The sequence below is a fragment of the Lutra lutra genome, chromosome 9, assembly GCF_902655055.1.
Source record: "Lutra lutra chromosome 9, mLutLut1.2, whole genome shotgun sequence".
NCBI lineage: Eukaryota > Metazoa > Chordata > Mammalia > Carnivora > Mustelidae > Lutra > Lutra lutra.
The window spans coordinates 3,852,910-3,997,088 of record NC_062286.1 but is presented as its reverse complement, the minus strand read 5'-3'; positions in this window follow the sequence as shown (position 1 = coordinate 3,997,088).

Below are 144,179 nucleotides of genomic sequence, written 5' to 3'. Positions count from 1 at the left end.
TTGTCGTTCTCTGATTGACTTATTTCGCTCAGCATAATACCCTCTAGTTCCATCCACGTCGTTGCAAAAGGCAAGATTTCATTTTTTTTTTTTTTTTGGATGGCTGCATAGTATCCCATTGTGTATATACACCACATCTTCTTTATCCATTCATCTGCTGATGGACATCAAGGTTCTTTCCATAGTTTGGCTATTGTGGACATTGTTGCTATAAACATTCAGGTGCACGTGCCCCTTCAGATCACTACATTTGTATCTTTAGGGCAAATACCCAGTAGTGCAATTGCTGGGTTGTAGGGTAGCACTATTTTTTTTTTTTTTTTTTAAGTAGACCCCACATCCAACCTGGGGCTTGAACTCAGAACCCTGAGATCAAGAGTCTCATGCTTTACCAGCTGAGCCAGCCAGGCATCCCAGGACTGGGGCTACTATAACCAAACGCCACAGATTTTGGACTCAAGCAACAGATATTTATTTCTCACAGTTCTAGAGGCTGGAAGTCCAAGATCAAGATCTTGTGGATTTTATTTCTGGTGAGGACTCTTTTCCTGGTTTGCAGATGGCGGTCTTCTGGCTGTGTCCTCATGTGGTGTAGGGAGATAGAGAACTCCAATCTCTTCCTCTTCCTCCTAGGACACTGACCCCATTACAAGGGCTCCACCTTCATCACCTCATCTAAATTTAATCACCACGAAGGTCTTTTTCAGATACCATCATATGGGCATTCGGGCTTCAGCATACTACTTTAGAGGAGATACAGACATTTGGACCATGACACCCTAGTTTCAATATGTTTTAATATGTTTACTATTTTCTGTTTTTCCCTACTCATCATTACTTTTCTTTATTACTCAATCTATCTCTTACATTTATTATTTTATGAGAGGATATGAGCGTTATCCTTCCTCTTGAACTGAAAATGTAATCAATTTTTATTTCCTATAATTTTTATAAATGTTTGCCCTGAGACTACATATTTTCTACTGGACATTGCTTTATCTGTAGCTCAGAGATATTAAAATACATGGTGTTTAATATTGTTATACTCCAGATATTGTACAAACTCAAACTGGATTTTCTTTCTGACATAGGATTATTTCCCTACACCAGGAGTTAAGCACATGGTTGGCTCTGTATTCAATGACTGGTTTTATTGCGTTGTGTTCAGAGTAGCAGAGACTGAAATATATTTCTACTCCTTTGAACGTATGAGTGAGTGAGTGTGTGTATGTGTCTATGTGTGTGTGTGTGGCTATATTTGAGTTAATTTTTGTGAATGGTCTATGTTACTTGAAATAAACATTTTCTCTTTTTACACAAAGGTTTTGATATATCTGTTAGATTTACCTTTTATTTAGATCTTTCATATTTATTTATTTATTATTTGACAAAAAATATAAATAGAAGTCCCAGTCTTGCAGTGCCCTGCCTTTCACTTTTTAATCACCTATATTTTCACAGAATGAATATTAATGGTAATTTTTTGATGTGCAAATACCCATAGTGCTATAACTTTATGTTGAACTGTAACCTTCACTTAATTAGTGAATTACATTAGAAAATATGTATTCTTCAAGTAGGATTTATATATGACTTTGCTCTGTATTCAGCTGTCTAATATTAACACGACAATCTGTTTATTTTTGCTGGAGAATGAGAGAGAGAGAGAGAAAGAGAAAACTAGTACTACTGGAGGGGGGCAGAGAGAATAACAGACTTCTCACTGAGAAGGGACCCCGATGTGGGATTTGATCCCAGGACCCAGGGATCATGAACTGAGCCAAAGTCAGACACTCAACTGACTGAACCACCCAACTGCCCCATGAAAATCTATTTTTATTTGAATTTTTCCTTATATACTTACCTTATTTTTTATCTTTAAATATTCATAATTACTTGCTTTAGTAGTATTTAGTAGAGACTAAAGCTGAGTTTTACTTATGATCCAATTTGAAGTTGGATTTTCTGTTTGTTATTAAAATGTGAGCTTAGCTTGTTAGTACTTATTACACTTACTGCCACAGCTGACATGAATGGTTTTAATTCTGACATAACGTTTTGTTTTCTGTCTTTAAATATTTGATTAATATCTTCTCATTTTTAACATTGTTGAGGAACGTAAAAATGTTCTGTTATGAAGCCATAATTTCTACAACTTGTTTTATCCTTACTCCCCCAGTTACATGTTCAATATTCAGAGCTAGTTTTTTTTTTTCTAATTAACTTATTATTAATAGAGTTTGTTTTCTATTATTGGGAACAATATCTCTGAGCTCTTACATGGTTAGATAGTTGCCTTTTAATTGAATCAGATTATAACGAGTAAAATCGCTTGGACCACACATTATTTTTTTGTGTGTAATATTTTTCTGCTCCTACACTGTCTTCCAAAACTGAAGGTCGCAGCAGAGAGGACTGTCTGGTGTCAGTTTTCCTTTGTAAGTGATTTGTTATTTTTCCAGAATGCTTAAAGCCTTCTTGATTTTGGTTTCCAGCAATTTTATTAGCTTACACCTTGGTGTAGGCGGTTTTGTTGTTGTTCTTCCCCACCCGCAGTGTTCATGAAGATACAGTGTGTCTTTGCAATACACAGCACTGACTGTTACTTTTTCTTTTTCTTTTTTTTTTTTAATTTCAAAGAAGTTACTTCACTAGCTCTTCTCTGCTTCAGAGATTTCAAATGTGAGTATCTTGTCTCTAAAACTTCCATTTTCTCTCAGATCCTGTAGTGCTCAACATAGTAGCAACTAGCCATGTATAAATTCCCAAACTAAATCTCAAGCTAACTGAAATTAAGAATTTAGTTCTACTGAATGATACTCTTGTTGACAGGATGCTCTGGTGGGCAGTGGAAATGTAGAACATCCTCATCATCCCAGCAATTTCTCTTGCATAACAATGATAACCCTTAAGAGTTTTGCTTCTCGAGCGCCTGGGTGGCTCAGTGGTTTAAGCCGCTGCCTTCGGCTCAGGTCATGATCTCAGGGTCCTGGGATCGAGTCCCGCATTGGGCTCTCTGCTCAGCAGGGAGCCTGCTTCCCTCTCTCTCTCTCTCTCTCTGCCTGCCTCTCCATCTACTTGTGATCTCTCTCTGTCAAATAAATAAATAAAAAATCTTTAAAAAAAAAAAAAGTTTTGCTTCTCACTTCTGCTTCTCCTTTATGATGTTTCCACAGAGTGAATTGGATCCTTGAAAATTTGAAATTAAAAACAAAGTACTGTGTTTTTCTTGTTGTTTTTGTTGTTGTTTGTTTTATTTTGTTGTTTTGAGAATAACAATGCAAAGGTCAAAGTGTTTGCAGAGAAAATACCTTCCTTAAAGGATGTGTTGGAAGAAAAAGGGTATCAGCTGTGATGCCTTGATTTTGCCATTAAGATTCGTGTCTTCTCTGGATTGCTGTGCCCAAGGTTGTCTCAGAGGAAACTGTGAAGTGATGTCTGTTTGTGTCTGCCATTCTGAGCTCCTTTCTGCCTATTTTTCTTCACATTATGCGTGGTCTTGTGCTTCTCTGGACCTTTTGCCCCTCTCTTATTTCCTCTTAATATCAGGTTAGGGTCTTCCCTCAGTCATCTATGTCTTAGTGTGAATGAGCCTGGAGCTTTTTAATACTAAATCTCTTCCATGTCCTCTATGATGGTTAATTTTATGTATCAGCCGAGCTGGATCATGAGGATGCCCAGAAAACTGATTAAGCACCATTTTTTTCATGTGTCCATGAAGGTGATTCCAGAAAAGATTAGCATTTGAATTGGCAGAATGAATAAAGCTGATGCCCTCCCCAGTGTGTGTGTGGAGGGGGGCGGGGGGCTCAACCCATCCCTTGAGAGTCTGAACAGAGCAGAAAAGCTGAGAAAGCTGAATCCTTTCTCATCCTGACTGCTTGATCTGAGACCTATTCTCCTGCCCTTGGTGTTTCTGCTTCTAAGGCCTGTGGACAGGGATTGAAATCTGTACCATCGGCCTCCTGCCCTTAGGCTGTCCAACTCTATCACTGCCTCCCCTGGGTCTCCAGCTTGCAGATGGCTGGTCCTAGGCCTTCTCAGTCTTCATAATTGTGTGTGAGCCAATCCCCCCCATTACACACACACACACACACACACACACACACACACACACACACACAATATATCTATCTCCACCTAACGGTTCTGTTTCTCTGGAGATCCCTGGCTCATACACATGGGAAATGAAATTACTTCAATCGCTGAGTGAATGAGGAAGTGGGGAATAGGATAAATATTATTCATAAAGGCCAATATACTGGTTCACTATTTATGTAACCTAAACATGTTAAAACCTCAGTAATAAAACAGAACATTTAGAGGAAGAATTATAGTAATAACATATAATCTGAGTTTTTACTCAACAGTTGCAAAAAATGAAAAGAGAATTCACCAAAGTAAGCTTTATTCCACATATATTTATTAGGTATACATGTGGGTCAAGTTCTGGGTAGAGGTAAAAAGGATGAATGAGGTCTTCTCTGTGCTTGCGGAATTCATGGTCTTTTATAGGAAAATAACAAAGACCCCAGCAATTGATTGTTTAAGGTTCTTTTTACATTTTTGATCAGGCTGCAGAAAAAGAGAGCTCACCAGTCATCTGTGACCACAAAGTTTGATCTTTGAAGTTTAGAAAGTATGCAGACTTCTTTTTATTTTCCTTTTCTTTTGGTGAGGATGTTCTGTAAACCTTTCCTACTTTCTTATAACCTATCTCTAATATTTAAAAAGAAAAAAAAGTGTAGCATCTTTTCTCTTTTATGTGGTATAGTTTATGTATCAAACAAGTTATTCATATGAACCTCTTGTTTCCTTAAAAATTTGGGGCTTAATTTCAAGGAGTTACCAAGATTTCCTGCAGTGAGCATGCTGCCTCATGTTTCTAGGAAATAATCAGAGTATTTGAACCACCCTTGAGGGGAAATAATAATGTCAGTGCAGGTGTTTATAACCCACATTATTCTCCAGCAGAGCAGAGAGACAGATAATGTTCAGAATATGGAGCTGAAGTATGTGTTTCTCCTTGAGTGGCGAACTGTCGTGCACATTGTAGTGATGACGGCCGCCATTTGTAAAGAACCCGCTGTAGATGGTTGGAGCTCATTCTTCGTATATTTCCAACTCTCTTGTGACATAGTGTAATATAGAGATTCCGAACTGTATTTAGTACATGAAGAAGCTAAAGCTGAGGGAGTTAAGGGACTCATCCAAGGTCACACAGTGAGTACCTATACCACCCCTCTCTGATCCAACCCACGCCCTTGTACTCCTACTATGGACCCCTCTGAGTTGCAGTGAATGCTTTCAGGCCACCAGCTTTTCCTTTCCATATTGTCTCTTCAAAAGAGGCAGACTTTGGGAGAGCAAAAATGTCTCCCCTTTCCCTTTCAGGCACCTTCTCCATGATCCAAATAAGTGTTTGTGGCTACACCAGGGCTTGGCTATACCAACATGAACAAAGTCCCACACCAGTAGAGTAATCAGACACATTTAAGGACATTTGCATATGTACCCAGTGCTTTCTCAGACTTCCTCTTTCCTAAAAAAAAAAAAAAAAAAAAATAGAGGTGCATTTACATGTTCTCTTGCCTCTTGGATAGAAAATTTAAAAATTTTATTTTTAAAGGATAAAAGACAAAAATTAAACTTTAACTGATAAAAATAATTTAAAAATTAAAAAATGAAACAAAATGTAAAAATGATAAAAGCAAGGGTTTGAGGTTTTTGTTCTACGATGCCAATAATAATATCAATACAGCAGACCATATTCTGACACCATTGCTTGTTGCAAAATGTGGTCTAGGGGAGGGAGACTAGGACAGATACTGAAACTGCGTTTTCTTTTTTTCTTTTTCTAAGATTTTATTTATTTGACTGAGAGAGATCACAAGTAGGCAGAGAGGCAGGCAGAGAGAGGGGGAAGCAGGCTCTCCTCTGAGCAGAGAGCCCGATGTGGGGCTCAATCCCAGGACCCTGAGATGAAAACCTGAGCCAAAGGCAGAGGGTTAACCCGCTGAGCCACCCAAGCACCCTGAAACTGCATTTTCAGGCCCAACTTCCCACTAGTCTGTGTGACCTTGGTTAATGGACGTTTGCCAAGCAATTATATGCAGCACTGGAACCTCCTCCTCACGTCTGGGGGATTCCCTCTGGTATGGGTCTCAACAAGAGGGCTGACCACCCCCTTCCCACTATGAAAGGGTTCGCAGAGTCTGCCCTGTCCAGCCAGCCCTGAGAACTCTGTGCTGTGTCCCCGGGGTTCCCTGGTTCCAAGCAAGCACTGGCGGTAACTGCGGGAGGATTTCTCAGAGCAGACGTGTGGGGTTTGTGCAGGTAGCCAGGGCATGAAGGTCACTCGAGGTCACCGTCCTGACAGATGCACCGGGCACGTGAACTTCAGGTGGGCACTGTGCACCCCTCCCTCTACCTATCTGCTCTGGGGCTGCTTTGGGGCGCGGCTCTTACTCCCGTCGCTTTCCGTCTGCTGCTTCAGGTCACCCGAAGCGATCCCACCACCTACTGACATCCTTTGAATAAACATGTTTTCTGCTCCGACCATTCACAGTCAGCTTCTCTTCCGGAAAAACTAAAAACGAAATAGCAGCGGCAAACCCTTGACCAATTCCCTTGTAGAAATCCTCCTCTTCTCTGAGCCACATCTTGGGCGACTAGCATCTTCGTTGTAGGGATCAAAACAATCCTTCCGCGGAAGGAGCTGTGCTACAGTGTTAATGGAATGAGGGTCTTTGGTTTCATTTCATTTAGCTTTTTTGTCTTTTGGAATTTTGTGGGTATCTGATTTTGGAGAATTCTTGTTTTTCCTTCCTCCGGTCGCCACTTCTGGTCAGGCTCGGGATCGTGGCCGTGGTAGCACATTTGACTGAAACGGGTCCTCATGAAAGAGGACTGCTTCAGCAGCTGCTCCAAGTCACTGGAGTTTCCCGAGAGAAAATTCTCTGTTTGGCTGTTTTTCCAAATCTCATCTCAATGCTCTAAGCTGGGAAAGAAATTATGAACCATTGCTGTGAGATTCCCACAGAGGTCGCATGGAGGACAGAGGCCCTGGCAGGAGAGAAGGACAGCGGGGGTCAGTGACATTCCCTGAGCTCTCCCTGTATTCCAGGCACCGTCATGGATGCCTCATACACACATTTTTATTTAATGGGCCGTTGAACTCTAAAGTCCACATGAGAAGGGCCTTGGCTACTCTGCCCACTTGTCTAAATCCCAGCAACCATCCAGATGCTTATCAGAGAATTGACACTCACATATTTGCATGAATAAATGATTGAATAAGTAAGCAGCATTTCATGGGCGGGATTCCAATCCCCAAGCTTCAGAGACTTGAAAGACAAAGCAATTCTTCCAAGACCACAAGGCTAGAAAGTGCAAAGCAGGCTTGGAGGCAAGGCTTCCTTAACAAGAAAATGCAGAAATCCCACAAAATCAATCCAAAGACTTGGAAATGGAAGAGCTTGGTGTGAAAGACAAGGAGGTAATGAAGAAATGTCAACTTCTTTATACTCAAAATAAATGCACAGATTGAAGGGCGCGCTTGCAGACACAGCTCTCCCGCAGGCCTGATGTGTTAAGTCGGAGGCTGGACATCCGACCTGCTCTCTCCCTGACACACTTCCCTCCCATCAGGGCTCAGCGCCAGCTCATTTGACTTTTATATCTCTCCCATGCCTTGTTGGGAGGTCATTTCATGCATTCATGCTTCTCTGCCTGAAAAATTTCTCCTAGGGTTTGGGTGTGAACACATTTTTCTCTCTTCTCAATGATTCCTGCATTATTCTTTTATCTCATCTGGATAGAGACGAGATGATTAAGTAGATATTCACAGCACTTAAAAGTTTATGCAGCTAAATAAGATCCCCCACTTGAACTGCTTTAATTGTGTTTAACTTTATTGTAACTTAGTGTACTTATTCTACAAGAGTTTACTTTTAGCCTTTGTCTCAGATGGAGTCTCATGGCTACCATCATCCAGGCCCCCAAAAAACCTCTGGAATTGGGGTTTCCCAGATCTAGAGACTGTGAGAACGACTTCACAGACATTTCAGTGGTGGAAACAGAATTTGCAAAGGCAAACCACTGTGAAAATTCACTGCTGTTCAGAAAAGATGAGGAGCTTATGAATACTATGAATACAAAGGAAGAGAAGACGCAGACTATTGGTTGATGAGATCAAGAACCAAGAAAACCCACGATTCTAGAGAGGTAGCTTGAGGTCGCCTCATGATGTATCTTAAACACAACATCAAATATATTTTTAGGCAAAATAATTTTTTGCTAGAAGTGGAAGGAATGATGGAGAAAATGAAAACACTAAACAGAATGTTGTAGAAGTCTCTCTTAGCCAGTCAGATGTTAGGAAACAAATCATGGCCTCACTAGAAATGAGCACACAGCTTTGTTACCATTGTTACTATTATTGTTATTGTTATTAATTGCTACTACACCTTCCTTCTGTCCACAGCCCATTGACTAGTTGCAGACAGGTGCACAAGCCACCTTCATGGGTGTGAGCATGCAGGCGGCACACGGCTGCATGGGGAACAGGGAAGAACCCGGCAACAGGAGTTGTGCTTGCCTTCTAACAGATCTAAAAACTGAAATTCACATAGGCCAATGATGCATTTTTTCAAGAAAGACATTTAAATAATTCTCAAAGATGTAAATTGCATTATGATTATATATAAGATTGTTTCATAGGACGGTTTTATTTTTAAAATTTGTGCCAATTCCAAGATACTGTGCAGTATCCAAAGAGCATTAAGCTAGTACGCAGTCTCCTGCTGGACAGGGGAATTGGTCCAAATCAGCTCGCATATTTTATCCAGCCATTAATGTCTAATATTTTATGAGTCTAAGAAAAACCCTGTGAACATCAGGCTTATCTCTCTCATTTATAGAGACATCTTTAGCCATAATAATTCTAGGCTAATATTTCACTTGAAAAATTAAAGAAATCATATACTATATTTATACATTTGTGACGCTGTCAAAAATAAATACAGGTTTAAAATATGTGGTGTTAAGTATGGAATTTTCAACACTCGAAAAGTGAATTCACATAGGAATAGCCATGCCGATAACTTGGCCTCCTTGTTTTCATAGGTGTTGTGGGATTAGCATGGGATCTGGAGTTCCAGAATACCGGGTTTGGGTATTGGGGCATTTCATTGATCTCTTTGAAATTCAGTTTATTCACTATGCATTGAAGTAATGTCTACTTTAACCTGTAGAATGGGGATCAAATATTAGGACCTCATAAAAAGCTGATCCGGACAATAACTGACCCTTCCCGGTCCCCCGTTAGGGGCATTTGTCATGATAGGGACTTCTCACACGCTCCCTTGGACTACGCTCACAGCATCCCTGTGTGTGTCACCTGCTGTTGCAGGAGCGTGAAGGTCACATTGTTTCCAGCTGCTCCGTGTCAGTCCTCATATAAGCCCACGGCACGGGGCTTTGTCTCTCCCACCATAATGCAGGGTCCATTTTTGGGGAAGCCAACCAGCCTAGTATTACTTAAGTGTTTCATTTTTAAGTTGATAACATTCTGGAATAATGGAAAGTCTCACCGCTTCTCCTTTTTGAAATTCTATTCAAATCTCGACACAAATATTAGTTGTCTGGAGTGAATCCAAAAGCCTTACGATCATCATTTTTTCCTTCTCTCTCTTTATGAAGCTTTTACTTCTTCCCCATAATTAACTCACCGTGAGAGCTGATCCACTTTCCTACCCGAGTTCCAGAATGAAAGCCCCGCGAGGCGGGTGGGACAATTTAAGCAGGAGCAGTCACGGCTGCCGGCCTCACTCCACTCTCCCCAGCCCTTTGGGGAAATGTTATCGGTCAGCTGAAGGAAAGCAATGCCCCTTCGCTGAGAATCCCCCCCCCAGACATATGGCACGCCGTGGAGACAGGGACAGGCAGAGCAGTTAGCAGTTGCTGCCGTGGCTCTGGCTGGTCTCCACTGCACGGCTGCATGCGAGGGCCCAGGCCCACGCTGGGGGCATATGCTTGCCGACTCTGCCCTTCGCTGCCTGCTGCTCGGGGCTCCCGTATTCTAATGGTAATTCCGCAATCTGTTCCTTGACAGCTCGGGGCCAGATGATGTGCCTGCCGCTGACAGGGACGTCCTTTCATGAAACATTGATTTCTGGGCACCTGAACATTGGGAAGTCAGCGATCCCCCACGCTCCATGATGCAGCCTCGGACTGAGACCTCGGAGGACACCGCAGATCGCCCGTCAGCACCCAGTCCACCGTGCCCCCAGCAGCGTGGTGCTAACGGCGTTTTCCTGCAGGGGTGAAGCTTTCTGAATTCTACACCAAGAGCCTTGGGGAATGGTTTTCCTCTTCCTTGTTGGTTGTCCTGGAGGAAATCGCTCTGGGAAGGCTCTGTCTGTGGGAGAAAGCCACGTTGTCCTTGCCCTGCCTTTTCAGATTGGCTCTACGTCCAGTACTGGGTATGAACCTGAAAGTGGACGGGGACAGGAGGGGGTGGAAACACTGGTTTCCAGGCCTGCCCTGACACACTTTCAATGCCCTGTACTCTGTGGCTGTGCCCTTTCTTTCTTGTTCCTGAATTCTCTGTTCTGTTACTAGCTCTTCAATTGTACAACTGAAGAATGACTTCCCTACAGATGTGGGTGTGTGTGTATAAAATGGGTATTAGAAGTAAATATGTATTTAGTTATACGCATATACGCACGTAATTTTTTCTCCAATAATGCTTATCCTCAGTGTGCAAGTACACAGTTTGATTCTCATTTGTAAAATTTGCAAAGTCGGAATCATCATCACCATTTTGCAAAGGAGGAAATGGAGACTCAGAGAAGACAAGATGGTCAGTAAGTCCCGTCAGTAGAAAGTGAACAGCCCCTGCTATCAATTCCTTGAAATCCCAGAGAGAAGAACATTCTTTAAAATACATCGTTAGATTATAGGAAAGACACATCCCCGTGTGTCAGAAATGAGCGAAGCCCAGAACGCAGAGGTCGGAGAACACAGAAGGCGGGCGGGGGGCGGGGAGACGCTGCAGAGTGCAAACCTGCGGTGTGGGCTGGGGGCCTGCCGGACAACACCTCCATCCCTGGGACGTTTCGATGTGGAAATGAGAGCCGGGAAAAAGCCAGAACTTCTGAAGGACTTTATTCAACAGGAAAGGATGGCCTAGAAAAAAATCCACTCATAAGCCCAGTGGGATCACAAGAATGTTAACCTGTTGCTTTCTGGGTACTGGGGGGAAAAAAAGGAAAAAAAAAGAAAAAAAAGAAAAAAAATGTATATATATAATCCCTGAGAAATCAAAACTCCCACTTTCATTACCCTGAGCGCTGGGTTAGATTCATAACGTCCACAGAGTCCTGAATCCTGAAGCTGATCCATTCACGTCAAAGGTTCTCAAGCTCCTCCCTGCGGCTACCGGCAGAAGCACGTGTCAAACGGCGCCAAAGGGGTGCGGGAGGCTCAGTCCGTGAAACATCTGCCTTCAGCTCAGGTCATGATCCTAAGGTCTCGACATTGCCTCCCTGCTCAGCGGGGAACCTGCTTCTCCCTCTGCCTCCGCTGCTCCCCTGCTCATGCTCTTTCTCTCTCTCTCTGACAAATACATAAATAAGATCTTACAAAGGAAGGAAGGAAGGAAGGAAGGAAGGAAGGAAGGAAGGAAGGAAGCTGCCCCGAAGAGACGCTCCCACCTGCTCCTCAGGGTGTGGAAGCTTCTAGAGGAAGAAACACATGCCTGCATGTGCACCCACAGGTGGGACCAGCCAGACACACGTGTACCCAGTGCCCTTCAAACAGGACCACAGTCTGTTCTCTCCATCCTGTGCTACCCCTGTAAGGATTTCCCGCCAGCCTGGCCGGCACCGCTCACAGATCCTGCACCAGTGGCCGTCTCTGGCCTCAGGCCGGTCAGGTTGCTCTGCTTCATCGTGGACCACACAGAGCTCTGGATAAGGAACTGGCAGAGCCACCTGGCCTGGATCCCGACTGTCCTCGGTGTCACCTTGGTGTCTGTGGCACGAACTCTGATTCTCCCCCTTATCTTGGGTCTTCTCGACGTGCTCTGAGGCTCCGGAAATGCAGGATCTCACCATCTGGACTGAGCACACCACTTTGGAGGACCTGACATCAGGGCCTCACTCCTTATGATCAGTTCCTCTTGCAGAAGCCGCGAGAGCCTTGGACTGTGCCATCGTGAGCCCTCACACTAGCGGCGGTTCCCTTCTCAGAAGTGAGGTGCACCACTTGGTGCTTCTCTTTCCTTGTCTGGCCTTGATGCAGGAAGGAGTTGTCCAGGCAGACCACGAGGGCCCTCTGCATTGGCCAGGGAGCCCTGGACATGTCAGCTTTGCAGCCCAGGCTTTACGTGTCTGCAGTGGGAAAGCCAGGTGTCCACACAAGTGTGCACTGTCCAGGGAAGTGGCTCGGAAGGACCAGAATGCTACTGTGAATTTCCTTCTATTTGCAGAGATGAGCAGAATATTGTCATACAGGTGACTTTGTGTTCCCCATTGTCTCCAGTGACCATCATCAGTGTGGGAAAGAGAGCCTGGAAGGGTGGGTTTGGGGATCCTGCGTCATCGGGCACTGGTGAGTTCGGACACAGACAGGTAGAAGTGGCTAGAGTCGGGGAGACGGGAAGCCTCCCTGTTTCTGGGAAAGCTGTGGCAGCTGAGGATCTCTGCCAGGACAGGGACCTGCTTTTCTCCGGGGCATCCCAAGTGCCTAGAGCAGTTGCTTATGTAAGACTGTTTATCGTGTTATGAATACATGTATTTTTACCTACTAGTCAATGTATGTTCTTGCCTGAAAATACCCACTTTAAAAAAAAAAAAAAGGAACATTCTTCCATTGTAGAGCTGCTCATACTATTTTCCATATTTATAAGTCTTTAGTCTGTGTAGCCTGGAACTCTCCGAATTAGGTTCTAATTGAATGATCACAAAAGGTCCTTTTAGGATCTAGTTCTTGTCTATGTGTTTGGCCTGACTTTATTCCTCTCTACATAATGTCCTATGTTTTACCATGAAGAACCGCTTAATAATGACATTATCCTTGGGGGAGGGGGAGGCCTCTGTGGTCCGGGAATGTGCTTAGGGCCTTGTAGGCTTCAGCAGAGAGCACACCTAACAATTCCAGAACGTTCCTCCGCCTTCCCCATCTCCACGTGCTTCCTGCGCCGCTCCTCCTGCCAGGGCAGCTCAGTTATTTCCTCCCATATACGTGTCTCCTGCTGTTCCGTTAAAACTTGTGGAGGGCAGAGACTCTATTTCTGTTTCCTCACGGAGTAAAGCAACACTTGCCATGTGGTATGTATCTAACAAATATCCATCGAGTGAACAGAGAGAGGAGGTCATGTTACATGGACGTGTGGCCCCCATGGGGACTAGAACCCTGAACGTTTGAGAAGCAGCTCCAACCCCAACCAGGTTGTGGGGGGTCACAGAGCCCTGATCTCTGAGGCCTGGGAGGGATCGCTTGTTTTTCCTGATGCCCAGACAGTGGACAACCTGCTTAGCTTCACGGAGCACAAGCTTCTTCCGCCACAAAGTAGGTACAATACATGAGTTCTGACTTTGTGCCAAATCTGTTGTGAGAGCTCAAGATGCCGAGCCGTGAACAAAGCACAAATAAACACAAATGGTGCCCGTCCTAATGGACCTTGTCTTCACGTTGGGAGGGGAGGTAAGGGAGATTAGACAGACGCACATACATGAAGATGCTAGACCGTGATGAAGGCCATGAAGGAGATCGCGCAGAGCAAGAGGACGAGCCATAGCCCGGAGCAGTGAGGTGGGGGGGATGTTTGCCGCACCGGCTAGTGAGGACAGGCTCCAGGTGTGGACACCAGGGTGGCATTGAATCAGAGACCAGAGGAGCACGGATGCACAAGTCTGAGGGAGTCACCGGGGAAGAGTGTTTCGGTGGACCCAGAGCAGGTACAATGATGAGAGAATCACGTCAACTCCTAGAAGCCTGGAAAAGAAGCCAATGTAAGCTTGCCTGGAGGACGCTTCCTTCCTTCCTTCCTTCCTTCCTTTGCATGAAAAAGTTGTTTTCTGAGAATCCTCTGAATCAAATGTACAAAGTGCCCAGGATATAATTAGGCAGTCAAACCTTGCTGCTTCCCCTTCATTTATAACAGATGCTCAAAGAATAAGTGTGTCGGACCTTCCACCACAAAGCTATGTCCTGTCTTGCGTGTTCTGCTCACAGGGAGTGGGTGTAGGTGTGCGGGACTGTCTGGGATGCCGCAGTTCAGATTCCAGGTGCCTCACTTGGTTCGTAGCTCTCTAACTGCACATCCATAATATATGTCCACGGACTATCCTCAAAACAGCCCACATGGCATTTTAAAGAATTTGAGCAGTTCACTTCCATCACCACTGGAAACAAAGACACTTTCAATGTGCAGATAATTTGTATGGCTGAAGCCCATTGCTTAAGTATGTGAGTGTGTCCAGGAGATATAAATACCGCCAGGAAGCACTCACTGTGTGCTGGGAAATAAGAGCCTGATATATGGGGCAGCTGCTGCTAATAGGCCACCTCCCCGCCTCCCCTTCTGTCCGCGGCCTCAGGAGAAAGGAGAGATGAGGCTGTGGCCTTCCTTCCCTCGGGAGAGGGCCCCTCAGCTGTCGGCTTGCAGAACAACAGCAGAGGGAGGGTTGACCAGCTGGCTGGGGACAGACCATCCCCACCCTCCGTTACTGTGCCCTCACTCCTGGGAGGGGGGCTCAAATAGGAGTATAGAGGAGAAAGTCCAGTCTCGATGGATGTGGTGAAGAGTGCACAGAGCTGGGAAAGGACGGCATCGTGCCCCAGCAGGACAGCCTTGGGCCAGTGGAGAGGCATGATTTCTGGTATCGGTTACGGGACCCAAGCAAGTCACGTTCTCTCTCCTTCCGCTTTTCCTACCAAGAAACTAAAAATCACCGGCCAATCTCTTTTTAATCCCCTCCAGCTTTGCAAAATTTGTCTCCCTGCCTTTTTTTTAAGTTATTTTATTAATATTATTATTATTTTTGTAAAGTGAGGTATCTGTGGCCCCTGCTGTGAGCAAGAGGCTCACTGAGTCACCGTCCTTCGCCGAGAGAACATTTAAGATCTGAACGACCACCGTACTATGATAGAAATAACAACAATACAGAAAAAGAACACAAAGGGATTTTCTAAAAAGGAAATTACCAGCCACATGCATTCCACATAATGTTGGAATCTGTTCAAAAGGGACAGAGCTCTGAGTGGACCCAGGTGAACGCGGATCTGACATTCACCTCCACTCAACACTGAATGATGGGACCTCTGCTAGTTTCTTAGGCTGTTTGATATTTTTCCTTATCTACAAAACTATAATGCATTGTATCGATGGAGGGCAGATTGTCCGTAGCAAGGGGCATGCGTGTGTTTCTCACTGATGGGAGTCCCTTTTCTTACTGTAATTGGGGTGCGTCCGACTTGGAATGACTGCTTTTCTGCTCTCCAGAACGTTACCGGATAATGGATATTCAGTTGCCCTTGTGTGTCTGAATCTGAGTCATTTCCAGTGGGACGTGTTAGGAGGACGCCTCCCGGGGCGTCTTCCTGTGAGTGGGTGTCTGGTTTTGTTACCGTGCTGGCAAATGCCAAGGCCACCCCAGGGGGCAGGTGTGACAGTCCCAGCATAACTTCTCAGCCCTAGACTCATCTGTTCTAAAATGATCCAACACCCCAACAGGCATAAGATACAACATGACATTCTTTTTGCTTTTAATTTCTATTTTACTTCATCACTATTTAGGCTAAACCAGTTCTGGAAATGAGCTTGTTTCTTATTTCTATGAAAGCAGGATCGGAGAAATCTGTGTGGCACGGGCGGGCAGAAAAGGGAAGGGTGTGCGGAGTGTCTTCTGTTTTCTCGGCCAACAAATTAATCCCCGGAAAAGGGACAAGCTCAGTCTCTCCTCTGTTTGAAGGGAACCCACTCAGATGGCGTCTTTCCACGGTACTGTGGGAGCGGCAGAGATGGGCCTCTTGATGGCAGCAGCGGTAGGAAGGGATTTCCAAGGATTGAAAATCAAATTCATGCTTCCTGGGGATTAATGACAGAGATAAGGTGTTTCAGTGGCTTTTTAGAAAGCTCCTTTTGTATTGAGTTCTTTTTTTTTTTTTTTTTTTTTTAAGGAAAATAGTGCTGCACTATTTTAAATAATCAATAGTTCTTTTGACAAAATAATAATCATATGTAGAGAGATTCGGGATGAAAGGATCTCACAGTAAACATGACAACTCGGAGTGCCGGGATACCCATTAACATCCCCATTTAATTCTAAGGTAGCAAAGTGTCGGTTAAAAGCCATATTTTTTTGCCCTGAATCCATTCAACACTTGGAAGGATATCATATCTTCTCCCACAAATCTCAAAAAATACCCTGCTATTTTGCTTCAAAGAACCTGACATGAACTTAGGCATCTAATTGTAGGTGTGCTGGGCTACGTTGTGTCTGTGCTGGGGAGGACCCCGATACCCTCTTCTGACTCCTGGAATTTGTATTTATTAGTCATTGCTGTTCTCTTTTTTTTTTTTTTTTAATTATTAGTAGTAGTAGTGGCCAGCCTCCAGCCCTTCCCAAGGAACTGGGATGGCCAAGGGATCCCAGACCCCAGCCCGCCCCTCAGAGAAGGAACCAGAAGTTGAGGTGCACTGGGCAGGGCAGGAACAGGGTGCAGACCAGCCCTCAGACTGGGGAGAAACACACACTTAGAGCAGAATGGCTCGGACGGCTCTGTGCGGGGGGGCCTGCCATGTGCGTTCTCTCTAAAACAGCACAGGTATCTTCCCTGCACCGTCTAGGTGTTGCAGGCACCTGCTAACCCCCTAACTTGGAAGAACCCCATCTTCTTCTCTGGGCACAGACGCACTCACTGTTCCATGGCTGACGTAACCCTCCTACCATCATCACTAAAATACCATTGTCGTGGAGGTCAGAACATTTTCATCAGTCCATCTGCTCTGGACGGGTTCACCTACCGGCAAAGCCAGATTATAATTAGGAGCACAGGGAATCTGTGGAATGGCCTAAACGTTTTGTAGCTCAGTAGGTCTCTCTCCAAGGTAGAGTCACTCTTGTCTCAGCAGCCAGAGCTCCGTGGGCTGTGGACCAAGTGAATGAGGCTCAGCCATCATCTCACCCTATTTTCCAGGCTTCCCATTAACCCCGACCCTGTCCAGCGAAGCATTATTTCTTTAGATATGCAAATACTTCCGTCTGGTTACACCAAGTTTTGACCTCTGTCTCTGGGTGACTCTGTGTGGCCCCGCTTGGCCCATTGTATGTTGATTTACAGTTGCCCTCCCAAGGGAGAAAGAGAAAGCTTCACAGTGCCGGCCAATATGTCATTATCTGAAAAGGGGAGCGTGCTTTCTGTCATCACACCAGCCTCTGGGGAGGTGGGCACCCAGACCTGTCCCCCACTCTGTCTCCCAGCTGCACCATCAGGCAATGCTTGGTTCAGGCTGGCAGATCTTCTGGGAAGTTCTGTCCCGTGAACCTTCTGTGACCGACTTTCTGTCACTGGGTGTGCTCTGGGGGTCTCACCCCTGACCAGAATTTATGCTTCAAGTCCATCCCGCAGCCTCATGCTGTCTTGGGAGCAGGAAAAGAGGTGGAGAAGGTGGGTAAAAGGTGGCAAGTCCTGCCCACAATCCAGGCGCGCCGCACGCACACAGCGGAGACAGGTGTGGCCAGAGGGCTGGGGTCTCTCCCGAGGTCACGGAGGTGTGCAGGAAAATGACAGACGTCACAGTTGGTAACTCTGTGATGTGAGTCTCTGTGAGTCATGTTTCCTTGGAGACTGGGCAACTCAGCTAGCTGATGGGTAAAAATACCTCCGGCCAGGAGGCACCTCTCTGTGAAGGGACTTCGCTCCTCAAAAAATGCTGGGAGACTGACAGGCCTCTTACCGCCACACTTGATCAGCACAAGACCGTGATGGAACGAGGGACTTTCTGGTGAACGCTTTTGTGCCCAGAATTATGTGGAACAGTTTATAAAATTCTTTAATTTTATCTTTTCAGTGTCCGCGGTCAAGAGTTACTCTGCAGTATTTTACACAGATGTTGAAAAGCAGATTAGGGGTTTGAACTGGTGCTGGTTTTCAAACCATCCTGTTCTGTCCTCAGCTGGCTTCTTGGAGAACCTTCACCCCCTGGAGGATGGGGACGCAGGAAGGAGGGAGGGAGGGAAGGAGAGATATAAAGGGAAGGCGGGGGGAGGGAGGGAGGGAGGGAGGGAAAGACAACATCAGGACCTGGAGGTAGATCGGCGATGGACCTCTGGTCCCCAGATCTCTCACTGTCCATCTTGCAGGCACCCTCAGGTGTGCTATTCTCCAGGAGCCCCGAGCTCTGCTCCTTACACCCACTGTGACAGGTGACCTTAATTTCAGCTGACAGGCGCTGTATGACCTGCCCCAAGGACACCCTCCCAGGCAGACTGTGCAGTCCGATCCCTCCCAAGTGAGAAGAACTCCTCCTTCCTCTCCTTCATCGTGACTTATTGAACTAGGGGTACCGAAAACACCCACTTCATCATGTCCTCATCCGCGGTGGTCCTAGGCTGAGCCTTGCATCTCACCGTGGAGATGACGGGGACACATTCCAGACGCCTGACTTCGGCTGTAACACAGGGCGTCTCCCTCAGGGACTGAGGTCTTATTACTTGCTGCACTGTTTTTTTTTTTTTTTTTTTTTTTTTTTTTTATTTAAGATTTTATTCATTTATAAATAAAGGGACACAGAGTGAAAGAGGGAAAGTGAGAGCAGGAAGACAAGCAGGGACAGAGAGAAGGGAGAAGCAGACTTGCCACTGAAGAGGGAGCCCAACCCGGGGCTCGATCCCAGGACCCTGAGATCATGACCTGAGCCAAAGGCAGAAGCTTAACAACTGAGCCACCCAGGCGCCCCTAGTTGCTGGACTTTGAAAAAATCACCTCATGTCTCTGAGCTTTATGTGTAAAAATGTTAACAGTGATTCCTGTCTGGCAGTTCTGCTGTGAAGAAAAGATGATGCACGAGATGTGTCTGATATTGTACATAGTGAAGCTCAGTACATGGTAGCCGCTCTTATTTTTTATTAATATCAATTCTTTATCTTGGCAAAAAGGCCTACCTACATGAAAGCGTGGTAGACAACACTGCTCAGTGTTTAAGCTGAAATTTGACCAGGATGCTCACACCAGAAACCACCGTCTCTCCTGTTTCCTCTCTGCTGGTGAGCCTTGCCTGGCCCTGGCATTGCATCGTCCCCCACTCTCCTCCTCCTACCCCTGAGGAGTCACGGTCCCTTCACCAGCCCAGGCTCCAGGCTCCCTTATGCCTTGATTTCCCCCACTGCCCCCCCAGCACCAGGATTCTGCACCCCGTGGCCAACACTTTCCCCTCCACACTCCTCCCTCTCAGGACAGAGAATCTCAGGAGGTTGTGCTGAAACTTTGCAGGTTCATGATGGATTCTTTGAGGAGCCATGAGCCCTGGGATCAGAAGTTCACCGACATTCTCTCATTCCCAGGAGTTACCAGACAACATCATGAGTCCTTCCAGACTGGGCTGGGCTTGTCCTCCCTCATCTCTGGTCTGTAACTTTGGGGGAGAGATTCCATGTTTTTCTGGAACTTACTTAGTGCATTTCCTCTGTAGCTCTTAGTGTGGTGTCCAGTTATGAGGTGAGTTTTGCCCCCTTGAGCTTGAAGAGAATAAAGCACAAGAATCCCTATCTGGGAGTTGGCAGAACCTTCTCCAGCCGGGAATTCATGACCCATAAAACCGCCCTGGTCAGGGAACGTGGGGCCTCAGAGGGCACTCCTAACTACCAGAGCTCGGGGTCCAGATGAAGAGGCTGAACTATGTACGATGTTGAACCTGGAGGCAAAACGCCAGGTCTACATGCTCCAGTCCTGGATGCCCATAGAAGCCAGACAGAGCCATTCACACCAGAGCCGGCAGAGACAGCCCAGCCGCCGGGCCACCTGCGGCACACACCGGTGGAGAATCACACGGAGTGCACGCACTTTTGCCTGATGTCCTCCCATCAAGGCTGTAAGAAAGAGCAAGAGTTGGGGCGAGGCACTGAGATAATAATGGCAATAATTACTACCGATATTATTAAATAGAGAATAAAGCACATATGAATTATATATCTTCTTTATGTTGAGACAACTTCAGGGCTTCTTCAACGTGGAGCTTACAAAAGCCGTTGCAGACGGGATGCCCAAGCAGGGTCTCCCGGCTCACAGCGGAGCAGACTAGGAGTTCCACAGAGGAGCTTCGCGCTGTGATGTCCAGGAGGGAGAGAGTGGCATCCAGGAGGACCCAAAGCTTTCCCGGCTTACACAGCTGAGCCATCCAAGGAAGGACCAGTAGAACAGAACAGAGCCCACACGGGAAGACCGAGTGGTCACTTCTTGAGCTGCTCTGGAAACACGCAAGAGTAGATGTGAGGGAGCTCAGTGGAGAGCTGTGTCCTCAGACTCCTGGCTCAGGCAGAGAGGAGGACGCCCCGAGTGCGGGATGGGAACAGAAGAGTCAGCCCTACCTGTGTGGAACACCCATGTTGGAGATGAGACTCCCCGGGGCCAGAGGAGGAAGCGAGGGGTCCCAGAGGCTGAGGGCAGGCTTCAGAGCCTCTGGATTCCAGTGGGTGGCCTCCAGCAACTGATTACCCGTGTTGAATCTCACTTTCCTGAAGAACACAACAGACATTCGAATAATCTCAATCGACCCTACAAGGTTCTGGTCAAACCAATGAGATTGCGTCGACTGAAATGCTTTGGGGTCTGCATGCGTGTGTGCCCATACGTATCTGCCACCAGCCCTGGATTCCTCAGTCTCAGGGGCATTCTCTCACAGACGTGGTACTTCATAAAATTTGCCTACTTGGTGAATGAATGAATGAATGAAGTGTGCTCATGTAGTCTTCTTTCAAACTGTATTATCCACGGACAGAAAGCACGTGAATTCTTTGCAGATATGCCAACACATTGCAAGGGAAGAAATAGCTTTGTTAACCAACGGCGTGTCTACAAACTCATCTTCCAATAGTTTAGCTGTTTTCCATTGTAATTCCAATGATCCTGTGTTTCAGTAGAAAAGGAAATCCTCCAGTATTGCTTTGTAACTGAAGTAAGTGAACAATTCGCAAGTACATTTCTACTTAGTTAAGAAGTTAATTTCTCAGGGCGCCTGGGTGGCTCAGTGGGTTGAGCCTCTACCTTCAGCTCAGGTCGTGATCTCAGGGTCCTGGGATCGAGCCCCGCATCGGGCTCTCTGCTCACTGGGGAGCCTGGTTTCCCCTCACTCACTGCCTGCCTCTCTGCCTACTTGTAATGTCTCTCTCTCTGTCAAATAAATAAACAAAATCTTAAAAAAAAAAGTTAATTTCTCTGAAGGGAAATTGCACGTTTTGAAAGACGAATTCCAATCAGCCAAATTTTCAAGCTCTCTGCTTCCCTTTTTGTTCAGAATTTTTTCCTGATTTATTTTACATTCTGCTTGTAATTCAGCGACTTTCATCTTCATCGATTTTCCTATTTGTCTAGTTTTTAAACTTTTGATCCATCTTGTTTATCTAATTGGATGATAAGGCCTGAAAGAGAGACAGCATAAAAGTCTTCTGCATAATCTCCCCCAGTTCTCAAGCTTCCCAACATGCTTCTTAAAGAGATGTTTGTTCGTTGAATGATTGAGTAGATAAATGTCAAAGTAAGACAGAACTTGTGTTAATTTATACTCTTCTTATTTTTCAGAGTCACTGTAGGCAATAAAACTGATATGATTTTTGGTAGTGTTTATATATCAACAGTGGTTTTTTATTGTTATTTCAGATAGAATGAAGATCTGTTGAAAGAAATTATCCATGAAAGTGAATAACTATTTCTTTTTGCTTCTTCATTTTTTCAGGAATGAAACACAGAACACGCAAGGATTTATGTTCATATATTGCCCCCGGGCTGTGTCTGAAGTATGTTTTTCTCTAAAATAGTTCCACCTCTTTCTGACAGGTGAGGATAAAGATTTATGGCCTTTTAAATTTCTAAGACTTAGGGCCGCATCTAGTAAATGTAACGCCCTCTGATGACACAGATTCTTTCAAAGGCCCCGTTTCCACCGGGGAGAGGAGCATGCCGCAGTTGAGCCGTCAGCCTGAGCGAGTCTCTAGGTCTGCTCTCTGCTGGTTTGAACTACCTTTGAGGAGCTCAGGAAAGACATTATATGCCTTTTCCCTTCTCTCTAATTTGTAAAACACGAACTCTGGAAAGTCATTAATTTTCAAAAGAATGTGTTATTTCATATACTTTACTTTTTTGGATTTTTTTTTCCAGATTCACTTATTTATTTAGATAGCGTGTGAGGGGGCAGGGGAAAGGAAAGAGGGAGCGAATCACAAGCAGACTCCCGGCTGAGTGTGGCGGCCCCAGGTGGGGCTCCATCTCATGACTCTGAGATCATAAGCTGGCCAAAATCGAGAGTCAGATCTTCAAGCGAGTCAGGCCCCCAGGCACCCACCCCCTTTATTTGTAAGTCGTATCGCCTTACATAAGTTTTTGTCTCACTCTGGATCACCCTCATGAAGTTTGCAAAAATCCAGCTACATTTGTTAGGTTGATGGCAATTATTTTCCATGTGACGTGCCTTTTCCAGCCTAAAAAGAGGGTGAGCCTTGACTGTAATAAACTAATCTTGTATTGTATCTATTTTAACCTTTTTAAAAATATTTAGTAAAACTTGCTTATTTGATGAGGCAGGAAGAGCAGATATCAGTTGTCCCACATGATAAACAGGGCAATAATGGTCAGAGAGGTTAGGTGACTTTTCTGAGGTCACACAGCTCTCCGCGAAACGGTGACTGAAACATGGCTCTTCGCTACACCATTCTCACAGCTGCTGCCCTGGCCGGTGTGAACAGCCTCCCACAGCCGGGGCCAGAGAGAGAGAGAACAAAGCCCCTTCTGTCCCAGCGCTAAGCCACGTGAGGCTGGGCCACGTGGAACGTCTTTAAAGTTCAGTCACTGTTTACCCCCCGTAATATGTTTTCTGCAATTAAGGTTAATTCTAGAGGGTTTCTGCCTTGCGCCAGGTTATGATTTTTATCATAAAGATGATGCGGAAAGGGGATACAATGAAGGGCATCCTGATTTTCCCGTTGGTAGTACCCACTCTCACGAAGCTGCCGCAGGGCTGTGGGGCAGGGATGGCTATTCCTCCAGTAAGAGCAAACACATGGGAAGGAACGCTACGTGCTGGCCCCAGTTCTAGGAGCTGGGACCTAAGGGCAAGTAACCCAGACGGGCTTCCTGCCAACGTGTTTGGGTGTAAAGAAGTGAAACGCAGAGCACAGCCTGGGTATTATTTGTTCCTACTTTGTCTCCTGTAAGGGAGTCCCTACTCACGACTGGCTCCTTGCAGGGTCCACTGACCACTAGAGCATGAATGCCCTCCAATAGCTTGGTTTCAACTTCTCTCTTCAATTAAGTCTCTGCTGGATATTCAGCAAGATAGTTCGCCCCCCTGGATCCCGATCTCCATGAGTCTAAAGTGGGTGGTGTGAGGTCACTCCATCGTCCCTTCTGTACAAACACACCCTGGTGTTCTGGGGGTACAGGGGGGCTCTGAGAGCTGCATGTCTCTGGTGTGCCGAGGGGCTAGAGACAGAGTTCTCCACCAGGAAATGGCCCCACGACCATCCTTTACTCTGTGCTCACGCCTTCCTCTGCCTTTCAGCACAGGGCCAGAGGTGAGATTTTCCCCCAGAAGCTCGTTCTCGTTTCTCTTTCACAGAACTCAAACAGGAGTCACAAAAATGATAAAGGGAAGGGGAAATAGGACCCCAGGGGGACTTCTGGGAAATGGATTATTTAGCCTGGAGAGAGAGAAATGCTGAGGGGTGTCTTCGTGGAAGTCCTTGAGTTACAGCAGGTTAAAGGGAAAGTTCTTGAACTAGAAGAGCTGAGCTACGGGCCGGAGGCAGGTCTGCGGGCTCTCTGCAGGGCGGGCGGGCAGCGGGCTCTCGGGTGTGGGCTGGGAGCTTCCTGAGAGTCAGGGTGCGGCTGGCAAGAGCTGGGCACCCTGTGTTTGGACTGGAGCACGAAGTCTGCCATGGAAAACTCAACCTGGGGACCTGCAGGCCGGCCGGGGCTCCTGCTCTGCGCCCTGCGGGGAAGGCTCAGCCCCGCCGCGAGAAGAGCCAGCTGCTCTCTGCGGAAGCTCAGCAGCGTCAGACCCCCGACAGTCGACCCGCTGCTTGTCCTCCATCCCCACCACCAGGAACTCAAATCACCAAACATTCATTGAGTCCTTTTCTATGTTTCCTATCAACCTTTATTTTCTTTGATCTTCTTTGGATTTTCCAGGCTTTTTTCTCCTCATCTGTAAAAGGAAGATGAAACTCTCCTATCTCACCGTCTTGTAGAATGATTATGTGAAAGGAAAAGGTAATCCCCCTAATTTCAGAGCGTATCACACAGGGTTGTTATCAGACAGGTAGAGGGAGGGATGAGGTGTGCTAGAGCTGGTGCACAGCGGCTCCTGAAACCTGACGTCAAATCTTTAGGAAATTTGCGAGCCAGGTACTGAAGCATTGGTAGCTTGAAACTGGCCACCGCAGGAGTATTTACAATGTAGAAATCAGCAAATGCTACTAATCGGGATTTCCTCTGCACCCCTGGAGAGCCGGTTTACTGAACTTCCCTGGACAGAAGGACATTAAATGAGATTTATATTCATTTACATGTGTTTGGGAAAAGGGGGGAAAAATTCAATGACAATATATCAGCATATCTTGGAATTTAGAATATTTTGTTACATATATTACATGAATGTCTATGACGTCTGTATTGTAAAATTAAAATAAAATGTGCAGTGTTTTTAAACAATGCATGAAATGTGGTAAAAATGCTTCCACCAGGTCAAAGCTAGTGTGCGTGTGTGCCTGCAGCACAGACGTGGTGGTGTTTGGTGGTATGAAGAGGGTCACCAGCTCATACTCCTCACCCGTGTCCAGAATACCATGCTGGCAGGACTCCCCAGCTCCAGTCCCCGACCCTGGGCCTCCCGTGCAGATGGGACGTTCCGTCACCACACAGCCATGTGGTTGTTTGCTGAGATGAGATCCCCCTCCCTGATTCTTTCTAGTGACAAATGAGGTCTTGGAGAAGCTGTGGCCCCCAGCCTGAGGGCCACATCCCATTTGCTGCCTGCTTTACCTAAAATCAGGAGCCGGAGCCACTGGCACCCACGACAAGTGTGCCCACTGGAGTTTATGTGTCCCTTTGTATCACTGTGGATTCGTTTTGACTCCCTGCCTGGGTCTTGTTGTTACTGCTTTTAGAGAGCTGCGGGGGTGGTTGTCACCACTATGAAAGTGAAGTTTGGGCTTTAGGAATCCTTTTTATCGAAAAAATAGAAGTGGTTCTTACGGTATCTCTTCGTATATGGTGATGGTATATGCAGAGACTTACTTCATGGTTGCTGATAAAGAAACTTTCCCATAATCATGGGACGCCTGCGTGGCTCAGTTGGTTAACCGTCTGCCTCTTGATTTCTGCTCAGGCCATGATCTCAGAGGCATGGGATGGAGCCCTGAGTCAAGTTCCATGCTTAGTGGGGAGTCTGCTTCAGGTTCTCTCTCTCCCTCTGCCCCTCCCTCACTCGTATGCGCTCTCTCTCTCTTTCTCTCTCTCTCAAATAAATACTTTTTTTTTTAATTCTAGTAATCATTATTGGACATTTCTGTCTGTGAAAAGAACATAATCTATAAACCACTCCAGAATTGGCCAATGTGATGTATTTGCAGGGGGCAAGGTTGAGTTTTTTTTTTTTTTTAAAGATTTTATTTATTTATTTGACAGAGAGAAATTACAAGTAAGCAGAGAGGCAGGCAGAGAGAGAGGAGGAAGCAGGCTCCCTGCTGAGCAGAAAGCCCGATGTGGGGCTCGAACCCAGGACCTGGGATCATGACCTGAGCCGAAGGCAGCGGCTTAACCCACTGAGCCACCCAGGCGCCCCAGGTTGAGTTTTTTTGATTGAATTTTCTCAAAGCCTCTAGAGATGGATGTCACAATGCATATACCACATGTAATTATCATGTGCACCACATGTGAGAGAAGACAATTAATCCCACCATTCCAGTGTTTGCTGTCTGAATGCAGAAACTCTGTGTCTTTGTATCACAGGGCTCTCGGCACCTACAGTCATGTCTGGCGTGTGGTAGGTGTCTGGCCATACTCATTTGGTGGTAAAAAAATATAGCATTGAACAAGCAAGCACTTCCCTTTTGGAACACAACCCTCCTGGTTATATGATTTAGAAGGCAGTCACTGTGATGGGAAAAACATGGATTTTGAAGTCACTCAGGCTTTTGCTCAAGTCCTGCCAACATAGTAGCATGAATAAGTTGCTTATTGTTTTTGATAGTTTCATGTAAAATGGAGATCTTAACTATATGTAAAACTCTACAGCTAGATCAGAAACTTTATTTAAAGTATATACATGGAAATTAATTTAAATATAAGCTATATTTAAAGTATTAGCCCATTACCTATCCATCACGTGGGATGCTCAAGTAACTTTGGATCTTCCACCCCTCACCTGGGAATCTAGGTCCCTATTCCAGGGAGGACTGTGAGTTTCCTCAGGAGAAGGGCGTCACTGGATTCAGGACCTGTGGGGGAGGCGTGGGTGTCATTTCATTACAAATATCTGGGAGGAGGCTGACACGAGAAGCCTGCTCATGACACCGACGGGTATGTTTTATTTTAATGATTCATTTGCCTTAGGAGGAATGGATGTGCCAAAGGAGGTTCTGTTTGTCAGGCTCATGGGTTCAATGTCTGTGGATTCATGATAGTTGATTGAGCGTATGGGATAGAAAGCAAATACGCAGGACTCAGGAATGTGAATCTTTGTGTGCACGTGGAAGCAATGACCCTACTAAGCCTACTAAGCCCTGCTCTGTCTTGATAACCTTGGCTAAACCACTCAGCATAATTAGCTGATTAGATCATCCATAGAGGCACTGTAGGAGAATCTTACCAGTAGCTGTTTCTGTGTCTAGTGTGATGGTTGGTGGATCTGGCTGTATTTCTGTGGTTACCTACTACCCTTGCTCTTGATTTATTTCTCAATGGGGGATGATGACTTTTTTGATGGTCCTTCACTAATTTTACACCTTGTGCCAGGCACTGTGCTAAGCTCCAAGAGCACCAATGCAAATATGCCACAGCCCTGCCTTTCTGTCTGGTGTGGGCCAGGAGACACACAATCACAGAAATGGGCTGAGGGGCCCAGTGACAATGTGTGCAGGGAACTCTAGAACTGGCGAGAGGCAGGACAGCTGAGACTCGGAGTCCCTCAGTGGAACCAGGCCCCTTGAGGTCTGATGCTGCAACTGCCATGGGAGTTTGCAGACTCACCGTCCCCTTGGTCAACCCTCAAACCTTCGGTGTCCTCCCAGGAGGACAGGGATAATTGAGAAAGTCCATCAGAAGTCACGCCTTTCACACTGGACGCATCTCAGGAGGTCGGCATGCGCCCATCTGACTTCTGATGCTGATAAAATCACGGGTTTATTGGTGGTGACAGCAGCACTGACTGTCACCCAGCTGATGGCACAGGAGCGCAGTCCATCTCTGGAGGAGGGCTTTCCTGACGTACGTCGCGAAAGATGTAAGAAATGCTTCAGGAGCGGGTTAAACCAATTAAGGAGGAAATGTCAGAGAAGAGAGAGCCTTTAAGACAAAGATACAGATTAAGAAGACTTCTTCTGTTGTTTTGTTCTTTTCTTTTCACTTGTAGACTGTTCCAAAACCATCCAAAACTCAAGTTAATGCTTCTGAACTCTTAGGGAATCAAATTACTTGCCATTTTCATTAAACAGTTAAAATGACCACTGTCGGTTATTTTCTGGGTTAGCCTACAGAAGACACCTTTAAATTATTAAAGTTATGTCACTCATCCTAAGAATGCTAATGAGCAGATAGTATATTCGGAACATGAACTTGCAAGAAAGGCAGATCTTACTTTAGATTTTGACTCTGATACTGTGTAACTCCAAAATATATTATTTACCTTCTCTGACCTTTGGTTTTCTCTTAATAAGCCGGGGTGGCAGCCTCAATGGCACCAAGTGTTAACAAGTTTAAGTGAGATGAAGTCATGTGAAGGGGTAGCATAGGGCATGCATGCAATGAAGAGTCAATGATGGGCAGCTTTGATCTTACTGTATCGCATAAAAATAATATTTTCCAATAGAAACTGGGACAGTGTATGTAGACACTTCGTTCAAGGTCTTCAGGTATCTGTTGTGATCAGTTGATTCTCTCCATTTATTAAAAAAGTCCAGCAAACACCATGACCCACAACCAGGTGGTTATGGGTTACCTTCCATGTAAAAACAAACAAACACACAAAAACACGCAGTAAGAATTGATGACATCTAAGAACTGGGGGGTTATTTCATCTTCAGAAAAGATTATCAGTGAAAATGTGGAGTTTTTTTGAACTGGGGAAGGGCTTGAGGGCAAGAGGTCCTGTGGCTTCTTAGTTCTGTGACTTTGGGCAAGTCATCTGCTGCCTGACCGCCCCAAACCTTGTTTTCTGTAGCTGTAAAATAAGAATGGCAGCATTTCCTTCTTTGCAGTATTTTAGTGATTCATTATGGTACCATTAACATTTCTGATGAGCAAAGTTATGAAATGAATAGTTTTCGTGCTTGAGGTACATGAGATTAGGGGTCATGGAGAGAAGGCCATAAAACAGACCAGGAAAAGCAGCATAGTTCTGGTGAAGGGCACCCCAGTAAAAAAGAAAGAATAAAAGACAGAGACCAAAAAGAGATCCACGTCCCAGAAAGAGAAGGAACTTGATGACTCTCAGAGAATTGCCAGAAGATGTCAGAGGGCAGAGCTTCTGGAGAGACAGGTCAGAGCATAAGCAGGTGATCACAACCTGAGAACTGGCCAGACTTGGGGGCTGAAGACCATGCTGTGGGACAGGTTCCAGGCTGCCTTCTGCAAAGATGGTCCAGGGCTGGCTGCACTCTCTGCCTCACTCCATCAGCTCTTATGGAATCCCATTCTGCAGATCGGATGCTCAAAGGACTACAAGTGTCATTAGAACCCCAGTCGCACTCGACACAGCACATATCCTATTTGGCCTGTTGATCCCAAAGAGACTGATTTCACCTGTAAAGAGACAATGCGAGGCACTGTTGGAAAGCTGGCTTCCACATTTGAAGAAAATCGGGGTTGGGACTTCTCCTTGATTGGGTGGCCAGACAAGAACTGAGCTCATGCACCCAAAGTGCTTATTGAGTGAACAATCCCCCAGCATCGTGGGGAGTCTGAGGGTGGCGACAACAGAGTGCTCTGTCTTTTTTCCCATGCTAGTCTCTCCACATGAGGGGCTAGGGTTACCCAACTGCACTCCAGCTGCAGACTGACGTTCCTCTTTCTACCCACTGTCCCGTAATATTGTGAAAGGGATCACTTCTACTCAACACTTGAAGCCGGAGTTCCCCGTCACATCTGATGATAGGATTTCCCTCAGCTGTATTAGGTTTACATTATTCAGATACTGCATAAAAGAGCCATTGTTTTTACAGAATCAGAAAAATAAATTAAGTCTTTGAGCGGGGGATGACTTCGATAAGCAACTCTATTTCTGGACACGTAGGGCATTGGTATTCTCCATGTCTCTCTCACTGAACCTATCTGTCCCAGGACTGTTTCAGCTTGCCGGGAATTCAGACGGGCTGTGCCAGCAGCCGCTGGCCCTGTAGCACAGAGCAGCTTTTCTGCTCTGTTTATTAAATGGGGTGTTGGTTTGCAGTGCACCAATTTAAAGCATGAGCTCTCCATAGGCAATATCCCTCATGTGTGCAGTGAGGATTTCAGCTTGGATTCCTGTGACAGTTGAAAATCAAACCTTCCTTTTGTGGGAAATAGATTGCTAGTACTTAGGGAGGATTCTAATGAAAGAACCCAATCTAAGATTACTCAAGAGTAAGATGTCACTGCAGACTGAAATTTGTCGGTTGAGCTGTTTGTCGTGACAATGAGTTGACCTCAATTAAGGAACTAGAGACAACAAAGTAAGAATTAAAAACAGAGGGGGAAAAAAACCCTGAAATTAGCATTTATCGGGAGTCTACTTCAAATCAGTTTCCATGCTAAGGATCACAGATGGCTATTTATGTAATCCTCTCAGTAAGCCACCTTTTATACATGAGGAAATTGAGCTCCGATAGATCAGGTTACACACCCAGTGTCATATTCCCAGAAAATAATAGAGCTGACTCCGAAGTCAGGCTCCCCTATCATTTTATACAATAGCACACAATAATATTTAACCCTGTGTGATGGTGTTTCTTCACTATGTAGGCTAGTGAGTGACTCAGTCCCACAAGCTAAGGGTTCCTTTAAAAAATCAATCTGTACATTAAAAAAAAACAGGACAAAGAAATTACATATGTTCACATTTGGTACTTAAATAAATAAAATATTTTATGGCATTTTTTAAAGGTTTTATGTATTTATTTGAGAGAGAGAGAGAACACACATGTGTGGGTGAGAGGGGCAGAGGGAGAGGGAGAAACAGGTTCCCTGCTGAGCAGAGAGCCTGACTCGGGACCCTATCCAGGACCCTGTGATCGTGACCAGAGCCAAAGGCAGAGGCTGAACCCACTGAGCCACCCAGACACACTGATATTATTATTCTTTTAAAAAATTAATAAACACAAGTTTAGAAATGAATGGAATCTATTAGATTAAGGCAAAAGAAATAAAATAAAATAAGTACTCTGTTTGATAAAGTTGTTCCTCATGAGGGTAGTAACAACTCTGTTACCACCATGTACATTCCTTGAGGTTGAACAATTAAGTAAATGGATGGCAGTCAGTGAATTACCAGGGTCCAGATAAGTAAGGAGAGAGGGCTGGAATCATTCAAGTGGTAATGGGTTAGAGGTAAAGACAGCAAATTCTCCACTAGTTTCAAACAGACATGCAAGGTTACACACGGAAATATTCGTGCATGTGCATATGCACACAGGTTAGCCTGCACACATAACAAACGCACGTTCTCCCTTGTGGTTAGTTGAAAGGGCCCAGGAGCAATGACACCCCAGCAGCACTTAATGCCCACAACTGGATTCTAACATCATTCTCCAATAAGAGGAACCAAGGTTCCTTGGAGAGAGAGATTGTTTTGAGACTAGGGCAGAAACTTCAGAAGATGATGCTGGAGTACCTTGCAGTGACCACCTCCCCCACCTAAATAAATAAATAAATAAATAAATAAATAAATAAATAAAATAGTGTTAAACAAAAACAAAAACAAAAACCCACCACAATGATGGGACACAGGAGTCCACTAAGAGCGTCTGAAGGTTAAAACTAAAAAAAAAAACTAAATAGCAAAATAAAGTAGGGTGGGATTACAACTTAAGTTAGGAAATAGATATACACTAGTCTAAACTGGTACAGTGGTCTCCCTTTATTTGCCCAGGATCCACTCCAAGACCCTTAGCAGATGCCCAAAACCATCAAGAGTGTCAAACCCTATATACACTGGATGTTTTCCTGTACCTGCATACTTATGACAAAGTTTAATTTATAAAGTAGGCACAGTAGTAGATGAAGAACAATGATAATAATGCTAGGCTCTTATAAAAGTTATGCAAACATAGTCTCGTTCTCTCTCAGAATTTCTCACGGCCCTGCACTCACTCTACTTGTGACAACGTGAGATGACAAAATGCTCACGTGCTGAAATGAAGTGAGGTCAATGATGTGTGCAGGTGATAGAGTGTAGCTGCTGCTGACCTTGAGGCATGTGTCAGAAGGAAGACCATCTGCTTCCAGACTGAGGTTGATGGTGGGTAACTGAGACCATGGAAAGCAAAACTGTTGGGGGTGGGGGTTGTGACAGTGTAAATAAATGCTTAAATAAATAAGTAGGTTGAGGAGAATAGACAATACCTCATGCAGAAAAATTCCAAATAACATATGTAGATACTGTTCTGTCAGGAAGATGGAGTAGAATTCAAATACCACCTCCTGTGGGGAGCACACTTGCTCCCAAGGAGTCAAGTATGGGAAAGAAGAAAAAGAATCACTTCACTCAAGAGAAACCCGACAGCCCCAGCCTCAGCCAGGTGATGAGGGTCGACATGGACACTGCTAAGTCATGTTCACAGTAGGCGTCCCTCATCCTTCATACTGAAGTCTTCCACGCAGTAACACATTGATACAGGTCCAATGTACCATACTAATGAATGCTGTTATAATATGGAAACTCCATGTCAGGGATATGAGAACTCTGTACTATCTCATATTTTTTTTCAAAAACCTAAAACTGTTCTAAAGTAAAAACTATTTTAAAAATCAGTCAGTAAAACAGTGTGGAGGGGCACCTGGGTGGCTCAGTGGGTTAAAGCCTCTGCCTTCGGCTCAGGTCATGGTCTCAGGGTCCTGGGATCGAGCCCCGCATCCGGCTCTCTGCTCAGCAGGGAGCCTGCTTCCTCCCTCTCTCTCTCTGCCTGCCTCTCTGCTTACTTGTGATCTCTCTGTCTGTCAAATAAATAAATAAAATCTTAAAAACAAAAAACAATTAAAAAAAAAAAAACAGTGTGGAGATTCCTCAAAAAATCAAACATAAAGCTACCCTATAACCCAACAATTGCACCACTGGGTATTTACCCCAAAGATACAGATGTAGCGAAAAGAAGAGCCATATGAAACCCAAAGTTCATAGCAGCAATGTCCACAATAGCCAAACTGTGAAGAAAGCTGAGATGCCCTTCAACAGACAAATGAGTAAAGAAGATGTGGTCCATACACGCAATGGAATATTACTCAGCCATCAGAAAGGATGAATGCTCAACTTTTGCAACAACTTGGATGGAACTGAGGATATTATGCTGAGTGAAATAAGCCAAACAGAAAGTCAACTATCATATGGTTTTACCTTTGTAGAACATATGGAATAGCATGGAGGACATTAGAAGGGAGAAATGAAGGGGGAGAAACCAGAGTGGGAGACCAACTATGAGAGACTGAGGACTCTGGGAAACAAACGGAGAGTTTTAGAAGGGAGGGGGATGGGGAGATGGGTGAGCCTAGTGACAGCACAGATTACATGGAGCACTGGGCATTATATGCAGACAATGAATCATGGAACACCACGTCAAAAACTAATGATGTACAGTCTGGTGACTGACAGAACAGAATGAAAAAAGAAAACAAAACAAAACAAAAAACCAGTCAACAAAACAAAGGAACAACCCATGGAATGGGAGAAGTTATTTGCAAATGACATTATAAAGGGCTGATATCCAATATCTATAAAGAACTTCTCCAACTCAATACCCAAAATCCAAATAGTCAAGTTAAAAAATGGGCAGAAGACAGAGCAGACACTTCTCCAAAGAAGACACACAAATGGCTAACAGACACATGAAATAATGTTCATCATCATTAGCCATCGGGGAAATTCAAATCAAAACCACATTGAGATACCACCTTACACCAGTTAGAATGGCAAAAATTGACAAAGAGAGGTTGAGGAGAGGTTGTGGAGAAAGGGGAACCCTCTTACACTGTTGGTGGGAATGTAAGTTGGTGCAGCCTCTTTGGAAAACAGTGTGGAGATTCCTCAAAAAATTAAAAATAGAGCTACTCTGTGACCCAACAATTGCACCACTGGGTATTTACTGCAAAAATACAGATGCAGTGAAAAGAAGGGCCATATGCACCCCAATGTTCAAAGCAGCAATGCCCAGAATAGCCAAACTGTGGAAAGAGCTGAGATGCCCTTCAACAGACGAATGGATAAAGATGTGGCCCATATATACAATGGAATATTACTCAGCCATCAGAAAAAATAACTTTGCATCAACGTGGATGGCACTGGAGGAGATTATGCTAAGTGAAATAAATCAAGTAGAGAAAGACAGTTATCATATAGTTTCACTTACTTGTGGAACATAAGGGATAGCATAGAGGACATTAGAAGGAAGGGAAAAATGAAGGCGGGGAATTGGAGGGGGAGATGCACTATGGACATATGGACTTGGAAAAACAAACGGAGGGTTTTAGAGGGGATGGGGGAGGGGGAATGGGTGAGCCCAGTGGTGGGTATTAAGGAGGGTACAGATTCCATGGAGCGCTGAGTGTTATGGGCAAACAACGAATCATGGAACACTACATCAAAAACTAATGATGCATTGTATGGTGGTTAACATAACATAATAAAAAAAAATTAAAAAATTAAAAAATAAATAAAAACCAACAAACACTTTGAAACTCCCAATTGATTGCATGATTGAATACAGTTTTATCTAAGTATCATTGCACTTTTTTTTTAAAGATTTTATTTATTTATTTGACAGAGAGAGATCACAAGTAGGCAGAGAGGCAGGCAGAGAGAGAGGAAGGGAAGCAAAGCAGGCTCCCTGCTGAGCAGAGAGCCCGATGCGGGACTCGATCCCAGGACCCCGAGATCATGACCTGAGCCGAAGGCAGCGGCTTAACCCACTGAGCCACCCAGGCACCCCTCATTGCACTTTTTTAATGGTACAATCTGACTTACACAGATGACCAGAGAGAGGCCACACTGAAGGGGTACTTTTGAGTGCCTGCAGGGGCCTCACATCCTGGTTATGCTCCTAGTCCATAACCAGTGTCCTGTCTGGACTCACCAGCTGGCCACAGCTTGCTCTGAGAATGCAGAAGCTATGCCAGGGAGCCCCCTTTATGACAGAGCACCTGGGCACCGAAGCAAAGAGAGCAATCTGGTGTCTGGTGTGACATCTCCTGTGTGGGATGACCCCGGGCCCATGGCACCTGTCCCAGGTCATCCAGGTGGGATTTTAGGCAGGTGCTCTGTGCTGTGTGTTTTTGTCATGCCTAATTACCCCATAGCCACTTTGGCTGTCTTGTTTCAGTCTTAACTGAATTCTAGTTTGTGGAGGAGAATCCAGACTGACTGACACAATATTTATATAATTGATCTCCATATACTTATACCTTAATTTGTTCCTAAAAGTTTTCTTTGTCCTACAAAGTTATATCCAATGATATTAAGACAAATAAGAGGAATTGGAGTAAAAAAATTCAATGAGGGACAAAGGTTATGAGGAAAGATACAAAGGAAACCATTGTAGTTGGAAATTACTACATAAAAATCTGCTCCAAGGCTCCAGCATTTACCAACAATCACCCCAAAATATGGTTCTGGATTTTCTAGCAACCAATAAATAAAAGGAGATGTGATTGATGCATAGATCTAATTCTATAATTCTCTATTCACAGTGAGATAGACAAGGGTCATTTGGAATGAATACAAAGAAGGCTTTCAGCATTTTTCAGTGTTTGGGAATATTCTGTTACTTGGTCTGGGTACTGATCACACAGGTGTGCAGTTTGTGAACATTCACCAAGCTACCTAACTCTGTCACGTGATATTTTCTCCATGCATATTCTACTCAGTAGGTTTTCAAGTCTGTGGAAAGGATTCACGTTGAGTAGAACTTGGCAAAAAACAAAGGGGGTATTTGATGAAGTGCATATTTTCACACATTAGGAGGAAATAACACGTCCGTTGCTTCAGTAACTTTTCCCAAGTCATTATTTTAAGGAAGATGCTATGAGATACGGTGAAAAAGGCCCATCATACTCACCACTTGTCCCTGCTTGTTTAAAATAAATGCAACAATGTCTTTCTTAGGAATGTTTCTTTATGTTTCTCAGTGAAAACCAATGGTGTCACCACAGTCTTATTTGTTAAAATTCAAAGAAAATAGACTTCCAACATGCTGCTTTATACACTCCAGGAATGCAAGGTAGCTCATTCCTGGTCTGTGGCCACAGCCTGCTGTCTGTCTCACTGCTCCTCTCTTCTACCAACACAGCTATTTTCCCCACAGCAAACAAAATGTGAGTCTTAACATTCCCCCAGAGCTGGCCATGCCTGTCACTGTCCATCCCTGCCACCTTGCTGACATCTTTTCCTGATACTGGCCCCTCTGTCACCATGTTTTGGTCACAGTGACCCAACAATAGGCTCACGGATGTCCCTTTGCCACTTTTGCTGTGTCCTCTGCTGGCAATCATGTCTTCAGATCTTCACTTGTTTACTTCCTCCCCCACAACCAGGTCTCGGCATAAAGACTATCTTCCGCAAATCCTTCCCAGATAATGCCTCCCTTGTGGTCAATTTCCTCACTGTGTCCTCATGCTTATTCAATTTTCTTCATAGTAGCATTATTGATATTTGAAATCACTATATTCTTATACCTATTCAGTGTTTACCTTTCTGGATGAGAATATATATTTCCTGAAGATAGAAATGTAGCCTATCTTTTACTGTTGGGTTCCAAAATTTTACAATGGTGCTTTGCATATGGCACAGATGAAATAAATCCTTGTTGGGTAAAGAAGAGTCGAATGAATGAACAATGAACAGAACATGTAGATTAATAGATCAGAGGTACATCTTTTTTATAATTCTCCCTAGTGTTATTCTCAAATATGCTTTTGACAAATATGAAATGGAGTCTTGATTTCAAGATTATTCTCTTTAACTGAGGGTTTTGGAGGGGAGGGGAGTGGGAAGTTGGGTGAGCCCAGTGGTGGGTATTAAGGAGGGCACGTATTGCGTGGAGCACTGGGTGAGGTGCATAAACAATGAATCTCGGAACACTGAAAAAATAAAATAAAGTTTAGGTCAAGATTATTCTCTTTGATAAGTGTGTGGGGGTAGGCACTCTCACTAGTTCATACATATAATGCCCTAAATTCATTCAGCGCACTAGCTGCTCATTCCTTGGTATCATCTGAAACCACTCTTAAGTAAACAAAATCTTGCTACAAGTAATCCTAGAGCATTTCTAGAGTCTCTCTGTGAAAAGCAGCTTGGCTGAAAATCCTCCGTATACTTGAGAATCTGCCCTTTGATGTGTGTCTTGGAGGTTATATTGAACCCACACTTGTGTATTTCTTCCCAAACCATCTGACTCAGCAGTCCAGAAGGCATCTCAGTGGATTTCATGTTAGCTGCGGAATGGCTGCTTATCTCCATCATGTGTCTTTCCACCTCTGTCTAGGGCTCCCCCAAATGAAGTTTTTCTAAAATTCCATAACAGGACACAGCCGTCAATCAAACTCCTCTGACAACTACTAAAATCATAACGAGTGCACATGTGGAGCCCAGAATTCCTAGAGTTCCTGATTTCCTATAAAGTGGTCACTACTTCACCACAACTCTCCAGGTACTGGTGGTTGGCTCCTGGAGTTCATGGTGGGACACACAGGCCAGTGGCATCGGGGGTCCTTGTAAGGAGAAACAAACCAGGGTGTGATGTGTGCTGTGCTGTGAAGTGTTGTGGTGACCCAGTGTGTTGGTCAAAGAAGTGCCCAATGTTAGGTCTTGAGGTAGGAAAAGCTGAAAATGAAAACATAACAGAGCATGAAAACATAACAGAGCATGAAAACATAACAGAGTATGAAAACATAACAGAGCATGAAAACATAACAGAGCAAAACCCAAGGTGATAGGAGCAGGTCAGAATTGGGCTGCGGATGCATTCTGGGGATCATAACAGAGGAGAAATTGGGAGAAATTCATCCATTTTTGCATGCGGGCAGATGTAAGGAGTGAAATAGGGCCTGATAAATCACTGGTATAGACTGCGTATCTGTGTCACCCAAATCAATATGCCAAAGCCGTACCCTCCCACCATAGGATAGCATTATGAGATAGAACACTTGGGAGGTGATGCAGTTTAAATGAGGTCATGAGGGTGGACCTCTCATGATGAGATTGATGCCTTTATAAGTATGGGAAGAGATAGCAAAGAGCACACACTCTCTGTCTCTCTGTGGTCACAAAGAGACCAGTGAGGGTGCAACCAGGTGACACACCTGTCTGCAAGGCAGGAGGAGGGTTCTCACCAAGAACTACATCTGCTGCCACCTTGATCTTGGACTTCAGCCTTCAAAACTATGAGAAATAAATGTCTGTTGTTTACATTCCCAGTCTGTGGGGTTCTGACCAGGACAGTTATGCTGAAGACCCTGGGCGTGAAGCAGCAGCAGGGTATGTGAGAAGCTGGTGAGAGGCCATCGCGGGAAACCGGGGAACTGACCAGAATCCATTAACAAGAGTGATCTAAGGGGGGAAATATGGCCATGCCATTTGTGAGCAAACATGGTGTACTTCCAAGATACTTCTGAATAAGAACCAAGACATTTGGGATGTGTCAGAATATTTTGTTGAGAGCTGAGTCATAGACTGATTTTTTGCAACTGCCGTTATTACAGAAGCCACATTTTTTTCCCCCTAAGTGATGTAATCCTGAAATATGGGGCTTTAAAAAAAAAAAAAAAAAAGACACATGTATCTCTTTTATCTCTGTGAGCAGTCCCAAGTACCTAGAGGAAAACATATTTTTCCATCTGTATGTCTCCAGCACTCAGACGGTCCTAGCCATTCTTGGTGATGGGGTGAAAGGCTCAGGAACGGTCCTCACCTGGTAGTAAGTTCGCCTACAGTGGTGGTCATAGGGGCAAGGGAGCCCATGGCTGGTGCTGAGGGGGTTCTACTCTACGAGGTGGTACTGAAGGTGAGGAAACTAGTTATTTTTAATCCTCTTCAGAAGTTTGTAAGTGGAGGCAGGGGGACTTAATCTGAGTGCTTTTGCTGCAAGCAGCTGAAAGCTTGACTCTCCTGACATTAAAGAAAAAGACTTTTATTGTCTCAATTAACAGGTCACCCTAAAGTAGGGTGACTTAGTTATACTTCTCTGTATTTTGAAGCTTCTGTCTTTCTGCTCAGCTCTTCCCAGGTTAGCTCCCTTTGTGGTTGCGGGATGGCTGCTGTGATGCTGGACCCTGTATTCAGGCACACCCAGGTCCAGGAACAGAAAAGCTAGCCTCTTCCTGTGTGTTTGCTTTTTCTTATTAACGGGAAACCATTTCTCAGAAACCCCCGGTTGACCCTTCCTTCCATCTCACGAGTCAGAACTACTTCATAGAACCAATTACATAAATTAAGCACCGGTAGGAAGAATGGAATTGTCATGATTGGTTTAGACAAGTTGGGGATTGACCTAGGGTCCTTTTTCCCCCCTAAACGGTGGTTCTACACAGGAGCCTGTTAATACAAAATAAATGAGTGATGTATGTTGTGTAGGACATCAACAAGAGCAAATATGGAGGGTAGGCCAGACAGAGAAGCATAGAGTATAATCACTTCCTAATGCCCACGACCAAATTAGCCACATAGGTGGGGGTCTGGGGCAGGAGTCTCAGGGGAAGTAATACAAGCTGAAGTAACAGTGGGTAGGTTGAACACTGAGTTGGCTACAAAGACAGGGACTCAGTCATGACAAATGGATATAGCAGCCTAATTTCCAGAAAATCAGAAGTAGGGGGTAGGGAAGGGGAGGGACAAAAATGCAAGCCTGCAGGTATCCCAGACTCCTTACAATCCCGTCCTACTTGCAATTCAGCAGACACACCTTGCTTACGTCTTATCTTCAATTTTCATACTCTTACTTCTGTGTGCAGTCAAGACTCCACTCCTCACCCCTTTCTTGTACCCCAGGTCCTGTGAAAAACCCTGGTCTTCACCCCACATTAGCTCACCACCTTCCAGGACTGCACATGTCACCTGCACGGGAATCTTGGATTTCTTCTTCAGAACCCTCACTAGCTCCAACTCCTTGAAACAGGGCAAATATTTATCTCGTCTCTGGAAACTTTCCCACAGCCTAGGTCATAATTGACATTCAGTAAATCCTTGCTGGAGGAAGACCCAGATTATCTCCCAAAACCTTGAGCCTAATTAGTCCAAGAACTGAGATGTCAAATTTTCAACTTAGGGACAAAATGATTCTGCTCGAGGGGAAAGTCAGTTATAAAAAATTTGGGAAGGTAAACAAGAACAGATTATTCTCTTTTTAAAATAGATTTATTTATATATTTATTGGAGAGAGAGAGAAAGAGAAGGGATGGGAGAGGCAGAGGGAGAGAGAGAATCTTAAACTCTGTGCTGAACATGGAGACCTACTCAGTGCTTGATCCTACGACCCAGAGATCATGACCTGAGCCAAAATCCAGAATCAAATGCTTAACTGATTGAGCCACCCAGTGCCCCTAAACAGGACCAAACTCTTAGGCAAAAACGAGACTCATAACACTACAAATCTGTAATCACTTACTTTACACAGCTCTGGAAAACCCAATTTGGTTGACACTCTAAACTTTGGAGTTACTCTATGTTAAAACAGTACATAAAAGATAGTTGTTAACATTCAACTTTGCTTTGTGAATCCATGAAATTGCCTTTGTGTTATTTTATTGCTTGAATACATTTGAAAATAATTCAATATTCATTTAAGGAAGATTGAACAGGGGTTATTTTAGTCTGAATACACAAGTGACTAGCTCTTTAAAATAAATATCCATTAAATAATAGTAATCTGTATATGAATCTTATCAAAATGCTCTAAGGCAACCATGGTTAATGAGTTGATCATTATTACTCTTGGAAAAAAAAAATAAAAGCCCAAGTATCTCAGAAAAAGCCTATTCCTCTGAGTGAAGCTGTTACCAATCTGACTATGCAGGCAGGAACCCATAACTATATAGTTTCCTTTTAAGTCTTGATTTTAAAAATTAAGGGCTCAAGATCACTAAGAAAATAATCAAAAGCCATGCTTTTGGACATTCGTGGTTATATGACCCCTCTGAGCTTATGAGTCCATTTCTAAACTGACGTTAGTGCCCCATCTTCATCTTCTTTCAGACTGAACACGGTAGTGCTCATGAGCACTTTATGTAAGGTATGAGGTGCTTCCAAAGCTTTGGTGTCATCATTTCTCCTGGTGTTGCCACACTGGTGAGCTCAGAACAAATCTAATGCCTTCGACCAATAGCCCAACCGAGGACATATGAGCTATTTCTGAAACAGTTGTGGGGATGAGGAATACCATTCTTGGCAATTCTATCACAGAGGACTCAGGAGTCAGCAGAGGATGTGGGGAGGTGATTTTCATCCCCACCAAAGCACATCTGTCTGGTTTTGCCCATAGAACAGTCACGTCTCCTACCTTTGTGATACAGACAAGACACCTGAGCATTTCCCCCATTGGTCACCAAACTCAGGAGCTATAAGCTTATTTTTCAAGTTGTGGTTGATTACCACTTCTCTCTCACACATAAAGTTCCAAGGACTGCAGAGTGGACTAGAAGCCATTTGACAGAACACACAATTTTCTCAGGGCCAGAGTTCAGTCTGTAACATTCTCGGCTCCTAACCTAACCTTTCTTTTCTGCTTCCATCCTGACCCTACCTACACTGCACACATAGACACACTAAACTCCAGTCACGTCAAATCAAAATTCTGCCATTCCCCAGTCATATCTCTGCATTTTGGTATGTTGTCCTCTGTGCCTAGAATATTCTTTCTTCTCTTTTTCACCTAGGAAATGTATATGCCCCCTCAAGACAAGAACAGATAATTCTTGAGTTCTTTTAAAGGGTCCCAATGACTCTCCCTTATGTACTCTTACAGTACAGCTCGAGGACCTCAGTTAATGGCAGTTAGCACACCTGTATACATGCTTCTTAAATGTAAGATGGAGTGAACTCTTATTTTTTCTCATTCTATAGACACAAAATTGAATAGTTGTTGAAGAGATAAGTACATGGTGTATACAATGTCCTCTGTTCTCCCAAGAAGACTATGTAAGTGGAAGATTTGAGAGGTCTTGGCTATTGGAGATGGTCCTAGCATTCAAGCCAGTCTGGAGAACTGTTCAACATTGAGTAAAATCCTAGCATCCTTTGTCAACCTCTCTTCATGACACAAAAGGACATAGGACTGGGCAAGCCTTTCTTTTTTCTTCCTTTTTTTTTTCACATTGCAAATATTGATGGACCCTGCATTAAGAAAATCTAATGTTTTAATATTCCACTTTATTCCCCTTAAAAATCTAATCCCTTTGAACACAAACCATTCATCTTTCCCTTGTCTTGTTGGTATCTACCAAACTACCCCTCCCCCAGTCTTGATCATCTATTAGCATTTGCTTCCCACTCTCTACCCCATCACTTCTCCTGGCATCTTTCCAAATGACTTGAATATTAACATAGAGGATGCATCCATTCCTGATTAAAACACTTCAAAGTATAGGGATAGAGGGAACATTCCTGAACTTCATAAAATCTATCTATGAAAGACCCACAGCAAATATCATCCTCAATGGGAAAAAGCTCACAGCCTTCCTATTGAGATTAGGAACACAAGGATGCCCACTCTCACCACTCTTGTTCAAAATAGTATTAGAAGTCCTAGAAACAGCAGTCAGACAACAAAGAGAAATAAAAGGTATCCAAATTGGCAATGAAAAAGTCAAATTCTCTCTCTTCACAAATGACATGATTCTTTATATGGAAAACCCAAAAGACTCCACCTCCAAACTACTAGAACTCATACAGCAATTCAGTAACGTGGCAGGATACAAAGTCAATGTACAGAAATCAGTGGCTTTCTTATACACTAACAATGAAAATACAGAAAGGGAAATTAGAGAATCAATTCCATTTACTATAGCACCAAGAGCCATAAGATACCTGGGAATAAACCTAACCAAAGAGGTAAAGGATCTGTACTTGAGGAACTACAGAACACTCATGAAAGAAATTGAAGAAGACACAAAAAGATGGAAGACCATTCCATGCTCTTGGATCGGAAGAATAAACATTGTTAAAATGTCTATACTGCCTAGAGCAATCTATACTTTTAATGCCATTCCTATCAAAATACCACCGGTATTTTTCAAAGAGCTGGAGCAAATAATCCTAAAATTTGTATGGAATCAGAAGAGATCCAGAGTCACTAAGGAAATGTTGAAAAACAAAAATAAAACTGGCGGCATCACATTACCTGATTTCAAGCTTTACTACAAAGCTGTGATCACCAAGACAGCATGGTACTGGCATAAAAACAGACACATAGACCAGTGGAACAGAGTAGAAAGCCCAGATATGGACCCTCAACTCTATGGTCAAATAATCTTCAACAAAGCAGGTAAAAATATACAGTGGGAAAAAAGACAGTCTCTTCAATAAGTGGTGCTGGGAAAACTGGACAGCTATATGTAGAAGAATGAAACTCGACCATTCTCTTACACCGTACACAAAGAAAAACTCAAAATGGATAAAAGACCTCAACGTGAGACAGGAATCCATCAGAATCCTAGAGGAGAACATAGGCAGTAACCTCTTCAATATCAGCCACAGCAACTTCTTTCAAGATATGTCTTCAAAGGCAAAGGAAACAAAAGCGAAGATGAACTTTTGGGACTTCATCAAGATCAAAAGCTTCTGCACAGCAAAGGAAACAGTCAACAAAACAAAGAGGCCACCCATGGAATAGGAGAAAATATTTGCAAATGACAGTATAGACAAAAGATTGATATCCAGGATCTATAAAGAACTTCTCAAACTCAACACACACAAAACAGATAATCACATCAAAAAATGGGCAGAAGATATGAACAGACACTTCTCCAATGAAGACATACAAATGGCTATCAGACACATGAAAAAATGTTCATCATCATTAGCCATCAGGGAGATTCAAATTAAAACCACATTGAGATACCACCTTACACCAGTTAGGATGGCCAAAATTAGCAAGACAGGAAACAACATGTGTTGGAGAGGATGTGGAGAAAGGGGAACCCTTTTACACTGTTGGTGGGAATGCAAGTTGGTGCAGCCTCTTTGGAGAACAGTGTGGAGATTCCTCAAGATATTAAAAATAGAACTTCCCTATGACCCTGCAATTGCACTACTGAGTATTTACCCCAAAGATACAGATGTAGTGAAAAGAAGGGCCATCTGTACCCCAATGTTTATAGCAGCAATGGCCATGGTCGCCAAACTGTGGAAAGAACCAAGATGCCCTTCAACGGACGAATGGATAAGGAAGATGTGGTCCATATACACGATGGAGTATGATGCCTCCATCAGAAAGGATGAATACCCAACTTTTGTAGCAACATGGATGGGACTGGAAGAGATTATGCTGAGCGAAATAAGTCAAGCAGAGAGAGTCAATTGTCATATGTTTTCACTTATTTGTGGAGCATAACAAATAACATGGAGGACATAGGGAGATGGAGAGAAGGGAGTTGAGGGAAATTGGAAGGGGAGGTGAACCATGAGAGACTATGGACTCTGAAAAACAATCTGAGGGTTTTGAAGGGGTAGGGGGTGGGAGGTTGGGGGAGCCAGGTGGAGGGTATTAAGGAGGGCATGTATTGCATGGAGCACTGGGTGTGGTGCAAAAACAATGAATTCTGTTATGCTGAAAAGAAATAAAAAACAAAAACAAAACAAACAAACAAACAAACAAAAATATAAAGGATGCATTCCATTTTCTAGCATCACAGCTTTTTACCAGCTCATCTGTATTAATAATTTTTCCATACCCAGCTCAGCTACCTGCTGTCACTGTCATACCTGAACTTTGTGAAAGGGATTTCTGGTATGGTAGCCTTCACTTGTATACTCTCCGCTGCTCCATTCATTATCTTATCACATGCCCCATTTGGTTTAGCCTTCACTGTCCTGCTCTGTGTCCTCTTGTACATACACCACCACCTTGCAGTGCCCCCCTCCTTTGTCCTTCTCACTTGAAAAGCACCAAGCCTGTCAAGTCAGCTGTTAACCAAGCCCCCGGTGTCCTGCTGCTCCATGTTGCAGGACACATTCATGCACCTGTGTCGTTCAATATCACTTCCAGTTTGTTTGTTTGTTTGTTTATTCATTTGTTTCATTTTTTTTTTATTTTTTTCAGTGTTCCAAGATTCATTGTTTATGCCCCACACCCAGTGCTCCGTGCAATCCGTGCCCTGCTTAATACCCACACCAGGCTCACTTCCAGTTTCTGTTCAAAAGCATTGACAGACACTCATGTTATATTCCCTGAGGGTGTCTAACATGCCGTTCTCAGAGTTGACTAGTTCACACCTTCTGTCTTGACAAGCTTCTAGCCCTCTCATGCCTCAATCCCCAGCAGATGGTCTTCTCTCTTATGCAACAAAAAGGTGCACTAATTTCTGAATTCTTATCCATGTACTATGATTTTCTTCTCATTTCAAAGACAGAAGTATCATGGCTTCTACCAATACTCAGTTTTCCTGTGACCTGCCTGCCACCCTCCCCCTCAGACTCTGCTTGCTCTGGACATCGTTCATTTCTACTTTACTATCAGTGCCTTCCTCTGTGAGAGGCAATTTCTACCAATTTTACCAGTCTCATGCATGTTTGATAAGATCTTTCTAAAATATGAGACCTCTTTTGGCCCTGCATCTTTCTCAAACAGAGCCTCCATTTCTAACCACGACCCTTCAGAGTACAGGGTCTATTGGTGCTTCTTCATATGTGTTTTTCTCAACTGATCTCATTTGGGTCTTTGTTACCACCATCTGAATGAAATATTCTTTATCAAGGTCAGCAATGACCTTTATCTTGTCAAGTTTTACCAGTGAGTCATCGGTTCCTTGTCTCACCCAACCATTCAATAGTTAGTACTTGACACATTGACCATTCACCCTCAGGTGACTTTTTTAGGTGCCATGGTCTCAGTCCCCACTTCAGTTCTTCCTTCTCATGGTTTCTCATGTCTGCCAGAAGTCCCAGTATGCAAGTCACCTACATTTCTCTCCTCCTCCTCCAACTTTTTTCCTATCATGACTATATTCCTAGGTAATCTTTTCTATTCCCATTTAATATTCTAGTGTCTCCCAAACGTCTCTCCCCAGTCATGGCCACTCCTACCAGCTCCAGCTTCAGATATCTACCATGTCATCATGAGTTCAAAGTTCTTGTTCCATAGATGTCTCATGGACCTGACCTGATCTCTACACAATATCCAAGTATCTATTTAAAAGTATAAAATGCCATATGGTTCTCCTGCTTAAAACCTTCTAATATTTCACCGTTAGAATTGCAATAGAATCTAAACTCTTACCATGTTTCCAAGCTCTTGTGAATCGGCCACTGTCCATGTTCCTTGCTCTTATTCACCACAATCTACCCACATGAGACATCTTCATTTTGGTTTCAAAACATCTAACCATCTTCTCATCTCCGCTTTTTGTTCATTTGTTTGTTTCACTTTTTGTAAACTCTTTCCTTAGATATTTACAGGACTGACTCCTTCTCAATATTTAGGTGTCAATGCAATCATTACTTTCTCAAAGACACCAACCCTGATGTCAGCCACGGTCCATTGTTCAGCTGATTCTCAAACCCATTGCCTATTGTATTTTCTCCACCACATTGGGCACCACCTTTAATTATTTCTTTATTCAGGTAAGTGCATATTGTCATTCTTTCTTCAACTGGAAATCCCATGAGCGCAAGGAGGTTTATCACAGTCAGCACTAAAACCCTAGCGTGTAGGAAAGCCAGGACATAGAAGACACTCAATAAACATTACTGAATACATAGATGAGAACACAGCGTGGCATAAGGAATCAAATTCTGGAAAAATAAAATTTAAAAAATTCATATATAAACATTTCTTGTCTGTGGTAGGAATACAGGTCTGTCTTTGGAGCTAGGGATCCGCATGAAAATGCAAGGAGCCAGTCTAGACAAGAGCTCTGTGTGGCCCCTGTTACAGGCCCCTCTTCCTTGGTGGATCAGAGACCAGATTTAACCAGGAAGTGAGAAAGGAGTGAAAGCCCCCCTGCCTGAGGAGAAGGAGGGACTTGTCTGGAGTGTAGAGAGGGAAGCAAGCTGTGTCCTGTGGCCCAGGTATGCAGCTCAGGCCTGAAGTTTTAGAGAGAGATGCCACAGTGTTAGACTGGTGAGTGACTCCTCACTTTAAGAAAATCTTTCTTTCAATTGCATCCTCTTCAAATCACTTGTTTTGATTTAAATACATATTATGATATATATTTTATATAAATTCATATGTATTATATATTTATATAAAAACCCATATCTAAATATATACACATATGTATACCTTTATATTATACATAAAACATTAAGATAGAACACTTCTATAATCTCTTACATATTTGATTTTTTTTGAAATCTATTTATTTTTTTTATTTTATTTTTTGGATTTTTAAAATTTTATTATTATTATTTTTTGAAATCTATTTAAACTTGGCTTCTTAGGAATCCACTGCAGATAAAAATTAAGCACAAAATTATTTCTGAGGTCTTTCACATGACAAAGTCCTGCACTGCCGGGAGCACCTGAGGACTGGATAATGTTCCCTGTCCCCACCCCCCTCACCATGGGAGCTCGTAGCCCTGTGGGGCAGCTAGAGGTTGCCCGAGATCCAAATATAAGCTGACCAGAATTCATCAAAGTTATTGTCAAGAGAAAGTTTAATAAGTTCAGCAACAAGGACAAGATGAACGGAAAGGCACTCACCTCTTAACAGAAACTGTATCCCGAGACACGCATGTCCACGCTGGTCACTGATACCCACAAACCTGGGAGTAGAGCCCAGGCCCTGCCTCTCTAGCTCGCAAGCACAAAGAATCCCTGTTCTGTGGTCGACGCTGCGGCAAGGTCACCTTCCGTCTGACCATTTGGCTCTCCCAGACCTCTCTCCCTGTAACCAGAGCTGGCTCGACTATGCCCCGTCGCAAAGAACAGATAGCAGGAAGGTCAGTTCAGGGAGGGGCTATCGCTTTAGAAGCACTTCCTGTTCTGAGTCTGACTTTTGCTCTCCTGTGGTCACTCTGGCCAGTGCCTGGAAGCACATGTCACGCGTGACTCGCCCTGGTGGGATCCTGACTGGAGCGCGGTCAGGCATCTGAGGGACCGTCCCCTCGCGCTTCTAGGAATACTTTCCCAGGACACAGTCCTCTCTGGCATGGCATGTGGGCAGAATTCGCCGGCAACGCCTTTGTCGTTGAAGCAAGGATTCTGAGCGGAGACATGCAGGTCCCGTAATCGCTCTTCTCTGACTCAGAACAGAACTGACTTAGGTGCTACTGGCATGAGATGCCATTTCCTTCACGCTTTTTATTTGGAACATGAGGGGAAGGCCGGGGAGGAGTCAGACAGTCTCCTAAACGAGATGACTCGTCAGCGGCAGACCTGAGAACGGGTCCGGGCCCTGTGCTCCTCACAATGACTGTGCTGAGGACGTGCGATGGCTCGGATCGTCCCTGCGTGGCCCGGTGGGCATCACTCAGGCTGCATGTGACGCGACTCCCAAGACAAGGACGTGGGGAGACACTGTGAGCATTTCTGTGAAAGAGCTGAAGTGTGAGATATGGGGGCAATGATCCACGTTCCTCGTTGCACTGCCTTTTCCTTGTCTGTAGAACGCAAGGTAGAGGCTTACCTGCTGCTTCCCTCTGGAAGGCCAGAGGGTATTTTCAAATCCAGATTTCCTAGATCCTTCGAATAACAACTTGGGGAATGAAGCCGGGGATTTCTCTCCTTGGGTCCTGTGTGGGTCTGAAGGGTGGCAGGCCAGTGCACCACCCTGTGAGGCCACCCCTGAGTCTCCCTGGGCTTCAGTGTTCTTTGGTGGTAATATGTGTTTCCCAAAGTTTTCTCCCATGAGGGATGTGTTTGTAGTGGAGGCTGAGAACTAGAATGAAAGATCGGGAATGGTGCTTCTCTTGGAAGGCTGACGTCACATGCTTGTACCTTTGAGACTTTGAGAAGTCTTTGATTAATTGCAATTTGTTTCATTCACATTTCCTGAATGTAACAGCTGCTACCGTTGCAGAGCCTAGCGATCTCCAGAATATTCTTTTTAAAAATCTGAATTATGAAGACAAATATTTGTCTATGTGCAAATACAGCCATCTTGTAGTTTTAAAAAAGAATACTGTCGTGTCCCAAAAGCCGGGGATAAAAGAAACAGGCTTGTCGGCTCATTTGTTTAATGGTCTAAAGGCAGATTTTCTCCGACGATGATGCCGGGTCTGATATTAACAACCGAATGCTTGCCACGCGCGTTGGCTGTCCCAAGTGCTGGGCTCTGCAAGGTCCGTCTGTGCCAGCCCCGACACCCACCATGAGGGGTGCCTTGCTCAGCCATGTTTTCAGAAAAATTCTTCTCTGTCTTCGGAGAGCATCACAGATGAGCAGTCTCTCCGGGCACACCTTCCTTCGGAGCTTTGCTTCCTTTCTGCAGTTTACTTCACTGGGTTTTAAATGTTTCCTCTGACTCAGAAGAAAAATTAGCCTGAAATAAATACCCCAAGACGGCCACAAAGCCCTTCTGTGCAGAGCTGCGGCACTGCAGGCCGGGTTTGAGTCGGACTGAGACATGAGTGAGAGGCATGTGGGGTCAGGCACAGAATGACCCACCTCCTCTGGTTTCACTTAAGCTCAAATTTTCTCCATGGAGATAACACACGCTTCTCAGATTTGGTTTCTTGCTCCATGAAGGGATCTCATTTGTCCTAATGTAATTTTTAACCTTTGAAAATGTTTTAAACTTAACTTTCCCCCCTTTGTTTTTAATAGCACGCCTTTCTAAAAAGAGCCATTTTACAAGGGAAGTTCGTCCGCTGGAGTCTGGTAGAAGGGACCAGTGCTAAATAATCCGGTTCCTAAAGATCGGATCAAAAGAACTGCTCTTTTTCAAAACCGAGTCGAGGACTGGCATTCGGCTTTCGCCATCCCAACCACATGGGCCTGTGAGGCCTCGAGCTTCTGGTTTGCTGCCCCTGGACCTGCTGCTCTGATACCTGCCTCCTGTCTCCTCATGCTTGTCTCCTCAGTTAGTGCCACTGAAGTTCCTCATGGCAAAGACCCCCCAAATTTGAGCCTCTTTTTCTTTCTTTCTCTTTCTTCCTTTCTTCCTTCTTTCCTTTCTTTCTCTCTTTCTCTCTTTCTTTCTTTCTTTCTTTCTTCTACCTTCTTCCCTTCCTTCCTTCTTTTCATTCTTTTCCTTTGTCTCTTTTTCAGTGACCCATCCATCAGTTCTTACTGCTCCTCCAGAACACATCAGGGGCAGCCCTGGGAGTCCAGCTGCAGAAAGGGAAGAACACAGGCTGTTGCCTTGAAAAAGCTGACCACTTGGTATTCCTGAGTCAGAAAAAAACACCGTCAAGTACAAAATTCCAAATGTGGAGAGGCCATCCAAGGAACCGGAAGGGAGCCTGGGACACCAGCTCAGAAGCTGGGGTGCACGCAGGGAGGTACTTGGGGTCTCCCTGAGCCCTGAAGCATAAGAGAAACCCATGGAAGGTAAAAATGGGGAAAACCTTCCCAGCAGAGGAGCCCTGTCTGTATGGAGGGGAGCCCGGAGATACGAAGCAGGTGGAAGAGAGCTGAAGTCAGTCTGTGTTGCCTAAGAGCCATGGGCTGTGGGGTGGGAACAAGCCGTCCACCCATGACCTGGGTGTGTGGCTGGGAGCGGGACTTCATCTGCCGGACGTTAGGAATCATGCATCTTCAACACGGTAACACAGTGTGGATGGCTGTTCTGTCATGAAAAGTGATGCCCAAATCCATAAAAATGTGTGCTATGAACACATCATTAAGCCACTGTAGGATTTATCCACAGTTGTGACCACTAGAAAAATGCACACAGTTCCACATAGCGTGTCTCCACATAGAGATAACGCAGGAGGTGTTCTACTCACTCTGGTTACCACAGGGCTCAGAGAAACCCAGACAGCGCTCCTTGTGGGTCTCCCTCGCTTACCTGTGTGTTGTACCTTTACCCTGACAATGGCTGTTTTGAACCTTGATGACTTCCGCACAGCCCAGTTGCCCTAAATTGAAAGAAAATATTTTCTTTGTAATTTCTTTAGAAACTTTCTTTTTTCATGCGTTTCACTTTCTTTAATAGCATTTAGACTCATTTTTTTTAAGGAATTATTTGTTTGTTTTTGTTTCTAATTAAGTGAATTTTCTGGTTCAGGGCTTTTGACAATGCCAAAAAAATGTAATTAAAATCACACCGGTCACAAGAGGAGGCTTTTGGCAAAAGCATATTTTTATTCCCTTCCTGAAAAAAACATATTCAGGACCTTGGCCAACCTGATTTTTATCTAACTGCCTAAAGGCCCAGGAGCTGTAAACTGTCCACCCAACTTGTCTGCCTGCCAATCCTCCGGAATTCAGAGGACTCTTCTCAAAAGTTCAAAGACCGGCTTCACATGGTCCGCAAAGCTTATTTTGAATCTGCCCGAGGGAAGCACTTTGAGGTTAATCCCATGGCCTAAGTCCAAATGAGAGGCAAATGGAAGGCTTTCCCAAAGTCTCACCACAAATCAGATCTTGGGGAGCTCCTGTGAGCCAACCTCACCGTAGGATGGTGGCTGCCCAGACAGTGCAGGCGGAGGGAGTGGTGATGGGTATTGCAGGGGGCGGGGACCACGGTGGCCCAGTGAGGAGGGACAAAGGAAATGGAAGGAGACTGGGTCTGGTTTCCTTGCAGAGACCCCGCACTAGAGGACGCTGCCATCATACTCTGTTTGTTCTACTTAAAGGTGTGCTGATGAAAGCATCACCCTTGGCAAATTCCTGTCTTAATGCCTCGGCAAACGGCTGGAAACTTCACCACAATAACCAGAAGAAGCTGACTGGGAAGTATGTTTGGTTCCCCTTTCTAAGAGTTGCTATGAATGTGAGTAAAGGTAGAGGGATCCTCGTGACGATATATGCAGGAGGTGAGCAGAGCTTCCTGCAAAGTCCCCGTAAAGAGGGTCTAAAGTGGGTTTGTGGTCCATAGTTAGCTCATGGAAAGGAAGAAAGGAGGGAAGGAAGGAAGATGGGGGAAGGACAAGGAGAGGAGAGAGGGAGGGGAGACTAGCAGGGAAGGGGAGAGAAAGGAGAGAGGAGGGAGGGAGGGGGAGAAGGAGGAAAAAAAAACGAGGCAGGGAGGAGAAGAAGAGGAGGGATAGAGGAAGGGAGGAGGAAGGGAGGGAGGAGAGGGAGAAGAGGGAGAAAATATTAAGGTTTATGAAGGTGCAGGAGTGCCCCCCTAGGACTCAATGGTTCTCCACTGACCGTTTTGATCTCGCTCTTGCTTTCTGGTGAACCTTGAAATAATCATTTTCTCTCTCTGGATCTCAATTTATCAGTACAAAAACAAGAACTGGAGCAGACAAATTTTCCCCAGTTTTATTGAGATGAAAGTGACATGTAGGGCAGTATACTACACAGCGGTTTGAGATATACAGAGAGATACTGTATAGATCCATATACCTTAAAATGACGACTGCAGTAAGGCTAGTTAATGTGTCTGTCACCTAAAAGAAAAACAAAAACAAAAAACAAACGAACAAAAGAAACTGTCACCTGACATGGTTATCTTATTATTATTATTTAGAGAGGGGGAGAGAGAGAGAGAATCCCAGGCAGACTCTGCACTGAGTGAAGCCCAGTGTGGGGCTCCATCTCACGGTCCTGAGGTCATGATCTGAGCCAAAACCTAGAGTCAGACGCTCAACTGACTGAGCCCCACAGACATCCACCACTTCTGTGTGTATGAACAAGGCTCAAGGTCTACTCACTTAGCTACTCCCGAGTGTAAAATGCAGAATGTTTAACTACAGGCATCGCACTGTGCTGCACGTTATATCCCCAGGCCATGTTCATCTACCACATACATTTTCATGTCTATTTTCTCCCTAAAATCTTGTGAGTCTGTATGTGTATGTTGTGAATCACCCTTGAAGTCCAGCAGATTTTTTTTTTTCCCCTGAAAGAGGCAAGGCTGTCAGGTCTTTGTCCCATAAAACAAAGAAAACAAGTAGCCAAATATTAACATCTTGTTCAATTTTTATTTTTATATTTGCAATTTTGCCTTTAGAGCTTTATGTGTAAATCTTCAGTATTTCTTAATGAGTTTTTATTCCTTTGAAAGAATAAAATATTGATCAAGAAATAGAGATAGGTCCTTTATTCAAAGCCACATTTCTTGAAACTCCTTCCTGTTTCTTGGAATCACTTGGAATTTCCACAAAGATGCCATTCGTTAGCTGACTTCAACACCTGCTAAGTAAAGACCTTGCTACTTTTACACGTTCCAGTGTGTGCTTTATACGGTGATGTTGTAGCTGACTTTCTTCCTTCTGCACGTAAGTGGACTTTCATATAGATGGATGCTCACAGAGAAGAGAGAATGAGCAGATGCATTGATTAGGGGCCTGATGTGTTTACTGGCTCAAGTCTGTAAGCCTGTGTCGCCAGGCACTCTTATGCAAACGCGGACCGGCAGTGATTCTTGGAAGAAAACGTCTGCTGAGAGGTTTGAGTAAGGAGGGAGCTCTGACCGTGGCCTTCCCCTGCTCTGGGTCCATCTTCTCCTCTTTGGCGAGGTCCCTCACCAACTCCCGTCCCCTCTCCACCTTCCTCCCCACCACACCCTTTCCTGCCCTGCCCCTTCACACACTCTCACACACACACACTCACACACACTCACACACACACACTGACACACACAGATGCACAAAACCCTCACTCACCCTCTCTCATTTGCTCACACACACTCACTGTCTCACATTTTCTCTTTCACACGCCAGTACACTCTCACTTTCACACACACTCACACGCATTCACAGAATCATACACATTCTCACAGGGCCACACACAGATGCACACAGCTCTCTCTCACACACATTTCTCACACTCATACACTCACTCACATGCACACACACACTATCACACACTTTGTCTTGCACACACACCCACACACACACACAACACACACACGGTATGTGATTTTCACCTTGACTGTGTGCTCTATCCCACCTTAGTAACTGGGTCCACTTTGTTTCCCACAGTCTCCCTGTCTGGGGGCCCTGATCCTGAACCCTGAGTGGTAGGGACCTGAGCAGAATTTGCAGTTTGGATCTCTACAAAGCGCTTTTAAAAGAACAGCAGAGAACACACAGAATTTAGGTTGTACAGCCCAGAGAACCGATAAGTCACGCCCTCATGGAAGTAATGCTGTGTCGGGGGCTGGCGGATGGGTCCTGAATCTGAGGGAGGGGTGCTCTGGAGGTGACACCGGAGACAGACAACGGACAGCTAAGTGCACAGCACCCTTCCCTCTGTGAGGTCCCATGTGAGGCAATTCCTGAAATCCACAGCGGCTGGAAGGGTTAACAGAGCCTTCCTTCCTGGCATGTGGGCTTTCTCCTGGGGAGTAACATACACGCAAGCCATAAAGACGGGCTGCAAGCTCGGGTCACGGCGTAAGGCTGTGTTAAGTAAGGAGGAATTAGGATTGAACATAAATTAACGAGGTTATGACCCAGTAAAAGCTTTCCCACGGTTAAAGCTCTTTGTGATTGCATTTGGCCTTACTACGTATTTTTGAAAATCAATAAAAATTAATACTAATGCTTCTGCAATGAATAAGGGGGAGAGAAGGCTACATTTTAATTTCTAGACATAGTGCTGAGCAAGCAGCCTGTGAGAGTGAGCGAGCAGTGAGAGGAACGAGCACGGCGCTTGTGTGTGCTGGGAGGGCTGTTCGCATCGTCTGGCTCAGATACAGGAACCACCGCCATATGGGACCATTCTCCAGCTACATTGTAGATGATGGCACAGTCGCAGAGCAAGACCACCTGCTCCGACCAGGTTGCTGTTAAAAGAGTAAGGTTCTCTTTCAGGAGAGACTTAGGTTTAATTGCTTTGGAAAATGTTGTTGAAATTAAATTAAAAAAAAAAAAAAGAAAGAGAGAGAGAGGACTGTTTCGAGTGCTATTTAAAGAGGAAATACAAGGCCAGATCTACTCCTGAGTGCTGGACCCTGTGAGAATGTGTCTCTGGCCTCTCTGCAGCTCACTCTGTGGGAAAGGAGGCAAAAGGACTCCACGGGGCACTTCTGTCTGCAGTGCACGTGGGTCGCAGCACCTGGAGAAAATCTCGAGGAGGGAGAAATGTGCCACCACTGTTCTTACCCAACCAAGTCTGGCAGCAGGTCCGTTCGCATGGATGCCATTTCCTGCATCTCACATCTTCCGACGTTTGCCGCTGGACCTCTAGGGTCCAACCCCAATGTCCCTACTGCAGTCCTTCCACTTAGAGTCAAGTATGACTGCACAAATCACCACAGGGCTTTCTGTATGCTCAAGTGTTGGGACTCCACAGCCACACAGCCCAGAGGGTCAAACACCACTGTGTTCCAAACATGCTCCTGTGTTCTTCCAAGATGACTGTCCTCCCCTTCTCTGGGATGGCAGAGCTGGCTGGGACCCAAACATGAAAGAGATGTGTGTCTGTAAGTACTTCTGATTTGTTTGCTTGCTCTGCAGACGTGTATGGGGACATAGTATCCAAAACATCGAGTGTTGGCTTGGTGCAGTTGAATCTGATCAATCATGCAGCTAAATGGAAGAAAAGATCTGGGGCGTCTGGGGGGCTCCGTCGTTAAGTGTCTGCCTTCGGCTCAGGTCATGATCCCAGGGTCCTAGGTTGGAGCCCCAAAGTTCAGCAGGAGCCTGCTTCTCCCTCTCCCAGCCCCCCTGCTTGTGTTCTCTCTCTTGCTGTCTCTCTCTCTGCCAAATAAATAAAATCTTTAAAGAGAGAGAGAGAGAAAAGAAAAGATCATACAAATTAGGAACTTGTTGAGAAGAAGTTTGCATTTGACACACGGTTTCTATAGAAGACTCAACTCTTTGGCTTCCAGATAAGTTCTAGTCTCTCTTAGGACATTGCCAAGTGATACATGCACACATTCATTCCAAGTGCCAATTTCAAGGTACAAAGATCTTCAAGCGCTGGCTGCACCTTGTAGCTGTTAACAATAAATCTTGGCCTTGTGGGTAAAGTCGACACTGACCTATGACTACAAGCCATTGGCATCTTTGCTTGTAATTAGCAATTTTAATTTAACCATAAATATGTCAAGCACAAGAGAGTAAATATATAAAAATGTCTACATATACACACGTACTGTTTCCTTATTTGTGTGCACATATATGAATGGCTTCAAAAATAACAATAAAACCAAGTATCTGTCCAAAACTTAAATATAGAGAATTTAGAACATTCAATTTACCTCTAAAGCCCTCCATATACCCCTTTTCAGTTGGATCTTGCTTTTTTTCCCAACAAAAGCAACTAAAAATCTATATTTTTATTGTTTATTTGTATTTCCATATTGCATATATCTGTATGCGTCACTGTTTTGAATGCATGTACATGGGACAATCCCTGGTTTACATTCCTATAAATAAAATCAGACTGTAGGTGGTCTCCCATGAAACGCATTTTTCTCTCAATGTCATTGTTTTGAGAATCACTAATGTTTATGTGTATAGCTGTCACTGATTCCTTTCTTACCTATTTTTATAGCAAAATTGTATGAATATATCACAGGGCATTAATCCAAGTGATCTGATGACTGTGGACGGCCCCTAGCTCTTTAACAAGATGAGAGGATCCCCGCCCGCCTGCCTGCCCAGAAGCACAAGGACAAGCATTTCCCAGGGTCTCTGCTTCAACGTGTATGTTCTTCTGTATTTTGGTAACACTTTGATTTCATCAAACTTAAAAATTTTTTACTGGTATGGTGGTATAAAATAGCATATTGTGTGGTTTTTTTCCCCAAATACTTTCTATCTATCTATCCAAGACAGAGAGAGAGAGAGAAAGAATGAGAGAGAGAGAGAGAGAGAGAGAGAGAAAGAGAGATCATGAACAGAGGGGAGGGGTAGAGGGAGAAGCAGACCCACACCCCCACCCCACCACTGAGCAGGGAGCCTGATGTGGGTCTCAATCCCAGGACCCTGGGATCATGACCTGAGCTGAAGGCAGACATTTCGCTGACCCATTCACCCAAGCGCCCCTTTCAAAGAAAGTTTCATTCCTACATATGAGGTAGAGATTAGACAGTAGGAAAAGGAATAATAACATTAAGATATATCACAGTCCCACTACCCAGAGAGCAACACTACTGATATTTTGATGCCTGTACTTCCAGATTTTTTAAACAAAATGGGATCATAATCTGTGTGCCGTTTTGTAAGCTGTTTTTCTAAAATAACAATCTTGAATTTTTGATTTCAGTATATTTACACCTTTTCCAAACCCTAAAACTTTGGCAAATTCTCAAATAGGCTTATACATACTTTACAGTTGGCTTGCTTGAACGGCATCCGATCTGAGAGAATGCAATACACCAGACTTTTGCATTCATAACTCTTTTATTGTTGTGCAGTCTCTTTTTTAGAACACTGACTTACATAAGACATCTGCAAGATATCTTCTTTGTAGATTTATAACGTTGCTCCCTCGTGGTGCCATGTTGTCTGTTCCTCTAGTCCCTTCAAATTAAAGTCACTTGAAAGCTCAGTGGATCAGGTTTAGTGTTCTCTAGGCTGGCGCACACGACAGGATCATTTCCTGTCATGTGGGGTTAGAGAACAAGATTTGTGCTTGAACCACAATTAGCATTATTAAAACTGATCATTGTGTTGAGATGAAAATAGATTTTTTGAATGTATAGATATGGATTTTCCTTTGCACTGAAAATAATTGGGGAGGTATTACTTTGGCATTGATGACTCGACTCACAATGTGAATCTCTATTTGTGTTCTTTGTCTAAATTAATCTCTCTGTGCCTTAATTGCCAGACGCATGTCCCTGCCTACAAAAGAGGCTGAACAGCTCTTCATGTACTAATTGGCTACTTCATTTTCTTTTCCTATGAAATATCTACTCACTGGCATCTTGGTCATTTTCTATTGGGCTACATTTGTTTATTTATTGATCTATAAGCATTCTTTATATATTTTGCACACTAACCATTTTTTTTTTCATTTATATGTGCCACAGATACTTTTTCTGATGTTTAAGCTTTATTTTCCAAACCTTAGATCCTTTTGGGATTCAAACAATTACTTTTAATTTTAATGCAATCAATTTAGGACAGTTTGGTTTATAGATTGTTGTTTGTGTTTTATAGGAAGCCCTCTCTCCAGGGTTACAAAGATATTTTTCTAACTCTTATTCTAATTTTGGTTTTTAAGTTTGCCCTTAACATTTTAGACTCTAAGCTGTGTGGACTTCAGCTCTGCGTATGCTGTAGGAGGGCGGTTCCACTTGATTTTTATTTGGCCATCGATTTCCTCAGTAGCTTTTCCTGAATAACCCACTCATTCTTGTTCCTCCTCAAGATGAGTTTTATCTGGCAGCAAATGTCCTTAATTTCCCAGATCTGATTCCAGGCTTTTTGTTCTTCTACTAGTCTACACTATCTTCACTTTTCCTTTGTTATCAATATTGTTTTCTTTTTTACAGCTTTAGTAAGTCACTCTCTGGTGTGACAATATTCTCCATCTGGATTTTCTTCCCAAGCCTTAATGATTCTTTTTTTTTTTTTCATACATTTTAGAATTAAATTTTCAAGTTCTAGGAAAAATCTTTTTCAATTTCTGTTGTTAATAGACTTAAATTCTTCTTTTCAGCTACCGGGTCAACAGACAATCCAATGACTGACTCAAAAAATCTGGAATCTATTTTTCTAATTGACACTGGAGTCGAAAGTCAGACCTTAGCAGAACAAAACCTCATCTTTAAGGAGATTCAAAACAGTGGTTAAGATTCCGACATTTTCTGATGGTTGATATACTCTTCTGTATTTTTGCTGTAGGGGAGCAAAAGGTGGCATAATGAATTAAAAAAGAAATCCTTGATTTCCTACAATTGTTCTGTAGCGATGGTAAACAAATAATTATCAGACCTGCTTTTAAACTGGTCTTAGTAACCAATAAGAGTTCTATAACATCAAAATGAGCAATATCAGAATTGCTCTTAAGCCTATGTAATTATTCAATGGCAACTTGATTTAGTGAAGGCATCTCTGGAAGCCACCCAGCTAGCAAACCCCCATATTAGAATCAGCTACAGGATGGCTGACTCAGCCCAGTCATGTCCAAACACCCTTGCCTCCATAACTAACACAAGATAGCCTGGTAAGATGGGAATCAACCTATTCTTGCTTCTTTAAACAAGATCACCTTCCTAAAACTGATGCCAACATGCCATTACCTCTGAACCAACATAACTTGAATAGAACATTCCCCCCCCAAAAAAAAAACTACATAAGAAAGACGATGTCTATCCAAGATAGTTTTACTTTCCTTAAGAATCAATACATTTAGCTTAGTTTCTGTTTCAAATTTTGAAAAAGGAGTCTCATTATTTGACATTGGTAACTTTTTAAAAAAAGTTACATGTTTAACTCTTTGTTGATAAGAATGGAGTTGATTTTCTATACTGAATATATAACATATATATGTGTGTATGGTGCTTTAAAGTACTGGATGTTCAAAGATGATCTGTCTATCCTTTCAAAAACATTTTGAGCATCTACAGTCTGCTCAGACACAACTCTCACTGGTGTGAGTAAGATACGAATAAAACACGTAAGGCTCCTGGTAACACAGAACTTAAATATAGATGCAGAAGACAAACAGTAAACACTATTATTTCATAGAGTGAAGATGAAGAAATATGACAATTTGAACGAGTGACAAGATATCAGTGGTGACGGCTGTCCACTTTAGATGGTGTGGTCAGAGACACACTGGTAGCTCAGCTGGTGATTTAGACTGAGATCTGAATCAGAAGAAGCAGCCAACTAGACACACAATCAGGAAGAACTATCCCCATGGAGGGCGATATTATGCTGTATTGATAACCTCATGTAACTTGATCACAACAATTCTACATGAGATGGATATTACCAGATCCAATAGACAGAGAGAATATGAGTCCATCACAGAATAGAAGTGGCACATCCAGGATTGGGCCTAAGTGGGTCCAGCAGCCATGAGTAGGTTGTGTGGACAGGATGCCTAACTGTGTCCCTGGTACCTCTCAGGTGACCTTCTCTGAACAGATGTTTCTCCCTTGACTTCGGGCAGAGGAAGAAAACTTGGGCTCAGCTTACAGATGCATTACCTGAAAATGGACTGCTGCCACAAAATAGCCCCATGCACTCTGGACTTGGAAGTCATAATGAAGGGAAATCTTCCCTGGGAGCGAAACTTCTGACACTATATTGCTGAGTCACTTCATGTAGAGGAAGAAAGGCATGAGGTCGAGATGCATATGGACTCCTGGCCAATGAAGAGTGGTTTGGTGGTTGATCAAAGGACAGAAAGACCAGGGGGAACTGGCTGGCTCAGTTGGTGAAATGTATGACTCTTGATCTTGGGGTTGTGAGTTCCAGTCCTGCATTAGGTATAGCGATTACTCAAAAATAAAATCTTTTTTTTTTAATTTTATTTATTTGTTTGACAGAGAGAAAGAGATCACAAGTAGGAGGAGAGGCAGGCAGAGAGAGAGAGAGGAGGAAGCAGGCTCCGCACTGAGCAGAGAGCCCAATGCGGGGCTTGATCCCAGGACCCTAGGATCATGACCTGAACCTAAGGCAGAGGCTTTAACCCACTGAGCCACCCAGGTGCCTCCAAAAAATCTTAAAAAAAAAACAAAAAACAAAAAACAAAAACAAAAAAAACAAAAACAGAAAGACCAGGAAATTGAATGAAATGGATGTGTGCAAAGCATGCAGGATACTTGTGGTTTACCTTATGACATTAATAAAATAATGACGATTGCATTAATGACGTCTACAGAGTGTCAGCAGAATGGTCATTTAACAACCAGCGTTGACAACCCATCCTTTCTTTCCTTGACTAGTTCAGTACTTTGCCAAAGGGCTCCCAAATGGAGTGGTTATGGTGGCAAAGCTGGTGGCTTTGTGTGGACCCCACTGCATGGACACCGTCATACCAAGACTAATCTAGGTGTTGCCAATGTGGAAAGCCCAGTCTGCCTACTGCAATGACCAACTCTGAATTTTCAACATGATACCTCATGAGGACCAGGAAATCACTGGGTGGGAGACCTCATTCTTGCTCTAGGACAAGTGGTTCATCCTTACCAGAGAGGACACATGTCTTATGCAGTAATAGCAACAGCAGCTGTGGCTTACTCTATTGGACCACTCATGTTGTGTTTTGTAAAGCTACCTGGCACTCCTCTGAGGCTCTCTGTCGGGTTGGATTCTGTGCAGGGCAGGAGCAAGAGAGGAGAAAACACAGTATATTGTTGGTGACACCTCCTTCCAAGTCCCTCAACTCCACTTTTCATGTAGCCACTGCTGCTTTGACCAGCTCTGCACGGGTGTCCCAGGACGGCACTTCATCTCAGCTGCACCACCATCTCCTGCTGTCTGAGCTTTCAGAGAGAGGATGCCTGCAGTGAGGAGCTCACAGCCTGCAAGTGGAGGGAGTTGGCGGTGCACGGAGCAACATGGACCAATGGGAGAAGGGACCATCAGGAAATGCTTTCCCTCTCCCCATGGCTTCATTCCTTTTCCCTGAAATCACTCCTCACAAGTAACCATCTGGAACCAAGCCTTCTCTCAGTTCTGCTTTCCAAGAAAGCCCAAGGAAGACAATCTCTGTTACTACCCCACACGCAAATGAGGAATTGGGAGAGTTTAACAGGTTAAACAACTTGCCTAAGGCCTCAAAAGCAACATAGTAAAACCAGGATTTGAGCCTGTATCTATTTGACACAAAAAATTAAAGTACTTGGACCATGTTCATCATTATTACCAAAAAAAAAAAAAAAATTGCTTTGGAAAATTTTCTGCACTATTTTTAAAGAATATTTCAATTTAAAATATATTCCTATATTTCTACTACTCCTATAAAAATGATTTAAAGAAATTAAATCTTGAAATTGAAATTTACACTATCAAAAATTTTCAATATAATAATGACCTATTAGAAACACAAAGAGTTTTTCAAAGTCCATAGTCTCTCATGGTTCAGGGGTGGGGGGTGGGAGGTTGAGGGAACCAGGTGGTGGGTATCGGAGAGGGCACCGATTGCATGGAGCACTGGGTGTGGTGCAAAAACAATGAATACTGTTACGCTGAAAATAAATTAAAAAAAAAAAAAACGCACAAGGAGTGACCAAAAAAAGAGAATGCATTTTAATCCAGAAAATTAAGTTTGAATCTTAGTATTTCTACTGAGTTTTGAATAACCTTTCTGAAACATTGTTTCTTTAGTAGATAAGTGAGCATAATAATTTTATCAGAGACTTTATAAAGATAAATTAATCTCAAAATACATATAGCATTTATCTCATTGCCTCAAATACAGGAAGTGGTCAACAAATACTCATTTTCTTTCTCCTTTAACAGAATCTATAGCAGTTTGCATACGCAATAAATTGAGGATAAACCTACAGTATATGGTGCTAGAAGGAGGTAACTGGAATCAGAAAGAAGGGAGAAAAATCAGTGATTTATCTAAGAAATTTGTTGGTTTTGTGTGTGTAATGAGATAATGCTTTTGAGGAGGTTTGGTCCTGGGAACTCAGGTGGGGCTTGTCTAAACTGAAAATTGCTTTGGCCTAAAGATGGTGTTTTACTCTAGTTTTTATTGAACTTATCGGGGGAGAAGATCCTTCAAGTACAATGAAAGCCCAAATTCTAGATAGAACCAGATCTGAAAAAAGAGCCAAAGAAAATGCATGAAGGAAGGAAGGAAGGAAAAGAAAGAAAGAAAGAAAGAAAGAAAGAAAGAAAGAAAGAAAGAAAGAAAGGAAGAAAGAAAGGTAAGAAAGAAGACAGAAATCCAAAGAGAAAGGAGTACCTGAGAAATGAAGACTCAAAAAAGATCATCTCACACAGACTGAAGACCTAACACTTTAGGTCCTCATACTCAGGACTAAGGCTCAGATTTGTCCTTGGCTCTGCTGCTGGCATCAGCTGAGAGTTGGAACCCTTGAATTGCTGTGGAGGCTGGGTTTTATGACCATCCAGGTGGCCTGGGCCAGAGAGCTGTTATGTAGATGACCTGGCATCTCTAGAGCACCTGGGCTTTAAACTAGGGAGCTACATAGGTAGAGATTTTTATGGAAAAGACATATATCACTTCAGGGAAGAAAATGTTTTAAATAAATTAAATGCCTAGATAGATGAATAGACAGATAGTTGATAACACACTTTAGCTTCTACATATGTCCTATCTTCTCAAGACAGAAACTTACCGAGAATAATGAAGTAGACAATGGATTATTAGTTTCCAGTGGGGATGTGTTAGCTGGGAAGGTCATGGCGAAGCTCCAGAAGTCACATGCATTAAGCATTTACTTTGTGCTGGAAACTTTATCTACATTGTTTCATTCAAAACCTACCATAACATAATCTCAGGTTAGGAAAAATTAAAAAGAGCTTCACCACGCTCACTGTTTGGAACACAGGAGAGCTGTGATTTCCACACCACGTGCACTCCGTTTTCGCTATGCCATACTCACTCTGGTGGCTAGTTTCATGAGGAGCCCAGTGGTTCGACAGGAGAGGAGATCTCAGGCCAAGAGATCTCAGGCCAACATAGAGCTAGAAAGTAGGGCAGGGTTTGGAATGAGACTAAAATGAAGACGATGGTGAGAGAGCTGGAATCCAAGGAGCATGAAGAGCAGGTGCTCAGAATCCAGCCTAAAATGCAGGCTTGGAGAGAAGGGGCCCTCTCTGCCTGCACACGAAACCTGACCGTGCCCAGGGTTTTGCTACTGCAGCCAGTGCCACCACAACTTCAGGAATCTTTTTCTTTGCCTCCTGTGTTCCCAGCTGATTTGAACATCTGCTTGTAAGGCACAGTTCCAATTAGTATAAATACGCTGTGCTGAGATTAAATAAATTTCAAAACACAGTTCTGTGCCTGCCACCACATTCTCCTCCCATTACCTTAGTTTGAGCCATAGCGGTTCAAGTGTGGGGGGTCCTGTAGCTCTCTTAATTTTGCCTGTTAGAGAAGCCAATACTCCAGCACCATAATCCAGTTTCTCTGCGTGTCATCTGCTGCAGAAGACACGCACAGCTATGGCTAAAGTGAAAAATGTCACGGAAACCTCTCTTGCAAAACAAGAATACGCAGTGCAGAAGCATCTCTGAATAATGGATTTCTATCTTGCTTTTGTGAATTTATTACTGATATTTAACATGCTTTAACTGAGCACCTATTATTTGAAAACTCGTGTGTTAATACGGCTTCTGGGATGCCAAATAAAAGAAAATAGAACAAAATAATGACCAAAAAAGGGATATTCTCTTATGCAGTAGAAAGAAGGAACTCAAATTCACATAGTTAAATAGAGGGGGAGGAAGTATACAATTTTTTAAAAGAAATAATATTACAAAGGCACACAATCTAAGTGACACCGGTGAGATATGGATAAAGCATTACTTGCACAGATGTGGGGCAGAGGTTATGCTCACTTGGAGAATGACAGAAAGAGGACTTTGGATTAAATTTTAAGATAAGAATTCTTTTGGAAGATTCAGATGAGAAGAATGTCCATGGGTTACCACTCTGCTTCGTAGAGCCCGTGATAGAGCAACTTTAATTGTTTGCCGGCACCCACCAGATGTGGCCTCATAAATTTTTTCTCTTCTTAGCACTCGCCGTCACCTAAGACTTAAATAGTTTATATATTTACTCACTTTCTGCCTTTTATAATTAAAAGATCATGTTTATGGGAACACAGACTTTGCTTTCCAGTATCCCCAGTGCCTAGGATAATGTTTAGCACATAGAAGATACTTGATAAATATCTACCATTCATCAAGAGTTATGAGATGGAAACTTTCTATATCCCTTTCTATTTAAACCCTGTATAAAACATCAGAGCTCTGATCCTTGTCCCCACTTCCTAAATGAAGAAACTGAGCTTCCGTGGGGTTGTATGACTGGACCAAAGCACGTGGCTGCATCCCGGTGTGTGAATGCATGTATTCACGTGCATTTGGACATGAACATTTGGTAGAAGGCAGCTGGGCTCTCTGGCAGTGAGAAGGGGAACGAGTCTTAGCTAAACACAGAAGGTTTGTAGACCGGAAAGGACCTGTGTCCTTGGGAAAGCCTGTGAGATGTCAGCACCCAGAGAGGCAATGTCTGAATAGGAAGTGTAAGACAGTGGCTCTAAAGCCTGTCTGTTGTTAGTTTCACCAGGGCACACGTGGTAAAGAGGGGCTTTAACAGAGTTCTCAACCCAGAGTCCCTCCCCAGAAATCTGGGCTGGGCAGAGACTGTAGAGGTCCTTGTAGAGATCTGCAGGTCTCCACGTGGCCTGAAAGCAGTCAACTGAAGTCCGTGTCTCCAGTATGCGACAGAGTAAAGGGGATCTTTGCACCTGACGTGGCCTGGCAGATTGGGGTCGAGACTTCTCCGTGCAATGCCCTGGTTGGTGTGAGGACCTCTGGATGCTGGACGTTTGAGCAGAGTCCTGCATGGAGACAAGACACTAGGTCATGATGTCTTCCATGGGTTCCTGAGAGGGCCCGCTCACATGATGTAAGCTTTACTGTGTCTGCCTCCATGGCACAAAGGGGCTCAAAACATAACTTACCTTGAGTTAAGGAATAACAAGGAAACTGTTTTTTTTTTTTTTTATATGCACAAGCTTTCAAATGAACTTTTATTCTGTTTCATTTAGTAGTCACATGAATATAACTTCTTAAAATGAAATCCTACTAAGTTTCAGGAATCAGGTTTGGACAAAATCAATCCTCTCTCTTCTACAAAGCAAATTCTAATTCATTCTCTGCCCTCCTAATTTCCCCTCGCTCCGCACTTTAAATTCCAAATGACACTGAACACACATAAGACTCATTTGCCAAGAAGTCCTTTTCAAACTAATTTTTTTCATTTACTCTACAAGGTGCCAGTCACTGTGCTCAGCAAAGAGGACAAGATCCCTGCCCTTCAGAGCTTAAAATTTAGTGTTATTACTCTAATGTCCACTACTGAGATTCCTTTAGTAGCAAGGGGCTCACTTTCTAAGTCTAATAGCAATATTCTACAATTACTTCACCATGAGGCAAAATTTTTAAAAGACTGGACAGCCCAAGATTTTGTTCCTTCAGCCAATATCTGTTAATTTATGTACAACCTGTGAATTTGGCTCTTTATATACAATTAATGCTCTTGGACACCCATCATTATAATGCTTGCACATACACAACATGCACACGGCACAGAAGGGACTACTGGGGGGTCAGTGGGCAAAAGCTGCTGGGCTGGGGCTCAGTTTTAAGAATGAGGTAAAGATGGAGTTAGAGGTTTGCACAAGGGGAATGGGCTGTGGGCTGATGAAACAGCTTCCTGTTTGGGCGGTTAATACAATGATGGCCACTCTACACGGTACAAATGCTGGGAAAATACTTACTGGATCTTGATGTGAGTGCAACAGCAGAGTCATTGCCCTGAAGAAAGTGTGATCGCACCAGCAGAAATGCCTGTGTGCCCAAAACAATCAAAGAAAAATGATAAAATCATATCCACAGTTACCACTGGGTGCTGGTGACCTGTTAATCCTTTCCAATTGGACTATGTTGTGAAGATAACCAAATATAATAGAATAGAGTCCTTTAAAAATATATACTGTTTGGCTATTCTTCTTTTCTGATTTAAAAACAAAATGGGGGGTGGGTGCCTGGGTGGCTCAGCTGGTTAAGTGTCTGACTCTCAATTTTGGCTCAGGCCATGATCTCAGGGTCATGAGATCAAGCCCCGTGTCGGGCTCCGTGCTCAGCAAGGAGTCTGCTTGAGAGTCTCTCTTTCCTTCTGCCCCTCCTCCTACTGTCTCTCTTCCTGTAAAATGAGTAAATCTTTTAAAAAACAAAACAAAAAAACAAAACAAAAAAAAAAACAAAACAAAAAAAACAAAACAAAACAGCATGAATATGTTGTAAAAAATGTCATAAAGAATATCTTGAGTAAAAAACTTAAAACCTCCAAATTTTATCACTCAGAAATTGCCATTATTAATCATTACTTATTTCTTGCCAGTCCTTTAACTTATGTAAATTTGCACATTCACACATGTATGGACAGATGTGTATGTATTTTATGTCACAAAGAAGGGATCATTCTCTATAAATCATACTGAATCTTATGGTTCTTATGCAGTTAATATATTATCATTAAATACATGTAAGATACAAAATTTTTTCACAACGTTTTAAACTATTTCATTATGTAACATTGTAAGTGTGCACGAGAAGAAGTGATTTTTAGCTGATTATTTCTATCAGGCTGTTAATTTATTTCTGTGTTGCTCTTTCAGATGCAACACTATGGTGAATTTCCAGCTACAGATGTTGTTTTATACTTGTCAGATTAAATTTTTTTAAGACACATTCTCAGAAGGGAAATTGATGAACAGAGACAACATGCATTGTTAAGGCTTCCTAATGTGTTTTCCGATTGCTGAAGAAGGCTGCTACCAATAAGACCCTCACTGGCATTTTAGAGTTTCTGTTAATCCACACCCACGCCAACCTCGGCACTATCCTACTTCATCTTTGACATATCACACCCCTACTGGCTCTAAGAATTTTTTACATATACCCTAAGTATGAGTCTTTTTGGATACAAGGTTTGCAAATATATTCTCCTAGTTTGCAGCTTGCCTTCCTGTTCTTGTCTCAGTCTTTCGCACGGCAAAGGTTTTTTTTTTTTTTTTTTATTTCCTTTGGCAGAATTAAATATCATGCACATTCATGATCTGTAAGCCTGAAAACAGAGCTTTTGTAACTATGAATTTAGCATTAATCATACTAAGCACAAGGGTCCAAAAAAATATACTGAATTAAGTAGCCGTGTTGGGATATTGCCAAAGCTTGGGGAAAGCCAGAAAATTCTGGAAGGATATAGATGGAAATAGTTTCAAAAGGAGTTCAAATTCTTGTTTTTTGTTAAAGAAAGACCAACTGAACACCGTGAAAGTTCTCCCAGGGTATTTTCATGAAAATACTTACAGTTCCTGTTATTTTTTGTTTGTTTGTTTCTCTGCCTCTAGTATCTCATTAGTATTATTCACAGTAAAAGCAGTAAAGCGTCATTTTATGTTATATATTCCATTTCAGGCGTTCAGATGCAGCTATCTATCTCATCACAGTAACAGTAATAAAGTGAGGACGTCCTGTTACCGCTGTCCTACCTGTGCGTTTTGTGCTACCTCCTCTCTTGAACCGGGAGCACGCCTTTAAGAGTGGCTGTAAGTCCCACTCTCAGTCTCTCTGACGGGATGCGGGAGAATCACACATCCAGTTTCTCATTCCACAGAGAGAAGGGTGTCCTATTTAGAAAGAGTGACAATCCCTGCCCGATGCTGCCACAGGAAGATTCTTCTCTACCTCTCAGGTTTCTACGTCTTTAGTGCCTGTGCCCAGCTCCGTAGAGAAGTAAGACTTCCACAAACAAACATCAGCTCCTTTTCCTTCCTCTTGTTCACAAAGCTCGTTATGCATGCGAGCTGGCTCTCTGGACCCCACAGAGGAGACAAGTAAAGGCAAGTGCAGACCCCTGAGATGTCAGTGTGTGCGCCGACCACTTGCTAAAGCGAAGGCTCCCTGACTGAATGGTATGGGGCCACAGAGAAAAATAAAGCACGTTTCCATAATAATGTCAGGATCTTCTCCTAATGTGATCTGTGAGGTAAAAATTCAAGATGATTTCAAATTCAAATTCAAAATTCAAATTCAAGATGAGATCAAAGTTATTGGAAATGGAGACCTTCAGGCCAGAGGGAGGTAAAGGGGAAGGGAGAGGCTTAGGTGCGGGGTAGACAACGGGTGAGGAAGGACACAGACTGAGGGCGAGAAGCTGGAGGGAAAGAGGAAGGGACGCAGGAGGAAAAGCTGCCCAGGGAAGCAGAATTTGCTCTTCCACTGGGATTGGTGATGCAGTTGGGCTGGTCAGGGTATTTATGGGGCCGTCTGGTGGGGACAGTGCCTTTAAGAGCACCTTTGAGAGTACCTACCACACACCTGAGTCTGCGCTGGGCACTGTGGGAAAGGCTGTAGGAGCGGAGGCAGCTGTGCTCCCAGAAGTCAGCAGCCTGTGACTGGAACGCTCTCCCAGACAGAGGATACCATGCAGGTTAGGGTATGGGGCCAAACTGCACACCCACACCCACCTCTTGAAGGCGTGACAACAGGTGTTCAATGAATGGTGATATGTCGGGGCCTATTTTATGCAACGTCCCATGTGCTGATGATGCAAACGAGATGTGAAACTCTCATTCTTGCCCTCTGGAGAACTTGGAATGTGCCAACTGGAGGGAATGAGGGAATGAATGAATGAGTGAGTGAATGAGTGAAGGAATGTGTAAATGAATGAGTGAAATGATGAATGAATGAGCAAGTGGATGGATGGAGCATTGACATTTAGCGGTTTTTATTTGAGAGAGAGAGCGAGCGAGCATGCACACACAGCTGCGGGGACTGGGGAGAGGGGCAGAGGGAGAGAGAATCGCAAGCAGACTCCCTCTTGAGCACGACCCCGATGAGGAGCCCGATGTTCGGCTTCGTCGCACGACCCTGAGATCATGACTGGAGCGGAAACCAAGAATCCATTGGGACGTGTAACCGACGGAGCCCCCCAGGGGTCCCAAAGGTGCTTTTTAACCCACAGATGAATACTGGATGACGAGTTCCAGGATGGGGGGGTCTTTTTCTCTCTTGCTTTATTTCCAGTATCCGCATATAATTAGACCGATATCCTAGTAACAAAAGTGGAAATGATTATGTGTTTGCATTTCTCTAGATGTATGAGTCTTTAACTCAGCACAAACTCACTAGATATGAATACAACAAAAGCACCATTTTGAATGCACTTTTTTGGTCCTCATCAGACTTCGTAGAAGAAGAAAGCATATTTCCGGCTCCATGCTGGGAAATGCCATAAATTCTTACCCCTTCTGATAAGGGTCAGCGCAGATTTCAGCTGTGGGGAGAGAGGCATTACACCTGACATCTGAGAATCTAGGTATTTTACCACATTCAGAGGAGGAGGGACTCAGGGACTCAACTGCCAGACCTTAGCAGTATAGCAGGAATTATATGGACAAGAAAGCTTCCTATACCCTCAAGACATCCTAGAGATAGAGGGACGGGACCTCTTCTCTGGAACCTGACTGGCTAGAATCATGGCTCTTAGCTAAAGGATGTACGTGAGCAGAGGCTGGGCGTCTTCGCACGCCTGAGTAACCGAGACATTCTTCCAAGCCGTAGTGCGAAAGCTGTTTCCGTTCTTATCCTCCAGCATTTCACTCCAGCTGATGGCCAAGTGGCTGCATGAAAAGCAGGGTGCATTGAGTCCACTTTTAACACGGAGTTTCGTGGCTTCAGATAATTTAAAGGACGATCCTGAGTAGTGATTTTCCAATGAGGGGCCCATGTGAATCAACTGGAAAATTTTCAGAAAAAAAAAAAAATAAATAAATACAGATACCTGGTTTCGTCTCTGACCGATTGAATCAGAGTATGTGGAGGTGGGGTTGGGAATTAACATTTTACAAAGCTTCCCAGCTCATTGACCCATGGCCCAAGTGTGAGAAGCACTGGTCATCAGCTTTGCTATTTAAAGTGGGGTCTACAGATGAGCAGCTGGGAGAGGAGCATCTCTCAGAAGCTTATTAGAAATGCACAAGGTCGGGACTCACAGCAGACCTATGGGCCTAGAATCTGCATTTTTGGAGCATTCTCAGATCATGATAATATTCAGTGGTGCCTGCAGCTAAAAGATAAGGTCTCACAAAATGGCATGCACAAAGGCACTGAGCACCTTAAGAGGAGATCCGGATGCTCTACCAATACATTAACAAGAGTTGTCAATCAAGTATTTGTTGAATTAATAGATGATGTGAAATATAAAGAATGTGAAAGAATGCCAGTAAAAAAGTGTCCTCTCTCCCCTGGTCGATGGCTCTTCCCCCAGGCCTGGCATTGCTGCAGAGGAAAATGCACTCACAAGGGAAGTGCTGAGGTCACTTACTTTCACACCGCCGGGTCAGTGGCTGATGAGGTTCAGGGCTGTCCGATTTTCGCAGATGAGAAGCCAGAATATAATAAGGAGCCGGCTGTCCTATAGAAGAACAGGCCTGTCGGCAGCCCAGAGGGAGGAAAGACCCACTTCGGGGCTGGGCAGAGCTGACCCCCCTGCGTGTGGGGGTGGGGGTAGGGCACAGCCATGGAGCCTCATGCAGTCTGTCCCTTTGTTGGCAAAAGTGAGATTACTGACGGGATCCTGATGTTGCTGGAGCGGCCAGTGCAATAGCCCATCAGAGAAATCTGAATAAATAAACATCCTTTCAAGCATTTCATTTGGGGCATGTATTTATTTTTATTTGTAACCATGTTTTCCAAATGTCAACGAAATAACCTGGTTTCCACCACTACAGGCCATTTTAAGTGTCTACCATGGACCTGGCAATGGGCCAGAGAGCCAGAGACTCAGTTCCTGGCCCGTGGGCTGTGCGGGGTGGTTGGGAGACCTCTTTCTGACATCCGCTTGTCTTCCTGGGGTTGATGCGTAAATGAAAGTGTGTAACTTTTGCAGTACAAAGTTATACATATACGCTCAACTTCAGGCTAAAAGTGGGTGTTCTGCCTGTGCTTTGAGTTCCCTGAAAAACTTAAAAAACAAAACAACCCCAAAGCTTCTGGCTTTTGAAATCATCGATCTGCTGGGTGCAAAGGCAGCCCCACAGTGACCGGGGGAAAGCGTTTCCTAACTGCAGTCTAATAGTCAGAAACGCGTGAGTCGTAGAGATAATGACACCGTCCCTGAAAGCCTGGCTCATGACTTTCGGTGTTCTAGGCTATGAAGTGAGAAATAAGTCCTTGTAAAGTGCAGCTCTAATCCCTGTTTTCTCACGTTCTCTGCAGAAGGGGACTGTGTCCATGGCAGGGCTGTTCTTCTGAACAGCTGTGGACGGACGTGCACGGTGCCTCCACCGGTGTGCTCAAGAGCCAGGCTCCCACGGCACGCTCTCGGGTCGAGGGCTGGGCAGGCATGTAGGCTTACGGTGAGGGGCTTGCTTTCCACCACCCTGGAGCTGTCTTATAAATCCTCTTCCATACATACATACATAATTCATACACACATAAAGTGTGTACACACACACACAGACTCTCCTCATCTTTAGAGACCTTTACCCCCGCACACAAAGTAAATCATGCATCCAACAATAAGATGGGAGTCATGTGCTTTATTTATGGGTGGAAATTTCAAAGTGAATAGTAAATTTTTTTGCCTTATCGCCTGCTTGGCAGTATAAGTGATTGGATTCATCTGCAACATGCAGCATGACCTTTAGGATTCTGGTATCCTGGGGAGGTTTTAGACTGATTCTATCGCCTCGTGGATTCGCTCTGTGTGGTTACCTTCCATGGAATGCAATTTGCCCTTTTGTTCATAAGTGAACCTGCATTTCATTTTCCCGTGTTATCACGGTTTCTACCGTGTTTACCTGTTAAGCACTTTAAATATCTGAAACTGGTTTACCCTAAACACTTTTTTTTTAAGATTTTATTTTTATTTATTTGACAGACAGAGATCACAAGTAGGCAGAGAGGCAGGCAGAGAGAGAGAGAGAGAAGGAAGCAGGCTTGCCACTGAGCAGAGAGCCTGATGTGGGGCTTGATCCCAGGACCCTGGAATCACGACCTGACCCGAAGCAGAGGCTTCAATCCACTGAGCCACCCAGGCGCCCCTACCCTAAACACTTTAAATGCCTTCTTGTTACAGTGTGATCATGCATCTGTCCAACAAAGATTTGTCAAACACTCACAGAATGCTTTCTACGCTTGATACTAATCAAACTTATAGAAAACCAGCTCTGTCTTCTAGCAGTTGGACAGTTTTGGGGGGAAAATATCCATAAAAACAAAGCACTATGAGGCCAGGTAAAGGGTGAAGTAGGAGCAGTTCAGAAAGGTCCTGTGGGCATGGAAAAGAGGAAAACTCCTGCTCATACATAAAATCACAGAAGGCTTCCCGGAAGAGGGGCGCTGGGTCCCCTGCTGGCAGGCAGGGGCATGCAGAGAGGGGAGAGGAGTCCAGCTGGAAGACCGGGGATGCTGTCAGCAGCCAGGGTTGTGTTTGTTTCTCTGTTAAGCACTTTCTGCTAGAGCATGACTTGTTTCTTGAATCCTTTGAGAGTCCCCATGCCTGAGTGTTGAAACTCACAAATGCTCGATCCGGAGGCTTTGGTTTAAATCCTGACCCTCCCACATTTTGGGTGGGTGATCTTGAGCAAAGCCTTTAGGCCCCAGTTTCTCTGTCTGTAATTTGAGGATGCCAGAAGTACGCATTTCAGATGGTGGTTCTGAGCACAAGTGTTTCATATTCATAAAACAATTGGGGCAACACCGGACCCATAGTCAGCCAGTAAAATTGTCAGTTCTCTTTGCAAGACACTAGCAGATTTTCAACATTCAGGGTACTAGAGATTCCACTCTTCTTTCCTGTATACTGAAGGTGGTTTTTAGTGCCTACCAAAGGTGCCAGATACTATTTTCAAAACTTGAGTTTCAGAAATTACCTCATGGCCCCAAGCCGCAACTTGCTTACCAAAAGATGCTGCTTCACATTCGGTCCATATTCAGCACGGAACATGAACACGTTGTAAGAGTATAATGCTGTGCAAGAGTGAATAGCGCAGAACAGATAAAAGAAGAGAAGCTTCCCAGGGAATGTGGTCACAGATGCTGGCTTTGAAGGACAAGTACTAGTTTCCCAGGCAGGCAAGATGCAGAGGGACTGATTCCAGACCTAAGGAAAAAAACACACAGAAGGACAGAGGCTCAGCCCATCTGCTTTATTCAGACAGCCCAGGTTGACTAGAAGAGAGGAGAGAACACATTAGGGTTGAGGCTGGAGAAAGGGGCCAAGGGGCCGGGGAGGGTGAGGACGAGCTGGATCCTGAGTGTGAACAAGAAAGAGAGGTAGAGAAGACCTGTCGCTCATTTGTAACTCTTCTGCTGAATCTCCTAGGACAGCCTGGGAACAAAACTAACTGTAAAATATCAAGTGACGTCTCTGAGCCCAAATCATTCTAATAGTTGAGATTCAATTCTGTTTTGCATACACCAGCTCATACCATTCCTTTTTACATCTGCCTCCAAGTCACAGAGGACTCGGTGGAAAGACTCTAGTGATCAATGCAGTTAAAGGATAGATATTTAAGATGAATAATTTTGACATCCATGTCAACATGAACGATGATGTAGAAATTCCGAAAACCTTCCCAAGTGTGAATGACTTTATTAATATGCTTTTTTAAAAAGATTTTATTTATTTATTTGACAGACAGACATCACAAGTAGGCAGAGAAGCAGGCAGAGAGAGAGGAGGAAGCAGGCTCCCCACTGAGCAGAGAGCCTGATGCGGGGCTCGATCCCAGGACCCTGGGATCATGACCTAAGCCGAAAGCAGAGGCTTTAACTCACTGAGCCACCCAGGCACCCCTATTAATATGCTTTTTTCAAAAAAAATAAAATAAAATTCCTCACTATGTGACATCTCTTTATAAATACAAATCAAAATCATGCAAGATTTTTGAAAGTGCACATTCTATCATATAGAGCTGCATGCTCTGACCTCTGCAGGGAATTCCCCTAATACTTCGTTTGACATAGAAAACCTTCCCTTTGGTGGGTAACAAACACTCCATATTTCCAGCTACAACATTCTGTTTGCTCTGCGTGCCTGTGCTCACTGGGCACCATGATGCCCTGTCTGAATCATGAGTGGACATCTGAGCTCCTGGGCTGACTTGCTAGGCTGCTCTGACAAAGCACTATAAACTGAGTCTTAGAACAACCAAGATCTGTTGTCTCACAGTCTGAGGACTCAAAATCTCAAATCAGGATGTCTGCAGGCTTGATTTCTTCTGAGGCCTAGGAGGAAAAATCTGTCCCAGGCCGTGTGCCCAGCTTCTGGAGATCCATTGGCAATCTTTGTGTTCCTTGGCTTTTAAAAACTTCAGCTCAATCCCTTTCTCCATGCACACACAGTGTTCTCTCTGTGAGTCTCTGTGTCCAAATTCTCCCTTTTTATAAGGACTCACTTACATTCGATCAGGGCCGATCCTTATGACATCATGTTAATGAATTCCATCTGTAGTGATCTTATTTCCAAATAAGGACACGTTCTGAGATATAGAGGTTAGGACTTGAACATAAGAATTTTAGGAAGGACACAATTCAGTCCCTTATACTTCTTAAATTGAACTAAAATGCTGTAGGAGTAAAGAATCATGTTTCATAACCATATGTGCTCCTGTAATGTTGGGTCTTGGAAAAGACCAGAGTCTTGCAGCTCAGTTGTAACAAAACTATTTTATCTTAAAGGCTGGCATCGGGAATTAGACGCAAATGGTCCCCGTAGCTGGCCAGAGGTGTGTGTGAGTTGACAAGTGTTCGTTGAACTCAACTCAAGCAGAAGTAACACAATCCACATTTAGAACGAGAAACATTGTGTAAGGAGTGTGATACAATTCCAATATTTGTTCAGAATCTTGGTTGTCCCACAGGAGGATGAACCAAACCATCAGGTAGCTGAGAGAAGAGACAGAGGAAGACCCAGGCCTTGGTGACAGGGGCACGTTGTGGGCATGAGGAAAGGCTCCCAGGAGGTAGAGGCCCCGGCAGCCCATCGCAGAAACCACAGGCTTGAAGAGTCTGAGGAAGACAGGACACTGAGCAGGATCTGGGCCAAGATTCTTCTTCCAGACATGGCATTTGGCCCAAAGCAGACTCAGCGAGGGGGCCAAATGTTGGGTTTATAGTGCTGACAAAGGTTAAACCCCTTTTCACTAAGGGAAATTGGACCCCGCATCCCACGGGGGTGACGTAACAAGAGCTGGGAGGGAGAGTTGGAGAGGTCTGTGGAGGTTTATGAGTTCACACCGTTAGGGCCCAGGGAGTGGATGGATCCATAGATACAGCAGACACACACCAGAAATACTGAAACGGAAACCCGAGCTGAGGGGAGGAAGGGTGAGGGGAGAAAGAAATGAGGAACAAATAAGTTGCCCTGGAAAAGCGCTGGCTGAAGCCCTGGAGAAAGATCCATCTTCAGATCAACTGGACATCGGATGAAATAAAAAACTGAAATCTGAAGGTATTGAAAATACACGTCAGAATACAGAGAGGAAGGTAATTAAGAGAATGAGTTTTAGAAAGACACAGGTTGAACTTGAATCCCACTTCTTTCATTTGTAGTTGGGGATGTTGGGTAAGCCCTTTCCCTGTCTGTGTCGCTGTCCCCTCATGAGTGAGGTTCCCAGCACGACACCCCCTTCGCAATGAAATGCAAGGGCTACGTGAACTCAGGAACGCCCAGTGCATATTCGTATAAAGTACAGAAGGCTGAGTACAGAGTACAGACTCAAAAATACCAGTTTTGTCCTTCTTCTCCTATCTCTGATTAGAATCTAATGTATAGTCTTCTGGCCTTATTTAGTAAACAAGTTTGTTTTATGCAACATAAGTTGATTAATTAAAAACAGAATAACATTCATTTTAGATCTTAATATATTGGGGTGTCTGGTAAAGTCATAATAAGTGAAAAGATTAAGATTTGCAAGAACAGGCCTCAGAAGTGGGGGGTGGTTACTTCTTCCTTGGGAGTCGGCTTGAAATGTGTGGGTGTCAGATCAGTGGTGGAGTCTAGACAGCTGTGCCCAGGAAGGTAGGTGTCCCCTGATCGTTCCCCCCCTGAGTGAAGTCTGAGGAGGACACAGCTCTGTGACAGGGGAGGGGGGGAGACATGAAACATCAGGAGTAAGAAATTTACTTACATAACTTCAACGGAATTAGCAAGAATTTTCCTTAATCTGCTCTTTCTTGAGATGTGTATGTATTCCACAAGGAAATCAACATCTGTCTACGTGGAAATTTTCAAATAAATCTGGTCACCCACTAATTTGACGTTTCCAAATGTCCATGAACGTTTTCATTGTTTTTCGTTCTGTTAGGTAGTAGGTTCAGATTCTGTCCCTGAGGAGTGTTTTTTACTTCTGGGCAATGGTGCAGCTGTTTGAACAACTGAGCACATCAGCTCGGCTCCCGTGGTCAGCTCCCAGGCGATGCTTGGGTTTGTAGCATTTGAAGGAGATCTGCATACTCGGTGAAAATTAATCTTTTCAAAAATAGTTCAGCGCACTAGCTCTGTTCAAGTAAACATCAGAAATGTTAACCCCATCTAATAAAGGGCATATGCAGTCTCTTAGAGGAATATTTTATTGGGTTGAAAATTTTATTGGGGATTCAAATTCTAAAAGAAAACCTGTAGAATCGCCAGTTGGTTCTCAGATGCATTCCACTGTCTCTTGGAGATGTAAGGGCCTCCCTTTGAACTGTTACAGTGGAAATAAAACCATTTATTGTCCCCTAAGCCCTTATACGTGTACATCAAGAAAAATATGTACAAACTGGCTATATTTATTTTCAGCTATTTAAACCAGAGAAGGGAAAACATTGCACAAATGTACTGAGAGTAAGTAATTTTGATTTCTCAAGACGTCTCTGTCCCAATTACACAATTATGCCTTTGAGAGCAGCCTTAGACAATAATTAAATGGTCATGGAAAAATTGAAGTTTTCTGACACCTGATAAACCATTTTCTGGGTAAGAGTCTCCAGGATTTTTTCCTCCACATCTTTTTCTATGAAATATTTTTTGAGCATTGATAAATAGAATATATAATTTCATTGATTTTCAGTAATTAATTGACCATTTTACACGTGCTAAAAACATATTACATAAGAATTAAGAGGCTAAGGTACAGATTAATAATGTAATGGCACAATGCTTTCATGTGGGAAATATAATTAAATGTGGTCTGTTAAATTTGAAAACTTGGTCAACATTTGGGTGTGTCAATCTAAGATCAGCTTATTTCATTGGTTTTTAAAAGACGTTCATGGCAGAAACAGACTCCGCTCAGTGATAGGCAGGGAGAATCCACATCTGTGCTTTCTAAATTATAATGCCCAGTGTTAAATTCCGTCTGCCAACTAAGTAAAAATTTGTCCCACAATTTTTCGTCTTTTATAATGTCAATTCATTGTTCTCCTAATTGAAAGGTCTTGATTTTTTTAATATTATTTACAGATGGGTAATAATCCCACTGAAACTCTTTATTTGAATTTTTATAAAAAATGAGAAATTATGTTTCCAAGATTTTTTTTTAATTTTATTTATTTATTTGACAGACAGAGATCACAAGCAGGCAGAGAGGCAGACAGAGAGAGAGGAGGAAGCAGGTTCCCTGCTGAGCAGAGAGCCCGACGTGGGACTCGATCCCAGGACCCTGAGATCATGACCTGAGCCAAAAGCAGCGGCTTAACCCACTGAGCCACCCAGGCACCCCTGTTTCCAAGATTTTTTAGAAATACGTGGATGAGGTTTTTTTTTCCTTATTAAAACAGGTGAATTACACTATTTTTGACAATGAAATCACATAATGATGAAAATATTTCTCAACATGTGTTTATATAATATTCTTATGAACTAACAATGATTTCTTTAAGGACCAACAATTACCACCGCACTCACCACTACACTGTCATGTTAACTTGAAGGAAGGAAGCATATTTGCTTTCATGGTGGTGCCTACTGGGCAGCATAGACCTGGGAGTCACTGGCTCCCTCTGTGATGTGACTCATGAAGGGCTTGTCATAGGAACAAAGGTTTTAGCTCTGCCATTCTCTTGAAGTCCATGTGTGCTTGCATTACTGGGGTAATCCCAAATATACTATTTCTCTGAAATAATCTTCTAACATAATTGTCCTGTTGGCAAGGATGTTCAGATGACATTGGACAACATAATCTGTCAATTTGTAAACAAATAAATGAAGTCAATGCATCTGAACTTGCTACACTGAGCAGATGGGTAAGAGTCCAGCTCTAATCCCTTGCACATAAACCCTGTCCCTCTAACACCTTCCAGGAGTACGTGACATAACCCCCAGTAGTACATGGCATGTGGTCCTCCAACATGTGGAAGAATGAAGATATGGATATTATCTATCTATAGATAGATAATAGCTGATAGATAGATAGATAGATAGATAGATGGATGGATGATGGATGCAGTCAGCCATTTCACTGCTTTCCTCTGTTCACTGCTTTCCTCTAGAACCCCAACACATCACTTTGTGGATCTTCTGAAAGCAGCATCCGGCCCTGACGTTGCTGTTCTTCTCCGACAATCTGATTTCCCCAAGTACCTACAAAAGCTCTGGTCTGTTCAGAAAAGGGCATGAGAATAAAACTAGTCCATCAGAACTCCTTGGCCTTGAATAGAAAGAAGCTATTTTCTACGGTTTCTTTCCATCTGGATTCCCAGAATTACTTGGTTCATATCTGTTCACTTTCTGATGCATTTCTTCTCTTTACTTCATGCATATCCAAACAATCTGATTTTTCTGTAAAGTGCCCAGACCCACATTCTCTTGCTGATGACCACAGACTCTCCATGGAGATAATGGAACAAACTGGTCCTCACGGTACAGCTGCACCTGCTCGCCAGCCTCTCATCTTGTCATGTCCCTGCATGTGTCATCTTTAGCACCACCAACAAACAGAGTGCCCCTGGATGCTTTTTCACTTGTTGATGCTTTCCAAATGGCCATTCCATAAACCTTCCATGTTCCCAAAGCTCAGCCCAAACATCATGACCCCTCTGAAAGGATTTTCCCATCTCCACCATCCACCAGGCTGTTTTTCAATAATCCAGGCTGATTTCAGCAATTCTCATACCACAGGTTTGCAGTGGGTCACCATTTGCTGGACAGTGAATGTGTGGAGGAAGGGTCCCCACAGTAGACACTCTTCTGAAAAGACAGACCTTAGAAGGTGGAACCATGTGATAAGATGCCCTTTCCACAAAGTATCCCTTTCTGTTCAGACTTCATGATAGAGCAGCTGATGCTGGTTAAATCCGACCGACACCATCCTGGCTTCTATGGTCTAGGTATAAAAACAGTTAATTCCCTCAGGAGACGACACCCACTGATGTTACTAACACCCAGACCTAGATGCCGACCACTTTCTGGAGGTCACACCTGTCACATTTCCTCCTTACCAGCTTCCCTTAAGGAACAGGTCATGGCGGCTTCAAGGTCATCTTCATTATTGTCTGTGAGGTCTTCTTTTACAAGGTTATGAACTTTAAAAACATATGCATTCTGCCCTCCTCATCCTTTTTCTGGTTCCTTGATGGAACATATGTCAGTTGATTGTTCCCACAATGCCTTGACAAAGTAATATATGTCTTTCTCCAGCTGTACATGGGGATTGGCAACAGTTTTGGCAATGAAAACATTCCAGGCTTGCTTAGAAACATAGACACCTTAATTGAGAGATAATGAAGGTCAGAGTTCCAGTATATTTTTATATACTCATCTAATCCATTTCTTCCGAAAGAAGGAATTACATTAAAAAAAAAAAAATCCTGAAGTGTATTCTTCGGTGAGGATGGTTTCTGTCCTAATGAGAATAGAAATCAATGATCCAAAGCTAGAGTTGACAATCATACCACTGAGAACCACTGACTCATGAACATGGCCTGACACATTTCTGATGGTTTCAAGTAAAGAAGTCATTTTTCTTTCCACATACCCCTTCCAGCAGAAAATGTGGAGGGTCTTTCCTAGGAGATAACTGCAGATGTTTAACCAACGGGGAGTGGAGCTGAGGGAGGAAACTAGTATTTAAAGCACACAGAGCACCTACTTTTTGTTACGTGTATCTGTGGCACACGCAGGCAGGTGGCCTGGAAGCAGGATGAGAGTGGGGAACACATTGCTGCCCCCTGGGGAAGACCGAACTGCCATATTTCTCTCTTCTACTCACATAGAGATGGGGGTGGGGGATACAGATGTTATGGTTCATTGGCATCTACCAAAATGCCTTCTGGGCACATTTCGGGTGAGAAAGTCAAGTCATAAGGCAGAGTCTAGAAGGTGAAGAGATAAGACAATGCTAATTAAATTACTTGATTCTCACTATATTCATGGGTTAGGTACCCAGGCCACTATCAGTTCATTATTAAAGATGAGAGGAACTCTGAGAAATCTGGGAACACCAAGAAGCTAACTTTAGACACCACTCAGTATCCCAGCCAACCTTCTCAGCTATCCCAGGTTCTGGGCATTATTAGCTTAGTAGCCCTAATTTTTAAACAAAATGAGCTACTAAGAAGAAATATCTTGTCCAAGGTCTTTCTGCTAGTGAATGGGAGGAGCAGAATTTAAACAAAGTCTTATCCAATGTATGTGTTAAGCAGCAGTGATTCCTCAGGTGCCCAAGTCCTGGCCAGCACCTGGACTGAAGAGAACAGACTCTTGGTAAGAGAGTTAAGTGTGGGAGACAGAGATACATTCTGTGAAAATATACTCAAATTTATTTTAAAAAATCACATATTTGTATAATAAAACAAAATAAATATCTTTTGTTTTTTTTTAAAGATTTTATTTATTTATTTGACAGAGAGATAGATCACAAGTAGGCAGAGAGGCAGGCAGAGAGAGAGGAGGAAGCAGGCTCCCCACTGAGCAGAGAGCCCGATGCGGGCCTCGATCCCAGGACCCTGGGATCATGACCTGAGCTGAAGGCAGAGGCTTTAACCCACTGAGCCACCCAGGCGCCCTCCTTTGTTTTTCAATACCAGGTAAAGAAGTAAATTTTGACAAAATATCATGTGCTAGTAGAATATAGAGTTTTCAGGTATGTGAAATATTTCATTTATCATGTTGCTTTACAAATGCTGTTTGCATGTGTATTATCACTACCTAACTGTGAGCTCTTTGAGGACAAAAATTTGACTATATTTATTTTTAAGCTCCTAGTACCTTCCTCTCTGGATTTAAAACTTAAACATAACATATATATACCTCACTCTACAAAATATTAAGAACTCCTTTCCGTGAGAAGCAGTCTATTGTGAAAAAAAACTCTTGGATTTGTCTTTAAGGTGTGATCTTGACTTTTGACAATGAATCCAAGACTTTTAGAAAAATCTCATTATATCTTGATACAGTATTTTCCATCTGCTTAAAAAAGGAGCTATTAACAATACATAAATTACAATTGTATTAGTAATGAATTTTGGGTGGGTTACAAAGTCCAAACACCCAAACTGAGCTCCAGGAAAATAGCGGAAATGTAGTGACTCACATCAACCGAACTGAGGGAGGAACAAAGTCATGCACAGGACCAGAGATACATGAGATGAAGACTCCAATATCACCAAACCCTTTTCTCCATCTCTCATTCCTAGTGCTTTTTCCGGGTAAGCCCTGTTCCTCAGAATAGCTTCATTACCTTATGGGAAATGTCAGCGTGAGCCAGTCACACACCTCATATCTCAAATCTTTGTCACCACCCAAGCCTGCTTCTCCCACCTCACCTTCCTCAATTCAGAAAGGTCGGGAAGGGTTTGATGAGATTGGCTTGGGTTCAGACTATTCTTAGATGAATCAACTTTTATGGAACCATCTTAAATATGCAATTAACATAAGATCTTTTCTGTCACTCTAGGTGAGAGTGGAGAAGAAAAAAGAGCGAGAAGGGGAGAGGAACACTAATGGAGGTGTCCCTGGCATCACACTGACTACAGGACACAGTGGAGGAGCCCTGAGTCCTCTCTCCCAGTTTCTCCCAGTGTCTGTGTGTCTTTCCAAGTTAAGTTTCTATCATACAACATCATTTATTTTTAAGGTCATGATCCCGAAACACAAGCCAACTAGCTCATTTCAGAGTCATGTGAGTGAACAGCCATCTTTTCTGATCCTGGAGACTACTTTGGTTATGTGGAATTTATTGAGAAATGATATGCTGTTGTCCAACTTGGCTTACTGATGGGGCTCTTTGATTATATTTTAAGTACATTTCACGGGAGTTTCAAGGATATCTTATACGATGTTCTTCCCTGTAAGTGGTCTTTAAAGCTTATTCATTTTGAAATCTATACAGACAGAAAACAGATTAGTGGTTTTGAATTGTACAATTTAAGTATTTGAATTTTATGGTATATTAATTATATCTCAATGAAGCCATTAAAAAAAAACCCTTATCCCCATCATTAAATTAAGCGGCACTTTAATGCAGAAGTTTGGAGCCAATTGCTCAACCATGGTCAAACAGCCATGGACAGGACACTAGAATAGTTAAGAATGCGACAATACCATTATGACAACTAAGAAAGAAAATAGCTAGTGAATCGTTTCTTCAACAGCACAGGAATAAGAATGGATCTTACTTCTTTGTTGATTGCAGATTTATGAACCTTCTCTTATCTAAAGATAAACAAAAGTCTCTAGGAATAGAAAGGCTCTGAATCCAGTATCAGCCTTTCTAGGTCCTCCAAGGCTCTGTCTCTCTTTCTCTATTGTTGTACAAGGCACACATCCTAATGAGGAAGCAAGAAGAGGGTACATAGGAAAGAAGAAATGAGTGAAAGAGTGATCAAATGAATGTTTAAAGCCCATGGGCACACAGAAGTGGGTGCGGTATAAACAAAGGAGGTCAAGGGGAAATACTGTGGTCCACACAGGGCAAGTCCTCACATTTAGTAAGTGCTGGTGGAAGACAATCTGTCTCCGTGCAGAGCAGGAGGGGATGAGTGGGAACAAAATGAGATCACACTAACGGATGGAACATGGGAGTAGAATCGGGATCTGATTTGCAAACATAGATGAGGGGAGAATTTACAAGCTAAAGGAGGCAAGACAGCACTGTCATGTCTGCTTAAAGAGGGTTCCTATAAGTAGAGGCTTATGTAGACCTTACTTCGGTTCCACGAGGGACTGCTATTAGGTCAGGGAAGGTGCTGCAGAAGGGTGAGCAGAGACACAAAGAGAGCCAAATTCTCTTGGCTGGATGGGAATTTGTATCTGCCATCGTAACAGTATGCCTAAGAATTAGGACACCTCTTGTGTATAAAAGGATCTTCTGAAGAGGTCACTAGAATATCAAAGACTAAGCAAATATCCAAATATTCTAAATAAATAAATAAATAATAAATAAATAAATAAATAAATAAATAAAACTAAATAAGCACATACAATTTAAAGGATTTGTAAATCCTGGGGCTTGTATTACCTTCTCTGCTTCCTTATCATACAGAGATTATAGGAAAGCTCTAATTCTTAAAATGCTATTTTAAGATCAATTACTTTCCCTAAAGGGCATGCATACTTCCAGATAGCTGATGTAATGGACAAACCAAAATGGGGCTGCAGCTGTAATGATTCAGAGACACAGCGTTTTCAAGTCTAAGTCACATGGAAGCCCAGAGTGTAGGGAAAGGTAGAGCCATTGCATGAATGGCCTCCGTACATCGCCCTTCCCTTTTTCCATTCTCTGGGCTGTTTATCTCTGTGGCTCTTCTCACTGAAGAATTGGGTCCCTGTCCAAATTCTCTGACCCTTGGTGGTCAGATGACTAGCTTTGGCCAATCTAACGTAGTGGAAGACATAGCACACCAGCTCTGCATTTGGACCATGGGCCATCTGCCTTTGCTGAGGCTTACCCTTAGGGTAGAAGCTTGGGCTCGCCAGCTGGAGGTGAGAGAGACACATGGGGCCAGAGTCAGATTTCATAGCCGTCCATCCCCACTGAAGCTATCCTAGACTAGTCAGCACCCCACTGACCACCACACATGCGGCTGAGCCCAGTCAAGCCCAGGAGGAACCCCAGAAAAGCCTCATCCACATCTCTGATGCACAAACTCCTGAGCTAAACACATGCATATTTTGTCAACCCACTATGCATTGCAATTGTTTGTGATGAAGAATTATGGCAGCTGGGCTATCTAACGAAGGAACGAACCGGTGGGAACATTTCAGATTGTGTCAGGTGTTGTGCTTGGCATTTACACTAGCATTAACTTAAAATATCTATGTCATTATCCCCATCATTTAACTAGTAACCTTACAAAAGATAAGCAATGTTTTTCTAGATCACTTAGCTGGTGTTTAAAATAGGGTTCTTATCCCAGGTTAGTCTGATTACAAATGCATGGCTTATTTTTTTCTTACATGTTTGTATTCTACAGTACTTGCTTGTCTGTTTTGTAAAATGAGACAATAATCATCTGAGAGCAAACACAGCTAAAATGTCGATGTTCTGTGTATGTCTTAGGACTGAACATAGGCTCCTCAGTGACCCAATACATCATAATCTCAGTAACTTAGTGTAAGTGAAATAAAATGTGGAGAGTTGGACAGCCAGTGGTCGCGGTCTTTGTGACCTAATTGAGTATTACTGTCAACTTGAACTCCAGTCAGTCACTGCCTACCTGGCACGATGGTCCCATAACTAAAGGTAACCCAGGTATTCCACACGTAGACTGCACTGAGTCTTAAAAGACCTTGACTAGAATCCGGGTTCCACTGCCAGAGAACCGGGTCAGCCTGAGCAATGAGTACACCTGGGATCTTGTAACAACCTGGAGTGCGCACCGTATTATAGAGTAACTTGGAATTCATCTGAAGTTGTCGGATCCTTTCATGTCACGGAAGACACTGCACTCTCCCTTAGAACAATGTGTCATCACTCTACGTCCAGTAAGAGACCAGGGCACCTCACCCCTTGTCTTCATCCCTAGACTCACGCTCACCTATAGCAAGGGTTTCCTCTCCATCTCCACCTACAGCAATGGACAGAAGACATGAGTGGCTTAAAAACCACAAGGTATTTTGTTCTTCTTATCTGTAACGAGCTGTTTGATGCTTTTACAGGCCTTCTTGCCTTATATTCACCTAGTGTGGCCCCTTCTTCTTCAATCTCGGGCTGAGCAAGACAGAATTCGGGCAGAAGTATGTTGTCTTCTTTCTGAGTGTGATTTTTTTCTGCAGTCTTATACCAGTCATTTAACCTTAAGCCTATCTTTCCGACATGATATCAACTACCTTTCTGGAAAGGAATGTTCAAGTTTCCCATAATAAACAATAAATCAAAATAATGTAATACGAGTCTATTATGCAGGATTTTTTTTTTCTCTTGGTATCAAGAAGTATTAGAGAGGAAAGGCAACTGGGAGACACGGTTATTCAACCACTCCTGTGGCAGAGAATCTGGGAGCCAAGAAGGGAAGGGGCATCCCCAGTTTACAGGGGCAGGTAGACACTGGGAAGTGAAGGACAAAGCTCGCCTGGCTCTGATGGCAGTTTCTTTCTCTACAATATGGCATCTTCTTACCCAGCACTAAGATTTCTTGGCCATATCTGTGATCTCTGATTTGCAAGCAGGTCTCCTTGAGATGCTATAATAAACACCACAGATCAGGAGGCTTAGCAGCAGAAATATATTTTCTCACATTCCGGAGACTGGAAGTCAGAGATCAAAGGCTATCACAATGAGGTTCTGGTCTGAGGACCTCTTCCTAACTTGCTGATGGCTGCTTTTTCTCTGTGTCCTCACATGGCAGAGAAAGAGAGCTCAGGTGTCTCCTCCTCTCCCTATAAGGACACTCATCCTATCATGAGGACCCTTCTTTCAGCACCTAATCTCACACTAGTCACTTCTCAAGGCCCCTCCTCCAAATATCATCACAATGAGGTTAGGGTTTCAGTGTATGAATTTGGGGAGGCACAAATTTTCAATTCATAGCAACCTGTTTGTGATATGACTACCTATAATCTCTTCATACTGTCTCTCTTAAAAGGCTCTACTGGACAGAAATAATCTAGGATATGCCACAGTATATGTATAGGTGTATACTCCCTTACTTTAGTTTCCACTGATCAAGTGATCTCTATTGTTTTATGAGAAGGTATTATCAAGAGGCCCCAAACAATAGAAAGCTGTTGTAGTACAGGGTCTAGACCCATAAACTCCCTATTTAATACTTTATTGACTTAGCAAATAAAGATTTTCTTCTTTTGCAACAGGGCCAGAGAAACACTTCTGGAAAATAATTTATATTTGTATTTTACACATTAACATGCTGGCTGGAAAAGAGAGTAATTGGAATGGAGATACAGAAGTTTTCATCCGGGCATGTAGCCAGTCCTGGCCCTGACATTGGTCTCAGAGGTTTCTGCCCATCCTGGATGACATGTTGCTATCGTTTTGATGGGCAGTCATAGGAAATGAGGGACAATGGTGAGACGTGGAGCCCCCAGCTGCCTTACAGAACACACCAACAGTGCTCTCCAGGAAAAAGCATTTATCACAGTTCAAAGCCTCCTTAAAGATAACATTTCAAATAACATGGACTTGGGACAGCTGGGGGGCTCAGTTGGTTGAGCAGCTGCCCTCGGCTCAGGTCATGATCCCAGCATCCTGGGATCGAGTCCCGCATTGGGCTCCCTGCTTGGTGGAGAGCCTGCTTCTCCCTCTGCCTCTGCCTGCCACTCTTTCTGCCTCTGCTCTCTCGCTCTCTGACAAATAAATAAATAAAAATCTTAAAAAAAAAAAGAACATGGACTCATAATTGAGAACCTGTAAATATATGCAGAAAGAGAACATCGTCAGAAAGGAGAAATAACATGATCGATGCTACAAAATTAGCTATCAGAATCATCATATGTAGGGGCGCCTGGGTGGCTCAGTGGGTTAAGCCGCTGCCTTCGGCTCAGGTCATGATCTCAGGGTCCTGGGATCGAGTCCCGCATCGGGCTCTCTGCTCGGCAGGGAGCCTGCTTCCTCCTCTCTCTCTCTCTCTACCTGCCTCTCTGCCTGCTTGTGATCTCTCTCTGTCAAATAAATAAATAAAATCTTTAAAAAAAAATCATCATATGTAGAACATAAAGTAAGTATATGTAACTTGGTTAAGAAAATAATGTTTTGAAAAATTGATGAAAGCATAAGAAACTATCAAGAATGACTCAAAAAAGACCAAATAGAATCTGAAAATATAATACATAACAATTGGATAATTAGATATACAATGAAAAGGTTAAATATGAGATTATACTCAACTGAAAAGAGAATTAGTGAACAGAAAGATAGATTTGAAGAAATTATAGATCATAAGAAATTATAAAAATGCTAAGTTGAGAATTAAAGCAAAAAAAAAGCAAAAATAAAACAAAAACAACAAAAAAACAGATCAAATGAGATTGAGATTGAAGGAAAACCACAAACCCACATGAGACCTAAGGAGCACCAGAGAGAGGTGATGCTCAGAATGAGAGAAAGGAAATACTGAGAGAGTAACTGCTTATTTTAAGAGCTAATAAAAGACACTAATCTTCAGAGTTAAGATATCCAACATATCCCCAAATAGGTAAATAAAATATACATTTCCAGAAATTAAAGTGATACTGTAGGACATCTGGGCCAAAAGGAGTCCTTAAAGTAAGTTGGAATTGAAATCTAGGTTATCTACAAAGGAATTACATTATATTGAATTTATACATTATATTTCAGTTATACTAAAAACTGGCCTCTCAGTCACAAAAATTATAACCTGAAAGCTTCAATAGCCAGCAAGGAGAATGTGTCATTTTCTTTAAAAACTGAACACAATGCTTAGTATATACTAGCCATTCGCCCAACAGAATTAGAGATGTATTTCTTCACGAAGACTATACACAAATGAGCAAAGAAGCTTTGTTTGAAATAGTCACATTGAGTAACCCCGATGTCCATAAACAGGCAAATGGATAAACTAGAAGTCATACGTATGTATATACATATATAGATATAGTTACAGACATAGATAGATAGATATAGATATATGTAAAACACAGAATGCTATTCAGGAATAAAATGCACTAACATGTATCTATAGACAAGGATAAATCTTAAAATCATGATGCTGAGTGAAAGGAACCAGACCCCCCCCCAAAAAAAATATTTGCACTTGCTTGATATTCTAGAAATATGCAAACTAACCTCTAGTAACAGTAAACAGAGACAGTGGTCTTCTGACAGTAGGTTGGAAGAAGATGTGGGCTGGAAAGAGGCAAAAAGAGTATTTAGAGAATGATGGGAATGTCTGATATCTGGATTGTGCTGATGATTTTGCGGTGCATCCAAATGAGAAAGCTCACCAAATCGCAGACTTTAAATATCGTATTTAAATAAATTTGTATAAAAAGACACACCTATTTCTATTTAAAAAATTCTAACACTCGTGATGTAAGTTTAGTACATATGTGTATATGAGATAAAATGAGGCATGTTCAAATAATGAAGGTGATCTAGATCTACATCTAGATCTATATCATTGTAGGATTGATAGAACTTATTCTGTGTACCAGCAGCAAACGATGGGAAATAAAATCAATAAAAATTTTGAAATACCTGGGGATAAATGTATAAACACTTTTGAGAGATTCAACAAAACATCACTGCAAGTAACTGAAAAGGACATAAACAGAAAGAATAAACGTAATGCTCCTTGTGGACTTTAATGTGCATCTCTCTGATGACTATAGACACTGGGTGTTTTTTTCTTGTGGTTCTTAGTACATCTTCTCTGGTAGAGTTTCTGTACAAGGCTTTTTGGCTATTTTTAAATTGGGTTTTTGATCTCCTTATTATTGATTTTTGAGAAACCTTTACATGTTACAGATACAGACGTTTTTATTTACATGCTTTGCAATATTTTCTACCACACTGTGTCTTGTCTTTTTATTCTCTTAATAGTGTCTTTCAAAAGCAGAACTTTTCAGCTAAGCATTTTATATGTGTTCTGCTTTTTGTGGTATGTCTATGAAACTTCTGTCCAACCCAAAGTCTATGTGCTCTTTAAGAAGTTTTATGTTTTACATTTAAGTCTATCATCTATTTTGAGTCCATTTTCAGTCATGCAGTGACATAGGTATAGAGATGGTTTGCTTTTTGGTATTCTTGCGAGTGAAGACCAATTGTTTAATATTATTTGTGGAAAAGACCAGCCTCCATCAAATTGGCATCACAGTTTTGCCAAGAATAAATTTTCTGTGTATGCTTGGATTGATTTCTGGATTCTATTCTTTTCCATTGATCTATGTGTCATTTTTTTCACCTTTTTAATTCAATAACATGCTGCCTTCATTACTCCAGTAAGTCTGGAACCTCGTAAAATGTGTTTGCCAAATTAGATCTTTTCTTCCAAAATTTTGGTTTCTCTTATCTTTAATATAAATTTCTGGGTGAGTTGCTTCTATGATTACTATGTGAGAACAGAACAACGTCCTAACCAGTATTCCCCAGTTGAGGCAAGACACTCTGTTTCTACACTGCCCAATGCACTGAGAATCCTGAGGGCTGCAGGAACAGGCACTATTCATCCCAGCCCTGTGTGAACATGGGAAGCTGTTACCTTCATCTCTCTGTGGCTCCTCTTCTCTGCTGTGAGGAGTTTGCTCGGATGCACGTGTTGCTCTGTGCTCATTGTATATGAGGACCTTCTGCAGATTCTGGGCTCCTTCAGGACAGCGTGCTCCTGTCTAACACTCATCCCTGAGAATCTGCGGTGCTAGTGTCCCAGACCCTCAGCTCTGTCCCCGCACCCTGAGGAGTCTGTGGTGCTCTGCTTGGCGTCCCCCTCCCTGCATCCAGCCCTGAAAGTCTCTCCAGGCTGTAAGACTCACAGTGTCTGTTTCCCACCTCTCGGGGATCACTGCCCATTGTCTCATGTACAGTGTCCTGGAAAATCTTGTTTCCAAAAGTCTCTATTTCTGGTTATTTTTCATATCAGAGAGTACATCTTGGCCATGAGTACAAGTCCAAAGTCACAAATTTTTTAGATAATTCTAAATTTTTTTCATGTTGTTTCAGCATTCAAGAGATGCTGAAGAGATACTTTTCAATCTATCTAAATAAACAACTGAAAATAACTTTGGTTCTACCTAAATGTTCTCTCTCTCTCTCTCTGTGCCAGGAACCTATAATAAAAGCAAGACCATAAATCAACCCACTGCAAACGACACCCAGGCTGTTGGAGGACATGGGTGTGCAAACAGAGGGGTCTCCTATACTCAATTTGTCTGTGTTTAGCTATCTCCATGCAGCCTAGGGTGGGTAGGTTGCGGGGTGTCCTGGCCTGGACCAGAAGGCAGTCCTGGCTGCAGTGAAACTGTTGAGACCTTTGCTTCCTTGCTCTGACAGATGAAGTTCCTTTCCAGAAATCATGGATTCTACTGTTTTCTATTTACTTACGTTCTAGGAGTCCTGAACTTAGATTGTGTTGTAAAATTGACAGTGTGTTAGAATTTAACCGAAAGGCTTATTTTTCTTTTCTTTCTGGCCTTCCAAAACTATGGAGCTTACGGGAGAATTTCTCTTAAACTATAATATAATATTGTAAGCCCAGGTCAGATGTCACCTGCTCTGTGAAGATTTTTCTCTTTTCCCTGGTTACCCCAAAGTATGTAACAACCCATTTATATTTTGGAAGGAGCGGAGGGAGGGAAAGAGAGAATAAAAAAAGAGAGGGAGCAGCAAAGGAGAGACAGAGGGAGAGAGGAACGGGATGAGGTGGAAAATAAATTCCCAGAATCTAGATTCTCTTTCTCAGCAATTAACAGTGGATGAGCCCCACCATCCTGCAGTTTCTTGGGGTGGGTCTTCTTGTCCTGCTGTCAACTCTTACCTCCAGCCTACACCCCCCACTAGGATTTCACTTCCTTCCACCAGCAGATAATGCAGAAAAAAGGGTGGATTTGTGAAGTTTGCAGCCATCTGGAACTTGAGAGCGTGTTTACACTGGCAGTTCAAACTACTCCCAGAGCATTCTCAGGTGAATTTATCACCCAATCGAAAACTCTTAAGAAATAATTAATTATTTGAAAAATCATTTTGAAGACTTTCTGGAACATGTATTTGCACCCGTGTTTTTTAAATGCCCCCTAGAACGCTAAGGAGGGTACACGACGGAACAAGCACTGGGTGTTATGTGAGACTGAGAAAGACTGACCTCCGCCTCCGAAACGGAGAGCACACTGTGTGTTAGTCCATTGAATTTAAATCTAAAAATCAATAAATCAATAAATCAATAAATGCCCCCTAACTTAGCTTCCTGCAGTAGTATGTTATCTGTCAGTCCCGGTTATGGAGTGCACACGGATATTTTAAATACATATATTCACAGTATATTATATAATATATGCAAGTAAAGAACATTCTGGAAACAAGTAAACTAATATAAATGAATTATACAAGTATAATTATATAGGCTGTACCCATAAGTACATCACTCCTACCTAGGTGTATAACGACGTACAGTCACAATCCTTTATAAATCAGAGTTCTCACGTTTGCAGACTTCCCTCCCTGTGCCCAGTGATTCATGGGGGTTTCGCGGAACTTCTGGCTATTTCTTGAAAACTGAACAGTGGAACTAACAGCGACTGTTCACGGAGTGCTGACGTCGAGTCAGGTCGCCTTCTCAGCGTTTCCCTAATACAGCGTCCTCTGCTCTGCAGGACGAGTCCACTGTCTGATGAGAAGCGGGATGCCCCGTCGTGACCACAGGCGTGGGCTGGGCTGGAAGGGCAAAGCCACGCTCTCCGCACCGTCCTCACGGCCACTAGCCCATGACGGGACCTCTCCAGGCTCTGTTCCTAGTTCTGAATGAATTCAGCTGTTCCTGAAAGCTTTAAATACAAACAGAAAGTTTTTCCAAAACAATGAAGAGGTACTGAACGCCCACCTCTAATTCCCTGTCAGTTGGGTCCCAGGAGCACGTGGTTTGTGCATTTGTGGCTGAGGATGAGCGGGAGTCTGCAGAGAACTCGCTGAAACATTCCCACTGTCTCTCCTTTACAAGCCTTGGCTTGCAATCCGTCTTCCCTTTCTCCCTTCCTCTCTCTTTTCTCTTTCTCTACTTCCCTTGTTTTCAAACTGTCATGCTGATTTCATTCCTGAGTTAAGTGTCCAATTAAATGTTTTTATGAAAAAAAAAGTAATCATAAAAAATCAACATTGAGGTTCTGGCGTTGCTACTAATGCCATGAGAATGAGGCTCTGATCCTCCATCCAGACCCTCCCTCCCCCGCCTGTCACAGGGCCTCGTGCTCATGAATGCACATTCATATTTCTGGCTGGGGAAATGCTGCCATAGCTCAGGTACCCACTGGGCTTTTCTTCGCTTTTGACAGAAGTTATATAGAGTTTATATTTAAAGAAAAAAAATGAAAGGGTTTTCTGAATTTCTAACAGAAAATGGTGGGTTTTTTTATGTCCCACTCAGGCTGGAGCTTCATATAGGGGAACCTAGTGATATATCCTTTGCAAACAAAGGGAGCTTTTGGTCAGGCTTTTAATATGAAGGTCAAGGTTTTATTTATATTCACATTCAATTCAGAAAGAATAAAAAATCAATACAGATACGAAGCTGGCAGACATTGTCCACAAGCCTTAGTGTTTCTAAATGCAACACAGAAATGCACACAAAAGGGACCCTTCTGCAGAAGAATCCGGATCACTGACATCCACACAAAATCCTACACTTTGTCCCCAGATCCTGAATAGAGCGTACAGAGTTTGTTCTCCTTATGCTTTGCTATTTTTGATATGTTCATATTTATTGATTGCTGTGCCTGCGGAGTGCGTTTTATCAACAGCACGGCAAATGAGAGGGGCTTCTAAAACCGCCTCTCGTTTCTCAGGAATGTCCGTACGGTAGAGGGCAGAGGGTTTATGCTCTGTGTATTTAGTGGGACTGGAGACTGGCAAGGGATCGGGAGTGCCCTGTGGGTGAGGAACCCGGTGGTAATGCCGAACGCTGGTAGATTTCCACTCTCATCACAATGGCAGAGAGAGACCAAGGCCCTGTCCGTGGCCACACACTCACTTTCAGTGACACCTTTCAGGCTGTTACCTGAATGGTCCATTAAGCATATTGAAAATGAGACAGAATCCCTCTGCCAGACAGAATTCTTCATCCTCTTTTTATCCTTGGATTTTTACGACGACAAAGACGTTACAAGAGTATGGTAAGAATTTTCTCTACATCTGTCTTTTCTCCTCTCTTCCTGCCACGAGCCTCAAAGTAACATGATTGATTTAAATCAGATGCATTCTCATACATAAGGCCGTGCACACTTGGGAGCTGTGTGTGGACATAAGATATTGTTGCCACTTTTCCTGGTATTGCATTCAGTCGTTGGGATGGATGGGCCAGTGCGTCCATGTCCACATAGCAAAGGGTGGGAAATGGAACTGTTTCCTATTGCTACAGCCATTCAAAACGAGAAGGGCAGTTTCTGTGATTGTTGGGTTCAAAATACGGATGGACCTTGAAAGAGCAGCCTCACCAGGGCTAATGCCCATTGACGGCTCCAGGGCTGGGGAAGGCTCCCTCCTTCCTTGGGGGTGGCCAGTGAGCCCAGGAGGAAGGCTCGCTTCCCTGACTCACCTCCCTGGGCCATCCTCCCCTCTGCCCTGGAGCTCCCCGAGCTCACCCCTGGACAATGCTGGGCCCCACAGAGGAGTTCCCACCGCCTGGGTCCCTGCGGCATGCGTGGGGCAGCCAGATGAGTCAAGTTCAGAGAATGTTCATGGAAATACTTAGAAAACAAGACTTGAGGTCCTTTATCCACAGTAATCCCTGTGGATCATAAGCCAGTTCATAGAATAAAGGAAGCCACATAGTCATCCACATTTATAGGCAGAGGTAATAATGGTGGAGTTCAGGAGAACTTCTGACCCTGCTGGGTGGCCTCCCTCCACCCTTGGACACTACCAGAGCTGGGCCTTCAGCTGCAGTCCCTTCCAGGCACCGATTCAAAGCACTGCAGAATAAAATTAAGGCTCATGTGCACACTCTAATCTAATAAATGTTAAAATAATGTTATTCTTATTTTAAAATAAGTTTTTCCTCATTATAAAAATACATGACAGAAATGTTAGAGACGAAAAAAAATAGAGAAAAAATTTAAATTTGATAATCTCACTTTTCAGGGAAAAAAAATCCTCTTAACACTTTGGTATGGTTCTATAGTCTTTTGTTCCTCTGGTCATATTAATATATGTCTTATTATACTTTATATCATACTAAGCATACAACTTTGTCCTTTACTTTTTGCATGCAACATTGTATTATGAGTAATTCCTAATTTACAAATTTGTAATGAACATCATTTTCAGGGGCTATATATCATTCTACCATTAGGCTCATTTTTTAAATCAACCCTTTGGGTTTTCAGATTGTTCTCGCTTTTATTATTCTTATTTTCCTAGTCACTGTAGTGATATCCACCTCTCAAGGGTGAAAAATACAAACATTTCAAGGCTTTAAACATTTATTGAACTCCTTCTAGAACACTCTTTCCAATTTCTACCAGCAGGATTCTATCTTCACCGTACTCACAAACACTGTCAAATGTGACTGTTTGAGAAAAGTTGTTTGAAATTATGTATATACGTAAATAATGTAATTTTTGCTTCCACTGATCTAGAAACTCATGGAAGTAAATGTTATTCATATAGATATATATCATAAATTTATACAATAAGCTTTTTTTGAATTTTAAATTTTGGGGGGGAAAAATTAAAATGTAGACTTTTCGAGTTACAAGGACTGTTATATCATTTAATGTGAAACCTGTCATCATCACCACACACTCGTTTGTGATCACAAGAAAATTTCTGCAAATTTCTGCACCTCGCTTATCTTCTCTGTGTAAACATGAATTATACGTGGGGTCGCCGGGGGGTTCAGTGGGTTATATGTAGAAAGTGCTAAGAACAACTCTGCCCACCCCAAGACCACTTAGAGTTTTCTGTCTGTTTTCACGCCTGAAGAGACTGAGGCCCCGAGAGGTTCACTAACTCTCTTCGGCAAATTGAATCCAGAAGGAGAGCCCTTTCTGCAGAGCATCCTGGTACTTTATCTGTCCAACACCAAAGGATACGCAGCGGACAGGGAACCAGTGATCTGGGGAGCGCTGTGTCGCCGCTAATTCTGTTTATAACGTTGACTTAGGTCTTATTGTTCAAGGCCTCCACTGGTGTTCGGATCACACAGAGCGTTGGCAGCAAGGCTGTGGAAAGAGCCCGGGTGGTCTTTACGGGGACCTGGTTTTCAATCTTACCTCCTTTCTTTGTCGTCCGTGTTGTAACAAGATACTTGACTTTTTTACCTTGTGTATATTTAACCTTAAATATGTATGGATGATGATGATGATAGAGCGACCCAAGCGTTGAAGGACTCCGCCAATGTTCCGCCCACAGGAGACCCCTGGCACATGCTCCTTCCTGCCAGGCCTGGTCTCTTCCCGCAGATGCCCGTCCACGGTGACGCTGGCGGAGGACACAGCCTCACGCCCGGGCAGACAGGGCTGTCAGGTGCTGGGTGGTGAGCATGGAGCCCGGGAGCGAACCTGCACCTTGCTGAAAGGCTGACCCGGGGGCTGCTCCACCGTCCCTGGTAGCCGCCCTCTGGCCGGCCCTGCAAAGCACCTCACATTTTGGGAAGCACCTGCTTCTCTATCCGCTCCGCAGTGCTGCAGGACGAGTGGGCTGGGCGTTGCTGCTTTAATTTTCACAGACAGAAAACTGCGCAGGGCAGGCCTGCGGACGCTGCCATGTGCCTGCACGTCCCGATGCGTGCGGGGGGTGGGGGCGAGGTCTCCCCGGTTTCCCGGGACCCGCTGCGCACCACGGGGCTCCCTTCCCTGCTGCAGACCCGGTGCCTCCAGCCCTGTCTGCACCCCTGCCTCTAAGGAGAGGAGCTACACAGCAGCCGGGGAGGGCGGTCATCTCCGGGTCATGCTCTTAAGGGACAGGGGCCTCCGCAGGCGTCGTTCGCTGTTGCATTTCTCAGCATCCGCGACCCAGAGTTGATGAGGTTGCGGCCGCCCCCTCCATCGGGTAGGTCCTGGTTGTCTGCTACACAGCTGGAAGCAAGGAGACTTTTCTTTGGATCAATTAATGGTGATGAGGGTCCACTGATACCGACTGAGCCCTCGGTATGGATTAGGGGCAGGAGTAAAAATCCCCACGCGTTCCCTGCGGGTCGGAAACACAGGCGCGCGCTTCCCAGCCGCCCGGCTCGCTCCCGGAACACACTAAAATTCTAGCGGAGGTGAGTGGGGTGGTAGGGCACTAGCATCTTTGGGAGGTTTATGGACATTTTCTCCTGCTGTGCCTCTGGTGGTAATTCCTCAGTTAAATAATTCATACTGATATTAAGAAGCTTTTTTCCTTTAACTATTATGAAGGAAGAAGGGTTTTTGTTTTTGTTTTTGTTTAAGTAAAAGGTCAAGGGAAAGGCCATCAATTCTTTTCTTTTCTTATTTTTGAAGAACCTCATAGGATGAATTGAAAATACTGAAATTAATATATATACATATATATGTATATATATATATAAAGTTTAATTATTGGCTATTAGACTGATCTTTGTGTCAAATACGTACATAAACCCATTGCCATCTGTGAAGACCTTCGTCTCCAAAAACCAAGATGCATAACAGTGCATATGAAATTTGAACAGTTTAAAAAAACACAAGGAAGAGGAAATATTTTATTTTGGGGCTGTCATAAATCTCACAGATTAGGGGAAGATGGGACATACGTCAGGTGTAAAGAAAAAAGAGAGATGGCCTTTGTCTCAGATTCACGAGTCAGAGTTGGGTCAATAGCATGTATTGAATGTCTGCCATGGGCGAATCATTTTGAAAGGCACTTGCTACACAGACTCATACCTCATTCCTATAGTGGTGTTATAAGATGGAGAACGTTACTATTCACATTCCCATCTTACAAATATGGAAACTGGGGCTCATAAAGGTTAGGTAACTTTCCCAAATCATGATGCTTTTGGCAAAACCCAGACTAGATGGCCGGTACTTCTGCTTCTGATGCCTGTGACCTTGTCTGCCTGTTATCCCTGGAAAACCACTGAGGATGCTGAGCCCCTGGAGGAAAAGTTTCTTGTCTGAAGGACTCAGCTAGTAGAGTGGCCAAGTGTCCAGGATGCGCACAGGGGGCAGTCCTGGATGACTGCAGCTGGGTCTCCCCCCTGGAAACAGCCCAGCTAGTCCCGATTCCTAGAGCCTACGGCTCACACTCTATAGGAGGTGGGGTCTGACTTTGTCACCCGCCTCATCAGCCATGGCTTCTGGGACACCTGCTTTATCATCAGCCGAGTCCCAGTCTTCAACTTCTACTCCAGAGTGATCCTTTATTTATTTATTTTAAGATTTTGTTTATTTATTAGACAGACAAATATCATAAGTAGTCAGAGAGGCAGGCGGGGGTGGGGTGGGGTGGGAAGCAGGCTCCCCGCTGAGCAGAGAGCCTGATGCGGGGCTCCATCCCAGGACCCTGGGATCATGACCTGAGCCGAAGGCAGAGGCTTTAACCCACTGAACCACACAGGTGCCCCCGGACTTACCTTTATATTTTAACTGTAATCAAAAGCTGGCTCTTCCCTGAAAATGTTACTCTCCCTGAGAGTGCAAACAGAGGCTGCAGATCCTCCTCTTCCCAGTCACTCTTCAGAGCCTTCGAGGGCATGCTCTGAGGCCCATGGCAAGCATACCACTCCCCCAACTGCTCCCCAGGCTCTGGGCCTACACAACAAACACACAATGTGTCTGGAACCAGCAAAGAGGATCCATCACCCCTCCAGGCCTCACGGAGACTAGGGGCCAACAGGGCAAGAAATTCCAGGATTTCCGGTACCCAGAACTCGACCTGTGGGAGGATCATGCTGACGCTGGTCACCTGCGCTTGGCCCACTTATGAGGATCATGTGCGCGGACATTTGAAAATTCTGTAAATGTGACTGAATGGGAGCAGAGAGGATGTACTTTATTCAGATTCACTTAGTATCAGAAACTTCGATTTCAAAATGCACATTAAAACTCTTCTATCTTTAACTTACTGGGGCTTTTCAAGATCTTAGTACTAATCTTCATCCTCAAATTAGGTGGTTTTCCTAGACATAGAGAACAGTAATTAACACATATTAGTCATTCCTAGGAGCTTTGCATCGGTCACACGGTTCTGGGCATAGCTCTGCACCGGAGAGGAAGGGTTAAGTAGCTAGTGATTCTTGAGTCTGGACGTCCCTATTTACTATATAAGCTGATTGTGTGGCTGCTTCTTTGCATTCATGGTCTAAGGAGACGACAATCATCTGACCCATGTTACCCTGACCCTGTGTGGTGCAGACCTCAGTGATGTTCATGACAGAGAGAGAGAAGGGGAGAAGGCAGGCAGGCAGGCTCCGCAGTCTAGGACACAGCAAGGTAAAAGAGTGGAATAAAGACCCCTTTCAGCAGCAGGTCCCGTTGCTTTTGTTCATGCCCAGTACCGTCCTGTAACTTTTGGAAGGAGACACTGAGCAAAGCTTGCACAGTACAGCAAATTGTCAGTTGGAATGTCTTCCAGAAGTCGGAGTCTAATCAAATCTACCCTACACGTCTGTTACTTTATACTCTGTTCATTTTAATTCCCTTTGCCGTCAATACACACGAGAATTTCTGCAAGCTCCAGAAGGCCTCAGATGCTTCCCAGTAAGACACATCTGTTGAATTTCTCAGGAAAGATGCTGATCGCTACTATGAATATTCCATAGAAAACCTTTTTTTTTTTATTAAAATGTCATTTAGGCAAGGAAGGCGCTTTAACCAGCGACCAGAGTAGCAGTTGTACAAATTTCATATCTCCATCAGTTACACTCAGCAATCCTTTTTTTTTCTTTTAATTATTTTTATAATACATTTTATTGTTTAGAACAATTTTTTGTTGACAGAAACATTTCAAAGATAACACAGGAAGTTCCCATTTACTTCATACCCAGTATCTCTATTATCAGCATCTCATAGTAGTGTACGATACACTTGTTGCAATGAATGAACCAGAATCGATACGGTAGCATTAATTAAGGTCCAAACTTACCCAGATTACTTTAGTTTTGACCTAGATCCTTTTTCTGCTCCGGGGTCATGGGCAGAGTATCATCAGGGTATCATATTCCCTTTATCATCATGTAAGTCCTCCCAGGCTCTGCTTGGCTGTATGTGAGAAAACACAGCATTGGTCTTTCTCCATCTGACTTAATTCACTTAGCAAAATGCCTTTGAGGTCCAAGGACATTGTCACAAATGGCAAGATTTCTTTCTTTCTTTCTTTCTTTCTTTTTTATTAAAAATAGCATTTTTGATGTTATTAAAATTAAAATGAAAAACATTTCCTTGTTTGTATATACTATGATTTCTTTTTTGATCCATCCATCCATGGACAGTTAGCTATATCTATGTCTTGGCCATTGTAAATAATGTTGCAATGAATATGGGGGTGCAAATATCTTTTCGAGTTACTGTTTTCATTTTCTTTGGATAAATAGAAGGGGGATTGCTGCATCATACGGCAGCTCTCTTTTTAATTTTTTGAAGAAATCTCCATATCATTTTCCAGAGTAGCCACACTAATTTATATCCCCACCAGTAGGGAGCAAGGGTTCCTTTTCTCCACATCCTCACCAACACTTATTTCTTGTCTTTTTGATGACAGCCACTCTGACAGGTGTGAGGTGGTATCTCCCTGAGCTTTTGATTTGCATTTTTCTGATGATGAGTGATGTAAAGTGCCATTTCCTATACCTGTCAGCCAACATTACATCTTCTTTGGAAAAATATCTATTCAGATCTTCTGTGCACTTTTTAGCCAAGATTTTTGGTATTGAGTTATATGAATTATTTATATATTTTGGATATGAATCCCTTCTCAGATACAATTTGCAAATATTTTCCCCCACTTGGTAGGTTCCCTTTTCATTTTGTTGGCAGTTTCCTTTGCTATGCAGAAGTTTTTTATTTCATTTTATTTTAGAATTTTTATTTACTTTTTTGAGAGACCCAGAGAGAGAGAGAGCAAGAGCAGAGGGAGGAAGAGAAGCAGACTCTCTGCCCAGGAGGGAGCCTGATGCAGGACTTGATCCCAGGACCCCAGGACCATGACCTGATCCAAAAGCAGATGCTTCACTGACTGAGACACCCAAGTGTCCCTGTGCAGAAACTTTTTAGTTTGAGGTGCCCACTTATTTACTTTTCACTTTGTTGCTATCCCTTAGGTGTCATCCAAAAAGACTGTGAGAAACAAACTGAAGGTTTTGGAGGGAAGGAGGGTGGCGTTTGGGTGAGCCTGGTGGCGGGTATTAAGGAGGGCACGTATTGCATGGAGCACTGGGTGTGGTGCATAAACAGTAAATCATAGAACCCTGAAAAAAAAAAAAAAAAAGATCATTGCGAAGACCAGTATCAAAGGAGCTTCCCACTATTTTCTTCTAGGAGTTTTATGATTTCAGGTCCTACATTCAAGTCTTTAATCCATCTGAATTAGTTTTTTAGTAGAATGTCAGGTAGTGATCCAGTTTTGTTCTTTTGCATGTGGTTGTCAATTTGCACAATTTTCCCAATTTTGGCCTCTATGCAGTTGTATCATCCTGGTTTTAATTAGCATGTCACTGATTAGTACTGGGGTAGAAGATTTTTATAACTTTATGGATCATTTGAGCTTTCTTCTCTCTAAGATGCCTATCTGTTCTTTTGGTTAACCTTTTTCTACTGGTCTGCTTGTCATCAAAACAAAACCAAAGAAAACCAAAATAAAAAAAACACAACAACTTCAGGATGTTATCTAAGTATAATTACACACTAACAATTCATTACTTGGATCCTTTGTAAGTATCCCCTCTCAGCCATAGCTTATCTTCTCATAATTTTAATATGCAAATTCTTAAATTTTAATATATTAATTTTTCAACTTCCTTCTGTTATGAGTTTGCCTTCCTATTTCTTACTCAAGAAAATCTCTCTGCCCCAAGGTTATACATATAGTGTTCTTGCATTTTTTTTTCCTAAAATTTGCTTTTGGGTCCATGTGGAAATTACTTTTTATTACGGTGTGAAACGAAGTTTCAATGTTATGATTATTTTTTAGATAATCATCTGTCTTATCATAAATTTATTGAATAAATCGTGCCTTCCCCAGTAATCTGCAATACCACCTCAGTCATCTACTGAATGTCCATATGCTTTGGTCTAGTTCAGGATAATTCCCACTGGCAAATAAACTGATTTTTTTTTTCCCACTTGCTAGGACTTGCTATATAGGGAAATCTGTTTTAAAGTTTATTTTATTTAATTTTTAAAGATTTTATTTATTTGACAGAAAGAGAAAGTACAAGCAGGGGGAGCAGCAGGGAGAGGGAGAAGCAGACTTCTCGCTGAGCAGGGAGCCAGACATGGGGCTCAATCCCAGGACTCTGGGGTCATGACCTGAGCCAAAGGCAGACGTTTAACTGACTGAACCACCCAGATGTCCCTCTTTTAAAGTTTAGTGTAACACATAATCGGTAATATATATTATATCAAAATATTATAGTTTCTTCAGCAAGTTAATGTTTGATGAAGGAACACAGTGGCATTAGCTTAGAAAAATTTAATTTTCAAATAGAGTAAAATCTTTATAGAAAAAAAATGATTGGGATCCCATTGAAGTGTCATTTTACATTTGGGATCTGTGAAGAAGACAGCTAAATGCAGGTTTACTTCTTATTTTGAAATAAACGTTTTTCATATTGATTTCAAAGAAATCAATAAACATGAAAACTTCTTCCAAAGGACTGTATGCAAGTGGGATTCTCTACTAAGTACCCAAGAACTAGTCATAATATGGCCATAAGACAATAGCTTAAAATGTGTTGTTATAGCAGAAAGAAGAGGAATGAATTTATTGATGCAGAGCAAAGAAAGGGAAGGTGGGAGAAGACACAAGGAAGTATTTACTCCAATAAAATTATATTTGTGTGCTAACTTAATGACGTGCTGAAGGGTTAAGTAACCTCTAGTGTCAAATTTATAAGTGGTAGCAACCAGTTCCAGGTAATCAAGAGAACAAGTGAGAGATCCATGTAGTGTAGCCACCATCCACCCACCATGCTCCCCCATCCTCCATGCCACAAAGCCATTTTACTACAATGAGGAAGGAAATGTTGACACAGAACTGATTTGGGCTAGAAGTAAAGTACTCTTACTGTTTAGAACTGTTTTTTTGCATTTTACCATTTATGCTTTGCTGGAAAGTAGCATCATTTTGTTGCTGTTTTTGTGGTTGTGGTCATACATAACCTAACCAGGGAGTAGGTCTCTCTGGTGTGTGCCTGCCAGTCCTTTTCAGCTTCATTTAAAAGGAGCTGTCTGCTGGGTCAAGGAAACCTTGTATCAGCAGCCTTGCTCACACAAGGTGAGTCCCAATCCTGATCATGGACACTTAGAGAATTAATCAATGGTGTGCATAACTAGTTCTAGTACTGTATTATTTAATCTACTTAGTGTCGATGCCATGAGATGCAATCATATGTGGGGGATAAAACAGTAAACAGGGAGCCAGTGGAATAACCAGCTACAATAGTAGTAAACAGCAGTAGTAAACCACATGTGACAGGAGCATTTACTCACTAATAAACAGGAGAAAACAAAGCATGGTGACATTGGGTGCACTCATACAGAGTGGTAAACACGCAGAATTTCAGAAGTACTGAGATAACCTTTTGAGGGATCTGGCATAGTAAACGTTTATGTATCTGAGGACATCCCAGAAAGAAACGGGTGCAAGAGTCATGGGAAGCTAGTGAACCTGTTGTAGGGGGCAAACGCAAGCTTCCAGTGCATCGTGGGGCTAATTGACTCTACCTAGAAAATACGCAGAAAACCTGTCTGCAAATCCTGGGAAGATGATCTCAAGGAGGAAGAGAACAGTTTAACTTAACATAGTCACTAAATTTCACCATCATATCACAGTGATTAATATAGGCACTGATGATTCATACTTATTATGCTTGTCTCCAATGACAGCCCGTGGAGCTGGAGAAAAACTGAAGAAAGAAAAACTCTAACTAATAATAAAAGTAATTTTCAAAACAGCCTTGCAAGGTAGTCTCACAGGGGACCAGCATTGTTACTAAATGTTAACGCCTGCTTCCCTTACTCAACACTCACTGTATTTGACAGGGTTTTGATCTTCTAGACATCTTTCCATGATGGGTGGATTGTAGGAAGTTGAGGTTGCAGAAAAGCTGAGTGATCGGTCTAAGATCCTTCATGTTCCTGGCACAAATTCAACTCCGGAAGTTCTGGCTGGGGCTTCACATTCATTTCTGACACCTACTAATGCCAGTGTACTTAAAGCATGATTTCATGAAATCCCTAAAATACATGTAATGTAATCACCTATGATCTATAAATATAATCCAGAAAGAGTATTTGTATGGGTTCAAGAATATGAACGACACTGTGCTTTACAAAGAGTAGATACTTTTCTTCCTTTTCCTCATATTGAGCAGCAAGAAACATGAAATTTACCACGTTTAACTGGAAATCCGCAGTAGGGTGTAGCAGAAAAGCACAAGTATTACTCATGGATCTCTGGACGCAAACCTTGCTCTGCTGCTTGCAAAGTCTGGTTCTTCCATGGATAGATAGGTCCATTGTGAGTGAAGAGTGAGCTGCTGTGTGTGAAACCTACTGGATAGTCCAGGATGCATAAGTGACCCTGCCCCCATTGTCCTCATTTTCCCAAATTCTATCGTGACATCAAGAAAAGTTAACCAGTCTCAGGTCACAACCTAGTTTGGAAACCAAATGAAAGACAGACACAGGAGTTAGATAGCAGGGAGATTTATTACAGGTAAAATCTAGGTGGAGGGATTCGGTTAACATGTGACCAAATGGGTTTGCCAACATTCCCTGCCTAATGCTCCTCCATTGAGTCAAATCTAAGTCTTGGAAAGACCAGCTGGATGAACTCAGTAGGAAGATTAGGTCTGCATGGCAGACACACATATCACAGAAAGACAGCTATCACAGAAAGAAATGGAAGAAAACAGTCCACACTCTTCTTTAGTAGTGTGATTTGATGCATTTAAGAAAAGAGGATCCAACCTGTAGCCAAGTAGTTAAGACCAACTCACTCTTCCTCTACAGGGAAGAATGAACGTGGAGTGGGTAAGAGGCCAGGATGGTCACCTTTCTTCTCTGCAGTGTGCACAGGAAGGGATAAGGGATTTCTCCCAGCGAGCCTCATCATGCTTCCTGACACTCAAGCTGGAAGGAGTGAATTTCGCTGGGAGGTGACCTCTCCACACATCTTGCATCTAGACCCAACTCAACCCTCACATCTGTTTGTCCTTCTGCCATTGTCATGCCCCATGTGGGCTCATGAGATTCCGTTGTCTGTATTTGCTGTCTTTCTTTCATTTTCACTCATGATTAGACCCACAGGAGCATCCCCAGACCTGCTATTTTTGTAGTCATTCTTCATTCCATATCTAATGTCAGCTCCTCCCTATTCCTACCTGTAGTGCAGGTTCAGAAAGTGTCTTTCTGCCTTCCGTTTTCCTTTGCTTCTCAGTGAAAAGTACTTACAACCCATACATCACAAGGACCCATGCATAATGACAGAAATGGTATAACCTACATTTATTAAGAATCATGATGCTCTAGAGCTCCTGGGGAGTAACGCTCATTAAGTGTCAGACTCTTAATTTCGGCTCAGGTCATGATCTCAGGGTCCTGAGATCAAGCCCTGTGTCAGGCTCCACCCTGAATGGCGAATCTGTTTAAGACACTCATTTCCTCTCCCTCTGCCCCTCCTGACCCACTCTCTTTCCCTCTCTAAAATAAATAAATAAATCTTAAAAAAAAAAAAAAAGAATCATGACACACAAGTATTTTATCATGACCAAGTATTTTACATGGAGTATGATTTGATTACTCTCTACGACCCCCTTGGATTTCAGGCTATACTTGCAGGCATATGTTGAGTTAGCTGAGACTTAGAAGTACTAACTATCCCAAGTCTCTGAGGTAGGCCCCTGCCTGACGGTGATGATCGCACAGTCAGAGTCCTGGAGGACTTCTGCTCCATTCCTTCCCGGTACCCAGGAGGGCTGGCACCCCCGTGAACCTTGGAGATATTACATGTCCAACTGGGGTGAGACAGCGTGTGTTACTGCCGTATTAGAACCAGACTTCCTAATTCTTGGCTCTTTGGGGCATGCTCTGATATCAGCAATCCATGGGGCAGAAGCTACAACAAAAACAAGAAACAAGTAACACAGACATACAAATGACAGTTATACAGTTCATGAAGCATGTGTGTTTATCATCTCTCCGGGGCTCTCAAATTTTTCTGAGACTCAAGGAGAGAAGACAGCATGCATGTTGCCATCATGCTTCTGTGTATTTGCGTTCATTCTGATGCCCATACGGAGACACTAAACAAGGCATCTTTAAAGACAGGTTCTGGGCAGCTGCACACTAATTTAGGTAGCTAAGAGATAAGTAAATTAATCTTCATTATCAATCCTCTGGACAGCAAGAGTTAAACCGAAGCAGCACTCCATCGGGGCAGGAAGGTACGGTCCACAGGGCAGATCGCAGGCTCACTTTTGGATCCAGCTTCATCCCGGACAGACTTGACAATGAGCGTGATCTTCAGGCCTGAACAAGCCTGTTGGTTGCTTCTGCATACGATTGCTCGAGACGCTCGATCAGGGCGGTGCAATTAGACATATCACACCGTCTGTAATGCAGCCCCTTCCTTTAGTCATGATTCATTCTGACAAGGAGAGTTTAAAAGCAACAAGTAAAATATGATAAACAACATCCATCATGGTAGAGGGGGTCTGGCCAAAAGCTTTCTGCCACTAGGAATGCTGCACAGTTTCCAGTCTCCAGTCCCCGCAGTGAAATGCTAGGAGCCGTTTAGGTTCGGCATGCAGGGACCCCATGATCCCAGGCTCGGGCTGAACCGGTTCTGGCAGCAGACACCCCACCTGCAGCCCTGGAGTGGCCGTGAGGGTGCCTGGGCAGTGGGGCTGACAGTTGGTGCAGGCATCCGGCGACCCACTCCTCTCCCCTCACTCAGCTCTGCCTCACCTCACCACTGACCTCCTCACTCCCGTATCTGAAAAATAACCCAAGTCTTCATTGCTCCCCGCCCCCCGAGTGTGGTGTTTCCCCAGAGCTCTGAAGTTGTCCTCTACCTTCAGATATTGTCCCTTCCTGCTCCTTGGACTCTAAGGGCCCCAGACACTGGGGGATGGATTTTTCCTTCTGGACCTGAAGAGGCTCTTCTCTACCCCCAGAAATGGGACCCACATGGTGACATCAGTTACAGTCACTCTTTGAGAAGAGGAATTTTATAGTACACAAGGGTTACATGGCTAGTGTGGGCCTTAGAAGCTCTTCTGAGGTTTTCACAAAAAATTATACATACCCCGAAGTATTACCGTCAAGCCTCTGCCACTTGGCTATTCAGTTTTTATACTTCTTCAGTGAGCAGAACCTCACCTCTCACCTCCACCAGGGATTTCTATTCCTTTTGGTTGAATTCAGTCACACACAAGTTACTCTTCTTGCAGAGTGATTAATGCATACTTACTTGGTTCCCCAAGCCAAAGAGTGAGGCATCACACCAGGGAATGGAGCCCCCAAGTCAGTTCTGGGGTCATGGCGAAGGACCTACTGAAGATGGCGGTCCTATCGCAGAGCAGTCTCTCATAGTTGATAACACAGAATGATAAGAAGATGATCTTGGAAGGCAGTATATATGTATTTTTTTTAATATTTCCTGATTTTGCTGATGAGGTATTGATGGGCTAAGGATGCTGAAAGAGTCATTGAGCATGCCAACATCGGACAACCTTATGCAAATCTGGTGCTGAATCTGCTTCCATTCTGCTTCCAATCTGCAGGTCTTTCAAGGTGTCACAGAAATATGTTGAGATTTCAAAACTTTGGTTTTCATTTAGAAATGAAAATTTCTAAATTTTCTAAATTTTCAAAATTTCTAAAATTTCTAAATTCCTTTTAGACTTCATTTATTTATAAAACAGGCAATACCTATCCTGTCTACTTAGCAGATCTGCTGCGACAATATCAAATGAGCTAGTATATATGATGTGCTTTAAAAATCATACCTTTATTAACATATGTGAAACTGTTTTTGATTAGTGTAGCAAGGATAGAAACAGTTGCTATTTTAGTAATATTACAATCACCATATACTTTTATCTTTCTTTTTTCTTTTATTTTTTTATGTTTTTTTCATTATTATATTCAGTTAGCCAGCATACACTACATCATTAGTTTTGGATGTAGTGTTCAATGATTCATTAGTTGCGTGTAACACCCAGTGGTCATCACAACACGTGCCTTCCTGAATACCCATCACTCAGTTACCCCATCCCCCCCTCCCCTCAGAAACTCCTCCCCTCTGAAACCCTCAGTTTGTTTTCTGGAGTCCAGAGTCTCTCGTGATTTCTCTCTCTCTCTCTCTCTCTGGTTTCATCCTACATATTTTAATACTGATTTAATATGGAAACTTCCGTTGTTCATAGAGGAATTACAGATTTTACCCTTATAAATATTCCATTGGAAAAAAACTGGAATTATGATGCTTTATTAAAATTTGCTTGGAAAAAAAAATTTGCTTGGAACCAATTTTTTCATGTCAATGTATATAATCAAGATTTTTATTTTTTCCTATTGAATGGAGGGATAGGTGCCTTAATTTGTCAGTGTCTCCTGCATTTCATGGTATGAGTTACGTGATTTCTGTACCAGGGAGTTTGTGCTGACTAGCAAACCACTCCAATTCCCAGCAGCTAAAACAACAAACTATCATGTCTCATACTTCTGTGGTCTATTGGGTGGTTCTTCTCATCTTGACCACTTGAGGGATTTCTGTGAGCAGCTGGAAGCTGGGCTGAGTTACCTAGTATAGGCTGAGCCTGCTCACATGTTTGGTGTTTTTAGGCTTTTTGGTCTGGAGTTTTCCAAGAAACAGCTGTGGTCCACAGGTCTCTCGTCCCCTGGATCTAGTCTGACCTGCTTCCCAAGGTGCTCTTAGGGATCCAAATGCAGCAAGAGAAGGAGAGACCCAATAGCAAGGACTCCCACCATGTCTCTACGCCTTTTCCTAATGCTCTACTGACCAAAATGAGGCCAAGCCCTGATCCAAGGGGTAGAGGCAATGGTGAGACCATGTCTGGAGACACATGTGCTCAGATCCCAGATGCCTATGGAGTGGTTTAAAGCAGCTGTTGAGCATTTTTCTTGTGGTCCGCCCAAGGCAGGGTAATGCTGGGTGAACAAAGAAACCACATGTGGAACCTGACCTTGTAGAGAGAAGGAATGCAGAAAATACTAAGAGATTGAATTAAAAAAAAAAAAATAGAGTGAAACCGTGGGTACTCTGGAACAGGTTAATATGCAGTGAAGGAATTGCAGGAACCCGACTCTCTGGGAGAACAAAGGAATCCGCTTCCAATCAGTATTCACACTAGACTTTCCTCACATTTTTGCATGGCTCAGCTTGACTGGTTAATTTGTCAGAGGAAAAAGCGAGGGTGTGTGTGTGTGTGCGCGTGTGTGAGCCTGAATAAATATTTCCTTTGGGGGAAGCACCATCACTCTCTGCTTCATGATACCTGTATCACCTCACCCAGAAGTGCTTCTTTCTTTCTTTCTTTCTCTCTTTTCTTTCTTTTTTTTTAAGATTTTATTTATTTATTTATTTATTTATTTATTTATTTATTTATTTGAGAGAGAGAGAGAGAGAGAAAGAGGGAGAACATGGAGCAGGACAGGCAGAGCCAGAAAGAGAGAGAATCTCAAGCTGACTTCCCACTGAGCATGGAGCCTGATGCGGGGCTTGATTTCATGACCCTGAGATTATGACCTGAGCAGAAATCGAGAGTCAGGTGGTCAGCCGACTGAGCACCCCTCACCCCTCACCCTTGCAAGGTGCTTCCGCGTTCATTATTTCTCCCGGCGCTCCTGTGCATGTGAGGAAAGCCTTCCCACCCTTATGCATAAGAGAAATGGGAAGAGGGAGGTCAGAAGGAGCCAGCTGGGGTCCTGCAAAGAGCCAGAAAGGGCGGTGGCTTCACTCCCAAGAGGGAAAGGACTACAGCCATAGCGTCACCTCAGGAAGTCCACCTAAAGTAAAGCCCGTGTGGATTAGCTCCTGCGCCTCCTCGGCAGCTAGTTTCCAAGTGTCCACTGCATGACACCGTCTCTCACAATGTAGAACATTCTAGGGAAGAGTGAGACAAAACAATTTAAAAACCACTTTCTGGAAAATAATAAGAACTATCAAAACTTTAGTCGTGATGATATGATTAGATAAAGAAGTACAAGGCAAAGCGTACGTCGCAAAGGAGAAGCGCCAAGAACCATCTGCTAACGCCACCTCGTCAGACAAGCCAGCATAACAGTTACTAATTGTGTGATTTTAATCAACTTCCTGAAGTGTGGTTAAGTCTCCCCATCTATAAAACAGAGATGCACATGACTGGCCTAGATTTTTCTCAGGACTGTCTATGAGTCAAACGCGCCAAGGTGCATGAACACAGTTTGTGCGGGACAAGTCATGACCTGTTGACACTGTTGATGTGTCATCCTTGCCGGGATGACAGCTACTGAAATGGAAGCAGAAGTTCAATTCTAGGCATATCTCAGAGGCGGAGCTAGGAGCAGACGAGGGCTGTTAAACTTCCCAGGGGAGGCAACAGGGCAGGCTGCGGGATCTCGGCCAGAATCTGAGTTAACGCTGATTTCTGTGTGGAGAACACGCAGCAAGGTGACCCACAGGGGATGTAGGTTAGAAAAGCAGGTGGTCCCCTCCCCCACCCTGCCCTGGACTGACACCTACTCCAAATCCACACTTTGTGTTCTATGGAAGAATATATGTTGCTTTCGGGATGCCTGGGTGGCTCAGAGTTAAGCATCTATCTTCGGCTCAGGTCATGATCTCAGGGTCCTGGGATCGAGTCCCGCATCAGGCTCCCTGTTCAGTGGGGAGCCTGCTTCTCGCTCTCCCTCTGCAGCTCCCACTGCTTGTGCTCGGTCTGTCTCTCTGTCTTTCTCTGCCCCTCCTCCTTACTCCTGTGTTTTTCTCTCTCTCTGTCAGATAAATATATATATATATATATATTTTTTTTTTTTTTAAGAATAGATGCTGCTCGTTGGGGGAGGGTCCTCCAGTGCCTTAATAACTCAGTTTGAAAACTGTCAGTCCAGTGCTCGCTTCGGCAGCACATATACTAAAATTGAAAACTGTCCGTCCAAAAAGGTTGGAACTTCAGCTCTTTTGGGGTTTCTCAGCATATCCTGCATTAGTTGCTGTTACACAAGTAACATCTCCAAGTATCTTTGAAGTGGTAATATACAGGAAATGTCTAAGATAAGATCCTTGTTTTATGCTTGGTTCCCTGTTTATGCAGAAGCCCAGAGAGCTCTCATAATGTGGTAGTAAAGGAGGATAACTACAGGCTCATTCCTGTAAATCTTGGACCTCGCTCACTTTCTTCAGCCTCTCTGAGTTTTACCATCTACAGTCATAAAGCATCGTTGACGACACCACCCCTCTTGGATTAGAAAGATACAAGAAATAGCACAAGGATAGTGTGTGACACTGGGTAAGGACTAAAGAAGAACGGCTGTTTTTATCATCTTTTTTTTCCTGTTACTGTTTCAAAGTCCGTCTTCTGTGTTCCCGCCTCTCTGGGAGATCGAGAGAGAGCCCCCCGGTGCTCCTGAGTCTGCTGCCTTCTGCCAACCAAACTGACACCTGCTGCCACAGGGCTCTCTGCTGTACTTGAGATGCTGTACCTACCTCTTACCTGCTCCCCAATACCCCACCAACCTGTCTCATTCCACATTAGCATATAGGCAACAGGGCTTGAGCCACATATTTTTGATACTAATAATATTATCAGCTGTAAAAGCGTCTCAGAGAAGTCAACAGTGGGTCTGGCTGGTCCCTAACTTTAGTCCTCTGCAATCATCAAAGGCAATTTCTGTTGTGCAAACTTTATGTTTAGAGGCTTTGAGGCTATCAGAGTGCAATTCAAATGTAAACCAAATATAACGTTAAAAAAAATAGAATGAGGTGAACTTGTAAAATATATTGCCTGGGTTGAATCACTTCTTCCTTACACAGGGATGGCTCAATAAAGCAAAAGACCCTTCAAAATAGAATCTGAGGATGAAACCATCCTGTAGCCCATGCTCTGGGAAATGTACCTGCCTGGGTTCCCCGTACCTCGCTAGGAGGGTAATTGGGGCTGTACTTCTTAGACCACCTACCTAAAGCTTATTACATTAAATTTTAACTTGGTTATAATTTCACTGTAACTCAATTCATTTCAACCCAAAACACACACAAGATCTTACTCACTGTCAAGGACAGCAAGGCTTAATAGATTTGACACGAAGCAGAGAGAATACCGAAGCCCAGCCCTCAGTCGTGTAGACACACAGAGGTCTGAGCAACCTGCTGCTAAAAAACAGAAGAAAGCTTTGTTTTGTCCTCCCCAAGTGAGTTAGGGTTCTGCTCGAAGATGACAGTGCATCAGGCATTGAAGGATAAGCATAAAACTGTGGGCACAGGACAAACAAGGAGGAGGGCAATTAATTCCAGCAGAGGAAATAGCACACAGGAAATCAGGATGTGTGAGTTCATGGCTCCTGCTGGGAGACAGCAGGTGTCTGTGCCCCTGACAAAGGTTTTTGGGGCACCGGATAAGAGAGGGAGCTTGGGGAAGCAGAACAGCAAGGTAAAACCCATTCTGCAGATCAGGTTGAGTGACCACTATACAGTGAGAATTCTGGCATAAGGTGATGGTTAAAGGAAAGGGAGAAGGTTCCTAACAGTGCTCATTTTATGAGGTCAGTTCTCATAAGAAAGGTTTGCTTTGATTTGTAGAATCTGATCATGTATGCTGATCTAGATTGATCTACACATTTCTGGGAATTTATTGAACAGGTTCCAGACAGCAGATTTAAGTGGGGCTGAGATCCATTGGTGAAAAAAAAATTTTTTTCATACTAAATTATCATCCTTTCAAATACCATCTTGAGTTTATATATCATTTTTTTTTTCTTGCAAGTTACTCAAATCACTTCGCATATATCATTGCATTTTCCCTGATGTTTTTGAAACGTAATTAGGTATGTGCATTCCCGTGTTTATTTTATAAATATTGACATACGACATATTGGTTACGGAATCTGCTTAAGAGAACATGGCATCAAAACTGTCATCAAACTACACATTATTATCAGCTATTTTGCATATAAGTCACCACGTCAATAAAAACGTTATAAGCATTTCTCTCTAATTGATTGCATACATTTAATATTTTTGCATTGGCTGTACAGTTTCAAAATAAATTGTACCAGCACATTATACAAATTTCCATGCTACAGGAGAAAAAAGTGTAACAAGGAAAAATAGGGGGAAAAAGTAGAAATACCACACATCTCATTACTGAGATTATAAGAACTGTCCACACAGTGGTTGTAAGATCCTATTACTTCAGGGCCCAGTAAGGTGAAATGAATACTGAATTAACTAAGGGAAAGGCAAGCATGGTGGGTGATGTCTGAGCAGAAACAGAACTAGCAGAACCTGGTAAAATGCTCTGGGATTTAAGTTAAAAAAACAGAACCTTGTAAGAGCCAAACAATTTTCATCTATAGGTAAATTTGGTTAGGGACAGTGAGCTTACAACTCCTGCCCCTGTCTGTATGTTTATATGGCTACAAGATTAGATAAACAGAGCTATAAAGAGATAAACAAATAATTAGACACAATAATTTCATTAAAATATGATCATGCTCTTATTTTTATGAAAATTATTAAAATTATTTTCACTTTAATGAATGAACAATTTTAAATTTCACAAAAATTAACTCAAAATGGATCATGGACCTAATGTAAAATATAAAGTTGTAAAATGAGAAGAAAGCACAGGAGAAAAGCTAAATGACCTCGGGTGTGGCGATGACTTCTTAGATGCAACACTAGGGTCAGAATCCATGAAAGAGAGAATTGATATTCTGGCTTTCATTAGAATTAAAAATTGCTCTGTGAAAGACAATATCAAGAAAATTAGGAGATAAGGCACAGGCTGGGAGAAGATACTTGTGAAAGACACATCTGATAAAGGGCTATTATCCAAAATATGCAAAGAATGCTTAAAACCAAACAATAAGAAAGCAAACAATTAGATTACAAAACTGGCCAAAGACCATAACAGACATCTCACCAAAGAAGGTATACGGGTAGCAAATATGCATATAAAAATATGTTTCAGGTTGTATTTCTAAGGAAATGGACATTACAACAACCTTGAGATGCCATTACACACCTAACAGAAGGGCCAAAATTGAGACCACTGACAACATTCAATGCTCGTAGGGACATGGAACAGCAGGAAAAATCATTCATTGTTGGTGGGGATACAGTCCCTTTGGAGGACACTTTGGTGCTTTCCTACAAAACTAAACATACTCTTACCATAGGATCCAGACTTTTTGGTATTTAACCCAAGGAAAAGAAAACTTACATCCACACAAACCTGTGCACAAATATTTGTAGTGATTTTTTTCATAATTGCCAAAACTCAGAAGCAACCAAGATGTTCTTCAGTAGGTAAATAAATATATTGTGACTCATCCAGACAATGGAATACTATTCAGTGCTAAAAAGAAATGAATTGTGGAGCCCTGAAAAGACACGGGAGAGGGGTGCTGGAGTGGCTCAGTGGTTTAAGCCTCTGCCTTCAGCTCAGGTCATGATCTCAGGGTCCTGGGATCGAGCCCCACATCGGGCTCTCTGCTCGGCAGGGAGCCTGCTTCCTCCTCTCTCTCTGCCTGCCTCTCTGCCTGCTTCTGATCTCTGTCTGTCAAATGAATAAACAAAATCTTAAAAAAAAAAAAAAAAGACACAGGAGAGATTTCATTGCATACTACTAAGTGAAAGAAGCCAATCTGAAAATAATACATTCCTCATGATTCCACTGTAAGGCATTCTGGAAAAAGCAAAACTATGAAGACAGTAAAAAGATCAGTAGTTGTCAGAGGTGGGGATGGGGAAGATAAATAAGCAAAGCACAGGCGGTTTTTAGGAGGATGGAGGTACTCTGTATGATATTACAGTGATGGATTATGTCCTTACATGTTTGTCCAAACCCACGGGGTACATAATTTCAAGAGTGAACCCTAATCTAAACTACAGACTTTGTGTGACTGTGATGTGTCAACAGTGGTTCATCCTTGGTAAAAGGTATGCCATTCTGGTGAATGATGTTGGGGGAGGACGTGCAAGTGTGCAGGAAGAAAGTATATGGGAAATCTCTGCCCCTTTTCTCTCCATTCTGTTGTAAACCTTAAACTGCTCTAAAAAAATAAAGTCTTTAAAAATGTTTAACTGAAGGAACTACTGACTCTCATCTTTTCTAAACATTTGATTCCCCCCAAAATACTCTAAATATAGTAAATTATGTAAAACATTCCTAATTTCCACAGTTACACTGCAATTAAATCTTTATTACCATTTTATACAGCATTGGGTGACCATGTAACACACTAAATGAAAAAACAGTATCACTCTTCCTTTTCCCCTTCTTCACTTCCTGATTTTTAAAATTACATTTTGTTTACATTATATCAAAGTTACATTCAGCCCCATAGCCATAACTGTTATGACCTCAAGTCTTGTGTTTAAATAGATTCTTAATCACTATGAATCTTTTTTTCTAAAATACCTTCTTTCCACTGATTTCTCTGTTGATTTCTTGTTTGATTGTCACCTTCACTGCGAGCAAACAGTTCTCCTCATATTCTATTTGAATGACATTTAGTAGGTGTCGAAACACTGGATCATGCATCCAGCTCCCAGAATTTCATAAAAAGTGCCCTGTTTTCTGGCACTGAGTATAGCATACATTCTTTTGTGTATTGAAAGATTACTTATTTCATTAAGTAGAGTTTTTCAAAAGGAACATATGGGAGTTACATTTTCTTTTTTTCTTTTTTTTTTTTCATGTTTGAGGATGTCTTCCTATTTCCTTTTTTACAGTTAAAAAAAAATTAACTGGGCATGTAATATTCTTGGCTCACATTTTCTTTCCCAAAGAAATTAGTAGATATTACTCCACTGCCAGATTTCTGTTATTGACTATTGGTGCTGAAAAGTATGAGACAAGACTAATTTTACCATTTTAGGGAGATTAATTTTTCTGTTGGTTTATAAAACTTTTCCTCCTTCCTTCCTTCCTTCTTTCCTTCCTTCCTTCCTTCCTTCCTTCCCTCCCTCTCTCCCTCCCTTTGTTCCCAGTTTCTGGACATAAAGTACGTATAATTAGATTACAGATTTAATCATTTAGTTTCATGAAAACCACATTAGTCCACATATGGATCACAATGATTTATTTAGGAAATTATTTATTTGGTATCTTTTAGTAAGTACTCATGAGCCTACTGTGAAAAAGAGAAGAGAGGGCCTTGAGCATAACCTACATTTTGCCATGTGCTTTTCTCCATTCCATCACCTGATAACCCATGGGATGCAGTCCTCTGTGCCTCAGGCATCAGTCATTATCTTGTGTGCCTCCCTATAGGGCTTTATGACATACATATTTTTGTATATTTTTATCTCAGTTGTCTCAATGTTAAAAATATTTTACAGTGTGTGTAATCTTTTAAAAGATTGCTCATTTAAAACTATGCTGCTAAAATTCATGATACCATTGTGTGTCACTGTTAGTGATTTGTTTTGAGTTCTGTAGTATATATTATACCCAGCTATTTTCTTTTGATACCCTTTCAGATTGTTTCCAGATTTTTGCATTTGTGGAGTCTTGATATGAACATTCTTATTTACATTTTTTTCTCCAATAAAATAAGTGTAAATTTTTTTTCATGCTGGTCTCAAATTGTATCCCTCTTTCCATGACGAGTTGTGATACTATCTCTTTGAGATGATAGATAGATAATAGACCGATTGATTACCTCTATCTCTTGCTATTTGTGTTTCCTCTTCTGGAAAACACTTGCTCACATTTTCCCACTGTTCTGGTGACTTTTGTGCCTTTCTTATTGATTTGCCAAAATATTTATATGATTTTTTATAAATTCTTGTCATTTGTAGGTTGAAAATATCTTCCTCCTTTCTGTAAGTTGTCTTTGCACTTTTTAGACCTTATGGCTCTAGTAAAAAGTTTTTGGAAGGAATCAGTATATTGATTGTGTTCTCTGCTATTGGCTGAATTTAGTAAGGTGTAGCAAGAAAGAGATAAGCTCAAGAAAAAATATATAACTGGTTTATAACCAGAAATAACAGAAAATAAAGAAGTACTGAAATATAAGTCTTGCAGTTTGAAAAATCCAATCACTTATAAAGCACCAACATATTAAAAGACATTTAAGATTACTTTGTGATACTAATACTCAGTTCTGTGACCACAGCTGAGTTAGAGCACTCCGTCTCTGTTAAAAATCAAAGACTCACACTGATCCCCACCAGAAGGAGACAGAACAACCAGGTCGACAGGATGCCAGGTGACATTCGCCAGCCTGCATCATCTTCTGTGCCAGAGGGGGAAATGAGCACATAAACAGAGTAACCATGGTGGCCACGTGTGGTGCCATAAGTGCCATGTCTGCAGCAGGGTAGGAAGGGGCGCTGGGTCCCTGTACACCTGTGCTGACTACACTGAACTCTGGTACCGCATGGTGAGTGGTATCAGGTATGCAGGTTGTTTGTGAAACCACTGAGAACTGAAGGTCAGTTTGTCACAGCTGCTGATGTTACTCATCCCGACTAATAGGAACTATTTCCAAACTCGGCATATGCTTTTATGCGGCACAGATATCCATGATTTCTAGTCAGCAAAAAGATGTCACAGTGCGGAGCTTTGCGCTAGACAGAGAACTGTGTTCCAAAGGAGCACAAGGTTGCTTCTTCGTTCCTTTTCTCTCAAGGTATTAATTAGCCCCTCAGGAATACAACCATAAAGTGGCTTATCACTTAGCTCTGCAGGGCTTTGCTCTCACATTGGGCAGAGCACTGATTAATTTTTTAATTAGTCTTAGGACTTCCTTCTTAGAATGTATGCTACCGAGTAGTAACTACTGATTGTGGGCAAGCTTCTCTTCACTTGGATGGAGCATTACCAGAGCCTGGGAGTCAAGACGGAGCTGCTGTGCATGGCATGCAAGGCCCACCTGCTCAGCCTACCCCCAGCCACTGCAGCCCCCATCTGGGCGACTCTCTTTTCCAAGTCCTCTCCAGTAGTAACGATGCGGTAACTATTTCCTGATGGTCTCTGCCTTATTTTCACATCGCCCTGCCTTCCACCTAGACTGGGTCTTCTTCTAGAACAGCTTTCTTCCCACCAGTAGCAACCTTCCTGTAACTCTTCTATAAAAAACTGATATATGTAAACCACTGGCTTGTAATCTCTGCTCAGTACAGATTAGTCATTATTTTGTCATCATTTTCTGTGGGTAAGGCTTATTACAAATCTCACAGCCAGGCTGTCTACCTTTGTGTTATACCTCTCTTGGAAGCACATGAAGAATTGTATTTATTGTTAATATTTTACAGTGTTATCAGATTACTCTGTACAATTAATGGCATAGTCTAAAACACACATGCACACAGAAAACACACATACACATGCATAAAGAAAAAAAGAGAGAGAGAGCGTTTGTTCCAGAAAGAACTAATTCCAACTCTACCAATTATGGGTTATACAACTTTGAACATATAACTGATACCATTTCCAAGGCTGGTTCTGCACTACAGAGTTATCTTCACTAAGACTAAGTGCTTGTATGACTGACAACAGCCGTGACCTAATCAACATGCAAGTCTTGTCCCCTCCCTTTTTCTTCTTATGAAAATACCTCGGTGAATGTCACTCCTCTGCTTATAATCACTCCTTGGTTTTATGTCACTCGTGGAATTTTCATAAAATCATCAGGTCCTTGGAACCTGCCAGTTGTTTTCGCTGTGGCCCTATCCATTCCCTTTCCTCCAGGCACAGAATCCCACCACACTGCAATCTCAGCGGGCTCCGCCACTTTGCTGCCTTTACTGAAGCCATCTTGTCTACTAATTCCCAAAACGCCCAAGTTCACGTCTGGCCTTCTCTTCATGGTACAACGTAACATCTGTATTCCCATTCTGCCTTTGCAGGTTCCCTGCCACCCACCCCCTAAAAGAAATCTACTCAAATGCAATTTCTCTCCTGAATAAGGCAATGCATTTAATGAGCCTTACTGTCTGCATCTTATACTAATAACAAACAACCTGGCTTTGAGATACAAAGGAATGGGAAGCAGAGATCTCAGTCCCGTTCATTTCCAAATCAAGCCTGTATGCAGGGGACGCTCAGAAGATGCCACTGAATGAAAAATGAAACAGAGAGATGGAAGCCAGGAGTGTTGTTTAATTGTGTTGCAGTTTTGTTTGCTTGCCCAGCTGGTCCGGATGCAGTTTAAAGAGGAACTTCTCTTGGAAATAAAGGGAGTTTAGGGCAGAACAATTCTTAACCACCTGAGTTCCTTCCAAACCTTCCCCTGAGCTCAGATCCCTCTGCAGGCAATCGCCCGTCAATACATGTGCGGGAGGCTGACGCTAAGCCAGGGAGAATGAGGCTTCCTCCCCCGGGGGAGCAGAGCAGGACGCTGAACTGTGTAAACATCCAAACCCTTTTATGATGATGATGATGATGATGATGATTACAGAAAATTTCACCAAGGTATTTCAGATCATCTGGATTATTTCTTTGAAAATGTTGTGTTTCGGCTCTGCTGTTTTCTACTTTATGTCATTTACTTTTATTATTTTATCCACACTTTATACATTGGAGATCAGATTGTAGCAATAATAAGGAAATCTATTTATCTGAACCTGGAGGCAATATTCTGAATATATATTCTTCTCTAGTAGACCCTAACCATATAGGCTTTTCCTAGAACTGGTTTTATTAGATTTCTTGGAAGAAAGCAGGAAAGATTTGCTGAATTACATCTCTAACTCATGATCAGACAGAGAGTGGTCACGGGTGCTTTCAAATGATGCGTGCATGCAGAAAGCTTGCTTAATGTCTTTCCTGAGCCTGATATACACACACACACACACACACACACACACATATGTGTGTGTATATATGTATATGTGTATATATATATACACATATACATTCTGGGTATTGTTCAACTGATCTCTTAATTGACAATTCTTTTATTCAAAGAGTAAACCTTTAATTATTTTAGCCACTTGTTTTTTTATCTCTAGAATAATAATAACAAATGTTAATAGTGCCTGTTTATACACAGATTTCACTCATGTCCATGAAAGTATCATTCTTCTGTGACAACCCAGTGAGGGAGGGTCCCGTTATATTATGTCCCCAGATTTACAAAGGTTCAGAAGTGTTGTGTGACGTCTCCCAAATTGTGGCTACTTAAGGATGCACCACAAGTAGACCATGATTTTGTGAATCTTAACCCATAGTTCTTTTCATGACATGGTCCAAAAAATGACCATTTCCAGAATCAGGGAAACTGTATACTGTCTTACGCCCTGTTGTCCCAAGCCCCACTCCAAGAATTTGATCCAATAATAAGAGATAGACTTCTGTTTCTGAGGTGCTCATTATGTAGGAGTGATCTTTGTCTTTTTGAACACAGTCTATTTATAATGTAGTATTATGTAATTACTGGTATTCCTTGGATGGTAAAATTCTTTGGTCATTCTCTAATACCAACTTATTAAAGATCCAAACTTCTCAGAGTCTCCTCAGTAATGGCCTTTGGACTTCCTGGGGTCAGCTGAGCCTCCAGCCTCACCCTCTCATGGCTGTTGTCTCCAGCACATGCCAGTCAGAGGGCATCCCTGCCTAGACTCTTGAGGGAACCAGCCTGGGTTCTTTATGTCCTTGTGACTCATCAAGGGATAAAGCCTAAAATAGGAGGACTGAAGCTGGCATATCTTGGAGTATTTCAATCCCTGTTTCTAATTCCTGGGATCCCTCTATTGGCTTGGAGGAAAGAGGAAGGAAAAAAAAGGAAATAGGCCAGTGGCATTAGGTTTCAGAATCTGCCATCAACTTTTTTCTTTTGGGTCAGTTGCCAAAATATACTCGATAGACCACATTTAGCTACAAGAAAGTCTGGGAAACATCTTTATCCCCAGTGTTTGTGTGCCTTCCTCCTATTTCTAGAGAGAACTTAAAAGCAAACACTGAGAATTTGCCAACAGTATCCTCACTTAACTCTGGGGAGGATGAAGCCATGTAGGGACACATCTGCATTCAAATTTAAGATGGACGATTCTGCCAACAACATGGAAGGAAGATTGGAGGATACTAGGCCATGGGAAGATGACAGTGGGCCAACTGGGAAAGATGTTAAGGAGACAGAAGACATAGGGCTTGATGACCAGTTAGACAAACACAATGAAGGGTGGGAGCATGTAGGAGGCTTCTGCTTCGGTGATTCGCTTCCTAATTTTTATCTCTTAACAAATATTCCTTTGGAAAATGGACAGCAGACAACAACTGTGTTTAAAAGGACCAAGGAGAGTTAATGTATTTTGCCCATAAGTCCATCCTCTGGGTCCTCACTCAAGAGCGGCACCCTCTCCCCCATGGTTACACAGTATCTGCCATGTATGCCCCATTAGAAATACAACTTAGAACCATTTAATTCCATCCATAACTCACCTGGTGACTCAAAAAATGCTTATTGAATACCCATTTTGCATCACATACTGTAAGGGCTTTGGACTGAGCAATGTACACACAACATTGAGCCCCTAACTTTCTCTAGCATTAATCTTGATCCTCAGACCATCAGTTGGACTATCTCAGGTATCAACTTCTTTCACTCTGTCTCCTCCCCAAACTGCCTCCACCTCGTTCCTGGACCAGGGTTGGCTCTGACTCTCCAGGTGCTGTGATGGGTTGGCAACTTCTGACTACAAAGGCTCAGCCCATCCCATGCACCATAGCAATGGATTGCATCCATTTACCCCAATTCCTCCACATCAGCATGAATCCCCTGCAGGGGCGGGGAGAGTGCAGTCCAGCAGGGCCCTTCTCAAAGCCTGCATGAGGACAGCACTGATGGGTGACCCCTGATAGTAACAGTATAACTTAAAATGGGAATGTTTGGGAATGAGTAAAACTCAGGATGCCAGAGTCAAAGACTGGTTATGGAGTTCCTTTCCCTCCCTGCTTCCTGTGCTCCTCCTCTTTCTATGCATCTACTTATAGATCCTTATTCTGGAAGTCTCTTCACACAAAACGGCAACATTTTGTGTTTATTCAGGATGTTGCACCTTAAAAAAAAAAAAGTTTGGAAATTCTGCCAAGGAATAAATAATTTATATTAAAATGGCAATGTCTGAAACCATTGTAGGTTGGTACCCATCCTAAGATAGCAGGGCTTTAGCCAAAGGAATGAAACTCTAATGATGGATTTCCTGGTGTCTTGGGGAGATCTTTGAGGAAGATGTCTCATAACAACACAAATTAGTTGCCTTGAATTGCTATTCTTTATTCTTACCTTTGCATATTTCTGACCCCTTATTTCAACTCCAAATGGTTCATGGATCTAAGTGTAAAATTTCCAATTATAAAACTTTTAGAAGAAAGCATAAAAGAAAGACTTCGCAGTTTTAAGGTAAACAGAGATTTCATAAAAATCCTGGAAGAGAGAACAGACAACAATCCCTATGACATCAGCCATAGCAACATTTTTCTAGATATGTCTTCTGAGGCAAGGGGGGAAAAAGCAAAAATAAACTACTAGAACTACCTCAAAAAAAAAAAAAAAAAAAAAAAAAGCTTCTGTACAGTGAGGGGAAAATCAACAAAACTAAAGGGCAACCAACTGAATAGGAGAAGATATTTGTAAATTGTAAATTACATATCCAATAAAGGGTTAGTATCAAAAATATATAAAGACCTGATACAACTCAATACCCAAAACAAATAATCCAATTAAAAATGGGCAGAAGACATGAACAGACATTTCTCCAAAGAAGACCTACAGATGGCCAACACACACACGAATTGATGCTAAACATCACTGATCATCAGAGAAACACAAATCAAAACTACAATGAGATATCACCTCACACCTGTCAAAACAGCTAAAATCAGCAACACAAGAAACAATAGGTGTTGGTGAGGATGTGGGCTAAGAGCAACCTTCTTGCACTATTGGTGGGAATAAAAAATTGGTATAGTCATTGTGGAAAACAGTATGGAGGTTCCCCAAAAAATTAAAAGTAGAACTACACTTTGATCCAGGAATCACACTACTGGGCATTTATCCGAAAAATACAAAAGCACTAATTCAACGGGACAAATGCACCCTGATGTTTATGGCAACATTATTTACAATAGCCAAACTATGGAAGTAGCCTGTGGCCATTAACAGATGAATGGGTAAAGAAGAATGTGGTATACATAATGGAATATTACTCAGCATAAAAAAGAATGAAACCTTGCTATTTGCAGCAACATGATTGGAGCTAGAGAGTACAATGCTAATGAAATAAGTTGGTCAGAAAAGACAAATATCATACGTTTTCACTCATATGTGGAATTTAAGAAATAAAATAAATAAGCAAAGGAAAAGAGAGAGAGAGAAAGAAACTAAGAAACAGACCCTTAACTAAAGAGAATGAACTGGTGGTTACCAGAGGGGAGGTGGATGGGAGGATGGGGGAAGTTGGTGATGGGGATTAAAGAGTACACTTCTCACGATGAAAAAAAAAATGATAAAAAAGAGAAAGGCAAAGACTTTATGGGCAGGAAACAAACACATTAACCATTAAAGACCAGGTGTTTACCTTTGTCAAAACTCATCAAAATATGCATATAGAAAACCTCACATTTTGTTGTAGGTAAATTATACCTCAAAAAATTGCTGAAAAGAGGAAAATAATACAGTTGCTATTGCATAGGGATTCACAAAGTATTTCCATATGCATTGAAAAGGTTGATAGGGTTTCATATTTCTTAGAAATCTCTCAGGGAGAAACACAAAATCCTTTCTCATTAGGTTACTCCTCCGTTGGGCCCCCAGTAAGCCCTGTGCAAGCCCCTGAACTTGCTGTTTGTTGCATTGTTGCTTCCAGTCTGTCTTCCCCAAAAGCTGCCATCCTACTTACAGTTCATTTCTGTATCCCAAGCATCTGGTACAAGGACTGTTCACAGCAAGTGCTCAATATATGCTGAATGGATGAATTATTAAAAATAGGTATTCAAATAACATAATCACATTGTCCAGAGGAACTTTAAAGATGCAGAGAAATCTAAAATTTGTGCAGGGCCAACTGGATGGATGACTGTGGCTTAGAAAAGAAATCATTTACATAAAAGAGGCAAAAAGAGAGAATAGAGGAGAGAATGTGAGCTTTAATAAAAAAGACTTTAGTTACTGAGATGTTGGTTTCCATATTTTCAGGACTAGCATATATGCTCAATGGTGTAGGCATTGAAGATTGGGATTGGGTATAGAAACAGTGGCCTTTCCTCCTATTGAAATCTATGCACAGTTGGTTGTACCTGATAATAATAATAAATAATAATAATAATAATAATGATATACACAGAACATGAAACTATTTCCATTTGTCACATGGATTGGAATCCAACAATTTTGTGATCTCTGCCCATCAGTAAGTTAGGAGCACTTCCTGAGGGCCTGCTATGTGGGGAGCACACTCTTAGCTGCAGGAAATTGATCCATTTACATATTTATCCCAAATTGAGAGTACCATGCCCTTTTCTGTTAGTCAGACACATTATTTAATTCATGGCCTCAGAGAGCCACTTCTTCCAATCCTGCATATGGAACGTCAACTCGTGTTTATTAAATAAATATTCTGTGAAGGAAGAGAACGTGAAAGAACAAGAAAATATTCAGCCTCGATGGCCTAGGAGTCACATTTCCTTGAAACAACTGTAGAAAATATGACATACATAAGGGTGCTCTGAGTGTTTGGTATAGAGAATGGCAAAGGCTACCATGTGTAGCTGGTCATCCAACTGTTTTTGGAGGAGGGGAGAAACTGTCCTAACCTTTTTTTTTTTTTTTTAAGATTTATTTACTTTTTTGAGTGAGAATGTGAATGCATGGGGGTAGGGAGGGACAGAGAGAGGAGAAAAAGCTCAAGCAGATGCCCTGCTGCATGCAGAGCCTGAAGAGAGTCTTGATCCCGCGACCCCAAGATCAGGACCTGAGCTGAAACAAGAGTCACATGTTGAACTGACTGAGCCACCCAAGAGCCCCTGTGCTGACTTGCGTTGTGTTCTGTTGTGTGCCAAGTATTACGGTGGACAGCTCACGTATGATTAGTTAATTGAAATTTACACTAAAAATTGAAATTGTCTCTTGAGATAATACTTTTTTTTAAAATCAAATTTAAAAATGAGGGGCAGAGAGATTTAAATGCATTTTCTTTTTCTTTTAAGATTTTATTTATTTATTTGACACACAGAGATCACAAGTAGGCAGAGAGGCAGGCAGAGAGAGAGAGGAGAAAGCAGGCTCCCCACTGAGCAGGGAGCCTGATGCAGGACTCGATCCCAGGACCCTGGGATCATGACCTGAGCCAAAGGCAGAGGTTTAACCCACTGAGCCACCCAGGTACCCCTTAATGCCTTTTTCTGTCATTACTTAGGAAGGAACAGAACTAAGATTTGAATGTGGACATATTTTCCATTTGGTGATTATTTTCAGTTCACTAACTAAATAGTCATTGGATTGAAAAAATTAGGACCTCATATGTTGGAGGGCTGGGGGAGGGTTTTTTTGTTGTTGTTGTTTGTTTTTTCTTTAATTAGCATGGAAAGAAGCTGTACTAATGGCTGGGTTTGAACAGAGTTAAAAATGGGAGTCAGGAAAGATTTCAGTGGGAAGGAGAAGAGGAGGTCTAGGACTCTGGACTTAAAAAAGAAAAATCAGACTGGATGTTATAAGCATTAGAAAACTGGAAGTTCTTAATCCAGGAAAATGATAAACTGACCCAACCACAGTGATCAGACTTAGTTGAGTCAGCAGGACAGGTTGCTTCTATATTTGCTTCTATATATAATTGAGAGGAAATAAAACTATTGAAGCCATCAGCCAAGTGTTTCCCACTATAAGTTATAGAAGCCTAATTGGAAAAGATCACTGGTGTCATTGGTTTATGGTTCCTCCTATGGTTCCTGATAATAGGAGTTTCACTTTCTCTTTTCCTGGAACAAGGAATTTAATCTTTCATGGGAAAGATCCAGAGGACCTTTGACTTCCAATTTAAATAGCCCCCAATTGGCAACCATTCATAGTTGGTGGAAACATCGGTGCCTTCACAATGGGGCGTTTCAGCCCCTCTCAATGGGGAATTGAGCTTTCTCAGGTCAGGAGAGGATGAGTCAGATTGTGCCGTGCTCTGCGGGCTGTGCACAGCATCATGGCCCAGCTGTCATCCCTCAAGAAGACTGGGGTGAGGCACCAATATGTACCCGGAGAGCGAGTTCTCCATTAGCCAGATGGAACTTCAAGCTGTTGTCAGAACTCGCTGTCTTAAATCTACATTGTGAAATGATGCTCGGCTAGACAGAGAAATATGGACCATCACACAACCCTGGAGAGTTGAACTTACCAAGATGATACTGATAGGACTCCATTCTCCGGGGAACAGTGAACTTCTACCCAGCGCTTTGTGAGGCCAGGCTAGCCATCGTCATCTTGTGTCTGTCCCACTCAGTCTCTTCAGAGCTGGTCCTGAGTGGCAAGGCACAGTCCCAGCTCAGAGACCCTGGCTGGCAGCCAGGCAACTGAAACCTCACATCTTGGATCTGGCAATGGAGGCACATTGCCAGCAGTAGGGGACAGAGGCGGCTTTTGCACAGAAAATGGAGTGAGGGATGTGTGCTCGGAAGTGGGCAAGAGGGGAGAGGGACAGACATGGAGACCCCAGAAGGAGCAGCACACTTCTGGGGAGCACAGAGGCAGAAGGCCAGTCGAATGAGGGTTCACTGCAGGGAGAGCTCCCGGTTTCCTGAAGTCTGGGAGCCCGGCGCAGTGGTGCTGGGTCATCCTGCGGGGTTGGAGAGGCTGATTCGGGGGTCCTCCTGATTCTGTGTTTCATACATGGGCGCTGAAGGGGTCTGAAGTGCCCTCTCAGAGTGACAAATGCATCTCACGATGATGGGGGCTGAGCTGTAGCCCGTTCTTGTGGCACCGATGCTCCTGTCCCTTCACAGTTTGCCTCCCCTTTATGCGCCCGCACACACACGCACGTGCACACAAATGCGTGTGCGCGCACACGCACACCCACTTACACACTTTCATGAATCGTTTAAAAATAAGTTATAGATAAGATGCCCTTTACCCCTAATACTTCAGTGTGAGTTTTCAAAAATAAAGGATTATTTCTCAGCAATACAGCACAGTGATCAGTATCAGGAAATTCATGATGCTTTCTATTAGGTAATCATAACCTTACTCTCATTTCAGTGATGGAAGAGCATAGGCCAGTCATTTTGTAGAATGTGTCTCAATCTGGGTCTGTCCAGTGCTTTCTTACCATCACTCTCAATATTCATTTTTTGGCAGGAGCCCAGCCAAGGTGATGAGGAGTTCTTCCTGGAGCAGGCTGTCAGGGGCACACGTGGGCGATCAGTGCCATTGTCATTGGTGATGACAGTTTCGGTGTGGACTTGTTTTGGCTGTGAGCATCAGACCCAGGGCCCAGCTGACAGGGCCCACTACCTCACAGAGCATCCCTTGAAAGCCCGTGGGAGGTGGGACTCCCATCCACCCTGCACAGATGGTGTATATAGTGGTAACCTATTTCATCTTTTTGGAGCACTCATCACTCTCTGGAATTCTCCATTGTTGGGGTCAGGTCATCCGGCTGGCTTACTGTTGCATCCAGAGTCCCAGCAGGAGGTATCATTTACAGCAGGCGCTGGACACATCAGTCTGAAGTGAACGCCATGTCCACCCAACCCAGAAGATCAGGCACCCAGGCTGTGTTCCCCTTCCTCTCTGTACCCCAAACCCTACCAGCACCAGTTTATGCTCATTCTGAAAACATGACATGGAATTTCACACCACCCCTGAGTTGGAAGCTCTTCGGCTGCCTGGAGTGATATTTCTCATTGAAATGCTTGGCAGAGCCCTACTCAATTTTCAAGTGACAGTGCAAATGTCACTTCCTCTGTGAAGTCATCCCTAACTCCACAAGAGAGAATTAATTTTCCTTCATCTGTGATCCCATAACATTTTCTTCGTAATTGCAGATACGTGTGCACACAACACACCACAGAAGAGCTAGGAACTTCTGAGTTTCTGAAGGTCAATTCCAGGCAAAACATAATAAGGGGTCACCTTTTCATTCTTTTTTTTTTCCTTTATTTTTTTCCAAATGAAAGCTCCCAGAAAATCAGCAAGAAGCCCATCCAGCTTTTGTGTGTTTTCCACGGCAGTCCTACCAAAGGTCTTCTTTCAGCATTTGATAGAATGAAAAGCCTACCGTTCCCCCCACCATGCCCTACTCTCACAATATCTGCTCTACTGTTTGGGTACTAAGCAGGAAATTCTTAATTTCTCATCTGGGGGCTCAAAATTTCAAAAATAGCCCTTGAGCAACACTCATATCTGAGTGTTATTTATTTTGAGCTAATGTGCCAATGGATCAAATAGCGTATTTATTTGGCTTTTGACAATGGACTGACTGCCTTGACCTCAAAGAAAAACCAATAGGGGACATTCTGGGGCAAAGATGATCTGCCTTAATAATAATCAGGACAAAGAAAAGTCAAGGAATATGATGAATTCAGCCTCTGGGTAAACTCAGGAATATACCTGTGCTCCTGGTCTGTCATGTCAACACTTCCAACACAGTGAAAAGAAACCAGAGAGGACACAGAATAGATTACAAGGAATGATGTGTATTTATTGACCACTTTTGTTCCTTTTCATGCTGTCCTGAGATCCTCTTTGTCGGTGACGGAGAGGTAGTCCTAGGGTAATCTCCATTCACGCTGCTGGTGTGTGGGTGGGTGTTCATAAATGCTGGTCTATTGGCACCGCCACACAGACCGTGGCAGGAATCACAGGCATGATTGAGAAGACGGCATGCTTGTTGAGTGACTACGTTTAGAGATAAGATATAATTGACTCCAGTGTGTACAAAAGACCTCCAGATGTACCATTAACTTAAAGCCACCAGCCTATCCAGCAACACAGATTTGTTCTGTGGGTACTCTTCTATAACCTGCTTTTTGTGTAGGAGCCCCTTCCACATAGATGTGCGCTCGAAACATATTTCCTTCACATGCCTGATCATCTGAGTCCAATTTTGCCAGTCTTCTTTCCCTGCAAAGTAGGTGACGGGGATTAAGAGGTCACAGACTTCCAGTGATGAAATAAAGAAGACATGGAGATATAATATGCAACAGAGGAAGTATAGTCAGTAACATTGTCATAATTTTGTAAGATGACAGATGGCAACTAGGCTTATCCTGGGGAGCATTTCATGATGTATACAAATATCAAATCACTAAGATGGATACCTGAACCAATAGGATATTGCATGTCACTTATTCCTCAAATCCTTACTTACTACACACCTTACTACACAGACAATTCTGGATCTACCCACCCTTTCATTCTACAGACTTCTTTCCTAGAAGAATCTACCTTCTGAATTGATACCCACTGCACACATCCACCACCTCATCTAATAGGCCAGGACCTAGAGTCAGTTGCTTAATTTTAAACAGAAATACAAAGTTAAAAAAAAAAATAAACTGGCTTATAAAAGAACCATTGTCTGTGGAAAAAAATAACAGGTGTCATTTTCAATGGCATAGGAAATTGTGTGGGCTGACAAATATACACAGGATGTGAAAGGTACCATCAGTTGGCAGCTACAGAAAGGCTGGTTTACAGCTATGCAGAAGGTGTAGGTATGTATGTATATCCATAAAATTCCACAATTTCAAGAAACGCTGAATGCTCCTATTAAGGCCAGTAAGAAACACAGAGGAGATTTATTACAAGAATTTTATACCCATCTGTGATGACCCTTTAAGTTGAATTTATTCCTGTAGAATTTCGAAGAAGATGGAAATTAAATTACATCCACATGCATGGCTACATGGGACTAGTGTACACCCTCGGTGCTCAGACATCACATCAACACAGTGTGCGCAAAAGCTATCACCGGCTGCACCCCAAGAACTGACCTTTACTGGTCACCTGCTTATACTCAATAGCCTTTGTCCCACATTTCTTCTTAAGCTCTTCTTTCTAGCTTCTCTCCTGAGTCAGGCAAAGGACCATAACCTCCCATGACAGAAAGCTGGCAACACCCTCAGGCAGTAATAGCTGTCCAGAGGAAGGCCGCCCAGACCAAGTTGAGGTAAACCCTCAATTTGTGCCCATGCAGATGGACCATGGAGTGACCTGCAGTGACCTTTACCCCATTATAAGACTAAAATCTCTGCCCAAGGAGGACCATAAGCCTCATTTACATAACATCCAACGTATGTCCAGGTGTGTTTCTTTAAGGCACATGTAGGACTTTATATCCATCTCTGCATCTGATGACAAGGCTTCTTTACCTAAATGCTCATCCTAACTCTAAATACAATGAACGCATTCACCCTTGCTCTGGGAGTCATGGCTTTGGAAGTTTTTCCCTAGGATCTCCTTGTTTGCTGTGGATAAAGTTTCCTTTGAGCTACAATTCACCTGGCAAAATTTCTTTTTCTTTTTCTTTTTTTTTTTTAGATTTTATTTATTTATTTGTCAGAGAGAGAGAGAGAGCACAAGCAGGGGGAACAGCAGGCAGAGGAAGAAGCAGTTTCCCCGCTGAGCAAGTAGCCAGAATCAGGACTCATTCCCAGGACCCCACGGTCATGACCTGAGGCAGAGGCAGCCACCTAACCGCCTGAGCCACCCAGGCATCCCTACCTGGTGTGGTTTTTATCTTGACTCACCATGGAACGAACTCACGTTGGTTCAGTTACTAAGCCAGTACCTCATGGAGAAGGGTGATCGTTCCCTCCCTCGGGGTGACGTGGTTGCAAGAGGTGCAGAGGCTTCCTGGACTCCAAACAGGTCCATAGGACCAAAGGAGCAAGACAATATTTACAATGGTAAACGGAGTCTTTTTTATAGATAACATTCATGATATTAAGATGAGGCAAAAACTTCATTTTAAAAATTAAATGATCACTTGCTTCTCTATACATTGTTTTTTTTCTTTGTATCATAAGCTGATTATTTATTCCATTATAATTTCCATGCTGTTGTTCTCACCTACTCTCTCTTCTTAGATCATTCTCACTTTTTCATCCTGGGACGGAAGAGTCTCTACACTAATAAAACCCATTCTTTTGGATTATTGAAAGAATCTTTCAGAAATACGCATGCTGATTTCTACAGTTCTTATATAACGAATGTCATTTCTGATTTTGTACAAGATCAAGATTTGTTTACAAAACATTTATTTCGAATTGGCATTATTGGTTCTTGCATTAGGTGATACGTGAAAATACGGGCCCCCCATTTCCCTTTAGAGAAGTCAGGATTTATCCCATGCATAATGAAACACCCCAGAACCAGTGCCCAGACTCTCTTGAGGTGTCTCTTTTCCCCAAGTGTTTAATATTAGAAACAACTGAAGACTGAAAATTTCCTGAAGTCTTGTGCTTTCTAGGCCTTTCTTGGTGAAATGATTACAAACCTCCCGTCGACAACTAAATGTAATGTGAGATTTGGAATTGATCTGGAATCGGGGAGACATGGTGATGAAGGACATTACTGAGACAACTGATCAACTTTGATCATGGATTTGGAATTAGAGGGTAGTTTTACACTGCTGTTAAATATCCTGATTTGGGTAATTATACAGTGATTATGTAAGAGAACCTTCTCGTTCTTAGGAAAAACACAATGAAATATTTAGAAGCAAGGAGACATGTTGTCTTCAACTTGTTACCAAATGTTTCAGGAAGAAAACATAATAATAATTTAAAAAACTATGAAGACACACACACAGACACACACACACACAGAAAAAAGTCAAGGATGTGGTGAGCAAAATGTAAACAAATGGTAGATCTGAGAAAGGGTATGACATTTTTATACTGTTTTTGCTATTCTTCTGTAAACTGTAATTATATTTAAATAATCTACAATTTACCAAAAAAATATATTCAAGAAGAATGTCATTATTTATTGACCATGTTGATGATTAACATTTTTTTTGTCTTCCTGGATACAAGCTATAAAAAAAAAACATATTTATACATTGAGTAAAAATGCTACTAAAGCTCTGTAAAAATGGTGCTTTTGTATTTTTTTAATTAATTTATTTATTTTTTTCTCCCTCAAAGGGTCCATTTAAAAATAGTATTCCTTTTAGGAACAGCCTTGCTTTGCAGGAATTTCAATAAGAATATTTGGAAAATGGAGGAGAAATAGCATAACATTTGCTCAAGAATATTCTTTGGTGTTGGTCTTTGGCCTCCATATACCACTTTGCCTCTGTTGGGTTGAAAACTCCTGACTTTGGTGTCGGGGCGATTCAGAGTCACAAAGGACAGGCGGGGTCTGTCATCTCTGTGTCCCGACTCCTGTCGTCCTTCGCTATTTTGAAGGTTCCAGAGGCGCGCTCAGGATCGAGTCACTCTCGGCCCAGCGCCCGCGACCAGCGCCCGCGGCCTCCACCGCAGCCGCGCGCTCGGTTTGAATCGGTTCGCGAAGCCGAAGACGCGCAGGTGTCCCCGTCGCCCGTCGCCCGCCGCGGGAAGGCGGCCATCAGGGTGCGCCCGCGGAGGGACCGCGCCCGCGGAGGGACCACACCCGGCGTGTGCCCGGGCCGGCGGCGCTGGGGAGGAGCGGGGGTCCCCGGAGGACGGGCTGGAACCTCAGAGCGCGCTGCTTTCTGCTGGGCTCGTGCGGTGCCTGCCGAACGCGGGATCCGCCGTCCCCTCCCTCCGGGCGGCTGACCCGATGCCCCCAAGCGCGGGGACCGCGGGGTGCGCGCCGGGCCGGACGGGGACCGCGCGGGTGCGCGCTCCTCCCCGCGCGGAAACAGACCGACGCCCTTGCAGGACGCGCCGCGTGGAAACTCCTCCTGCCGCAGCCGCTAAGCTCTCCCTTTTGTTGCTTCTCGCTCTGCGGCCGCCCCGCGTCCTCACTGCCCCCCGCCCCGAAGCAGCAGGGGCGGCGGGGGGCGGCGGGGCGGGGGGAGCTCTGCAGGGCCGCGGGGGGAGGAGTCAGCGCCGGAGCGCCGAGACCCGCGTCTTTGGGCCTTGGCTTTCCCTCCTCCCCTCCCCCTCCCGCCTCTATAAAGAAATCCACCTTCCCGGCTCAGACTCCAAACCGTTCCAAAGTTCGGTCAAGACGCCTCCTCCCTCCTTCAGAGACAGCGTCTGAGCTGGAAGCCAGAGTTGATCCCGGTGTCCCGGGTCGTACAAGCCCCCAGCGATGGCGAGCGCGGGGACAGGCTGCAGCCGCCCTGTCCTCGCTCTCCCAGGGCCCGGTCCCAAGGAAGCGGGACAAAACCCCAGACAAGGAGGCCGCGCCTAATCTCCTCGCCTCCGCCAGGAACAGGGGTGACGGCAAGCTGCCCTCTCATTATAGTCTTGGTCTCAAGGTCAGAATGAGACCCTTAGGGTAAGGAGCTGTCAATTAGAGATAACTCGGAGCGATGCCATCTGAAAGCCGGACGCATCTCCTAGCAACCCCTGCATTCAGGGTGCCGTCCTCGAGCTGCCGGCTGCCCGAGAGTCATCTTGAAGACAGTGAAATAACCTTTTCAGTTGGAGCAGATGCATCAGGAATTCTCCTTCCTCCGTCCTCCATGGAGCCTGGGTGACATTTGACTGGAAATGGGTTTGGATCTGGAAGGAATTAAGATTTTCTTGTTTTCCAGTTGCAGATGGTTTCCAAGGGAAGATTTAATAGAAGTATCTGGCCCCACGATCAGAAAATCTAAATTCAATCTGGAGGCTAGCTACCCTTGGCGTCCAGATAGGAGTCTGTCATGTTTATGCATAAGTGGACATATTCTTCCCTTGCACTGCCGGTTTCATGCTTAGGAGGAATTTGCCAGCAGTTGGGAGTGGAGTGGCTATGGTTACCAGGGGAACTCTGCCTTCCCTTTATCTAGCATGGCAGGCCATATAGAAAGCCGACAAGCATAAATCCTATTAAGAAAAGCACATGGTTATGCACATGGATGTAGGGAACATCACAGAATTTACTACGCGGATATATACTTGGTGCAAAAAAGAGAAAATCACATACATTCCCTACACTCGTCTGTTCATTAGATTTGGGAATCGTGTTGATTTTTCTCATCTCGCGCAGAGAGAAAGCAGAGAAAGAAGAAGGTAAAAGAAAAAAAAAAAAAAAAAAAAACCTGGGTGATGACCAGCGGGTGGGGGAAACGCCCGCCTTTGATTCTCTACTGGTACCCACAATAACAAAGGGATACCTCCGAAATGTTGTAAAAATAGCACAGGCAAAACACCCAGCCTGCTGCAGGGGATACATTCGGCATTGCTCTTGGGATTCAAGATTTGGCTTAACAGAGCTCGCTTGTAAGAGGGTAGCCTCCTGGGCTAGCGGTGCAGACCCGGGCCAATCGCACGCATCGCGTGCTCAGAAGGCTCCTGGGACTCGCCTCGCCTTCACTTCCGGGGCTCAGCCCTGCTCTTGCTGGTGGGACACGGCCACCACTCACGATGCCGTCCTCACCGAAACCCCATATCCACACCCACGTGTGCCCTGCAATTCATCATTGCCATAATGATCTTTTTCTTTTCTTGGTTGTGTTTAAATCATTCTCAGGTATTTGGGGGACGGTGATCCGAGAGCCAAGAATCAAACAAAATCCACGGCAAGCTGGCGGACTGATGGGTCTTGGGTGGGAAAATAAAACCATTCTGAGAAAGCGGATCGTAGAGCATGAGGGTGCAAGCGGCTGTCACGTTGGCTGCTGTGAGTCTATGGACAGGGAGACTGGTTCTTTACTGTGCAGCATGATGAATAAGAGTGCTCCCCTCCAACTCAGCTGCCTCTCCCTGGATTTATCTTGACCCTCCCAGCGTGCAGATGAATTGCTCATTAAGCTCAGATGCACTTGCTTTCGTGTTGCTGCTTGTCGACACAGGAAAGCTTTCTAGAAAGAGGGGAGAGGCTTGGGGAACTCTGACTCTTGTGTGTGTGTGTGTGTGTCTGTGGATTAGACACACATACAAGTCTGCTTTTGTTTACTTAAAAAATTAAGATTCCAGATTAAAAAAGAAATCTAGCAAAATAGATCACAGAAGACCCAATTCCTTAAAATCAAGTTATGTGTGACTTGCGGGAATGAACCCTTTCTCATTAGTGAAGAAGGCAGATGCAGTTTTATAAATGGTTTCTCGAGGCAAACATACCTAAGCTTATTTTCCTTCTGGTGATGCCATGTCAAAGATATTTAAATCAAAGTCACTGTAAGCCTACACACTGTTAGAGCATTTTCACAAATACTGCTGTTGATGGTGTTTTAAAAGCTCAAATTTTCTCTAGCATGGAGAATATCACTGCATTTGTAACATGCTAGGCGGCACTAACTTGAATACAGTAAAAAAAAAAAAAAGACTCAAAGCAAAAACAAAAGCAAGATTCATCAACAGCAATCAAAATTCACTTTATAAAACAGCAGACCAGTAATCTCCCCAGGACTGTGTGTTGAACGGTCACTGCCGGTTCCCTAGGAGATGGCTGGAGTTAACCTCATCACTGCTGTAGGAGTTGAATAAATTCTCTGAGCCTCCTCATGAGGCCCTCGGCCCGCCTGCGGCTCATTAATCTGTGGCCAAGAACCTCAATATCAAAGAGCTTTTGGTCTCTAAAAAGGGTCAAAGCTCAGGCTATATCTAGATGCAAATTTGACTCCTCCTGGGCTTTGGGAGTACCTTGCCTTACTAAGTTTTTATTATTTGATGTTGCAGATACCAGAATGCATCATTCATTAACCACGATCAGGATTTGGTAGTTCTTGAGCACACAGACTTATTGAAGAAACTGATATCTCCTGGTTTCCACGACATACAAAACCAGGCAGCATTTCCTGAGCTATGTTGAAGGACTACAGTATTTCATTTACGTGTATATTTTATTTTAAAAATATGCCTCTTTGAAAAAACATGAATTACTTTCTAATTCATTACACATACAATTTTTGACATATATATTTATATTTATATATATGTCATCATTTTGAAATATTTCTTTATATGCTCAGCCAGTAGGTCTCAGGAGATGTTCATCTAAAGTTAGCTGTTGGGAAAGGTAATGGCACAGTAGAGCACCCACCCATGAATAAGAAGACCAAATTCTTTCTCAGATTCCTGCTTGCGAAATGACCTTGAATAAGTCACAGTTTCTAGAGCCTCTGTTTCTGCATATGAAGAAAGGAAGTTTTGATTAAAGTGAAGTATTTGAAAGGAATGATGTGATTTAGACTCTTGTGCAAATATAGGCCATTATTTCTAAACTTTTATGTCAGTTTTGCAGGACATTGAAAAATATATCTCAGGGGTGCCTGGGTGGCTTAGTGGGTTAAAGCCTCTGCCTTCGGCTCAGGTCGTGATCCCAAAGTCCTGGGATCGCACCCCGCATAGGGCTCTCTGCTCTGTGGGGAGTCTGCTTCCTCCCTCTCTCTCTGCCTGTCTTTCTGCCTACTTGTGATCTCTGTCTGTCAAATAAATAAATAAAACCTTATATATAGATATAGATATAGATATAGATATAGATATAGATATATAGATAGATATCTCAGTATCATCCAACAGAATTGCTAATCTTAAAGAGAAAGAGGGAAAAAAAAGACAAACAGTATTTACAGGGTCCTGCTAAACCCCACATTGCCTTCCTGCACCCAGAGAAGCATCCCTCACTGGCCATACTTAATTGGAAAAAAAAAAATTCTAAAGGTACAAATGTTAGTGTCTTGTAGGTCACTCGATTTTCCTCCTCCAAAGGAGGTAGCTAAGGAAATTCATGAAGTGATACCTTACGTGTCAGACCACACGCTTTATTTTTCACCTGCTAAATCATGAGCACTAGCCTTTCTCCCTCTTACCATCATCCTTGCCTTATTATAGTTATTCATGGTTATGGTGGCATATTTTCCTCAACATGATAGGATGTTCCCAATCTGAAAAGCTATTGCTACAGCCAGAATCAGCAGCTGGAAATTCAAAAGCTATGATGAATCAAGAAGAAATAACAAGAGATGTTTATCCCAAGAAAACATCTAAGACAAGATGCACACCTCTTACCTACGGTCTTCATCTTAAATGCATTTGAGCTAAATCTTGTTCTCAGTTTCTATTCCTAATTTTGCAAGAAAGAATTATGGTAAGCCACGGCCATGGAAAAATACAGTGTAAAGCATGAAGCCAGGTGAAACGCCTGTTCTCTGCTGAGAACCATACAAAGTCTCAATGATAAAGGCCTTGGCTGACGACTCACTGTTTTACTGTTGCAGGTTTCTACTGGGAAAAGCCTGAGGTTGAGATACGTGGGTGTGCGCAGGTAAATACACACGCACGTAACACACGCACAGACAGAGCCAGCAGGTTAATAGAATTCTGGCGTAACGAAGCTTTCTTGAAAGTTGGAATCAGTTGTCCAAATCTGATTTTACCGTATTTACATATTCTGCAGAGCGCCGTGTTTTAATCGATCCCTTCACCAGCTTTTCTGAGGCAGGAGCGAAGCAAGTGCCATGTTTGTGCGCTGAGACACCTACCACGCCCATCCGTGATATCGGACCCAGAGAGGCCACTAGATGACTCTTCTACTTACACGACACCTAAGCGGATGAACCCAAGTCATTAAAGGAAAGCCCCGCTGGTGTCATGTCGCCCATTATGTCACCCATGCTTTGAACTTCCCAGTGCGTTAGCCATTTCAGAGATTTATTCACGAAGGCTGTCCTGGACGGGAATTCAGGGTGGGTGAGGGGCTGCTGACGGACTCCAGGAGCCTGCGGGACCCTGGGGCTCACTGCTAGGCAACAGCCCATCCCCAGCGCCCTCCAGCAGACAGACCGCAAAATGAATGACCTCATCTACAAATCAGCTATTTGATATGCAGATCGGACCACAGGCCTCTTCAGTAACCCAGCACTCCGCAGGCGGCAGGTGCAGCGAAGAAGTGAGTGGCCTGTCGTCATTTGAAAAGCGGGGCTGCCTTCCTCTCTCCCTCTGGCCCTTAACAATTTCTGAGGCTCTATTATCTTTATTTTTGTTTAGACAGTCCCTTTACAGAATCAGGGTTCATCCTCTGCTCTTGGATCTGAGGCCTAACCTTAAGCCTAGACATGAGGCCGGATTCAGAAGCCACAGGAGCAACTGAGGGCGGATAACACCGTCCGGACTCTTCTTAGTAGATGGTAGAACAAAACAGAAACACGGGGCAGTCTGGCTGCGACGCCATTCTGCACGCGGTCCCCGACTCCCATTTCCAGGGACATAAGTCTCCTCGAAAATAATTATTGGTGCCAATAACAGATGTAAAGTTTGCTTTCCCGTGTGTGCTGGAAACAATGCAAGTTGAGGATGAGATGAAAATATTCGCCTCCGTTCTTCCCAATTAGCTTCCTTTTGCGGCCACGACGGCATTCAGCGCGGTGGCGGGATGACGCCCCACAGAGTCGTGGCTTGCTGGGTCATAGGACAAAGGCGTTTCTCTCAGCCAGCGTGTACCTAAATAAATAAATGAATGAGCAGTCACTACGCCCCGCCTCCACCGCCCAGCCTTCAGACCAGCGGTGAGATTGTGAGTGGGCTTCATGCGGCTGTGAAGTGCAACGTAATAGAATTTATATCGTCTGCGGTTGCAGGTTATATCCTGAAAGTCATAAACTACTACGGTTTTATGGCTCTGCTGCAGCTATTAACTAAATGAAAGAGTTATTCATCTGAAATCTGGACTCTGCACCATGCCCAAGCTCAAGTTCATCAAGATCCACTAGTGTACAATATGCAAAAAATACTAGAGATAGAAGACTACACACAGTGGGGCCGGGGGTGGGCTGGGGGTTGATGTGGAAAGCAGGTTGTCAGAGCAGGGGTGTCATGACAGGGCATGTTTGTAGAATCTCTGCTCTACGCTGACCTCCCCATTTCTGGAGGGTCTCGCGTTCCAGTCCTGGACTAGAGTCGATTCCCAACAGCTGGTTTGGATGGCATGTGTGTATGTTGTCTGTGTATCAAATACGGAGCCTGGGCACATATCCGCACAGACACTGGAGATGCATGTGTGTGCGTGCGTGCGCACATATTTTGGTATAGCTATAGAAAGACACGGACACGGAGGTCAAATGATTATTTGGCTTAGTCATAAAAACGTGCACTGCTTTGTCACGAATCAATTCTTCTCAACTGCTTATAAATTTATCTATTTTCAGGGCCTATGAGTTCACAACTTAAAGTTAAATATAAATAAGTCACAAACACATGCTTATTCAGCTGACCCGGGATATGGCTCAACACAATGGTGTCCGAGATATTTTAATCTCCTCTTTAGCCTTGGAGAGATCCTTTCCTCAAGAATCATAGGTGCAGCTCGCTCGTGAAAGCCACAGTGCGGGGTCTTAGGTTAGTAAACAAACACAAGCTGGGGGCTAGGAAGGGGTGGTGAATGAAGAGTAAAATCCTGTGGCTGTTCCTTTTGTCCATCCACCCCAGAAGCAGAGAAAGGGTGGCTTGGACCCTCACTCAAAGTGAGAGCTTCGAGTCTGTTTTCAGATGCTGATCGTCACCCTTTGTTTCCAGCTGAATACTCCTGCCCACGCCCCAATCGGGCCTTGCGGCTCAAAGCCCCCATGGGGCTGGATAGGCCTCCAAGAAAGTAATTAAGGTTTAATAGGATTCTTATCACAGGGAAGATTATTTGAAATGCCCCAACGCCACGTAAAATCAATACTAACTAGTAAATATCTGGGGCATATGTACCATCTTTCAGTTGTTTTTATGGCATCATTTTAGGATCACGTTGATGTGAAAGAAGGGTGGGGTCTTGGATCTCAAGGAGCTGCCCTTCAACTTGAGTTAAATAAACGTAATTAAGGTTAGCGGGGGAGAGCTAGGCATCAAGGGTGTGTGGCAGGCAATTTACTGGCGTATTAGTTAACCTCCCGTACAGTAACTCTCAGAAGGAAGCATGCCGTTTTCCACTCTACAGGGGAAGAAACCTGAGGGTCCGAAAAAATGAAGTCACTTGCCCAGCATCATGGGTGACACTGGAGGAGGCAGAATTCAAACCCACAACCTCCCCACTTCTGTTCGGATCCGTGTTTTTTCCAGGCTCCAGGTGTACGAGTAGAGAAAAGAGATTTCCTGATTTGACCGTCCAGCTGCTCAAGCCCTGCTCGGCCCAGGTAGATGAAGAGGAGGAAACTGGACATTCTGTCTGAGAAGAAAATGACTGAACAAAGATCAAGGTTGGTAAAAGCCCAGAGTATGTGGAGGGTATTGACTAAAACCATTTGGAATCATAATTTTATTTTATTTTATTTTTAGAGAGAGAGAGAGAGCGAGAGTGAGCAGTGAGGGGAAGTGACAGAGAAAGAGGGAGAAACCCAAGCTGGCTCCGAGCTCAGTGTGGAGGCTGAGGTGGGGCTCAGTCTCCCCCGCCAATATCATGACCTGAGCTGAAATCAAGAGTCAGATGCTTACCAACAGCCACCCAGGTGCCCCTGGATTCATAAAATTTTGAATCATAAAAAGGATGCCAGGAACATGTAGCCATAGATTGTGAAGGACCCAACTTCCAGGGCATGGAGTTTAATTCTTCAAATGCTGGTCAGTCATTAGAATCATTCGGACATACAGCTACCTGGAAGGAGTACGTTAGAATGTGCACCATTAACAAAAATTTGCCTTTTCCAAGGAGACAGGCTTTGTGCCTTATAGATTTGTATCTGAGAAAAGCAGAGATGGGAGGATGTGCCAAGTATGGTTTCATTTGTCATCACTTTTGCTTTGTTTTCAGTTTGGTTGGATGTTGAATGAGATTCCACGGGCTCTGTCCTGAACCAAGTCATCCCATGTGTCTTTTTCCTCTGCAATGGTGGTGTTTCTCTGAAAGCCCCATGAGAATTCAAGGTGTGTCTTCAGGGGCAGTAGGTACTTCTCAAAGCGGAAGACATGACTCTTCTCTGAACTCCAGACCATGTCCTACAGTAGGTGCTTAATACAGATCTGTTCATTGAGGTTTTTCAGGGAATCAGAGCAGGAGCAGAGTGCTAAGCCACAGGGACACATTTCTTCTGGGTTCAGAAATGTGTGTTCACACTGGAGATCTCAGGTCGGTGCTCTAAGGAAAAAGGACAGAGGTGAAGAAAGGTAAGATCAATACTCCCAGGAGAGTGAGAATATAGTCCACATTTTTCAGACCCCAAATCTTGTTTTAACATGGGTAACAGACTGCCAAAGAATGGTTTAAAATTGGCTCTAGTCTGGATGTCTGTGTCTATTTAACATATATATGTGCTTTATTTGAAGTAGGTCCTTGAGCCTAAGACCAAAATATTTTGGAGAACTGTTATTTATTGGAACAGTGTCATTGTTCTGGTTGAGACAAGTGAAAGGAATGCGTGTTCCCGTGTTCAGGCACAACAACCAAGAAGTTGAAAATAAAACCCAGCGAGGTGAATTGCAGGAAAAGATGGGACTGTGGTGCCTCAGCCTAGGAACATCTCCACAGCCTTCTCAAGTGGAACAAGGCAGGCTTTTCTCACTCTGGGACAGCATGTTCTATATTCTATGTCCACTCCTCCTCACTTGGCCACTGTTGACATTCAAGCTGAAAGCAAAAACAAGAATGCATCCTAGGCAGCAGCAGCAGGAAGCGTGTGTTCTAGACAGCAGCAGGCAGGAAACATGTGTTCTAGATAGCAGCAGGCAGGAAGCGTGTGTTCTAGGCAGCAGCAGCAGGAAGCGTGTGTTCTAGGCAGTAGCAGCAGGAAGCGTGTGTTCTAGACAGCAGCAGGCAGGAAGCATGTGTTCTAGACAGCAGAAGGCAGGAAACATGTGTTCTAGATAGCAGCAGGCAGGAAGCATGTGTTCTAGACAGCAGCAGGCAGGAAGCGTGTGTTCTAGACAGAAATGACATCAGCATGGGTCTTACCTGAAACTTGAAAGCTAAGCCAGCCAACTGCTCGTGGAAGTGTCTTTGGATTGGGTTTTGCCAAAAGTTCTCCATGTTTCCTGCACACATTACATGCTCCATTACATTACATGCTCTTCTCTCATTTATCCAGGAGAAGGAGAAAAATCTTTCTGTACTTTTTCTAAGCTTAAATTATTTATTCAAATGTTTTTGAATTTGGCACAATTCCAGAGCACTCCCCCCCCCAGCAATTTTCTCTCATTTTTTCCTGAGCCCATGTATATTTTAAGCAAATTCTCATCCATATGGTCCTCATTTCTGGTCTCTTAATTCATCTATATGTTGTAATGTTTTTTATTCGAGATTTTTCTTTAGGTTCATATTTGTAGGTTTGCATACTTGTTTGGTTTTTTGTTTGTTTGTTTGTTTCCTTTTTAAAAAAAGGGCTTACTTATGCATTACAGAAAATAGTTATGTATTAATGGATTTGAACATCTTTTCCTCCACACCCTAAGTACGGATGACATTTATGGTGGACTCATGATGCTAAGACAAGAATGGGGTGGTTGATGTACTGTATCTCATTTACTCCTCCCACAGACAGGCCCTGGAAAGAAGTAGCACTCCCATTTTGCAAGTGGACCCAGGAAAAGAGGACATACCTGAGAGGTAAGATTCTTCTCATGAAGTCTCACGATTCAGAGCACTCTGCTTCCCAAAGCTCACACTTTTCCCATTACATTCCACTGTGCGGTACCATATCTAATTTGGGTGTAGGGCAAGCATTATATGAATGTATGTTTATTCATAATCCAAATAAAATATGCCACATTCTCCTTTTGGGAAGATTTCATGGAATGATCTTTGTACCTCTCTGAAGAGTTATATATTTTGACACTGTCTTTGGAAAGTCAGCACCAATATCTCCATTCTTTGTTGCTGGAGCCTCTCAACTTTGCAATCACCTGTCAGTTGATATCTGCATCAGAGGATCCCTGGAATCCTGGAGACCTCATGGACTGCAGGAAACCAAACATCCAAATTAGATCCCTATCTTTGCTGTAAATTTTGCTATCTGCTAAAAAGACAATGACCCTGAAACCATGGGTGCTCTTAAAGAGATGCTGAAGTAAGTGGTCACTGCAGTCATTGCTACAGAAATAAATAATGAGAGGTCACAGTGTGCAACTTACCCCATTCTCAGGACGTGACAGACTCTGTGTCTCCATGTCCCACTATCATGATCTGCTAAATGGGTCTGATGACAGGTGTTAATGCTTCTGGTCACCACTTCCAATGTGTGTGTGTGTACATGATGGGGGGTCCATGCTGGCAATCAATTCTTGGACACGAGCTGGACATCAGGTGTCCTATAATTCAACCAATTCTGACACTATTTAACTGGAGATTGCCTTAGAGTCTATAAGTTAGGGGTTCAGTCCTAGAGCGCTGCCCCCTCCCTGACCACCCCAGAGCACTGCCCCCTCCCTGACCACCCCAGATGCCAGTTGCAAGTCTAGTGGGTCACTGTGCTTCTGTTCTACCAACTACAGACTGGAGATTCCAACAACCCCTTCCTTACGTGCCATTAATTTATTAAGCAGCTCACAGATTTCAGAGAAAGATTCTACCTGCTGGGTCACAGTTTATTTTTTTTTATTTTTTTTAATTATTTATTTCACAGACAGATATCACAAGTAGGTAGAGGCAGGTGGGCGGGGGCGGTGGGGGAGAGAAGCAGGCTCCCTGCTGGGTAGAGAGCCCGATGCGGGGCTCGATCCCAGGATCCTGGGATCATGACCTGAGCTGAAGGCAGAGGCTTTAACCCACTGAGCCACCCAGGCGCCCCGACTGGGTCACAGTTTATTATAAGAGATAACTGAGGAACAAGCAGATGGATGAGAGGCTTAGGGCAGAGTACGGGGAAAGGGTGAGGAGTGTGCATGTCTCAGTGACTGTGTGAACGGCCACCGCAGGATTCTGACCATCCCCTCGCCTCTGATTCTCTAGAGAAGCCTTCCTGGAAAGTCATTCTGGGATTCTAAATGGTTGGAATTGTTTTTAAAGATTGATGTATTTATTTTCAGAAAGAGAGAGAGAGAGCAAGTGTGAGGTGGAGGCACAGAGGGAGAGGGAGAGAGAAACTCATGGAGACTCTGCACTCAGTGCAGAACCAAAGGCGAGGCTCAATCTTATGACCTTGAGATCACGACCTGACCTGGAACCAAGACTCAGATGCTTAACCAACAGCACCACTCAGGCACCCCCTAAACAGTTTGAGTTTTGAAAGGG